The sequence below is a fragment of the Periophthalmus magnuspinnatus genome, chromosome 4 (genome assembly GCF_009829125.3).
Source record: "Periophthalmus magnuspinnatus isolate fPerMag1 chromosome 4, fPerMag1.2.pri, whole genome shotgun sequence".
In the NCBI taxonomy this organism is placed as follows: domain Eukaryota; kingdom Metazoa; phylum Chordata; class Actinopteri; order Gobiiformes; family Gobiidae; genus Periophthalmus; species Periophthalmus magnuspinnatus.
Window position 1 is genome coordinate 23,770,168 of NC_047129.1, and position 144,179 is coordinate 23,914,346.

A 144,179-nucleotide genomic window follows, 5' to 3' on the forward strand; every position below is an offset into this window, starting at 1 on the left:
AAAAAGTAACTGTTAAATTGAAAACTACTGCTTCATGGCATCACAGGGTGGAACAGAGCATTCTGAGGTTCGGAGATGTAAACAGACTATTTATATGGCCTAAAGCATATGTGTCAAACTGAAGGCCCGGGGGCCAAATGCGGCCCGCTACGTCATTTTATGTGGCCCGTGACAAGGTAAATTCAAATGTATGACTGTTTTAAAATGTCAGTTTATCAGGAGATACGTAATTACACAGTCATATTTTTTACATCTATGCAAATTTCAGTGCAACCATTTACTGATGTGGCCCTTGGTGAAATTGAGTTTGACACCCCTGACCTAAAGGATCACTCAGATATGTGTGAATGAAACAAAACACAACTTCAGTTATATTTTTTTTGATGCGGTAATAACATCCTAACATGGATAAAAGCTCACAAGAGTCAAGTTTGTATAATATAGAAAAAAGAAAAACACAAAGCTAGTTTTGGGCTGGGCTGTGAGAGAGCTAATTTAGCATTAGTATCATCTCATTGACTATACTAGGAAAATGGAGTCCTTGGATTTTTACTATAATAGATTTTTTTAATATTAAATCATGTCATTTGATTTCTGTTTTGTTCAAAAGTACATTATCTTTTTAAAGCTTTTTAGAACAAATAAGAACGTACATTTCTAACTGCAGGGCTGAGTTCTTCTCTCAACATGAAAAGACCCCAGTTCCACCTCGTGATGTCATGTGGTAATATAGGAAGTGCTCCACTATGTTTTTAAATTACATACACCTTCTCTACAATCATGTGGATAATTGCAGCCCAGCCAGTGTTTTTTTTAAGAAAAGAACTCAGTCTAAATGTACATGATTGGTATGTTAAACACCCTCAAATTAAACAAAACACACAACTCCAGATATGTTTTTGATGGGGAAACAACATTATAATGAAATATTGGTCCTTTAACATTGAAAAATCCATAACAGTAAAATTCCAAGGTGAACTTCACTTTTGTATTGTAGCTGGCAAGAAGACGCAAGCTACACTGCATAACAATGAGATTATGCTAATGCTAAATACATTTATAATACATTATACTACATTTTGAGCATTTCCAGCGTAGCATTAATACGATAAGGTACTTGACAAAACTATAGTATATTCCCTGATAGGTGAGTGGTTCAGTCTCTGCTTTTATCTTTGCAAGGTGACATTGTGCTTTTGGGCAAGGCACTTCAACCGCCTCATCCCTTTTGTAACTTTAGTGTGCTTGGTGCTGGATAGAGTGGCAGTTGGCAGAAAAAAAGATTGAAAAATGTGAGACAACAACATAACAAGACTTCCCTCTCCCCAGACTCCTCATGCTGAAACCTCTTTCATTTGAGATTCTTTGTCTGTCTGTTTGTCTCACTCTCTCTCTCCCTCTCTTTCGCTCTCTATCGCTCTCATTCTCTCTCTCTTTCTCTCGTTTCTTGTCTCTCACGGTGTCTCTCTCTGACCCCTCTGAATATTGGTATCTCCCCCCTCTGCCTCTCTACCTGTAACTCTCTCTTGGTGTCTCTCTTTTACTCTCTCTCTCTCTCTGTTTTTCTCTCTTTCTCTCTGTTTCCGTCTCTCACCTCTCTATGCCTCTTCATCTCCGTGTCTCTCTTTTGCTCTCTCTCTGTCTCCCTCTCTCTGCCTCGCTATTTGTGACTCTCTCTGCTTTTCTCTCTCTTTCTCTCTCTCTTTGTCTCTCACCTCTCTATGCCTCTTTCTCTCTGTGTCTCTCTTTTACTCTGTCTCCCTCTCTGGCACTCTATATCTGCCTCTCTATTTGTGACACTCTCTGCTTTTCTCTCGCTCTTCCTCTCAGTCTCTGTCTCTCATATCTCTATGCCTCTTTTTCTCTCTGTATCTCTCTTGTTTTTCTCTTTCTCTCTGTTTCTCTCTGTCTCTCACATTGTCTCTCTCTGACCCCTCTGAATATTGGTATCTCCCCCCTCTGCCGCTCTACCTGTAACTCTCTCTTGGTGTCTCTCTTTTACTCTCTCTCTCTCTCTGTTTTTCTCTCTTTCCCTCTGTTTCCGTCTCTCACCTCTCTATGCCTCTTCATCTCCGTGTCTCTCTTTTGCTCTCTCTCTGTCTCCCTCTCTCTGCCTCGCTATTTGTGACTCTCTCTGCTTTTCTCTCTCTTTCTCTCTCTCTTTGTCTCTCACCTCTCTATGCCTCTTTCTCTCTGTGTCTCTCTTTTACTCTGTCTCCCTCTCTGGCACTCTAAATCTGCCTCTCTATTTGTGACACTCTCTGCTTTTCTCTCGCTCTTCCTCTCAGTATCTGTCTCTCATATCTCTATGCCTCTTTTTCTCTCTGTATCTCTCTTGTTTTTCTCTTTCTCTCTGTTTCTCTCTGTCTCTCACATTGTCTCTCTCTGACCCCTCTGAATATTGGTATCTCCCCCCTCTGCCTCTCTACCTGTAACTCTCTCTTGGTGTCTCTCTTTTACTCTCTCTCTCTCTCTGTTTTTCTCTCTTTCCCTCTGTTTCCGTCTCTCACCTCTCTATGCCTCTTTCTCTCTGTGTCTCTCTTTTACTCTGTCTCCCTCTCTGTCACTCTATATCTGCCTCTCTATTTGTGACACTCTGCTTTTCTGTCGCTCTTCCTCTCACTCTCTGTCTCTCATATCTCTATGCTTCTTTCTCTCTCTGTATCTCTCTTGTTTTTCTCTTTCTCTCTGTTTCTCTCTGTCTCTCACATTGTCTCTCTCTGACCCCTCTGAATATTGGTCTCTCTCCCCTCATGTTACTCTGCCTCTCTATCTGTAACTCTCTCTTGGTGTCTCTCTTTTACTCTGTCTCTGTCTCCCTCTGTCTCTCTGTTTGTGAATCTCTCTCTGTTTTCCTCTCTGTCTGTCTGTCTGTCTCTCTCTCTCTCCACCTATTTATCCATGACCCTAGCTCTGACTTTCTTTCTTATTTCTCGTTGTCTCTCTGCTTCTCTTTGTCTCTCACTGTGTCTCTCTCTCTGACCCCTTTGAATCTTTCTCTGTTTCCCTCTCTGTACATATATAATATTCCATTTTGCTCTGCATGCCTGTCACTTGGCCCCGCGTTGAAATGAAGTGATTAAAATTTCAAAGTGCTGGTGAATAGAAAGCTCATTTCGTTTGATTCAGTGATAAAGGTCATACATTCTCTAAACCACTGAAAATGCTACATATGTATCTCTGTGCATGGATTTCAACTCTTCAGTGTCCATTAGAAAAATACATATCGTAGTAGTTTGAGTTGGATGTAGACGCATTGGCGGTGACACGTGTGACCAGTTAAATTTCAACCTGCAATGGCGGTGATGCTTTGGAATGTTCCACAGTACAGCATTAAACTAAGTACGGAGACAATCACGCCGAGTTATGTCTCACATATCGATACCCGCACGTCTGCTGTAATAATTCGGCTTTTTTAGTTGTATTCTTATAACATAAATGAGCATGTTTACTCCACTGCCTCATGTCTCTGATTCATCTGTGGCAAAAATACGCAAGGATTTTATTTTTGATGGATACCACAGCTGTATGATTGAAGTTCTGTTAGCTGTTTGTAGCCTCACAGAAGAAAACACAGGATAACAGTTTCCTTGTTTCTGCAACAAATAAAATCTTAAATCAGAGAAGTTAATATGTGCTTGAATCAAGTTGTATTTGTCTTTAGTACATCTTGACTGTCTTAAAATAAGATTTGTCAAGAGAAAAGCACAAAAGGTCTTTTACTTCAAATTAAAAGACAAGAATTTTCTTTTGGTCACATTTTGATACAGCGCTTTTCCACCTTCAAGACACTCAAAACGTTTTACATCAAGAACATCAAGGAAGGTCACCCATTCATACAAACATTCATAGACAAGTGTACGCAGACACTGAGGGCAAGGTGGATTAAGCGTCTCGCCCAGGGACACAACAACAGCATTCATCTTTGGGAGACGGAATGGCACCTCCAACCTGTGGGTCAGTGGATCTGACCGCTCAACCAATGATGTTTATGTCAAGAGCAGGATTCACTTTACCAACTGTCGCCCCTGAGGAGAAAGGAGGAGACAAATGCTACTGCACTTGAAATAAGAAATAAAAATAATTGTTCTATTGACAAATCGTATTTCGACACAGGCAAAATATTCCCACACCCAGATAGATACTATTTGATTCAAGCACTTATTACTGCACATCTCACATGGCATTTGTTATGGTGTAGTGTATTGTTTTGTGTCATGCTTTTGAATATTTATTGGAAAATGGCTGTGCTGGAGCATGGATGATGTCGGCTTAGGAGCTAAGTATTGGACCTAAGGATGGTTCGAACAGTCCCAGAGATACATTGCAGGATTATTCAAATATGCATGGCATCTAAAACCTCTTCAGGTGTATTTTCGATGAGGAAATATTATAACATGGTAGAAAGCCCTAAAAAGCCAATTTTGCATAATACCCCCTCCTTAAGATTATAATATTTTGCAGTGAGCCAAAACTGAGACAGACACAAATTACTGACCAAAACTTTATTTGTAAGTGGATTCCAGTTTTGCTCACATCACACATCCATATCAGTAAAATGGCTGCTCTCAAAGGGCCAGATGTAAAATAAATGTAAATACTTTTTTTTTTTTTTACTTGTTCATTAACTGTTTCTGTATTTATTACATATGCAACTTACAAATATTGCATATGTATTTGCCTAGATGTAAAAAAATATGGCTGTAACTCCGTATCTCCTGATAAAACGACATATTAAGACCATCATACCTGTTAATTTACCCTGTCAAGAGCCACATAGCCACATTTGGCTCGCGGGCCTTGAGTTTGACACATGTGGTATATATAGTGTCCACCACAGCAGCAGAACCATCAGCCTCCTTAGCCCCTCCTTTTCCTCCTATTCACCTCCATCACTGTCTAAGCTCTTTTCACAGGAGAAGAAAGCAAGATTTTGAATAATGAGGTTGACTTTTAAAACACCCTGTTAAGTCCTCCGCAGAGGTGTTGACGAGACGGCATATCCAAGTGCAAAATGTACTATGAAAAGATCAGATCTGCTCATTATGTTATTTTAATTCATACAGTCCTTATTATATTTCAGTCTTCGTTCTGATCTGCAAAGGTGCAATTCGCAATCATAATTAGATTCTATTAAAAGTCTTTTGACAGCTCTCATTTCTAGTGTTCTATTATAGCTGGTCTTAATTATGTTGCTGATGGAAAAAAAAAAAAAGACATATATTTATCATTGAGGAGGAGGTTTTCTGCAAAGTCGATGTTTAGCTTTCTACCACGATTTTCCTTCATCAAAAATATGCGTGAAGAAGTTTTAGATGTCATCCATGCATGTTTCAGTAATTTAGCAATCTCCCAGACCCTATTGAAACACTCCCACATGACAATTTTCCATAAATATACAAAAGCTTGGTACAAAACTCTACACAGCAACTTGACAAACCTGATGCGATGTGCAGTAGTTTCATTAGCAGATGCACCTGTTTGTGTTGTGTTTGCGCTGTGTAGGGGGAGTGACTTTACGTTGGGAGATTCAGAGTGCCAAAAACAAACTTATAAAACATGTTAATATGTTGTTTTTTGGTGAATATGGCTTTTTTTTAAACAAAGGTAACATGTGTGGTAAGATGACATGTGTTAGCAGTTAATACCCCATACAAGTAAATTACCCTCTCTTTAATCTTGAAATAACTCATTCCTCTATAGACCAATAAGAGTACTGTTTCTTGAGAACAATATTGGTCAAGTAGAAGTACAAAGTAGCAGTACAAAAAAGCAAGTAACAAAAAAAACAAACAAACAAAAAAAAAAAAAAGGTACTACTCAAGTAAGAGTGACTGCCTGGACATAACATTTGATTTGTAATTTGATGTGAATGTAATTGGCAGGAGAAAATATTAGATAATGCACAAAATATGGTATTTTCAAAGGAATATATAATTAGAAAGAGCTGTGCAAGAAACACAAATGGTGACAGTGGCTCGCTGGTTTGAGCAGTGGCCCCCCAACCTGAAGTTCTGCCCTTGTGTCCTTAGGCAAGACGCTTCACCCACATTTGCTAGTATGTGTGTGAATGATTGATAGTGGGAGGGGCTGATGGCGCAGATTGGCAGCCTCACTTCTGTCAGTCTGCCTCAGGTCAGCTGTGGTACTTAGTATGGAGTGGATTAATAATAATCGTCTTTTAATGCTTTAAGTGGTTTAGGCAAGTCTGTAAAGCACAATAGATGTTCAAGGCATTATTACTATTATGTTCAAATCATTTAATATTGTCAACATACAGCTTTTGTCACTTTGTCATAGTGGGAAGAGTAACCAAAATTTGACTCAAGTAAGAGTTACACTGTTGAATATATTGGTGAAGTTGGATTGTGTGGAAGTATGTAATCTTGAAATCTACTTGATATTACTAAGGACTACCCACTTCTGCTAATGAACACGCAACTCTACTGTCTGAGCTTCAGGCAGAGCAGTGCCCCTAGTTAGTCCCACCCACACCCCAGGGAATGTTGATGACATCCACAATTATGGACAACAGATGATGCAGCATTTTAAAAACAGTGGCATACTAGTTAACACTCACAGCAACAAGTTCATGATTACAATTCCCAAACCAGTTGCTTTTTTTTTTTTATATATATTATTAGATTCTTCCATTTTATATCCGTGTTATTTCATTGTGCATTGGTGGCATTTAAGATTGGGTGAACTTTCCTTATGGAGACAATAGATTGAACCAATCTTTTAATATATCTTGCCATTTGAAAATATGTTCACATTTGTCCTGACATATATTGTACAAGTAGATTTCCATTTATAAATCAAAACTGTGTTTAAACTACATCACGTTTTTCTTTTTTCTTTTTCCTTTTTTTCATGTCAAATAAATTTTAATTACAAAATATTTTTTAGAGGTATAAATTACAGAGTTGTTATACCAGATTGGTGTTCAGATTCTAGATTAGTTGATTTCATACTCCCAGATTAGGGTAAAAGCCAGTACTTTACAACTGATGTCATCACTATTCCCTGAGGGTGTGAAGCTAACTAGAGGCACTTCTCTGTCTAGCTCAGTTACTCAAGTTATACTTTAATCTGAGCAGTGTGGCCAGAAAGAAGTGATTGAGTTGGAACTAAACAACAGGTGAGCTCATTTGACAAGCTAGCTAACATTAGCCTACAGTTTTTTCAGTTAGTTAATCTCATAGAAAAATCAAAAACCTAAACAGAGCCAACTCTTGGACTTATCACAGGCTCCTGAAAATGTGTTGTTTAAAACCATTTTGTACTTTATAGTACTGCCTAAAATAATTTAACTCTTTGATTTTTAAATTAAATTAGATTCAATTGTATTAATCATCAGGCTCTATCTCGCAATCCACCAATTGTCCCAAACCCATTGTTATTAATTAGCCCTTATCTTCCTTTGTTGAAATTCCCTTTGCAGATGATTTCCGAGTCTCGTCCAGCTGCTGCTCAGAGCGGACTGACTCGAGTGCTGTTATTGTCTCCTCTTCCGCTCTCCGATGGTCCACGACTGAGCGGAGCTGACAGTCTGTCTGAGAACCAAGTAATAAGGACGCACATGAAAAGGAGAGGGATGGAGGGAAGGACTAGGAGAGAGGGGAGCAAACTAGGAGCAGGACACAAGCATCCTACTCCCTTTGTCTAGGATTCAGAACACACGCTTCTTCAATACTTTATGAAGATGTGAGTTCGGTCACCAGTAAATCTCCCTGAATTCAGATGGATGTGTTTGACAGGTGAATTAGCCGGAGCAAGAGCATGTAATTCGGGCTGCATTCAGATGCAGTATGGCACCACAGATATACTACTCCTCAGATAAATATTGATATGGTGCTGATGATTATGATATTTATCTATCTGGAAATTTGATTAGACGGCTGTAATATAGAGAGCCTAAGCTTTCAAACAAGGTATAACATGTCCATGTGGAATATTGGCCAAATATAGGGTAAATTCTGATAATATCGCCCCTGGTTTGTAGTTTTATCTGTGACACAACAATTCAGGCAAAATGCAAACAGAGCATTTTTGAGTGCTCTGAGAAGACTAGAGTGGATTAATGAAACAAACATGAATGAAGCAAAATCCTGATATGTTTTTTTGTTGAGAGGACAACAATATAACATGGTTAAAAAGTCAAAAAAGTCAATATTGCATAAAATGTGTTCTTTAAAGTAAAGTAGCTAAACGCCTTGTAAACAGACTGATCAGAAGTAAGTGTTTCTAATCACTGCTGCGACTGCGACTTAATTGCACTGTGATTGTAATGAATGTACTGTCTGATGGATGTGGCCAGACTTTAATAATTTACCACACAAATGTAAAGACAGATTAGTCTCATTTAAAGAGACGGTAAACAGCAGTGTACACAGCGGTGGGCGACTCTGATGCTAAACAACAAAACTCTTCATCTTTACTCTTGAGACAGTTCATCGACATTGCTTTAAATTGACATTGCATGTTGTCTGATACTCAAAAGATAAAAATAAGGGTTTCAGATATGTTTTATCCCATACCGTGGAACATTTCAAGCATCAAGGAAGCCTGTCACGACATTTTAAAGTGTGATATATGCCCGAAGTAAAGACAGAAGCTAAACGATAATATTGAAATAAATCACAAATATTTAATCACAAAAAAATATTCTAAATGTACAGCATTGTTGAAAAATCACGAGCTGCAATAAATACATAGCAGAATGAAACACTTTAATTCATAGTTTGCATCTGTAATGAGTCCTAGAAGTTATTAATTCAACATTTAATGGCTTAAATCTTATTGTATAGCCAAAAAATAACCAAAAATGTTTCAGTAGTGCAAAGAAAAAGTATACACTATAAATATTGACCCAAAAAATATATTGTTCCAGCTTTCATATATTGAATTATATGTAGATATAGTAATTATTTTGACAGGCCTAACATCAAGCATTTTAAAGCCTGGTACTGTTCCATGAGTTTTAATGCGTTTTCAATGGGATAGTTCACGCTACCTGGCTCACTGAAATCAACATAATAGCCAGCGACCAAGTAATTAATCTTTCTTAAATAACATAACATTATTCCGGGACTAATAGCACCAAAAACATGGCGGTCCTCAAAGGTTTGACATTTAAATGTTTGTTTTAGTTCATCAATCACCACAAATCCTGGATGTTAGTTAGAGACTGTTATTACTCATCAAATATGACAAACAAAAACAACTCTTTATCTGCGCTGTCCATAAGCAACAAAATGAATGTTTTTATTGTGCTGTCTCATTACAATGAAAGAGACAGATCACCGTCATTTTATATGAGTACCAGGCTGTGTGCGCAGCTATTCTAAACACATAGGCCTCTCGTGATAATTATTACATCTACTTATTTTTCAATATATGAATGCTGGAAGAATATATTACATACATCTGGGAGCATTACAGCTTATTATTATTTTTTTTTTTTTTATTGTGTCAGTGGCAGAAAGTAGTTTCAGTATTATCATGATATTCCTCTGTTCACTATATAAAAATACACATATGCTTTTATTTCTCACAGTCTGACATGAAATCAAACTAAACTTTTCCTGTTTTAGATCAATTAAGATTACCAGAATTATTTGTATTTGCTAAATGCCAGAATAATGAGAGATTAATGAGAGTTTTAGGCAATTTTTAATTAGTTTACCTGCTGTAAAATCACTATGCCTTTAAACAAGTCAAAAAAAAAAAAAAAAAAATTATGTCATGTATTTGGAAGCTTCTAATTTGGTTTATTGCCAACATTAATTAGTTCCTGAGCTAATTAGAGACACACCTGTGGATGTATTTGAAGAGACACCTGAAACACACTGCTTCTTTGTGTAACATCATGGGAAAGTCAAAAGAAATTAGCCAAGATATCAGGAAGAGAATTGGCTCTGATTTCTTGTCAGACAGTGAGGAAAAAGGTGTATGTGCCTTTTTATATATTGTATGTAAACTTCTGGTTTCAACTGTAGATTGTGCTTCAAAATTCGTTATCATGACTGAAAAGGTCCATAACATCTCCTGTAACAAGCACGCAGTGGACCCACCAGCAGAGAAGTTAAAAAGAACACTGTTAAAATGCATGTGACAGGATAGACTACTGAAAGTGTCATAGCTAGTTTTTACCATTTATCATTTTACTCCCTGGTTGGACTTAATTCCATAACTGTTACCAAGCAACCATAATGTTTGTACTTTTCTCTGCAACTTTTTCCCGCAATGGACTGATGTAAAACTATGACAAATATTCCAACCATCCATCCATCCATTTTCTTCCGCTTATCCGCTTATCTTTTTATTGGTAAAATCCCTGAAAAAACCAGCCATCCGTCCCTCTTGATTGTCCTACACAGCTATTTATACATTCTGACTATGAGCAAGTTCTTCTCTTCACAAATCTGACCCGTAACTTGGCGTTATCTGCTTGTCTCTGATATCTTAGAGAGGCAAACAGGTGACGGTCACCAAAAATTCCAGGCGAAGCAATAACATCTCCATGGACCTACTCACCACAAGAAAAGAAAGAAAAATTACACAGTGCATCTTTAATCTGAAGTGAAAGAAATGGTATTTTGTTTCACATGTGTCACTCATATAAACAGATCTAACCTACTCAATCAAAAACACTTTATTTGTCCCTGAGGGGCAATTTAAGCACAGTGAGCAGTAAAATACAATAATAGAAATCTCAAAAGTTTCAGCAGGTAGAGTCATCAGATCCAGTGTCAGGATAGTTTGAGGAGAGTAATAGCCCTTAGAACAAAAGTGCCTTCTCTGTGTCCTGCACCACCACAGTCAGCCTCCAGGGGGAGCTAGTAAACACTGGAGACACAACAGGAAAGCTTGTAAACCCTCACTTTTACTCCGCTCTGTTGTTTCAGTCAGTGATGAGACAGTTCATTCCATCTAGAATACCATATTTGGTGTAGAAAGTCTGTTGTATTGTTGTAAAAAGTCTGTAGCATTTCAGATCTTTCAGATTTCAGTTAAGCACTATTGGCAATAGTGCTTAACTTCTGTCCTTTGAACTGCACTCTCTAGTTGGTCAAAATACCAAAATATTAAGTTAAAAATGCAAGAAGAAAATATTAAAAGTTTAATTAGACAGTCGTGTTTAGTTCTGGCTTGAGACACGACGTGGGGACCAGACTGATATCCCTCTGTATAAAAAAAATGTAGAGATATTCTGGACTTGCCAGGCAACTTGTTTTCAGATTTTACATTTCCTCTCATGTCATGGGACACATATTACCTTTTCCTCTGCATGTTTGTCCTGATGGAACAGTACTACAGTAGTCTGTTGGTGAGGGAAGAGGAGCCCCGGGGCATATGGTGTATTCTGAAAACATTTTCTTTGATGGAGAGCTCAGTTTCATGTGGGCGTCTACAGGCCGTGTCCAGATCCTCTCCATGTGAACTATTTTGGATTCCAAAATCACAGGAAGTCTTAAGTGTACAGTAAGTTTAACTGTCAGGGGGGCACTGGGGCATGTATTCCACTTCCACATTGATATTTGGGAAGGATAAGCACATTTTGGTTCTTCACAAAAAAATATAAGAGACTTTTACCAAGGATTTTTTTTTTCCCTTAAGGCTGGGTGTGCAGTATGAGATCTGTTGAATTATCTCTGTCTGACAAGCATAGAAGGTCATATTGTTATCCTTGGTGCAAATAAAGACAAAAATACCCTTAAAAACAACTTAAATTTTTTATCTTTGTTTTTTTCAACCAAACTGTAACATTACATCACTACAGGGACCATCCTTGTCTTATAACCTTAAATAAACACATTTTGATGGTTGCACATATTGGTATCTGCTTTCAGTTTGAATGCAGGAGGGTCTGGGACATACTTGTAGAATTTTGGACAGTTCAAGCTCAGCTGTTTATTTGTACCACATGCCTTCTCTCCAAAATGTTCGCAACATTCATTGAAATACAGATCTTATTTTGCCTTCCATCTAAAGCTCATTAACTTGTCAAACACATATTCTGTCGTCTATGTTGATATAAAAGTAGATGAATGAGATGAAGAAAGAGGAGGGAGGGATGCTGCCAATCAGTTTCTCATCAAAAAAATATTAGGTCCAATCAGCTCCCAGTCTGCTGTCCCATCACATTACTTACTGTTGTTAATACGAGAAGGCTTGCTTTTGCCGGGTGCGTGAATGACTCAGATGCGCCCCTGTTTTGTGTATAATTGATGAGTTTTGCGCTAAAGTTGGCTATGTGTAAATTTCCGTGCATGAAGTTTTCATCCATAAAAGTTATCAAACTTCAACCAACTGGAATACATTAGAAAGCACTAGAAAACAGGCCCCCATGTCAGATTTGATGATGCTTAGGGTACCCTGAAGGCCATTAGTGGTATGCATGCTGATTGTGTTGTGATGGCAGTCTGAAGGGGGAGGGACTTAGCGCCGACAGCAGGGACAGGGTACTCGTCAAAAAGGAAAAAAAAACCTTACCATATTAATACATTGGGTTTTTTTTGTGGAGAATTTAGCATTTTCAAAACAATGGTGATCTAAATCTGTTATGTGTTACCAGTTACTATACCACATAAGTAAAATAACCTTCTCGTTTAAACGCATTTCTTGCCCGACAGTAGTCTGTACACTTTTGTGGCTTCATCAAGCAGGTGCAACAGTAGCTCAGAAGGGTTTGTCCACTGATCCAAAGTTTGAATCACAGTCCCACGTTAGCTCAGGTCAGATCCACTGGTTCGTGGTTGGATCCATGCTTCCAGATGTGTATACTGTTGTTGTGTGCTTGCATAGGTTTACACAAACTCCAGACACATCAGCTGCTTTACACATGGCTCTGAACTGGAGCATTTACACCATGTTCCTTCTCTCCTCAGGTGTTCCAGGGACATAGGTGAGGCTGTGACCATGCAAGTCCACTGGTCGTCCAAGCGGAGGATGCAGTCTACATCCTGTACTGTCTGCTACTGAACTGCCCCTCCTCCCTCCTCCTCCTCCTCCTCCTCCTCCTCCTCTCTCTCTCCTCCTCCTTTTTCTCTCTCTCCTCTTTCCTCCCTCCTCTCCCCCCTCTCTGATGGCTCTATGGGGGGTACTCAGCCTCAGCCTCCATTGCTGGGTCTGCATTGGCTCTGTGGACGCTCTCAGCACCAGCAGCAGTACCAGCACCAGTAGTAGTAGTAGTAGTAGTATTACTGGAAGTAGCAGCAGTAGTGATGGACCACCTCTTGACCAACCCGGGGGCCCTTTGGATTGGCTCCTGTCAGATAAAGGCCCCTTCCATCACTCACCCGAGTACATCGACTTTGTGGATAAAAACCGGCAAGGATTCTCCACGAGATACAAGATTTACAGGTGAGTTGAATAATTATTGTTTCATGTTCATGTTTGACCAGTTATTCCAACTTCACCCACATATATACGTATAGCTGCCAGTGTTAGTTGTTTTGAAGAAGTTTTAATTCCATTTAAATCCATCTGTCCATCTTCTTCCACTTATCCCGGGCTGGGTCTCGAGGGGAGCAGTCTAAGCATGAACTCCCAGATTTCTCTCACCCCAGACACTTCCTCCTCCAGGGGGACCCCAAGAAGTTCCCAGGCCAGTTGAGAGATATAGTCTCTCCAGCATGTACTGGGTTTTCCCTGGGGTCTCCTTCGGTGGGACATGCCCGAAACACCGCCCTACAGAGGCGTCCAAGAGGCATCTAGAACAGATGACCAAGCCACCTCAGCTGGCTCCTCTCGACGTGAAAGAGCAGCAGCTCTACTCTGAGCTCCTCCTGTGTGACTGAACTCCTCATCCTATCTCTAAGGGAGTTCCGAGTCACCCTGCGGAGGAAACTCATTTCGACGGCTTGTATCCGCAATCTTGTTCTTGTTCTAGTCTAAGTCTTTTGAATCAATAGTGTTAGATCTGGTTTGGGGCTCTGGGATTGAAAAGAGGAACTTGAATCTAGTCTCCACACTTTCTTTTATACGGAGCTCCTAAAGTCCCCTAAAAAATCTAAAAAAATTTGTTCGCAGAAGGTAGTATGCTGTGGTATCTGTGAACATCTTGTTTATCTTGTGCACATAAGATACTACCATGTGCACACAACATACTATCTTGTCCAATACATTGTCTTGTGTGAACAAGATCATACAAATAATAATAATAATAATAATAATAATAATAATAATAAATAAATAAATAAATTAAATAAAAAAAAATAGGGGACTTTAGACTTCACTACATTTGAGAGAAGGTATATGTACCTTCTGATCCACTACATTTTTGAGCAGGACTGAAAAGTTTTTTTTAGTTTTTTTTTTTTTATTATTGCATGAGACCCGCTGAAAAGCCCTAGGGGTGTGTGTGTGCGTGTGTGTGCATGTGTGTGTGTCAGATTGTTTCTGTTGAACAAAATTCAGCACAAATCTTTATCAAAAACAATAAATCTGAAGCTTTATTAGAATTGTTGGAAATAACTGGATGTCATATTGGTTTGCCAGGGCTTGGTCTTTAGCTGAGGCTAGTCCTGATTGCTAGTATTGTTTACTTTTTCTGACAAGTGATTGGAAATGTACACACTTTTTTTTTTAACAGAGTAATCTAATGATCTTTCCTGGGCCCTAATCAAACCCTCCTTATGGTTAGTTGTAAGATTCTGTATGCTCAGGCCACAAGCTTATGTCATTCATGCTCCCACACAACAATTCTCCATAAATATACAAAAGCAGGATACAAAACAATACACTACAACCTGACAAACCTGATGTGATTTGCAGTAGTTTAATTAGCAGGATGCAGACTGATTGTGTGAGGGAGAAGTGATGTAACATGGAGAAAATCAGAGTCGAAAATTAAAGTGAAGCTTATAAAACATGCTAATACGTTGTTTTCAGTTAATATAGCATTTTAATAACAATAAAAGGTAACATGGTGATCTGAATATGTTATGTGTTAGCAGTTAATACACCCTCTTTAAACGTGGCATGTGTTAAGTTTTTAGTTGTCAGAAAACAATACGGGGCTGTAGCACCAAATTCAGGGCCCTGGGTACACATCATCTTGGTGGGCCCGCACTATTGTTTGTCTAATAAAAAATGCTCATTACAGACTTTGTGAGAGGACCCCTCTTTGCACTGGGCTGTGGGTAAACAGTACTCTTTTCCTCCCCAGTCTGACACCCCTGTGTTTGTACTATATTTAAAAGATGTTTTGCATAGATAAAACCCTAGAACACTATTGACATATTCTCATTAGCTTGTATCCTTCAAACTCCTGTTTACGGCGACATTTCTGCCTCATAGTGAATGAATGGTGCAGTGAATAGTCCGTCCTTGTCTGTGAGAGCTGGCCCTCTGAGTGGACATTTAATCATTCAAAGTCTATATGAGAGCGTCTCTATGGCAATAGCTTTAAAGTCAACAACATTTTATATAGGGACCCTTCAAATAAAACGGTGCCTTCTTTCTCCAAATGATTGACATTGACATACCGTTTTAATTAATCTATTATGTATTAGGTAGAAGTTCAAAGAGGTTGTGAGTCATTATGGAGGTAGCAGTAGTATTTGAAGTAATAATAGTAGTAGTATTAGTAATAGCAGTGGTGGTTGAAGTAGGACTAGTAGTAGTGGTTGAAGAAACAGTAGTAGTAATGGCTGTAAGTAGTAGCAATTTATTATTTTTTTTAAACAGGAAGGAAGCAGAGCCTAACATTGTGTCAATCACAGTCTGCCGCTCCTCCTCATTTGCATTTAAGTGACAATGTAAAGTGGAAAGGGATAAATGTAGCATATATATATATATATATATATATATATATATATATATATATATATATATATATATATATATATATATATATATATATATATATATAATGAAAGAAGAATAACGATATAAATAAACGCCTGAATATACAATACAAAATGTATGCACATAATGTATGCATTAATGTGTAAATGCATTTATTTATTTATTTACACATTTATATTTGTATCCACTATTTATTTTATACTTAACATTTATTTTATTTATTTATTTCCAATTATGCAATTTTTGATCCTCCATAGGTTAGAATCTCTGCAACAGTAACACAGAGAGGACATGCACACGCCACTCAGAGTTTTATCCTGTCTCCTCCCAATAAGAAGGTTGTGGGTTAGACGGCTGATCTCTCTGAGTGGAGTGTGCATATCCTCCCTGTGGTACTGTGACAGAGTGATTATCCCGTCTTTTCCTCTCAGTAAGGAGCTTGTAGGTTAGTCTCCCGATCTCTCCCGATGGAGAATGCATGTCCTGCTTGTAATACAAGATTAATTCCTTTAAAATAACTTATATAGTGCCTATTTATTGCTATTTTATGAATATTAAAATGCATAATTTTGATTGGTCTAGCCTATGCCTCAGCTGACCCATTTCAAGTCTCTCTATTAAATTCTATGGTAGATCATGAAAAGCCTGTGAAATCGCTGAGGCAGGTAGAACGGCCGCTCCGAGTCCACTTTTATTTGGCTCATCAGCAAAAGATCAGGGAAGTGAGATTAGAGGACACTTCAAGGACCTCGGGAAATTAGTTGGAGAGTTATTTTAAAGGGGCACTCTATAACTTTTATAGTGGAGAGTCTGTCACACGCTTGTGTCTGTGGAGATAATGTTGCTTTTTTCTAGAATGTTGCAAAGTATGGCATTAAACATATCCAACTCCATGACGACAAGCAGGTGACACCACCGGGTTAAAGGTCATATCTGCGGAGAGGTGAGCCAGGTCAGCATTTTGCTTAAAAAAATTCTTGTAACTGACTAAATGCAAGATTGATACATTTAATGTCCTACTTTGGAACCTTCCATGGAGACAAAGAGGGGACATATTCCCCACAGTAAAGTTACATAGTGCACACTACACATATGCAGTATTTGTAAAACACTGACAGTATAAAGAACCTGACATAATTTTTCAGGTTGGGCGCTCCCCATACTAGAATCTGGTGTAGGGCTCCATCCACTGGCAGAAGAGGGAATGACCATGGGGGAAAACTAATGTTAACTAATTGAGGACAAATACCCCAGCTTGTTAATATAAGCATGCAGTGTAATTATAGCAGAAATGGTGATTCAAGGACTTAAAAACTGAACAGGGTTTCTAGCTGTGACGCAACAATCCTGGGAAAATTCAAACTACTTTTTTTTTTTTTCATTATATGAAGCTGACGAGTTTACTTTGTACACAGGATTACTGATACTAGCTTGCCAGAATGCACATATCTTCAATACTTTACAAAGATGTGAGTCTGGTCATCGGTGAATTTCCCTATTTTCAGATGGGCATTATTGACAGGTGGATAAGCCAATCAGGGACATGCATGGTCTATATTGCAAAAAAATAAAAATAAAATAAAATACAAGTGGCTGAAAAACATCACAAACTCAGGCCTGGGGTCTACAGGGCAAAATTATTTAAAAATGCTTCCACCCTCAATTTAGATTTTGGTTAATAATGGTGCTTAATGGTGCTCTGTTTTTCTATTATTACTGGGATTCATATCCTATCTATCTATCTATCTATCTATCTATCTATCTATCTATCTATCTATCTATCTATCTATCTATCTATCTATCTATCTATCTATCTATCTATCTATCTATCTATCTATCTATCTATCTATCTATCTATCTATCTATCTATCTATCTATCTATCTATCTATCTATCTATCTATCTATCTATCTATCTATCTATCTATCTATCTATCTATCTATCTATCTATCTATATCTATATATATCTATATATATATATATCTATATATCTATTACAGTCACATTCCAAGTGTTACCTTCCATACTGAAGTATAGCATTAGCATTTCTTCCACAGTTGTAGAATGCTGAGCAGTCTGTGTGAGTTATTATAAGAGTTTTATATGGGACAAATATAAAAATGTGGCTTGTGACTTCAGCCCTAATTGAATGTAAATGCTTGGATCTGCATGGTCAGCGAATGCTCTTAGCTCATAGAGTCATCATAACAGCAACTAATGGAGGAAGACTGGGCCCCTGTACACAGCAATGGAGAATTAAGGTGTCATTAAAGCGGTATTATGTAACATTTCTGGTCAAAGGTGCATGCGCGTCTTCATGTGGTATTGTCACAATACCTCACCTTCTCGATACTAAGGAATATAATTGTTACTCAATAAAAATTCTGACACCACGATATATGTATATTTTGTATGATCATTCAAAAAAAGTCTTTCTTTAGACCATAGAATGACATTTTCAAGATCAAGTTGTAGTACTTCCTTTTATATTACCATGTGGCCTAATATCTGTGCAATCCCTTAGTTGTCCACATAGGTTCCATAGTGACCCATGGTCATATACTAGTCAGTGTGTCTTATACCTGTTCTGATACATCTCATGATCATTCTAAAGCTATTCAGGAAAGGTTCATTTCTGTTTTTTTGTGACTTTTTTAGTATTGATACTTGATCAAATGCGCATCTAGTTTTGATAGTTTTAATACTATTTAATACTACTGACAACCCTACTCCAGATTAGCACAGCACACTTTTGAATCGAATTGAAATTTGTCTGACAAGTCTGGGGCTATATTTGTGATTTATGTTTAAAAACTGAGATTTTGTTTTGTGTGCTAAACAACTCCAGGAGTGTAGACTTTGAACTAATGAACTAATACAAGAATCCCATGTATTTCAGAACATTTTTGTAGAGGTCTAAACTACAGAATTATTAATTACACAATTATTTTATTTATTTTTTAATAAAGACTAAATATTTCAGTATTTAATTAATTACAACCTTTGCAACTTGACATTTGCACAACTCAAATTGTGATTTCAACAAAACATAGACAGCACAGTGCAATGGCGAGTGACTGTGCATGGTGACTATTTTTTAAATGCCAGTGTTAGAATTTGAACCAGCAACTCTAGTTTCCAAGGTTTGAGGTGTATGTAGTACTACAGATGGAGCTGTTGGTTTGAAAGGAGTTAAAATGTTAGAGAAGTGAACTGATAGCACTGTTAAATATGGCAACATTTAAAGAGTAATGAGAGAGAGTTATGAAATTATAGCCTTGACTAACTATCAACAGTCCCTATAGACCCCTTTGGTGTTTGTAAACATTTATATTCTTAAAACAGACCTGTTATGCAAAATTTACTTTTCAGAGCTTTTAACCATGGTACAGTCGTTTCTCCTTCATCCTCGTGAAGTTGTTTTTGCAATGATTCAAATATGGTTGAGCAATCGTTAATCGCTTATTTTCAAGAGGCCATATTGTCACCGGTACATGGCCACTGCTCTGTACTTACTTCATTCTTCAGTTTTATTTTCTGAATCAATGATACATGTAAGATTTGGCAGCATCACCTAGTCATTTTGGTACAAATGAAAAAAACATCCGCTACTCACTAGTGTTAGCTGCAGTTATCCATAAGAGCGGCCAACAGCTGCACAGCTCTTTATTGTGATGACATTTACTGCAACATCAACTCTGATTGGGCAGCACAGTTTTCTAATGTGGAAGTCAGTGCACTTGTTTCTTTCATAGATGAATATTGTAAAATGCGTAAATTGTAACATAATGATTCACATGTGTCATAGATTAAAACAGTATAGCAGATACAAGCGCAATAGCCTGGTACCATTCAGTACATTAGCTCTGATCTATTTTCAATACAAGAGTTAGCATTAGCCTCTAAACATCACAATCTATGAAAAACCAGGCTGTTTTGGCCATTGACAACCACTCGACCATATCTGAGTTACACCAGAACCTCGTTCGAAAGCATTACCACCTATAGTAGGATTAGTGAACATTAGAAAATGGAGCTGAATGTCAGATATTGACTCTGATTACTCATTAGCAAATATAATGAGTAACTATTTGTTGCCACGGTCTAAAAAAAAACAATCATAACTCATGTTGTGAGCTCCTTTCATTGAAAAGGTTGTTTGAGTGAATGCGGAACTGCACAGTCCCTGTGTGGTGGCCCTGGTGGAACAGTCTATTCACAAACAGCCTGCATCATGGCTCAGGTGCAAGTCTATTCAAACATTTTAAAAGTGCAGTTACAAAAAATCACATAGTTTGGAACAGTCACTGTGGTATTAATCTTTCCCTTATTCCGTATATTTCATTACAGGTGTTTTACTGCTCAAAAAAAATGTGGAAAAACAGCTTGTCTGAAAAACCACAGTTAGATATTTTCCTTAATCGTTGTGTCCTACTGCGGAACATTACGGGCAAAGCACCTAACATCTCCATGGAGACAAGTAGGTTGGCGGACCCTTCAACAGAAAAATTACTAAATGCACCTTTAACTTTTACTCTGCCATATGCCACTTCTACGCCCAAACCATAGACTGTATAATCGACGTGGACAAAGGAAGTGTGACGTCACCCATAGCGTGTGGTTGCAACCAAATGAAGTTCATCAAAGCTAGCAGTTATGTCGGGTAATCTGAAACCAGAGACCATGTTTGGAAATCCATCCGCGAAAACCAAAGAGTCAGGTACATGCACCAGCTCGCACCACTGTTTTAGTGAGGGGCAGTAGCAATGAGGTCAATCACCTGGTTGCTAATGCTATCAGGCGCTGGATTGGTCTGTTAGTAATGTTCATATCTTAATTTAGGGACAAAATAGATAAATGAAAAGATCAGGATCATGTACAGTGGGTTAATACAAACATTTTAATACCAAAATGACAAGTCTGACAGCAGCAGAAAGTTTTTTGATAGAAAGTGAACTCCAACCAGAGCTCGGAGGAACCACTTCACACCCATGCTCACTTCCTATTTGGAATGCGGCAGCGAGCACATTAGCTATGCCCATTTATATATACAGGCAGAATTGTGTGGCTAGCACTCATGCTTCACAGCAAGAGGGTTCTGAATTCGATCCCCATGACGTCCAGTCCTTTCTCTGTGAACTTTGCCTGTTCTCCTTGTGTCAACCCAAAACATGCACCACAAGTACAATCCTCCAGTTAGGGTAGTCCTGACCATGACTAGTAACAAGATCATGGAAGTGGGTCACTGGGTGTAGGACTGTGTGCCCACAGCTCCAGAGGAGATGCCCCAGAGGCATTGAAGGATGGGTCAAATGCAGAGGACAAATTTCCCTACAGGTACAACAGAGCATATCTTAACCCAACCTTATCCTTAACCTTAATGCAGTCTATGGCCCAGACCTACTACTGCTCCATTCACCTGTCTGTTGTCATGATGATTTGGCTGGACCTATAGCCTCGCACATGTATTATTCATGTTGTGCATGTCTCCTGCAGTCTCAGAGTAGACAGTAGCGGACAGAGCTGACAGTCCTGGGCTGTACATGAGCTGCACATGGATCATATGTGTCCTGAGTCATATCCATCGTAGTTTATGCTGAAGCTGCCTCTACATGGGGCTGAGGAGAGGAGACGACACAGCTGGAGAGGGTGCTGTAGAAGAGAGATTACAGCTATCTATTAGGGCACTGAATGTGACTTTTTTTTCGGATGAAGAACTTTTGGAGACACAGTCTTTAAATAATAAATGTAAATGCAAAAATACACATTTTACCTTTTGACCTTTGGACATTTTGGAACAGACTTTATTTTATTGGTCCAGACTGGGTTTGGACTGGTCATCACCAGTTCCAAACAAGTCTAGACTGTGCCTAGATGGATTCAGACCACTTCAGACTGCTTTGGACTGGGTTCAGACTGGTCAGGACAAGACATGGACTGGTACTCTGTGGTTTTGGGCTGGTGCAGATTGGGCTGAGACAACTAACTTTGGACTAGTTTTGACAGGTTTAGACTGATTTTGGAGTGGTTGAGAACGGGCTTAGAATGAACAGGCTTTTGTCTGCTCCAGACTGTGTTTGGACTAGTTCAGACTGGGTTTGGACCGGTCTAGTTAGGATTTGGACTGGTTCAGATTAGGGCTGAACTGGTGTAAACTGGGTAGGCACAGTTCCGAGTGGGTCTACACAGGTTCTGACTGGGTTTGGACTGGTTCTGACTGGGTTTAGATTGGCCCAAACAGTGTCGGGCTGGTCTAGACTAGCTTTGGACTGGTTTGGACTGACTTTTTAAACACAAAAAAAACCAAAAACAAAACATGAACATAATGTAATAAATGTTAGATAGACGTTTATATCCATACTCTGGTACAGATTCCAGACAAAGTGAAAACATTTCTACACTAGCAACCTTAGAGAAGTTACGCAGTGCGCCTTTAAAATATATATAGCTTCCCCTTAGTTTATAACCTCCACCGCCTGGTAATAGTGTTTGGCTCAGTGAAGCGAGGTTGAAAAACATCCTCACAGTACTGAGATTTCCCATGCGCAGCGAAGGCAGCGTTGAGTCTGCAGTCAGATGAATAGTCTTATCATGCGGCCCTTGCAGTGATTAGTGAGTGCTTAGTCCCTATTACTTTACATTACCGGGCTCTCCGTTTAGGGTCTCTTGTCTGCTCCTGCGCATTACCACAGCAGTGTTGATGAAAATGGATGGATATTAAGAGGAAACACTAACAGCAGAGTAAATAGGTTTGAATCTGTCCAAATGAAAGGCACTTGGATGTTGTCCCGTTTGATTTGAGGTGGAGGGCGGACAGGAGAGAGGGAGACGGAAGGGGAGATGTAGGAGCCAGGCGTAGGAGCAAAAGAAATGCTGAAAAATAATTAGGAGGTATTAACAAGTTGAGAACATAAACTGTAATGGGAAGTAATGGCTTGAGGAAAGATGTCAAAAACATTTTGTATGATTTACAAGTATAAGTTCACATTTTTTGTTGTTAAAGAGGCAGTGTTTTCACAATACAAAACTTTCAAACACAATTTCAATATTCTAAAGCATAGTCACAACCCTCCATACTGATTTTGATGCCGAAATGATAATTTCAAAAGCTCTTTTTTAGACAATTTCAACACAAAATAGTATTATTTGTTTATTATACCATGTGGTCTTACACTAGTTAAAACTCAAAATTTTCAATCACCTGCTTAAATGAGCATGTAGCTTCAGTACTTGTTTTAGTATCGATTATTATCTTACTTATGATACTTTTGACAACACTAGAAAGCATTTGCTTTGTTCCCTGATATTTAATAATACTTTTCATCAGATTGCAAAGTGAACCTGAGGTGGACCGCACAAGCACAGCCAATGCTGCTGAGTATTGCTTTCAGTGTTTACTTTCAGGTTGATGAGAAATAAAAATTACTTCAGTATTAGCTGGAGACAGCACGCTGTGGTCAAATTTTGTCTCAAAGTGCAGCTTTTATAAACACACAATTTAATTTAAATTTTAACAATGCTTATCCCCAATGAATTACATAATGTTAATGTCTTACATTAACCTTAGCCATACAGAACACCATCTCCATGACATGTCCACTGAGAGACTCTCCACCAGAAACAAAAGTTACAAAGTGCACTTTAAAAGCCAGGTCTTTATTGCAGTAATAAGATTTGTGTTAGAGATTCTAGAGATACTACAATTTCAAACTCGATTTTGTTACTAAGGACTAGACACAAAACTCAATGATTCCAATACCTCAATAATAATAAAAAAAAACAAAAACTCTTTATGTAGATAGAATATGATTTTCAACATTAAAGCATAGTATTTTCTTATATCTGTGTAATCCCTCAGTCGTCCAGGTAGGTTCCATAGTGGTCTCCTGTGGTCTATACTATGTGTCTTATACTTGTTCTGATACAGCTCAAGATCATTCTAAAGCTATTGAGGAAAGGCTCATTTCTGTCATGTGAATGTGACATTTCAATCTTGATATCTGTTCAAATGAGTATCTGTTTTTTGATAGTTTAGGATCTATTAGTATTTGATTTTCAATACTTTTGACAACCATACTTGGGGGGGTGGAGCAGCAGCTGGCGAGGGCTGATTAAAATGCAGAGGAAATGCGAAAGAGGCTGAACTGAGCAGTGCCCCCGATGGTTTGGAGGACACCTTCAATTTTCACTCAGGGCACGAGTCTTTTGTGCAGAGCGGAGAAAAACCGGTCGGCTTGTGGAGAGAGGGACGGTGGCTCTTTTGAAGGGAAATTGCACACACTTTGACTTTGGGGGAGTGCAGATTGGATTGAGAGAAAAGAAGAGAAGTCATTCAGAAAAAACGGTGAGGATTGTTTCAAACACTGTTGGGGAAAAACAAAGGACAAATGTGTAACAATGAAATAGTCCAAACACTGCTGTTATTACGGACTATTGGTATTTGTGTATTTGCAGAGTTTCTGCATTTCGGGATCTAGTTGGATAATGGGCAAACTTCAGCTGGCAAGACGACAAGGAACTGTTTGTAGCCTGCAGTCTTAGGGGCAGGGGCGATGCCAGATATTTTTGGTTGGAGGAGCTATGTGGGTGCTAAATTCGTCAGTGGGGGTGCACAGTTAACATGTTAATTTAGAGCCTTTTATGGATGCAAGCACACACCCCACCCTCTACCATGTGTGAGTTGCAGTTTTAAACAAGTTTAAATGTACATAGTTAGCTCCTGAAGTGATTTATAAAGCCTAATGTGGAAACATTTTCAATTGGAGTTTCATTTTGAACACTGTGTTTGCCATTTGCAAATTTGTAGTAGAGACTGAATGCACTATGCAAATGGTGCAAAAATCTTCGGCCATTCTAAGGGAGGCTAGTGCCTTCAAGTCCCCCCTGACACCAGCCCTGCTAAGTGGTATATTATAAGCCAGGTGCTAAATTACGAATGCAAACAGGAATAACTGCATGTGCTATTTGTGGGCGTGTTGCACATGATTTACTACTAGGAACTGCGCCTCTTATCCCTTCCGTAAAAGTGATATGTAAATGAGACTTTTGAGACTGAGTGAACAGACTGCACTGATTCTACTGCACAGACCACCCTTAAAACAAATAAATAAATGAAGCCCATGGGCCTAATCCAGAGCCGAAATTCAAAGATAAACAGGAGTGGCAGGTGATGTGCACACAAAAGACATGTGTTTGGAAACCTAGACTAAACTTTTACCATAACCTACTTGTACTGCTGACACTGCAGAGTCCAGGATATCCAGAGTGTAATCCCTCAGTCGTTCAGTTGTTTTGTTGTTTGAATTTGAAGGGGGGCCAATTCAACAGAGGTATTATAGCTGTGTGGATGTAATCTGACGTGGGAGGACACAAGCGAAGACAGGCCGCACTCAAGCTTGACCATTTGGAACCGTTGTGGTGCGGGAAGAGAAGGTTATCGGCAAGTCTGTGACCCAAAACAAGCGCACGTCCTCCTGTGTTGGACTGGACAGCTGCCGGGATGCTCGCCTCTTTTCCTGTATTACAAGGGAAAGGGCCAAGGTGTCACGGATAAAGTGTGTCTTTTTATTTTGCAAGGCTGTCTTTAAAACAAAAAAGTTATCAGGTTATTTTACCTTTATAGATATGCAAGAGTAGACTTTTGCACTTTGTATTATTTTTTTGCTCTGGTTGTCTTAATAAATCAAGAAGTACCTGCTAAACAACTTCATCTATATTCCCCCTCCTTTTTTTGTGCATTTTGGCCAAAAAGCCACATTTTTCACATTTCACTTGGTCCCAAGAGTAAAAACCGCATTTCACCCATAAAGCTTCTACTATAAGAGACGCTACCAGGCTAATTCCACATCATGCATCTCCACTGCGTAGTAGTAATTGCGCATGTGTTGTGGTGAATGAGAGCTGTTCAACGTTGGCTCATCTTTAAAATCTTACATATGGTCAGTGTGGAACCTTCCTCCAGAAAATGTACACAGTGCAACTTTAAATCTATAAAAAGGCAATATAAAAAGTGAATAGATATTTATTTTATATATTTGACAGATTGTAGCATAGAAACACCTCAAATAAATTGCTGTAAATAGGATTGCACAAAAATGAAAAGTTGATAGCAGAAACATGTTCCTGTCTGGCTCAAAAATAACTGAACAATTCCACGACCTGACACGTTACATTCTGTCAAAGTGATTAACCAGCCAAAGATTCTCCACATGAGCACCATTACATGTCGTTAGGGACAATGGATTTTCATGAACCTTTTTCCATTCAACTCTAAGACCAGCCAGTGCAGCTCTGATAAGTGAGTTCTGATTGGCATACACTAATTATAACAAGTTAGAAAATTACCTTCAATTACTTCAACAACTAACAAAACCATTTAGCTTTTAAATATTTGAATAATACTTGCAAAACAGAAAATATGGGTTTTTACAGCGTGCAATCTGACCTGTAACTTGACCTGTCAGTATCACCTGCTTGTTTCCATGGAGATATATATTTTTAATGCTGTACTGCTGAACATACTAAGCATAACTATAGTATCTCTGTGTAGCCAAGGAGCTGGGGGGACCCTCTACTATACAGCTTTTGACAGAAAAATACTCATTGTAAACGGATGTCGTAACCAGCAAGACGGAGGGACCAAAAGTGCACGACTCTCGAAGGGTTAAACAATGTCTTTATTCACAAAAACGTGGGTACACAATTAATCACAGTTCTATAATCCATAAGACCGGGAACGAGGGTGTTTCACAGCACAGTTCATGGACAGGTTCAGTTCTTATGTGCAGAGAAGCTGGGGAGCGTGGGTGCAGACCCGTGAGCAGGAGAAGACATACGTGCAAGGCGTGGGTTATGTGAGGCCGTACCGAGGTAGAAGTGCAGGTGCAGGGAGGTCCGGAGCTGGGTCTCGGGCGGATGTCTGTAGGAAAGCCAAAAATCCAATCAGACATGGGTTCACAAAAAGGCACTAAGGTACAGAGTCGAGCAGAAATATTCAAGTGTGACACGCAGACGTTCCGGCACCGAGTGTCTGGTCCTCGCTCCTCTAATCCACAGCAGGTGGTGTTGATTGCATAGATGGGCTGCAGGTGCACGCAGGAGGAGCAGGACTCCGCCCAGCTCCGGAAACAGGCAGGTGAGGGAGGGGGAAACACAGCACAGGAGGACAGGAAAACAGGCATCATGACAATGGATGATGTAATTATCTCCCCAAATAATTGTGAATATATTGTTTGTTTGTTTTTTTGCTTTTTCCAATAATCAAGCAGGCTTATCTTTTATGAGATTATATGCCACAGATCCAGCAGGATGGTAAAATCAGATTTTTAATGAAGAGGCCCCCTATCCATTAGATCAGACCTGGGCTAGTTATGGCCTGTGTTATTATGGCATAATAGAGGCACAGTAAGCAATGGGGAGCAATAGAGAGAGAAAAAAGAACTAGAAGGATAGAGGGAAAGAGAAACAGAGAAAGATAGAGAGGGGAGAAGGTGAGAAAGGAATTGAGGTAGACAGAGTTGAATGGGAGGAAAGGAGAGAGATAAGGAGACACAGAAAAAGAGAAGGTGAGAGACAATAAAGACGAGAGGACTGTTAAATGAAAAGCGTCCCTATCCATTAGATCAGTGGTCCATGGGCTCCGTCGGGCTATAATTTGGCCTTTCACAAGTTTTTGGTAAGTTCTTATAGTGTGGTAATAGATTACAGTCGCCTATATTTTACGGAAATTAGTTTATGAGCATTTGCTGGATTAGTGTCTATATTTGAAAGATGACAGTGCAGAATCATTAAAGTTGAAAAAAAAAAAAAAGTCAGAATTAGCAAAGAGGCTATTTTTCATCTGCAGTCCTCCGTAATAAAGCAGGGCCCTTTTTTAGCTTATATATTTATTCCATTAGCTGTTTTGCACTTACTCGTGAGAAACAACTTTTCGTTTCAGCCTATGTAAGTGATCCTGTCTTCATTTAATCATAAAAAGTAAAAGGTTATTGGAAAATGCAAATGCAACAAATATAAGATTGCAAAAATATAGTTTACTTCTGGTTTTCAAATGACATTTTCTCCTATTTTAAACATCTAAAGCTTGCATGACAGAACAATATACATAAATAATTTGACAGTTAAAGAAGGGATATTTTACTTCTATGAGGTATTAACTGCTAACACAAAATATATTTAAATCACCATGTTACCTTTTATTGTTTTGTCTGTGTAATCCCTCAGTCCTCTAGGTCTGCTCCATAGTAACAGTGCAGTGTGTGTTATATTGGAGAAACTAAACAGCCACTCCATAAGAGAATGCACCAACACTGTCGCAAGAGCTCCTCTGGACTCCAATCCGCCGTAAATCTCCATCTCAAAGCCACTAAACACTCCTTTGAAGGTAGTGAAGTTCAAATCTTAGCCAAAGAAACAATTTGAAAGGGGAGTTAAAGAAGCATTTTTTTATAGGAGAGACAATCCTTCCTTGAACAGTAATGAGGGCCTTAGACGTCACATTTCAACCATATATAATTTCATCCTCAGACCCAAGCAAACCAGAGAAACAAAGAGAACAATAGAGCTAGCCAGGATGATAGTTCAGGGGTGTATGAATATGTTAAGAATGACTCAGGCACATTGCACACTTCAATAGACATAGCTTAAATACAATAACTGTAAACAAAAGCTGTTTCCAGTTTCAGTGTAGTTAACTTCTCCCTTCATGTAGATATAAGACAGTGTCCACCAGAAATCTGACCAGAACTGGAGAAGTGGCTTAGATGAACAGTGAAATGTCTTCACTCCTACAACTTTTTGTCCAGTTGACAGATTTTACTTTTGGCTTTTACTGTTTTGAAAATGTTGTATTTTCCAAAAAAACAACCCATTAACAAGTTTCAAACTTTTGTTTTTGATGCTCTGAGTCCTCCCCTCCTTTTGCTCACAGCGATTGTGTTGTGATAACACAATCGGTGTGATTAGCATCCCGCTAATGAAATGACTGCACATCACATCAGGTTTGTCAAGTTGCTGTATACAGTTTTGTAACATGTTTTTTGTATATTGCAGTATTGTCGCCAGGGAGCATGGATGACGTAAGGGCTGTGGGATCATTATTGCACAGAATCTTACTGCTAACTGTGAGGAGGGTTTGAATAGGGCCTGAAACATGCATGGATGACATCTAAAACCTCTTCAGGCATGTTTATGATGAAGGAATGTTAGAAAGCTCCAAAAATTGATTTTGAATAATACCCCCCTTTTTAAGCAATATTTTCAAACAGATCAAAGATATATAAACCTTTTTTTTTTTTTTTTCATTGGTCCATGGTAACTTCCATGGAATTTTTATGGAATCTCAAAAAAGTCGGCAACCACAGTTCACAGTCTTTACTTACTTAACACGTTTTCTTACTTGTTAATATTTAAATGTTTTTGCTGCTTTCTTGTCAACATTCCCACTTGGACTCCGAGTGGGATCCGTCGGCGGTCCTTAAAAGTAACTGAAATTTCAGGAAATCTCAGCGTGGAAAACAAAGTGGTAATTATCCCAAAGTTTAGTCAAAGTTGTGAGAGAGCGCCCCCCGCTGAGCGTTTTAATCTGATGCAAGAGAATGTGTTTGAACGTTTCGCAGGTCGGAGGTAAAGACGGCAGGGGTCCAGAACTGTGGGAGGCACTGTTTGTGTGTGGAGAGGGAGAGCGAGAGAGGAAAGGAGAGACAGAGAGAGAGAAAGAGAGGGGGAGAAAGGGGGCCAGAGGAAGAGAGCAAGAGGGAGAGAGATGGAGGGAGGGATTGGAGAGACAGGGAGGGAAAGAAAGAGAGGTAACTTAGTGAGTTTTCTCCTAACACTCTGACCAACTGCCGTTTTTACCAGCTTCATTTAAAGCCTCTTCATGTAACTTTATAGCCAAACAACAGACTAAAATAAAAGCATGTTTTTGTTCATTTTGGAGGTGTTTATTGCACTGAAAAATGTATGTCCTTACTGAGAGTGGACTTGCATTGCCACGTGCATTTCTGTTTATTTTAAGGTGGAAAATTAAACAGAGAAAGTATTTTCCTCAAAACTCAAACACGAAATGAAGTGTCAGATAAATCCTACAAGGAGAGATACTCCTCCTGGTCACAGCAGACAGCTCTAGTCCAGACACTGAAAACAGGACAACTGAAATCCAGTGGGTTTAAACCCAAAAATACTCGGTGAACTGAATAGTCACTACCTAAACCACAGCACCTGCAGCCAATCATTAATCAGTGCTAGTGCAGCCTCTGCAGCTCAGTGAGTGAACTCTAGAGGTTCTGAGCTTTCACATGAGGCATGACCTGTTCATATAACCTGTCTGTCAACACATCAAGCTGGGATGGCTCTCACTAAAAGCAATCAGAACCAATGACTGGAGCATTCAAACAAATACTTCTTGTCAAAACAGTGGAACCAGCTGAAAAATCAAACTTATTACATCCAGGTGAGAAAAAAAGCACAGACATCGTTCCTGTCCACAAATGCACAAAGGGCTTACACATTCTCACAAACACAGTAGTCTGCTACAACTCTTGTTAAATAGGCTGAAGTAAGGCAAAGCTAATGTCCATATACTGAGAATGAGAAAAAGGTGTATGTATCCTCTGTAGGTTAAGGCACTGGGAACCCAGGTTCAGTTGTGATTGTAGTACGTTTTTTTTAAAAGAGTGTAACAGTGCAGGCTACATACACTTTCTGTAACCAAGACTATGTCGAAGCAAAATCAATTACAATGTTTGCATAATAGTTTCATTTAAGAAACTTGTACATTTGGCATAATTTGATCTTATTTTATCAACTCGTCGCATATGAATTTTCTAATGTCATTTTCAGAGCTCAAATATAACTGAACTACATGCACTGACTGGGGCTGTCGAAATGGTGATAAAAATGGAAGTGTGATCTCATCCCTGTGACCATGTTGCCATTTTAGAGAAATCACTTTATGTGATTCAGAGCTTCTATGTTTAATTCAACTCAACATGTGTCCCATTGTTCTTTTCCATTCTCATACTTTGATTCTCTCTCTCTCACCCCCTCTCTGTAACTCTCTCTTCCCTCTCCGAGTATTCTTTTTGCATCCCTCTGTCTTTTCTCTCTACCATTCTTTATTTCTCACTCCCTCTCTCTGTAACTCCTCCCTTTCCCCCTTTCTTCTCTTTCTCTCTCTCACACACTCTCTTTGTAACTCTCTTTTGCCTCTCTTCTTTTTCTGTCCCTCTCTCTCATCTTCTCTATCTCTCTCCCTCTCTACTTTTTCTTCCCATCCGTTCTTTCTGTCTCTCCCTTTTTCTGTAACATTCTCTCTGGAACTTTCTCCTCCTCTCTGTCTGTCTCTTTTCAGTCCCTCTCTCGTTTCTCTCTCCCATTCTTTCTTTTTTCTCACCCTCTCTCCTGTTATTCCCTTTCAGTCCCTCTTGCTTTCTCTCTTCTATCTTCTCTTCCTGACTCTCTCTCCCTTCCTGCCTAACTCTCTCCTCCTCTCTCCCCTCTTCTCCTTCTCTCTCATTCTCTACTTTTTTCCTCTCCTTTCTTTCTCTCTGTCTTTCCCACTCTTTGTAACACCCTCTCTGTAACTCTCCTCATTCTCATTCTCTCTCTCTCTTTTCTGTCCCTCTCTGCTCTGTCTCTCCTATCCTTTCTTTTTCACTCACTCTCTCTCACTATTCTCTTTCTGTCCCTCTCGCCTTTCTCTCTTCCATCTTCTCTTTCTCTCTCTTTCTCACCTGGACAGCATAATCTCACCCACACAAACACACTGCATCCCTGGACGGACTATTATAAACAATATTCTTCTCATCCGCGACGCCACAGACATTTCAAAAACAAAGGACTTGGACGTTGGTCTCCTGTCACATGACCAGGAGAAGGCATTTGATTGGGTAGATCATAAGTACCTATTCAAGTCTATGGCCGTGTTTGGTTTTCCCAGAAAGTTCTTCAGCTGATGGAGACTCTATATGAAGGAGTCACAGTGGTGTTAAGGGTGGGAGGAGGACACAGTCGGCCGGTGGAGGTGAGGAGGTGCAGGGCTGTTCTCTGTCTGGGATGCTCTGTGTGTCAGCCATAGAGCCACTCCTCCAAAGGTTCAGGAGGAGTGTGAGGGGCCTCAGACTGGAGCAGGCCTCACAGCCCCTCTGCCTGTCAGCCTATGCACACACATCACTGTGGTCATCTCAGGGCAGGAGGACGTGGGGACAGTGTAGCCTCCCTGTCCCTTTATAAGTGTGCCTCACCCCCCACAGGTGAACTGGCTTGAGGGTTAACTGAACTCTGGTGGCTATTACTCTGGCTGTGGCACTGCTTCATCGCCTCCAGACTCTGTGGTGGTGGATATTCAGAAGAAGTTGGTGGACTTCTTCTAGGGCGGCTATCACTGGCTGAGAGTGATGAACCTGCCTGTGGAGGAGGGAGGACAGGGGCTGGTGGACATTTCCAGTAGACTGAGCACTGACAGACCAGCGTTTCCTCTATGGCCTCCAATGTCCTCTTGCAACAAGTGGGAGGACAGTGGACTTATCGGGGACTTCAGGGTTTTACCACTCTGTGCTGAAAGTGAACCCTGGCTCCCCTTTTCAGTTTGCTGGCTGCGGACTCTGGGACAAACATTAACCCGGGAGCTCTTTGTGTTTGGACCCAGGTTTTCTGTGGCCAAACACAGAACTGCTGTTTTAATAAACTTTGTCCTTTGTCAGGCTAAGATGAGATTGTAGCTCACCGGGAGGAACCACATGGCCAGCTCGGACTGCACAGACCCAATGCTCCTATTAAAGACACTGGTGGGGCACGGCTCAAAGTGGAGTTCATGTACAGAACACTGGTGGGGCAGGTGGAGGAGTTTGAGGCAGTGTGGACAGTGAGGAGGGCTCTGTGTTGAGTGAGGGAGGGGCATTTAGAGGTACACCTGTAGGGAGGGGCTGGAACATGTGATGGATGAGTGATTTCTTTTAACTCACAAGTGACAGATAATAAATGTATTGTTAAAAGTTCAAATCTCTCTTTGACCGTCTCTCTGAAAGTCTCTCCTCCCTCTCTCCCATTTTCTCTTTCTCATTCTCTCATTCTCACCAAGTAACTCTCTCCTCCCTCCCTCTCTCTGTTTTCTCTCTCCCATCCTCTCTCTCTCTCCCTGTCACTGTCTCACTCCCATCTTTTCTCTCTTACCCTCTCTCGGTAAGTCTCTCCTCCCTCTCCCCCTCTCTTCTTTTTCTCCTTTCTCTCCCATCCTTTCTTTCTCTCTCTGTAACTCTCTTCTCTCTCTCTCACTCCTAGTATTCCTCTTCAGTTCCTCTCTCCTTTCTCTCTCCCATCCTCTCTTTCTCTCTCTCTTTCATATAAATTTGACATTTTAGCCATTTCATACAAGATAATGTTTTGTTTCCATAGTTTCCCTGGATGAACTATAAAAGTCTATTGAGTGCGTTTTTCATGCAATTACGCCTCTCATTAAAACCAATAAGAGTCGCGGAGTTTGTGGAGTTGTTTAGTGTTTAGACGATTAGCTTCAGATTAGCTCGAGACGCTAATGTTTTCTATTGAACCGCAGTGCCAGTGCCTGCAGCGCTCGCTAATGGAGAAGAAGTGAGAGCAGCGCTAAATGCTAAACGCTAAACGCAAAACACACGATAATTAGACATAGTACTGCACTGTTAGCAAGTTGTTCCGCAGATCCTGTTTGGAGCTGTGGTGCGGTGGTTAGCGATGTGACCTCATAGCGAGAAGGTCCCCAGTTGGATTTGCAGAACAGGTGGAGCTTTGCAAAAACAACAGTTTTACTGTCTGTACCTGAGTTCTGAAAGCAAAACTAGTTAATTTGAAATTGTTTACAGTGGTCCAAAGTTATTCCTCACCTTATGCATTTAGAGCATCCTAATTATTCACCACAAAAAGTTTAGAACCACAACTCGCAGAGACCAGTGGTGGAGTGACGATAAGGCTAACAACAGCTAGCATGCTATATACTATAATACTGTGGAAGATTTCATTCATAGCAATAGTACGTCAGTGGAGAGAAGCAGTTCGCTAACATTTTGCCACTCAGTTTGAACATTAGGGGGCGTTATGTGAATGAATACATTCCCTCTAATTTGTTAAATATAATCTGCTCATAGGCTAGAACCACCTGCCCACCACAAACTCTGCCAAACTCCTCTGCCATCTTCACCAAACCTGAACATCCACACACCCCTGGCCTCCCTCATCACCGTCATCATCACCACGGTATAAGCTCATTCTAAGGACACCTTTGCCGTTTCACCGTGCCAAAAATTAGTAAATTTTGGCAACATTTCAGCAGAGCTTGGGAGAGATTAACTCAGAATCAGAATCTCCTCCGTTTTGCTGACATTTGAGGAAAGAATTTGATGTAAAATAGTTTGAAAAAGATTTTAAAAAGACAAGTTTTCTTTTTGAGTTTGCCACAACTTTTAATAGTGTTTTTGAGCGTTAAACCATGATAGAAGATGAAAATTATGTCCTGTGTTATTGTGGGAGAGTGGTTATCCTGTTTCCTTCTCTCAGTGAGGAAGTTGTGGGTTAGACTCCTGAACGTAACGTAAAATTGACCGCATTTCGGAATCCTGAACATATAGTCAAGTAGCTGATCACCAAGGTCCACTAATATCACTTTAAGTCACAACCAAAAAGTTAACACCCCTAAACTGATGTAACCTGCGTGAACACTGCATGCAGACGATAGTAGAAATGACTGGGGGCTTGTACAGAAGAACGCGAGCCTCCATCTGCTCCGTGCCCAAATCCAATTCACTTCAACGCCTCCGGGACTACGTGCCCGGTCGTCCCGTCTCTCAGATAAGACCCACTGTGGCTTATCGACGCACAGATAAGTGGGGAAAAAAACCCAGAACGCTCTCCAAAGCCAGTCCTTTGCTCTGTTCTGCCCATTTCAGAGTACTGCTATAGTGGAAGAGTTGTGTAGTGCTGGGAATACGGGAGTGGAAGTCTGCAAAATGAGAGTATTGTGCCGGAAAATGCATTGCACTTAGAGAGGATATATGTTTTGATTTTGTATGTGGGTCTTTAGTTTTAAAATATAACGTACTGTAGATTATTACATTTTGTCCATTGTAAACTGCAACATAAAACAGTTTAATTATAGAAGCAAGTCCATTGACTGGTTCAAAATGACAGAACTGTTAGTCCCCGTCTCCTCATAGCGGCATTTCATCGTATCAAGAAACGGCATTGGCCCCTCCAACCACGAATCACTCATGCCACTTTCATACTTGGCGATGTGGGTTAAGTCTCTTGCCTAAGGACACAACAACACTTTGTAGTAAGTCACTGCTGCCCCGCTACAGATCCTATTATTTCCAGAAGGCTCCCAACTCTTGCTTAGCTTTCAAGATCTGGTTTTCACAAGGACGTTTGGTCGCACAACAGCAACAACCAAGGTTCAACAACAAAATAGGGCCTCACACCAAATATGATCACGCACTTAGACTTTTAAACACATTTCGTTGCGTAATCGTTGGGTTTTGGGTTTTGTTTGAGTCAGACTTAGGTCATTTTCCTCTTCACGTTTTGACATAATGTGGCGCTAATCAAAAAGTACAAAAGTGACAGGGTTAGAGAGAGGCGGAGAAAGAGAGGATGGGAGGGAAGGGAAAGCAGGTCAAAAAAGAAGAAGAGAGGGAGGGAGAGAAAGGAGAGAGGGACAGAAAAAGAAGGGGTTAGAGGGAGGAAAGACTTACAGAGAGAGAGTAAGAGAGAGACTTCGCAGATCGTAAATAGGGAGGAGAGAGTTACAGAGAGGGATGGAGAGATGATGGTAAAGGTGAAACACAAAGAACAGAGGGAAGAGAGAGTTATAGATGGAGGGTGAGAGAGAGAAATATATGATCGGTGAGAGAAGAGAGGGAGAGAGAGAAATAAACAAAAGGAGAGAGAATGGAGACTGGGACAGAACAAGGGGGGAGGGAGGAGGGAGAGAAAGAAAGGATGGGAAAGACAAAGGAAAGAGGGACAGAAAAAATGAGGAGAGGGCGGAGAGACACACATATATAGAGAGAAAGACAGAGAGAAGATGGGAGAGATGGAAGAGCAAGTTACAATGAGAGAGTTACAGCGAGAGAGAGGAAGAGAAATAATGAGCGAGATGGACAGAAAAAGAATAAAGGGAAGGGGGAGTTAGAGAGAGAGAGGGTGAGCGAGAGAAAGACACAAAGGGATAGAGACATATAAAGGATGGGAGAGAGAAAGGAAACAGGGACAGAAAATGAAGAGGGGGAGAGAGGAGAGACTAACAGAGAGGCTGAGAGAGAAAGAGAAGATGGGAGAGAGGGAGGAAAGTGTTACAGAGGGAACAGAAACAGAGAGCGGGAGGATGGGAGAGAGAAACGTGATCATTTTAGCCCTCAGATTGTCCGCACTTTGCAGTAAAAGGCCATACTAATGGGTTTGGTGTTGTGAAAGTGAAATCTGTAGTCGGAGCTGTCCATGGTGCTGAACTGTCCACTACACGGCCATTTAAGGTAGTGGAGATTTGCTGTTGGGGGGAATACACAGTTTTATGAGACGATCTGGTCAAAATTCACCCACTAAAGCTGCTGTATCTGACTTTCACTGTCAGATATCTGTACTGGGGTAAGATTTCTTTATTTTATTTTATTTTTTAAATGTTCAAATACATAGAAAATACTGGGTACAGTCACTTCTCTTTATTCTCTTTATTACTTTTGCAATTGTAATATACTGTGCAGAGGTAGATGGTACTCAGCTACATCTACAGCTACATTTACTTAAGTAACTTTTTAAAGAAACCATACTTTTCATAGTACTTTTCTAGGAGCATACTTTGCCCCTACTTACTTTGACATGACTCTTACTTGAGTAAAAGTTTTGGTTACTCTTCCTACTGTGAGTCAATCTGTAAGTGACAAGAGTTTTGTGTTGACAATATGAAATGATCTGAACATTTGTGTTTCCTGCTCTGCTTCTTCAGATGTGATTTACTTTATCTCCCATCTGCATTTTCTCAGTTTTGCCTTACTTACCGTTTTGTCTTTCCAATTACATTCACTTCAAAACATAAATCAGATGTTAAATCCCAGCAGGTACTCTTTAAGCTACTCTCACTTGAGTTGTAGTTTTCCCAAATACTTACTACTCTACCTGCCTCTTGTACTGGTACATATTCTAAAATATGTCTGTAAATGTCTTGGTTGAGATTGAAGTATCATCAAAAATAGACAAAAAAAAAAAAAGAAAGAAAGAAATTGGAAGATTACATTGCAAGTTTATGTTTTAATTGGATCATTTTTCAGCCTTTTTAATAGATTTCAAAGTGGGACTTAACACATCCACTCCCCACAGAACCATATTTCAAATAAAGCTGCAATACTGGGTAGTACTTGGAGAACTAAAGGAGAGAGTGAGGGGGAAGGAGGGGCGGGGTCTGGAGGTATAAGGAACAGTGTGATTCGTCTAACAGGTATCTACACTTCAAACTCCGCCCCAATGCAGCCAGTTGTCTGTAATCAGAAACAAATGAATACAGACATTTAAGTGATGTGCATGCTACAAATCTTTATACACTAAATGGTACATTGATTGAAAGAGTCACCGTCTATGAATATCTTGGGTTTTGGCTTGACAAACACATAGGCCAAAAAAAAAGGATTTAATCGAATTTGAAGCTCAAATCTATTTATCTGAAAAAAAAAGAAAAAAACAACAACTTGTATTTATTTATTTATTTTATTTTATTTTCCACATCGATTTTTATTTAGCACAGGGCCATGTATCACTGTCTGCTTTGAAATTAAATCTTAGGGACGCATGTTTAATGCAACAGTTTATCTCATAAGAGTAAGATTTCCCACAATGACCAATGGATTAAATATGATCACTGAATACAATAATTTAGTTCTGACAATTTTCTGTGTCTCTCGTTTCTCTCTACCTTGCAAAACATTTTTAGTGAAGACAAAAAAAAAAAAGTCTAATCTAAAATATTTTTGGGAGAAAATTATGTAACTAAAAATCTAAATTATCATTTTATTATAGAAAAAAAAAAAAAAAAAAAAGCAAATATTGTATCCCACTGAACTACGGAAAAACCTCTACTTTGAAATCTTTAGATACACTCTTTTATTCAGCCCTTTGTACACTCTACAATCACTGTACACTGTATGAAAAAGTAGGCTGGCCATCGCTATCTGTCAGAAGAAAACAACACTATACAATTTATGTATAAGGGACTAGGGCGATAGACTGCCTGAATATCTCACTTGCTTGTTGCACTTTGATGCGGAAACTTTTAATACAAGATCGCATGATTGTCTAGGTCTCAAAACAAGCCACAACACACCTGAAATGAGAGGGGGAAAAAAAGCTTTTGGTTATTTTGCTTTCCAAAAATGGGATACATTTTGGGATACCTTTCTGGGCCTCTCACCGTTGAGTCGTTTTCAGTGATGGTTGTGGTAGTTATGGCTCTCAATGCTGCATTCACATCTTCTAGGAGACTTTCAGATGGTACTTCACGTAATCTCTGTAACTGGCGTTGGGGTTGCTCTCATTCGGGCCATGATCTTATCTTTCAGGTCAGCCGCTGCCTTGTTCATTGTGATATTTCTTGGGGCTTTGGTTGGGGAGTTGATGTTAACTCCCCTCTGACCTGGCACCCTGGCTCCCCCTTGCCGTAGCATTTGCGTCGTGCCTCATCAATCTCAAGTTGTGATAGCAGTTGCCGTTTGTGGATGTTGGAACACTGAGCTACTAGTTGCTTAGCTGTAAGCTCTCAACCGCATCCTGACTCGGCTCACTGGAGTAGCATTCCAGCAGAGCCTTGTTTCCATCTTGTTCCAGTAGCCCATTTCTCATCAAAGTGCTCTGGCTCCCCAGCACCTGACGCAGATCTTGTTTAGCCAGGCAATGTCTGAGCTGGCATCTCGTTGATTTGAAGAAAAAATAAATAAATAAAAAAAAATAAACAGCGATATAAATTTTCAATGCCAAACTGGGACTACAAAGCAATAACATCTCCTTGGAGACGAGCAGGTAGCGTATAATCTCTTATCCAGTGCACATTAAAGGTGAAAAGAACTGGTGAGGACAAAAATCTAATCATGTAATATTTGATTTATTTGTACATTAATTATGCACTTTAATTAAAAAGATAAAAGCTGAGAGTAAAATTAAAAAGCCATTAAATTTACCAGGCAAATAAATGAGTTTGGAATAACCATGCACTGATCATATAAGGACTTATACAATATTACTTATCTCACTGTTGTTATTTTTTTATACAGGGGTACATTTTTGCAGATTTCTGACAACTTTTGTATCATTGAGACATGTTTTGACCTCAAGAGCTGCTTATACAATATATCTGGTCCGGCAACTTTAAGTATAAATATGGCAGCAGGTATTTAGTGATGTTGTCATAGTCCTACTCTATACTCTGCATACTTCCAAAACAAGTTCCATATGAGCCTGTGGACAGAATATATTTCTCCTCTATATCTATGCTGTATGCTGTTTTTAGTACATAAATATTCCCTGTGGAGGAGGTATGAGCTGATTTCTAATTATGGAGGAGTAGACAGGAGCGGACAAGAGCAGACAGGAACAGTGAGCCACAGCCCTGTAAATTAAACAAAACTAACATCCTGCTTTGTCCTCTCATGTGTATATAGGAACATGGAGGATTTAGAGGTTGTTGTGATACTACTACTACTACTACGACTACTACGATTGCTGCTATTACTACTATTCCTACTACTACTACTACTACTAAGAGGTAAAGTAAGGTATACTTTATTGTCCCCATAAGGAAATTTGTCTTCTGCATTTGACTCATCTGAAATCCAAAAACAGTTTATGCACAACTGTTTAAACATTTGCTTAATATAAATAAGTTGTCAAATTATTTGTATTTCTCAAATCAAACATGAGAAAATTAAATGAGCTTTGACCCTTGTTTGCAGTTGGTTGCTAGGTAACAGACATTGAATGCATAAAGTAAGTGAGGAATAGCTATGGACCACTGCAAATTGTAGGTCAAATTCAGTTCTAATCTTCAAATGTTTTTTTTATTTGCTTGTTTTATTATTATTATTATTATTATTATTATTATTATTATTATTATTATTATTATTATTATTATTATTATTATTATTATTATTATTATTTATTAATTTTATTTTTTTATTTTTTTTTTATTTTTTATTTTTTTTTGGTCATATACACTAGTGTGTATATGACCAAGTTAAGTTAAAGGTTATGGCTTCATAGGTGTTTTTTGTTTAGATTTTTTCCTCACTGCAAACATCTCCTCCAAAAGACTGTGGTCAAATTCTTTTTATTTGTCAAATCTAACATGTGAAATCTAGATGACATTTGACCCTTGTGATGTCATCCATCGAGGCTAGCAGTTATAGGGGCTAGTTTGTAGCCAAGTTCCATGTTTTCTAATTTTGACCGCAAGTATCATAGCAACCAAAGAGCAAATCCAGAGCGAGGCTGATGAAGGTAACGCCCCTTTCTGCCCGCACTGCTGGTTTAGCATGGAGCGGGCGCTTAGCAACACTGTCAATCAAGAGTGGGTTGATATGAGCATTTTAAGACCAAAATTATGAGCCTGACAGCAGCAGTTACAAAGAAGAAGGGTCACAATTTTTCAGTGTGAAGTAAATTGGAGTCAGAGTCGATTGAGCCAGAAGAGCGCCCATGATCGCTTCCTATTTGGAAAGCGGCAGCTAGCGGGTTAGCTACAATCATTTATATATATATATATATATACACATGTACAGTCTGGTTACAGCTGCTGCCCGTTTCCAACCAGGAAGTAAAATTATAAACAAAACTGTAAACTAGGTGCACTTTTAAGCAACTACATTTTTGGTGAAATGAGAAGTCTAACCTCATATGCACTTCACTTGCATCATTTTGCTGTGTAATTCCTTTCTCTCACTGATCAGGTTCCTGTTATTTCTGTTCAAATCACACTACATTTGCAAAGTAAATTGGGGCCATTGTTGCCCTAACCCTATTTCAAATTACCACTTTCTTTTGTGGATGTTTCTAAGTAATCCCAACTCATCTCTTGCAGTAATTACAACCGTTAAAGTGTCTATACCGTTTTAGTTTCTATGCATTTGAGCAAACTGTCTTGCTCCAGTGCAGTTTAGTCTTGTCACAATACTAAAATTTCAAACTTGATTTGCGATACTAAGGAATAGACTCAATACTCAATACAGATTTTGATACCTCTATAATAAAACACTCTTTCTTTATTTAGACAACAGAATGTGATTTTCAACATTAAATAACAGTACTTTCTTTTATATTACCATGTGGCCTTATATCAGTGTGATCCCTCAGTTATCTAGTAAGGTTCCATAGCAGTCCACGTGCATATACAATTTTTTGTTCTGTTTTTGTGACTTTTTTAGAATTGATATTTGCTCAAAAAAGTATCTAGTTTTGATAGAAGTTAGTTAACATGGATTGGTATCTGTCAATACTTTATACAATCTACTGAAATGAAAATAAGTCCACTGCATTTTGATCTGTATCTGATTAAAAAATGTCTTTGTCGTTGGAGAATCAGGAAGTGCACTGCTAGCATTACCGTGACAGCAAAACTCTGGTCTCTGAGAGTTGTGAAAAGTGCTTATAAACTCATCACAGTAAATAATTGAGATGTTCAGAATGCATAAGGTAAGTGACGAATAACTTTGGACCACTGCAATTTTTTATATTAATACAAATCAGGCACAGTTGTTTAATTTCTTTATGTAAGTTTGCAATTTTTGACACTGTTCAAACCACATTGCTCCACAATAGTTCACTTCCGATCTTCAAATGTTATCTTTTATTTCCTCTAGTGTGTATATAATTTGACCTTCATAGGTGTTTTTTTTTTTTTTTTTTTTTTTATCACTGCAAACGTGCCCTCTAAAAGACTTAAGTCGCCCACACTCCAGTCACAAGAATTACACTGATCTTGTTTAATTTTGGAGACGTACTGGAGATGTGGTGTATTGCTAGAATTATGTGTTAGGTTCAAACGTATAGGGACTGAAAAATTGTTTGTTAGTTGATTGGTTGGTTAGTTGGTTGCGTGCTTGGCTGGTTGGTAAGTATATTGTCTGGTTGATTGTCTGGTTTTATATATATATATATAAATTGAAAAATAAATGGAAAAAGTCTAGATTTAGTGTGAAAGTGCTTCATTTGCCCGGAGCAGGTGAGACTGTGCACTGTACTGACCCGCTGTCAAAACAAACTGAGGAAAAAATAAAAAAATAAACTATAAAAAAAATAAAAACGGCAATCCAGAAGCCAGACTCGGGGTTTAGAACAGCACGTCTCTCTCCATCCAAGGTCGCACTGGCAAACAGGAAATAAACAAAATGTGTGAGGAGGTCTGAAAGGGCTATCCCAAGCGAACAAAACACTAAATCCAGTTTTTTTTTTGCTACTCAGCTGTGTATATGGTGTATGAATACCATTATCTACTGTTGCTAGTCATTTTTTTGTCAACTTTAGCGCAAACTTGGTCAATTTGCAAACTGCTAAATCTAAGTGCTGCTTTCTATGGTTCCTGTAATCTCAAGTAGTTGGTGACATCATGGAAAACTGCCCTGACTACAGCCAGGTGTTTCTGATTACAAACACCTGGCTGCAGAGGTGAAGTTTGAAATGTTAGACGAATCACAGTGTTCTAATACCTCGAGATGCCGCCCCTCCTCCTCTTTCACTTTCTTTTTTTAATGCACAGGTTTAGCAGCTCAGTTTAGCAGCTGTATTTCAAATGTGGTTGTGGGTGGAGTTTTGTTGTTTAGTCCCGTTTTAAGCCTTGTTTCCTTGGTTCACTTTGGAGTGGATCGATACACTGCATCTACCAGATCAGTTTAGCATCGGCATGGCTGCACAACAAAGCAAGAGAGCAGGAGAGAATGCAGACTCAGGTGAAAACACGGTGGCAAAAAACAAATATAAACATATATATAATACAATAATAATTTCTCACCAAACACTGACTTGACCTCATCATAAACTTATATGTTGATCAGAGATGTTAGGAAAAACAAAGTTAGTGCACGTTCGCAACAGCTGTTTCCTGTTTATCGATGCACGCCAGTACCATCAAGATCTAAAATATATTTCTGGTGTTTAATGCATTTAACATGAGCCGAACCTCACACTCTGCGATGTGAAATAAATACAGAAAAAGCTGATGATAAACCAGAAGTAGTTTAGTATTTACGTTAGCTTAGCCATGTCTCACAGCGCGACAAACTTGAAACTTGAAAGCGTTTTTTGTGAATGTCCCTGGACCCAGAGCCAGGATCATGGAAACACAACTCGGCTGGAGGTTGTAAAAGTTCTTTAATAACTTTCAGTACTTTAATAACTATTAGAATTGCTCTTCTCAAGGTGGTTTTCAGACACTGGGACTGGGTCAGCAGCTATGCGTTGTCAGTTAGTGAGTTCCTTCTAACCATCAACTGTGAAAAGAATGAAAAATGTGCTATACAAATCCAAGGCAAGAGAAGTACAATTTAAAGTTATTTAAATATAACTTTTACTCTTATATTTGACAGTGTAGCAGTACTCAAAAGACAAATGTTTTCTGTTGGCAATATGAAATGATTTGAACATTTTGTTTCTTGACTTTCTTGGTCTACTTTGGCTTTGTACATAGTTTCCTTTTAAAAAGTCGATTACAGATTTGTACATGTGATCCATGAGCTGCGGTGCTTTGAAAAATGGACTGTTTGAACTGTGTGAATAAAAACACGTTTGATATGAAGCTCTGGCCTCAGACACAAAACAACTGTGTTCAATATTTAATGCTTTTCTCTCATCACCATGATCCCAGCCAAACAGTACAAAAGCATATCAATGACAGGACATGTTCTGTGGGAAATTTAGATCAAAGATACAAAGTAGATCTCATAGAGCATGTGTTACATTGATGGAAACCTGCTGCGGTGTCAACATCTATTCAGATCTGTGTTTAAATGCACATTTTGAAATATAAAGTTAATATAAGAGAAAATATGTTGTTTTGGTTTTTTTGGGGGTTTTTTTTCAGTAAATTTCTCCTTAAACATATTGAAAGTGCTTAAATTTACTTTATGTAACCTGTGCTCTTACATTTATTTTTATTTTTTTTAATGTACTACAGTCGCCACTGGACCTGGGTTGCCATTGCCTTAACAGATAAACGACGCATACATGTTTTTCTCATTCTTTGTATATGGGCAGAACATGCCTCATGTGAAAGCTCAAAACCTCCAGAATCCACTCACTGAGCTGCAGAGGCTGCACTAGCACTGATTAATGGTTGGCTGCAGGTGCTGGGGTTTAGGTAGTGACAATTCAGATCAGTGAGTGGCATTTTAGGTTTAAACTAACTGGATTTCATCATTGAAACTGGCAATCCAAATGAGAGACTTATTCTGTTTTCTGATTGGATGATTGTCAAGAAAACCAAAACACCAAATTATGACATAAATAAATGAGACTTCATATCCAATATTTTTATAACTAAGAATAAACCAGCATTAGAACTGTCTTATCAGTAAAAGCTATATTTGAAAGCCTTTTCCTGTACATTTATCATACAAAAAAAAAAATTCTGTGTTTAACCTTTTGATGTTTTCATTGTGCCATATTTGAAATGAGGTGTTAAAATGCCCCAAACTGGATGTATTGTAACTTCATGTACATAAACAAATGAGTTACCGACAGAGTAGCAGCCATGGAGGGCAGTACCTGGTTCCTCTGAGTCAGATCAGCAGTGCAGCTTCTGTCTGGAAGCCTTGGACAGTTACTCTACCACTCCTGACTGTTCAGTGTGAAACTGGAGTAGACAGGACCACACACTGGGGAGTAGATCCACCATGTCATGCCAAGACCCAGAGAGACGTGCACAGATAGAGCCCAGGTGGTACTCACCTGGTTTAATACTTGCTCCATGAAGACAGCAGATGTGTAAAAGTTGTTTGTCACTCAGCAATATAAAATGTTCCCTGCTGGCCGCTACACTCTCTCGCTGTCTCTCTTCCTCTTGCTCGCTCATGTGCATCTGTCTGTCGCAGCTTTAGAGTCCACCTGTGTGTCTTAACCTTAACAGCTCACCGCGCCAAATTAATTATTGTAGGAACAGTTCATAGATGATGTTCTACACCACCTAAGCTTTTAGTTTTTGACAATCTGACTCTTATCCCTGATGTTATAAGCAAAAGAGCTGATATTGTATGTATTTATTTATTTATTTGATAAGGACACTGTACATTAATCAACATTACTGTAAATGTGCCAGTATTAACCAAAATGCATTTTTATTTTATTTTTATTTTTAATCTATTCATTAAGCTACTTTGTTCCTGGAAAGATTGTCTATCTAAAAACAATGCGTTTAGACAATAATAATAATACAGTAAGACCAGGACGATGCATTAAAGCCTATAGTTAAATAACAGTGTACAGTAAAAGTACCACACAATTACACAACAGTTATGTAACTATTAAAAGAACAATAATTCATCCATAGATTCAATAGTACATGTACATCGTGATGAAACATGGCACATGGCAAGTTCAGTTGAATTCACATAAAAGCACATATGTCGAGCAGTCTGGATAAGTTTTGTCTAAGTGGTCAGTCCCGTGTGAGGCTACATCTCTCTCCCTCTCTCTCTTGCATGGAAAAGTACCCTTTTTTCTTGGTAGATCCCCTGCCCTTCAAAAAGTCTGTGTCCCTGCTTAGACCTCTTCACCTGTCGTCGTTTTTGGCTCTGTGCTGCACCTGCTGATCTGCCTGTGAGCCTGATCTTCACTGGGCACACTTCCCACAGTTTTCTGGGTCACTTCACAATAAAAGCATGCAGCAATTAGCAAAAAGATATGCATTTCATACATTTTTGATTTACTAACTGAAATATAACGCTCTCTTTTCAATTTTGTCTTTAAACACCATAACATTTGTTTTCCCCTAACTTGAGTAACAGAGCTTCAGACAGAGCAGTGCCTCCAGTTTGTTTGATGGCATTCGATGTGAAGTAGCAATAGTATCTCTCTATTCTTCTCCGTTCTTTTTCATCATCTTACAAACGTCGCATCCTTCTTGACAGTACAAACCACCCAGATTAGTACCTTTCATGTATCTGATTCACAACTTTTCCAACATAAAAAGGTTACTAAGGTTATTCCTTTCCTGTCCTCTTTCTCTCCATCCTCCTGTCCTCTTTCTCTCCACCCTCCCGTCTTCCTCATTACCGCGAGCACCTGAAAAATAAGGGCGTTTGTGCTTGTAGGTTTGGATGTATAGCGCTGTCATGATGAGGCTATTAGAGAAAACATCTGTCGGCTCTGCACACGCTCAAAACCCCGCGGGACAAGCACACAGGGAGCCAAGCTGTCCCATACTGCGCCTTATCTAATGTTTCACCTTTTAAAGACGTGATGGATGCAGACAGCAAAATGTGCAATAGCGCTGCAAGACTCATCACAGTTAGCAGTTAGCGAGTAGATTTGTATAATACGATTCCACTTTATAATAACTACACTGTAATTAGCTCTATTGAAAAGCTAATCACATGCATGGTTGTGGTTTTAATTATCTTTTAAACATGTTTTTCAACACCTTGGGATTGATATTTCACATTTTAAAGACAACTTAAAGAGAAGGTATGCAAAATTGACTTTTTTTGGAGCTTTCTACCAAGTTATAACGTTGTTACTTCATCAAAACACGCCTGAAGTGGTTTTATATGTCATTTATGCATGTTTGAGTAATCTAGTGATCTCTCCAGGGCCCTGTACAAAGCCTTCATATGGTTAGCAGTACGAGCCTGTACAAGACAAATGCAACAGGGCTACATCCCCCGTGCTCCCCTATAGCTAATGTTCATAAATATGCAAAAGCAGGATATAAAACAATACACTGCAATAATACTGTGCAGTAGTTTAATTAGCCGGGTGCATGTTTGTGGCTCTGTTTTACTGAAGGGGGAGTGAATATGTTATGTGTTAACAATTAATACAGAAAAGTGTTATATGTGCTCTTTAAAGTAAAATATTTTGTCATCCAGTGGAAACAGAGGGATGGCCACTGCCTAAACCCCCAGCAACTGCAGCTTTTACATGAGGTATGGCCTGTCCATACTGAGAATGAGAAAAAATAAAAAAATAAAAAAATAAATAATAAATAAATAAATAAATAAAATAAAATTAAATAAAAATAAATAAATACAATAAAATAAAAAATAAATAAAATAAATAAATACATAAATACATACATAAATAAATAAAAATGTATGTGTCTCTATCTGTAGGTTAAGGTACTAACTAGCAACAGTGCAGGCAACATGAAGTTCCTAGAAATAATCAAAAGACAATCTTACCCAATATGTCCCCTTTAAACTCACACTCTGTTGCATCTTTCCATGTGTTTTCAGGGAGTTCGGTCGATGGAAGGTGAATAACTTGGCAGTGGAGCGTAGAGACTTTCTGTCCTCTCCTCTGCCCCTCACTCCAGAGTTCATCAGGAACATCCGCATGTTAGGAAGAAGACCCACCATACAGAGCATCACCGACAATCTCATCAGGAAGTACGGGACGCACTTCCTCCTGTCTGCCACGCTCGGAGGTAAGAGACGGCACTGGGGTTACACAAGGGGACAAGGGTAGGGGGCTAGGTCAGGAGACGACTGTATGAGGCTAAGGGACAAATGTAGGAAGTTAGAAGACTGTAAAAATATAATCTATTCATTTTGATAGAATTTTCTCAGGTAATAACTAGCACAGAAGGTACCGACAGGGTCACCTTTTTTCATCCCATCAGGCAAATTGTGAATCACGGGGAAACCAGCTGCCTGACACACTCCAAGACACCTGATTCTCTGTCATGGTGCATTTATAGAAGAGCGAAGTGTAACAAGCTAGGAGTCTAGTCAAGGAGGCTAGGAAACAAGTGTATGAGGTAGGGAACAAGCATAAGAGGCTAGGAGACAAGTGTAAGAGGAAAATGTAGGGGGTATGGAGACTAGTGAAAGATGCTAAGAGAGTAGAGTAGGGGACAGTGAGATTTGAAAGTACGGGACCACTTCCTGTCCGCCGTGCTAGGAGGTAAGAGACGAGATGTGTGAGTGAGTGTGAACAAGGGACTAGAAGACGAGTGATGGAAGCTAGGAGACAAGTATGGGATTAGAAAACAAGACTAGGGGTTTGTAGTCAAGTTAGGAGACAAGCGCAGAAAGCTAGGAGACAAGAGTATGCAGTGGGGTACTAATGTAGGAGATGAGGAGACAAGTATGATCTAAAAGTAAACAAAGGGGTAAGAGGCTAGGAGACAAGTGTAAGAGGCTAGGAGACAAGTGTAAGAGGATAGGAGACAAGTGTAAGAGGATAGGAGACAAGTGTAAGAGGAAAATGTAGGGGGTATGGAGACTAGTGAAAGACACTAAGAGAGTAGTGTAGGGGACAGTGAGACAAGTATGATTTGAAAGTGTTGCACCACTTCCTGTCCGCCATGCTAGGAGGCAAGAGACGAGGTATGTGAGTGGGTGTAAACAAGGGACTAGGAGGCGAGTGATGGAGGCTTGGAGACAAGAATTGGAGGTTAGGAGACAAGTATGTGGTTAGAAAACAAAACTAGGAGTTGGGAGACAAGTTAGGAGACAAGCACAGAAAGCTAGGAGACGAGAATATGAGGTTAGAAGAGAAGCACAGAAAGTTAGGAGACAAGAGCAGGCAGTGGGGTACTAGTGTAGGAGGCGAGGAGACGATCATGATCTAAAAGTAAACAAAGGGGTAGGAGGCTAGGAGACAAGTGCAGGAGGCAAGGAGGCAAGTGTAATAGGTATGGGACAATTGTATGATGGTAGAATACAAATGTAAGAGGGTCAGGAGCAAATGTAGGAACTTAGAAGACAAGTGTAGGGATCTATGGTTAGAAGACAGGTGAAGCGGGGTAGTAGAAAAAGTGTGGAATAAGGGACTGGTGAAGGAAGCTAGGAAACAAGTAGGATCTGAAAGGCGATACTTGTCCTGTTATTTGCTACGGGATGTATATGGACGTAAAAATGATGAGAGCTGATTATTTGACTGTAGGACGCTAGGAGAGAAGTGAAGGGACAAGTGTAGGAAGCTAGGAGACAAGTTTAGAGGTTAGTGGACAAGGGGAAACAAGTGAAATATATGATTCATACTACCAACCTTAAATTTCAGGGCAAATCCAATTTTTTTTTTTTTCTTTTGTTGACACATTTGGTGAAGGTTATTTAGGACTGAATAGAGCCAAATTTAATCAGACACAAATCCAACAGAACAGTAGCGATTTGGTGAAGACAAGACCTTACCTCAAAAAAGGAAATTAGTCCAGTTTGCTGAATGTACCAGATTTTCCCCCATGTATTTGGGAAAATCTGCCTTTATAAGCAGCCCTTGAGATCAAAATAAGTCCACTGTGTATTGTCTGCGTCAAATTACACAGCGTTTTATTGTTAGATGTGAAAAGCACTTACAAACTCATTGCTGTGAACAATTAGGACGCTCAGAATGTATAAGTTAAGTGTGGAATAACTTTGGACCACTGCAAACCATTTCAAATTAACTAGTTCTGACCGTAAAACGCACGTACATGGCCTTTAGATTCACATTATCTGAGTCAATGCAGCTTTCTATAATGGGACCATGCCATGCTCTTAGATGGGGAACACAGCAACCACATGACCCTTGAACTCAATATTTCAGCACTAAAATAATTGTGAACATTAATGGACAATAAAGCAATGTTCCTGTCCTCCATCTCTATTCAATATTGAGGCCTAAATGATGCTGCGATGTATTTGATGAAAAGGCAACACGTCATAGTGGTGGACGTGGTCTGGCATAGGAGAAAATACTGTTAAAATGAATGGGTAAAAATCACTTTTTTGTCCTCTTTTAAAGGACAAAATATTATGCAAAATTGACTTTGTTACTGCTCCTGATGAGGTCTCACAGTGGCATGGAAAGGTGAGTCAAATGCAGAAGTTTTCCTATGGGGATAATAATAGCGTGCCTTAAGTTGTTCCATCATAAAACACACCTGGAAGTTTAGCTTAGTTTGTTAAGTCAATTTTCCAAATGCAAACATTATTTAAAGGTCCTATATTATGCAAAATTGATTTTTAAGCCATGTTAGAACGTTGTTACGTCATCAAAAGCATGTCCGGAGTTGTGTTTTGTTTCATTCACACATCTATGACATATCCAAACCTCAAAATGCTCTGTTCCTCCTTGTGATGTCATGTAGTGGTAGTTTTCAAGTTAACAGCTGCCTTTTACCTTTAATTCAGTAGAGATTTGCAATTCCAGGGCTGAAATTATCCAAATGATTCTAGTGAAGGTGTGTGGAGTTTAAAAACACAGTGGAGCACTTCCTGTATTACCACATGACATCACAAGGTGGAAGAGAGGAAGTATTCAGCCTAAATATGGAGGGTTTCACTTTTTAAACATGTGTGAATGAAAAAAAAAAACATTGTAACATAGAAAAAGAGAAAATAATGCCATATGGGCCCTTTATAGTTAGAAAATGTGAAACTTTAATCTCAACGGAATTAAAGCGACACACATGCATCATACGTGTTATCTGTAGACTGACCTGTCCTCCAGCTCGATGTTGAACTGTAGGAGTGTGATAATGTTATGATCTTACGTGAATCCATCCCATTCTTCTGCCTTTTCACTCTGGCCTACATGCTACGTTCTGCTAGCTAGCCTGTACAAAACCGCGCATTCGATTTCACCACTCTGCTGCTAAAGTGCACTTCTTATGTTGATGAAAGCTTTTAGCATCTGCCCTTATGGAAAACAGATGGACGGCGCACAATAACTCAACTCTGGGCCGCGGAATAATAACCGTTTGAGAACACGGAATTGCGCTTTAAAGACTCGGGAATTAATGGAGAAAGCATTGCTCTTAGCGCTGGGGCCTTTCTTTATCGTAATGACTGGATGAGCTAAGCACTTAAGGAAATGGGAGAGAGGAGATAGGAAAGGGGACATGTGTAGGAGGTTTAGGTTTAAGCCGGTTTTTACTGGTTTAAAAATGCAATCACGACTGAATCTGGGATGCCTTTATCTGTCACATCACATCACATCATAGAGAGCTCTTCTGGGTTTATTAAAAAACCTGGTTTAGTCATAGGATCTGGCAACCCAAATTGACGTGCTGATTCTGTTTTCTGATTGGAGAAATGGCACCATTAGAACCAAAAGACAAAATGTAAACATATGCAACAGTTACTGCATTTAGATGAACAGGCGTAGACCAATTTAAGCATGTAAACCCGGGAACTACTACTGAGGTGTGTTGAAATGAATCACACAAATCCCAATAATACATCTGCACTATGATACGTTGGGCGCAGAATAGCTGAAGCGTTCAACTGCCTGAGGTAAGAAGCAGCCAGAAAAATATTAGACATGTGTTTGGACGTGTACTCACTTGTTTTGGATCAGCAGCGATGACAAAGTAGAGCCTTTCCACCGAGCACCCACTGAGAACATTCCCTTTGTTTTGGTCCGCTACATTAAAGCGAAAATGAAACTTTCTTGCTTCATATCACAGCGCACAGATACACCGTGTTTACAAAATAATTCATAAAGGTGCACTATGTGAGGTTTCGGGTGCAGGGGTTTCCATGGAGATGCTATTGTTTCCAGAAAGCACCTGTCAATTGCCTCGTGGCTTTGAAAAGGTCAACGATGTGAATGGATCTTCAAACGTGTGTCCGACATCTGTCTGGGATTACAACTGTGCGCACGCTGGCGAACATCCAGAGGTACTGCACTGAGAGGAGGAGAGGGAAAAGGGGGAGGAGAGGAGAGAGGAGGAGAGAAGAGAAGAGAGAGACGGAGAAAGGAGAAGAGGGGGAGTGAGGTAGAGGAGAAGAGAGGAGGAGGGGAGGAGAGAGGTGAGAAGGGGAGACGCTGGCTACCATTAAGTGATACGGCACTGTGGAGAGAGGAAAAACAAAGAGGGAGGAGAGAAGAGAAGAGAGAGGGAGAAAGGAGAAGAGGGGGAGTGAGGTAGAGGAGAAGAGAGGAGGAGGAGAGAGGCGAGAAGGGGAGATGCTGGCTACCATTAAGCGATACAGCACTGTGGAGAGAGGAAAAACAAAGAGGGAGGAGAGAAGAGAAGAGAGAGGGAGAAAGGAGAAGAGGGGGAGTGAGGTAGAGGAGAAGAGAGGAGGAGGGGAGGAGAGAGGTGAGAAGGGGAGACGCTGGCTACCATTAAGTGATACGGCACTGTGGAGAGAGGAAAAACAAAGAGGGAGGAGAGAAGAGAAGAGAGAGGGAGAAAGGAGAAGAGGGGGAGTGAGGTAGAGGAGAAGAGAGGAGGAGGGGAGGAGAGAGGTGAGAAGGGAAGACGCTGGCTACCATTAAGTGATACGGCACTGTGGAGAGAGGAAAAACAAAGAGGGAGGAGAGAAGAGAAGAGAGAGGGAGAAAGGAGAAGAGGGGAAGAGAGGAGGAGGAGAGGAGAGAGGTGAGAAGGGGAGACGCTGGCTACTATCAAGAGATACTGCACTGAGAGGGAGAACAATGAGGGAGGAGAAGAGAGAGAAGAGGAAAGGAAAGGAGGAGAGAGGGGACGGGAGAGAAGACAGAAGGAGAGGAGGAGAGGGGAAGAGAGATAGAGGAGGAGAGATGAGGAGAGGTGAGAAGGAGAGAGAGACAACTACATCTGTGCACACGCTGGCTACCACTTAAGGATACTGCACTGAGGAGAGAGGGAGAGAAGAGGGGAGGAGAGGAGAGAGAAGAGGTTTTGAGGGGAGAGCAGGAGAAAGAGGGGTAGAGGAGAAGAGTGGAGCAGAGAGAGGGACAGAGAGAAGGAGAGACGACTTATAACTGCGCACATGCTGGCTACTATCCAGAGATTGCGGTATCTCTGGAGAGGAGAGAGTGGGAGAGACGAGAAAAGGAGGGGAAGAGAGGGGAAGAGAGGGGAGGTAAAGAGGAAAGGAGAGGAAATAGGAGGGGAGGAAGAGAAGAAAAAAGAGGTGGTGAAGGGAGACAGATGGGTGCAGAGGAGAGAGTAGGTAAGAGGAGGCAGGGTAGGTAGGAGGAGAAGATTAAAATAGAAGAGGATCTGAGGAGTGGAGGGAAGGAAAACAAAGAGTGATGAGGAGAGGAGAAGAGTATGAGAAGGTGAGCAGAGAGATAATATGAGGGAAGGAGAAGAGGATCAGAGGTGAGAAGAGAGAGGAGAGGAAAGAAGAGAAAGCAAGAGAGGAGGAGAGATGAAGAAGATGAGAGGTGAAGAGAGAAGAAAAGGAGGAGGATGAAAGGTGAAGAGGAGGGAAGGAGAGAACCAAAGTGGTGGGAAAAAAGAGGGTTAGAGGTGAGGAGAGAGAGGAGGATGAAAGGTGAGTTGAGGTAAGAGAGGAGGGAAGGATATAGAGAGGAGAGGATGAGGAGGATAGAAGGTGGAGGAGATGAAGAAAGGATATGAGGAGCAAATGTGAAGAGAGAGTGAAGAGGAAAGAAGAGAGGGGATGAGAGGAGAAAATGAAGAGGAAAGGAGGAGAGAAGAGAAGGAGAAAAAGAGAAGAGGATCGGGGGAATGGAGAGGAAAATCAAAGGTGAGGAGTAGAGGGGAGAAAGAAAGAGGAGGAAAGGAGAAGAGGATCAGAGGGAGGACAGGAGGATGAGAGGAGGATGAGGACACATGAGGAGAGCTGTACTTTGGCGTGGCTCCAGCAATGTGCCTGCGCCGGTGTAAATGGATTACCCGTGCGCTCGGAAACATATGGTCCTAATGAAAAGAATAAATACAGGCGTTATCAGCCCGCTGCCCTTCATCCCTGTGTGAGGAAGAGGAGGAGGAGGCGAGAATCAATAGTCCACACACATTAACATGGCATTATGATCAGGGTTATCGACATAGAGGAATGAAGGGAGAAGAGAGAAGAAGGGAGAGACAGTAGAGAGGTAGGAGAAGGAGAGAATCTCGACAGGAAATGAAATAAAGCGCACGTTTGAAAAATTGATGAGTGAAAAATTACAGGTAGGATCCAAATGGTTATATCTTACCACCATCAAGTCTGTGGAGAGAATAAATTATACGCTTTAAAGAGGAGGTATTACGCAAAATCAACTTTTTAAGAGCTTTCTACCATGTTAGAATGTTCACTCATCAAAACCATAAAGAGGTTTTAGATGTTTGAGTAATTTAGTGATCTTTCCTGAGCACTATCGGAACCTTCTGTACAATTAGCTGTACAGTTGCTACAAATAGATCGTGACATCCCATTGCAAAGGATTATGGGAGCCAGTAACATGTTTAGATCACCATGTTACCATGTATTCTTTTGAAAATGTTAAAATGTATAATTGCGAGGGCAAATATCGACTTAGCGTTCAATATATGGTAGGAGGAACAGTAGTTTTGGGGCTTATCGTGTCCATATGTTTCTTGCAATAGCGGGGAGGTTTGTGCTATTTTTATGTAATACGGTAACATTTGAGCTGTAAAGAGATGAGAACGTCACTTCGAGGACTAAATATTGGTTATTTCTGCTATTTATTTGTTGTAGCTCATGGTTTTTAATGACACTGTACTTTTTAAATTGGTTTACAGCTTTATTTTTGTATTGTGTCAGTGGCATAAACTAGTTTCAATATTATCGTTAATCATGATATTCATGCTTCAAAATGTTTTACCGTGACAGGCCTATACGTAGGACAATTTCCCAATCATCTCCATCAGAGCGTCACCTGACAGTTTTCTTCTTTCCACACTCCAACTTGCGCTGTATTCATTAGAGTCTCGTACGCTCCTTCTTCCCTCACCTCGTCTGATAATATAAAAGGCTAACAGGTCCCGCAACTACCGCCTACGTGACGCGAATGGATTTGCCCATTTTTGATGGCGTGTGATTGGCTGAAGCTACCCACGTGTCATGACAGCGGAGTGTTAACATGGGTCATCAAGCAAATCGACAGGTCGTCTAATGAGTTTTGATGAAAGATTAATTCATTACAAGTTTTTGAGTGTGTAGTGTTTGGTTTGTATATAAATGTAGTGTGTAATGAGACAAACATGGCAGTATTTTAAACGAATGTTCTTATTTACTAGGCAATGAAAGTCATAGCCGCTCAGCTTGATTCAGATGATGACGAGGCAGGTTCATTGCATGTAACCATCTGTTAGAGGACATGATATGGTGATTCAACTACTGAAGTTTAAAGCTAGGGGTGATACTTGTTGTTCTTGCTGGCTTTTGCAATGTCAGGACTACACCTCTCCTCAGGCTCAAATTGAAACCTTGAAGTTGTTGGGTAACTATTGTACGGAATATTACTCTTTGCCAGTTTTGCAATATTCCGTATTGACGAAACGGAATGCATTTTAAGCTTAAAACAGGAATCAGTCTGTCTTCAGTTTGTAAACCATGACTTGGAACCTAAGGAGGGTTTTGTAGGTTTAGTATCAGGTTCCTGAGACCACAGGTGCTGGAATCGCAAAAGCAACCATTGATGCATGCAATGGTTCAATATTCCTCTATCATCTGTATGAGGTCAGACTTGCAATGGTACTGAAAATGTCTGGGAGATATGCAGGAGTTTAAACAGGTATGAAAAAATGCAGTTTTTAGGGATGTTGGTGCATTGTGGGATTCACGGCCTCAACTTGATCACAGAATCTGCCTCCCAAGCCAGTCCATTAATACGCGATGCTCTGCAATGGGTCCATGAATTCGATACTCTAAGCAAGCAGTCAGGGAAATTTTAATCATTATTTTCGACTACGCCTGCAAGTGCACAAGGGTCAGGTGTTTCTGTCAGAGCGCTAGGTTCAACCCAAGTGGACAGTCTGAGAGAAAGCCTATACTGCAGTTTTTACCCAGTATGAATCTGTTCTTGCAAGTATAAGGGAGATGCCATCAAATAATCTGAAGGTAAATGGTCCTTTAGTGCGATTCCACAAAGGGAAAACTCTCCTGGGGCTTGGGTTGGCACTAGATGTAGTTGATGACTTGGAATGTCTCAACAAGTCTCTTGAAACAGACAATTGCAGGGATGAGTGCAGCCTGCAAAGAAAAAAAAAAATGCAGAAAGTTTCAAGAAATATTTGACAAGGCTACCAAAGATGTAAACGTTCTTGGCTTAGATTTTTTTATCAAAGAAAGGCTCCAATGAGTTAGAGCGGTGAAGCAAGCCAACACACTCCTGAGACAACTGAAGAGTACTACAGTGCTCAATATTGTTACCTGGATAGCTCTGATGTTCAGTTTCAGGAGAGGTTTGCACAAGCTGATCTAGATGTCTTAGGGAGACTGGGGCAAATTTTGCTGACTGGAGTTGTGGATGAAACTGTGGGTCAGTATCCGGAGTTAGACAAACACAGTATAAAGGTCCAATTAGGTATATTTCATTCCATGTTCACCTTTTAAGTTCAGTGAGGAAGTGGTTCAACGAATCACTACTGAAACTAGATGGCTTTTTGATCAAGTAGAAACACTGGTTAGACTACTCATGGCCAACCCTGTATCATCTGCAGAAGCAAAATGGAGTTTTAATGCTCTCAGAAGGTCAACAATGACACAAGTGAGGCTGAACAATGCAGCTGTTTACCATGTCTACTAAGGGAGACTAGACACTGCTGATATTAAAGAAATATGTTTTTTTTTGTTTTTTCATTTCAATTAATATATATATATATATATATATATATATATATATATATATATATATATATATATATATATATATATATATATATATATATATATATATAAATAAAATCAACTTCAGTAGTTCATAAAAAGTCAACAAAAAACAAATATACAGATAATACGATACCTAGGCAAAAAATAATAAAACACCAATAAAACACACACAAAAAAATATCCTGTCTAGCTAGTATTAAATGCCAGGGAGGAGAGGTGGGTTTTCAGCCTAGTCTTAAACTTAAAGTTCTGTCACCTCCGTTCTTGAGCCTGGCTTTGGGCACAGCTGACAAGAAACTGGGTGAAGTATAGGGCTGCAGTAACTCCCTCAAATAAATAGGACCGATAGAGTGCAGACATTTAAAGACAATTAGTAACATTTTGAATTACACCCAGTATGAAACAGGGAGAAAGCACAGGTTACACAGCAAGCGTGATGTGCTCTTGTCTCTTAGTTTTTGTAAGCGCTGCAGGGAGCCCTGCAAGCAGTTTGTCAGCATGAGTGACAGACATCAGGTTTTTGGCACCTTTAATTTTTTTTTTTTTTTCCTGTTATTTTTTCAATGTCTCAATAAGGAGCATTGACGTACAATTTAGAATCAAACATTTTTTCGGGATTGAATTTCTTAATTTGAAGGTTTTTATTGTTTATTTTTAGATGAGATGAGACATATTGCACAATAAAAAATAAAGTATGTATTTTTAAGGATGCATGTTGTTGTAAATGAAATTAGTAACTCTGAAAAGAGGCAAATGAATTGTGTGTGCAGCTCATGGTCTTAACATTTCATCAGCAGTAATTCTACTTTCTTCCTTGCAATGCACATAAATTTGACCACCAACAACAAGAGCCTAGATTGATAATGTGTAGAACTCAGTTCAGAGTGACACACATATCAATCTGGCATGAGCCAAGTTATTCTTTGAGCCCCATTTAACAAAACGGACACCTTGAGATACTGGTATTATTTTAGGTCAATGAGGGAAACTAGGTCAAGTCAGGAGTATTTAGCTGCAAAATTAGCCTATTGTAAATGTTTTTGGCTAACAGGTGGCTAACCAGAGCACCCAAATGAAACCTCCCCAGACACAGGGAGAAGACAGCTCACCATTTTGCCACTACAAGACTTAAAATGTGACCTTGGTAAGGCACATATGTGCATGTTAGAATGTGTGTTAGTCTAACCCAAAGCCCTCTAGCTCTTAGCAGCACTAGTACAACCACTTCTATGCACTGCACCAGACTGCAGAGCTCTGAAGTGGAAGGATGGTCTCTAATGGCACTTACGGACAAGTATACACAGTACAGTAAATATCCATAGGTGGACTCGTGTTCTGAAAAAAAAAAACAAAAAAAAAAACAAGCCACTATACCAGAGTTTTACTGTCTTAAACGTTTGAAAAACAGAATTAGTTCATTTCAAATGGTCTGCAGTGTTTTCACAATATTAAAATTTCAAACTTGATTTTGATACCAAGGAAAACACTTCAACTTTAAATCATAGTATTTCCTTTTATATTACCACACCACCTTAAATCTATGTAAGCCCTCAGTTGTAGGTATATTCCATATTGTACATGGGCGTAGACTAGTCTGTGTGGTCCTATACTTGTTCTTACCGCTCAGGTCATTCTAAAGCCATTCAGGAAAGGATTCTGTCTATTAAATGTGACTTTTTTAGTATCTATATCTGATCAAAGAAGTATCTATCTTATCTATCTTATCTTATGCATTCCAAGCATCCTGACTATTCACCACGATGAATCCATAAGTGCTTTTCACAACTTTCAGAGACCAGTGCAGAGTTTTGCCATGACGGTAAAGCTAACACCAAGTAGCATGCTAGCATGCACTTCGTGATTATTGGAAAATAAAACACTTTGTAATTAGATACAGACAGATCAAATCAAATCAAATCAAATCAAACTTTATTTATATAGCACTTTTCATACAAAAAAAAGTAACACAAAGTGCTTTACAAACCATTAAAATCAGTCCCACCCACCAAACCCACCCAGCCACCCGACAGCATGGAACAGACATATTTTGACCTCAATATCTGTCCATACAATATATATGTACTTGAGAAAGACACATTTTCCTCAAGTCCATAGGAAAAAAATCAGGTACCGGGCCTTTAAGGTGTGTATAGGATCATGAGCATGTGGCGAAAACATTGTGTAGATTGTGTGTGCAAAGAACTTCTGCAAAATACAGAAGTACTACAAACTGTATTGGCATGTACTGCACAGCCAGGGACAGCACCCAGAGATCACCCGGGTGCACTGTTTGTAAAGGGCTGTACTGTTGTCTGTGAGGAAGCATGGTAAAGCCTAAAGTTTGTATTGAACTTTACAGACTTAACAAGCCCCTCAAAGCACTTTTTTAACTAACCTAACACATTCTGCACATCTGTTGAGTTATATGTGCCTTTCACAACAACAACTAGTATGCTAACAGTGCAGCAGCGTTACTTTCTGGTTTGCAAATTATATAAATGCCTGATGCTTAGAGTTATTTATGTTTTAAAAAGAATGCTGGTATTGCAACATATTCAAACAATGAAGTTAGTAAAGGGATATTTAAGAATGAGGTGACACAGGTGATGCCACAAGACTGAGTTAAAGGTAAGGTCTGTGGAGAGGAAAGGCTGCTCAGTGTATGAATGCATGTTTTTCAATGTGATTTTGAGCAGTAAAAACACCCATAGTTCAAATGCAAGATAGACCATTTGAATGCCATGGTGGAACATTCCAGGCAAAGTAATCTCCATAGAGACAAGCAGAACATCCATTAGAATTGTTGCACCTTTGTCTTTACTTGATCATTCAGTCAGTTTACTTACTTAAAATAAGTTTAAATATTTTACTTTCTACTACTCAGTATACTTTCTACTTTTCAGTTTAAAGAACACATATGATGCCTTTTTGTGGCTTTAATACCACTTTAAACATGCTTTTGGTCACCTTTAAATAAGAATTTTACATTTTCTAACTTAAAATAATGCCTACATTTGGAAAACACATGCTATAAACACCACGTCCATTTCCACTGAGGTGTTTAGGCATTTGATCTCCCTCTACTGTCAACAACGGGAATGCACATTTAGAAGGTAAACAAATTAAGTCCCTATCCCAGTGAATGTCATACTAATAGAGCCATGATTATGGTTTATGGGCTTAAAAACTAAACAGAAATCCAAGCAGCCTGACAAAAAAGCATTTCTATACACAAAAGAATGGTTGCATCAAAGGCTAAAAATTGGCATGAAGCAATACCATGGGCAAGCCCATAACGTGGGGTTATAATCTTCTACCATACATTTGGACTTTTTAATTTATGATGACACCCTCTCTGAGCAGCAGTAATGGTATTAGAGATGCTTGGCTATAAGAGCAACCATGGGAAACAACCCATCAGTCTACTCTGTGGACTGCCTGGATTGATTACAAGAAAACCTGTGATTCAATGCCACCTGGATCACTGAATTTCTGGACTCTTAAGAGCTTTCATTGCAAACTTGATGAGGTTGTGGAAAACCACCCTTGAGGTCTATTGCAAGCCCAAGTGACCATCAAATGTGGCATATACCAAGGAGACACACTGTCTCCACTGCTGTTCTGCATAGGTCTGAACCCCCTCAGCTAAATAATCAACAACACTGGCTATGGATACTGACTGAGGAATGGGGCCACTATCAATCACCTCCTCTACATGGATGACATCAAGCTGTACGCTAACTCACTGATCCACACCACCAGCATCTACAGCACAGACATTGGAATGTCATTCGGGCTTGAGAAGTGTAGCCAGATGGGGACAGGGACAGAGGGGGAAGGTAGTCCACACAGAAGAGTTCCCAGAAGGAACAATAACAGGCATTGAGGCGGTGGATAAACAACAGAGGAAAGCCGTTGTGGTTCCAGTACCAAGTGATGGGAACATGAGAAACTAGAGAAATACCAGGGACTCAAAGAAGAGCTGGAGAAGGCCTGGAAGGTGAAGGTATCAGTGGTGCCCATGGTCACTGGAGCACTCGGGGCAGTGACCCCCAAACTGACGGATCCTAGGAAGAACATCAGACATCTCAGTCCTGAGAAGTGCAGTACTAGGAACAGCAAAGATACTGCGCAGAACCCTCAAGCTCCCAGGCCTTTGGTAGAAGACCTGAGCATGAAAAAAAAGGATGAAAGCAGAGAGGAGGATGAGATTCTTATATATGTATCAGTTTCAATTTCTCATACAGAGTATGATTTATTTATACAATTTCACAACCTCAGCAATCTCTTATATGGCAGCTTGTTTGGCCATGTAGACCATGTAGTTGCAGTTAAAACCTTAAAATATCATAGATGGGTCATTATTAGAACTAGGCGCTAAAAAGGTTAAGGATTTCACTGTTTACACACATAACAATTTCTTCTCAAAATATTCACAGCATTAAGATCTGGTATTGTGGCATTCCTATCCCCCTGCAGTACCAGTGGAAAAACACTATTCGTATGAGTGCACTTTGTCTACCCCATACACTTCTACTATCAACACTTCACATGATATCAGAAAGAAAGAGACTTCTTCTCTGTCCTCTCTGTGTGTCTGTGGCCTGGGCTGCTCTGGTCCTTTGTTATGCAGAGTGCGATGCCCGCGATGGCCCTTACATTAAATTATTATTACACTGCTCCAGTTGGCTTAGTGCTTCACAGCTCTCATCTCCTCCACACACCTGACACCAGCGCTTCACCTGCTCTGTCTGAACAAGTGGCACCTCTCAAAATCAAGGCGAAAAGAAAGGATTTTTATGTTTTATGGAGGAGAGATATGTCAGTTTAAAGGTGTATGTAACATGTTGAAATCAAACAACCAAACAGAAATTATTCAAATACTGATTTATTCTTACCTCATCAGCCATAATTGTGCCATATCGTGTCTCCAATTTCATGATTGACAGGTAGAATAACCAATCAGAGAGATGTGTGGTCCATTCTTGTCAAAACAAACATGGCAGCTTATATGTAAAAATAAATAAATAGATAAGAAATGGCAATTTTTGCAGAATCAACAAGTGAACCACTTTTATTCTCAGGTATTTTATGTAAAATAACTTACATATTGACATGTGATACAAATTAGCGGCTGTGGTTGGACCATCTCACGTTAGGAAGGAGTTTTGAATTCGGACAGAAAGTAGAAAGGACTTGCTGGTTAGACAAGATTTATTCTTAATTACAAAACATTGGACATGATGCCTCATTTATGTGTGATTATAATTTGGTGGGTTTATTTATTTATTTTTTATTTTTTGGTTCTCAAGACAATTATCCAATCAGAAACCAATCAGCATTATGAGCTTTACAATTTCAACGCCGAAATCTTTTCAATTGAGTCATGAGGCAACCATCAAACAGTAAGAACACAGCCTACGCACAGTTTATTTGAAGAGCATATGAAAGATTAGACTACTTATTTTACTCACACAGAATTAACATACCTGATTATATTTGAGATTTCACTAAAATGTCGCTTAGTTTATTCCATTGAAGTTGAAGCTCATAATGTTTTATAATGCTTTGAACAAGTCTGGTGATGATTTATGGACTTAAAAACTGCACAGGGTTACTACATGTGAAGTAACAATAGAAACTGGATGGTAACTGAGACTAAGAGAATGCTTTGTTTGAATTTTTCCAAAGACAAAGAACTTTTTTTTTTCCAGAGTATTACTGAAACCAACGTGAATGACACTATACTACTGCAGGTATCCTTTTCATGAGTGGATGTTATAACAAGGTGATTTTTGCCTAATATGTTTCCCTTGAGCAGTTTTAAATCAATATAGTAGCTTCAATGCACAAAATATAAAATAATCAAACTTGAAAGTCAATTACTAAATACAAGAAAAAAGGGCAAGTTATTGTATTATTTAGGTTCTGAGATGCAAACAACATAGTTATATCTTAGCTATAGCTGCAGCTTTTAATTGTCCAGGGAACTGTACGATCCTTTTAAATGCAGTCATTATAACAAATAAAGAACGTTTTCATTATGCTGAAATGCCTGGGGCTGCTTATAGAAATCCTCATCTTGCAGATTAATTGAGGGCAAAAAAGCAACCAACAGATAGCATGCAAATTCAACAGCAAACAGCATAATGGATGTACAGGGCTTTTAGGATACATTCAAAGAGTTAGTGCAATTTGAAGTATGATTACATAGACTCAAAACAAACAGCATTACAAATTATTGTTTGAAAGCTAATTTAAATGCAGTCATGGTGTCCTCTTTGGGAGACTAACTTCATCGTCTAGACAGGCCAAAGTAAAGCTTACAATGACATTTGGGGTATGACTTTGCAAATCTGCTTCATATGGAGTAAAGTTAGTAGTGACCACATTAAAAAGTTATGCAAAATGTATCTTTTTTTAGCTTTCTACCATGTTATAACTGTGTTCCCTCATCAAAAACACACCAGAAGAGGTTTCAGATGTCATCCGTGCATGTTTCAGTGAATTAGGGACGATTAGCTGTATGATTCTGTTCAAAGCTCAAGCCACAAACCTGTGTCACCCACGCTCCTACGCGACAATTCACCATAAATATAAAAATTTGATTGTACAAGAACTTCATAAACCTGATGGGATGTGCAGTAGTTTCATTAGCGGAATGCACTCTGAAGGGGAGGAGGAGGGAACAGCGTCAAAGATGAGTGTTAATTGATAATACATTGTTTTCAGTGAATGTCATTTTCAAAACAATAAAAGGTAACACAGCTATACAATTCAATTAAATTCAATTTCTCTTTATTGTCACATGTGCATATGCATACACGATATATAGCACAGATGAAATTGCTGTCCTCTCCCACCTCAGTGCAATCATATTAAAAGTGCCAAACCAAAAAAAAAAGAAGAAGAAGAAATGTGCAAACCAAGTAATCAAATAACATTCAAATATAAACAGAACATAAACATTCAAGCATAGACAGAGATCACAGATAAAAAGGGTAGGGTGAGGGGAAAAGTGAGGGTAGGGCAGGGAGAGAGTTGAGTCTCCTGACAGCCTGGCTATCTAAATATGTTATGTGTTAGCAGTTAGCACCCCATGGAAGTAAAATACCTCCTTTTAAGTAAAAGTATTGTACTAGTTGGAAAAAAGTACTTTTAATTGTCCTGAATTGTACTGTCTTTTTTTGGTAAACATTAGCTAACAAACAAAATCTAGTGTGTGACTCAAAACCTTTAGCCATGATGTCACTGTGAACTAAAAAAAAACATACTATCTCTGATTTCTCTGATCCTGCCGCCAATTATTAATCAGTGCTAGTGCATCCTCTGCACTAGCACTGATTAATGAGGGAATGCTGAGGGATCTGATATATCGAGAAAGAGAAAAACTTGTATGTTAAGGAATTGTACACAGTTGTTTTCCCATATATTTGAGCAAAGTTTATCTTACCACAGTACAGATATGTTGTATAAGTGGCTCTGGAGATTACAATAAGTCCGGCTGCATTTTATTAGAAAGTGTTTTATAGTCCAATAATCAGGAAGTGTACGTTAGCATGCAAAGTGGTGTTAGCCTTACCATGCTGGCAAAACTCTGCACTGGTCTCCAAAAGTTGTGAAAAGTGCTTATAAACTCATAACAGTGAATAATAATGATGCTCAGAATGCATAAGGCATAACCACTGCAAGCCATTTAAACTTAACTTTTCTCTTAGCTTTTTCATGTTTCAAGACAGTAAAAAAAAAAAAAAAAAACTTTCTTACAGATCTCTATTTACTATATTTCAGGGCATTTTAATTATCTACAGATGTGCCTCTTGTAAGAGTGTTACCTGAACTGAATGAGCCATCCCTGATCTGCCGCTTCTCACCTTCTACACAGCTTTGTTTTCTCTTGTGATCAACTATTCCTTTCAACCTCACCCAGGTATCCCTTCTGGCTACATCGTGAGCTTCTGCAGCACTCATGTAACAATGGAGTAAACACTGATATATTGAATCAAGAAATTGCGTTTTGGTGGAGACTACTACTATATAGATACTTTGCCACTGATGCCATCAACATTTCTTGGGGGTGTGATTCTAACTGAAGGCACAGCTTTGTCTGAAGCTTTGTTACTGAAGTTAGACTTTAATTTGAGCTTTATTTTAACACAATCTGACCATAAAGAACAGAGTTAGTTGGAGCTACGGGTGAGCTGATTTGTGTAAGTCCTTCTCAAATAACATTCCAGTCACAACCTGGCCTTAGCAACAATTTTTCAGTTAGTCACTCTCACCTTTTTTGTTGGCCATGAACGTTTGTGTCCTTAATATGTGCAGTTTAAATCAATTTTGTGTTTTTTTCTTAGATTTTCAGACTCAAAACCTTTTTTGATGGTGTTTGCTAACGTGTGCATTGTGGTACCTTGGTAACTGCTGAACATTCCACCATAGTCGTACATATAGAACACCCCCTGTGAGATGCTTCTATAAAGTATCAACAGTCATAACTCCTCTGGCATAGACTCACAAAAACAAGGTTGCCAATCTCTGCCATTGGACTCACCTATCACCATCAACTCATATAAGACATTCAAAAACAGTATTGGTCAACAGGGATTGGAACTGTTGACCTTCAGGTTAATGGACCAGTGCTCTACCCCTAAACCACTGCTGCCCCAAACCTAAAAATAATTACAATCTTACAACCAAGGATAAATTCAGAGTATGCTAATTGCAAGCATTTTTAAGAACAGCCAAAAGATGAAACTGGAGAAAGAGCCAAAACAAAGGTAGCAAAATATTTTAATTTAATTTTAATAATTAGCTTCCTACAAATCATTTGCTCATGACCCTCTTCCTTTTGCTTTTTGAAACCATACCAAAAATCTATTTTCAATCCCTCTGGAGAAATGAACCTTTCCTGAATATCTTTAGAATGATCTTGAGCTGTATCAGAGTAAGTATAGGACACAGGACATAGGCGACTAGTATACACCCATGGACCATTATGGAACCTACCTACGACTGAGGGATTACACAGATATAAGGCCACATGATAATATAAAAAACTACTATGATTTAATGTTGAAAATCACATTCTGTTGTCTAAAGAAAGTGTTTTTATGATCATTATGGCATTGGAATATGTACTGAGTATTAAGTCTGTTCCTTAGTATCAAACTCAAGTTTTTGTATCGTGAAAACACTGGATTAACTGGATTAGACTAATAAAAACAATAATACACACTTTTATTCTGTCAAATAAAGGTCAAAAGGTCACAAAAATGCTTTCATTTTCCATAAATTGTCTCTTTGGAGGGAATATTCTGTGTTAATGACATAAATAAAGATATTCTGTTTTTGATCTCACTTTCTTTTTTTTCTTTTTTTTCCCCACAAACCACCACTTCACTGATGTAAAACTTTGATAAATATTGGCCAGAGGCACTAACCCTCCAAACCAAGTCATAATTAGAAAAACACAAAAACCCAGCATATGCGCTACACTACCTCCTGGTCTCCTTGAATGTTACACAGCATGACATTAAACTTATCAATCTCCGTGGAGCAAATTTAGTGACGCCTCCAGACCAAGTTTGTCAGATCTGTGGAGAGGCAAATGCATTTTTTCAAGAATCTTCCACAGTATGGCATTAAAAAGTTTATCTTGCATGTATCCAATTACAGATATTTCATTGTTTAAAAATACATATGAAAAAACGTAAATTATACCTCTGAATATGGTCGCCTTTTCATAGATCTGACCAGTTCAATGCCATATTTTTGAACATTTCTGGCAAAGTAATAGCATTTCCTTTGAGACAAGCAGGTGACAGGTCCTCCACCTAAAAAGTTACATAGTACAGCTTTAAACTTATTTTCATAGTTTTCAGGTTGGCCAATAGAGTCCTACACTTTTACTCCCCAACCAACCCTCCACTTGTCACTTGTCTTATATTAATAATTGAAATAGCTGCAGACAGTCGTAACCATCTCCGTAGAGCACCCATGGGGGCTGAGGAGATGACACCTCTAAATGAATGTCCAGTGGAAAGAGTGTGAGAAATTGCATGTGGCACCCATAACCAGTGTGCTGGCGTGTTACAGCTGTACATGGAAAAGGCGTGCACTAAATCATGGAGGGAATCATGATGCTGTCGACAGTCATTACCATCAGCAGCTCGTATTGAGGATTGAGAGTGTACTGCATGTGCTTATTAACATTGATGTCATATGCTCTTTCAGATATGTTTATATAATACTAAATAATGTGGTATTTTCAACATATTTAGACATGAAAGCTTATGGCAATATATGAAAATATAGGTATGGCAATAGAGGTAAAGATAGGTGGTATATGTGTCAATCTTATATTCTTTTTGGAGACGCAAAGCCACTTGAGCCCATTGAATCACCCTAAGACGCTTATGTGTTCTACCTACCCTAAGTGTCACCTAAGTCATATTTTGCATAATCATTCATGGCCCAAATGAGTCATCTGGCTCTTATTCACATTTGCAATATTGTTTTACCTGTTTTGGTGTTGGAGCTCTATGTGAAGTGGCCCTGGTGGCACTAGACATAGGTTTTTTACTTCACTTTTGGTCAATCTTGTTCACATACATCACTTTCCAATTACCCTAAAAAAAAAAAGTGCAAGGCATCAGCTGATCATATGACTTATTTTCATGAAAAACAAGCTTCAAGCAAACTGGGCCTTGTGACTATGCATGCTGACTATTATACTACCGCTGTGCTGTACGCAGTGGTCTTTTCTTTCACCTGTGGCTAAATACACCGTGAGGACGATACCCCTGGTGGTGAAGAGAAAAGACTTGCACAGACACAGCCAAGTTTAGCTGCTCAAACAGAGGCAGAAGGAGACGTGTCGCTGATATTAAGCTGATCCAATTTTCCTCATTTGACGAAGGTTGCAAACCACTCTGCAGCGCCCATTCAAACACATATACGTGATCCAAGCACCTTTTTGATCAATTTCTAGCACTTTGATTTCACTGCAGACTATGCGGCCCTCGGCACAGTTTTTATTGGCCTCTGGCTTCCTAGTGAATTGGCCCACATTGCAATAATTACGTCTATAAGGAATTTATGGCCTTCCACTTCAATTTTTGGCCTTTGATGAAAAAAAAGTTTTGACACCCCTCTATTAGACTCTGTAACTACAAAGTGAATTATGGATTTCAACATCTAAAGATTGTGATTTTCAGTACTGTCATCTCATACTGCCATATATGACCCTGTTTGTTGGGATTTCTGGTGTCAATGGCAGTGAGCGCTGGATCCCATTCTTAGCAGGGATTTTGTTTGACTGGTGGAAGGTCGTTGTAAAGCACTGTGTTCGTAAAGTGATCCAGCATTTGTGTGTAGATACCATACACTAATGTCTCTGTGTGCTTTGTTGACATCCCACTCTCAGATCCATATAACCAGATTTTATTTCCATAGTGAGACATTTCAGTTAGAGTTTTCAATCAAGTAATCAATCAATCGATATCACTTACAGGGGCAATTTAAACATATTGAGCCGTAAAATGCAATACTAATAGAAAAGCTCAGAAAAGTGTGGTTTGAGGGTTCCCATATATGACCCCTTTTGTTGGGATTTCTGTTGCCTAGTGCAGCTCAAAAGGAGGGCCATCAGATCTAGTGTCAGGGCAGTTTGGGAGTGTAATAGCCCTCAGGACAAAAGTGTCCATCATCCGTGTCCTGCAGCATCACAGCAGCATCCAAGGGGAGACAGGTGAACACTAGAGACACAAACGGAAAGCCCTTTCTCGGTCTGAGGTGCCTGGATATTAAGACGAAGAGCTACTTTCAAGTGTTCGCTTTCCACATTTAAAAAAGATCCTGCTCATGTAGAACGTAATCTGCAAAGTCCAGATTGGTTAATGCAACAGTTGGATGTCTAGATGGTATGTCGGTGAATCCTAGTTCAGCTTCACAACAATCGTGAGACCACTGAAATTACTAACAGCTAAAATCAGATATTGCTAACTGATATTTTATGTTTTTTTTGTTTGTTTGTTTGTTTTTTTTAGGAGAGGAGGCCTTGACCATCTTCGTAGACAAGAGGAAGCTGAGTAAAAAGTCAGAAGTGTCGGATTCATCGGGAAACTCGTCGGCCGTTACTTTGGAGACACTGCACCAGCTGGCCGCATCCTATTTCATCGACCGAGAGAGCACACTGCGCAAACTGCACCACATCCAGATCGCATCCACTGCCATCAAGGTAAGAAATATACCAATGACATATGGAGACCAATCAGGACTAGCCTCAACACCACAATAACAGATACCATTGGCAATGATTCCTGTATTAAAACTGCTGTACCTATTTTTTTGTATTATTATAAGTAAAATCTAGTTTGCTCCAGTAAAGATATATTGTCTAAGAGTAAAATGAGATCACTGTGTACTCTCTGCATCTACAACAGACTTCACTCTGGCCTCTGAAAGTTGTGAAAAGCTTATAAACTTATCACAGTGGATAATTAGGATGCTAGAAATGCATTAGGAAAGTACAAAGTAAGTTTGGACCTCAACAAACCATTTAAATGGTCTACTTTCATATTTTTAAGACAATAAAAATCCGGTATATAGCCTTCAAGTTTTATGAAGAACCGCAAAACAGCATATTAAAGTTTGTAAATATTATTCTTTGAGGAAAACATGTACTCATTTGTTGTGATCGGGAGTGAAATTGTTGGAGGTACTCATCCCTTCTTGCCCACAACTCTGGTTTGGCAGAAGGTGGGTGCTTAGCGAACCTTTTGCTAATGCTTGCCGGAGCTACCTCTAGGAAAAAAGGCACCTGATCGGTCTGTTATGAATGTTTATATCTTGATTTATTGGCCAAAAAGGTGAAATAAAAACAGCAGGGTTAGAACACTTTTAGGTCAGACAGAGAAGCCAGACACCTGCAGCTACAGAGAGATGATTTTTAATAGAAAGTGAATTGGAGCCAGAGTCCATGGAGCTGAATCGCACCCATGCTCACATATTAATTAAAATGTGGCAGCTAGCAGGTTATTTATGTACACTTATATATGCAGACTATGATTTGTCCCCGTGAAGATAAGTTTCATACTCTGGAACATTCCAAACTAAGTCGTAACCTCCCCGTGAAGTCAAGCAAGTGACATATCCCGTGCCAGAAAAGTTACACAGTGCATCTTCAAGTAAGTTTGGTGGACAGGAATGTTACATAATGTTAGTATGTAAATGTAAATAATAAACCTTACCAGCTGTGAACATTAACAGATGGATCTAGTACTTTTAATGAGAGACGTCTGCACCATAGTGCTGTATTTCGTGCTTTGTAGTTAAAAATCCCATTTAGTCTGAGTCCCTTTGCTACAGTGCCATTTAACAAGCTTCATTTGATTTTCGACAACGTTTGAATTTGGGCAGGATAATCTTACAAGACAAAATGGGAGAGAAATCAAAGAGGCTCTTCTACTTTATCCTTTTCATTCCCGCTTCAAAATGTCTCAAATGTTCATCAAAAACAACATTTGCTTTTTTACTCGGAGATGGCGGTTACCTCTCTGAGCCATCTGGACGGAGTTTATTTTACAGGGAGTCTGTCCAAGATTGGTGAAATGACACTTGCAAAATCGCTCACTTTAAGCACAATTACTGACAGGCGACAGTGGAGGGAGCTTATTTTTTTGTTTTTTGGAGGACACATTTTCACTGATCAATTTTGTATTAAACAGGGGGTATTATGCAAAATCCACTTTTTGGAGCTTTCTACCATATTTTAACGTTCCCTCATGCCTGAAGAGGTTTTATATGCCATTCATGCATTTTTGAGTAATCTAGCAATCTCTCCTCGAACCCTTCTTACAGTTAGCCGTAAGATACTGTGCAATGCTCAGCCTACAAGACTACGCCACCCATGCTCCTGCACGGCCATTTTTTTTATAAATATACAAAAGAATGATGCAAAACAATACATTGCAGCTTCACAAACCTGATGTGAAATGCAGTAGTTTCATTAGCAGGATGCACGTTGATTGTGTTGTGATAACGCTCTGAAGGGGAAGTGAGCAAAGGGGGAACTCGTGTCAAAAACTAAACAGATTTTTTGTTTGTTTGTTTGTTTGTTTTTGGCACGTTATTACTTTGTTTTTTTTTGCTAATATAGAATTTTCAAAACAATGAAAGGTAACGTGGTGATCTAAATATCTTTTGTATTATCAATGAATACCACATAGAAGTGTCATACCCCGTCTTTAATCTACTGTTGTGGAATTTCTATAGTAACAACTAAAATATAAAATCAACAGAGAAGTTGTCTTGAATCAAAAGTCTGGTTTATTGAATCAATTTTGCACACAATCATCCCTAATCCCTAATAGTGTCGTCTCGCCCTTTTATACCATCAAAACATTTTAGTTACTACTTTCTTCTAGTCCAAGTGACTGGAGGCCACTGGATGCACAAACAAGAGGCACATTCATCCGTAACAACAGATAGTATTGTGAAGGTTAAGTCAAACAAATCCATAACAACACAAATAAAGATTGAGGGAAAAGAAAGCCCTAACACTGCATATTTTCACTGATCAGTCTTCAATAACCTTTAATCAGAAGCATTCGGAATACAGAGACAGATGTTCCCTGTACATGGTTAATAATTACTGTGTCTGTCTACATGAAAGAAAAATTGGCACAGAGTTCAAAGTCTTCTCTGCCAACATAAATAAACAAAAGTGTTTCAGTGTCAGAAAGTCGTGCCATTATTCAACTCTAAAGATATTATTGTTGTCAGTTGAAAAGGACTTTATGTCATGAGATTAATATTACAAGTTTGTGGAGCCAATGCCAAACAAATCTTGTTCAACATTTGTGGATTTTTATTTTGGATATTTCTTTTCAAAAACAGTACATCTCCCATAGAGTTATACAGGCACCTGCCCTCCATCCAACATGAACACAACCTATATAAATAATGTAACAGACTACCACAGGAAAAAGTGTTAAAGCAACTACACCTATGAAGCACATGAACTATAGTCCATAATAACCATCAGAATTCATTATGTTTTTAAACTTGATTTCTCTGATGTAGGGGATCTGTATACACTTACGGCTGATTCATTATCTTAGAAAGAACTTTATGCATATTTATTTGGTATTGACTCTACAAATTTACCGTACTAATCAGAATCTTAAATTTTGAAGTCCTTTCAACTGAAAACAATCACACCTCTGGGTTGAATAATGGCACCACTTTCTGAAGCTTTTGTGAGAAAAGTATTTCTCTTTTGTTTACTTATGCTCACAGAGAAGACGTTGAACTTTGTGCCAGTTTTTGTTTCATGTGGATAGGCCCAGTATTTACAGAGATATTAACCATAAACCAAGTCAACAAATCTGCAATCTGACAGTAAAACAGCAAATTCTACTATAAAGATATGACCCACTAAAACTTTTCAGGAAAGGTTCATTTCTGTCCTGTGAATGTGACCTTTTTAGTATTGATACTAGTTTCAGTATCAACTAATATCTGATTTTCAATACTTTTGAAGACCTTATTGAACGCAAACCTCCTCCTCTTTCTTCTTCTTTTCTTTATTTGAACACAACAGTGCTGCTGATATCCCTCACTCCTCACACTTGTACAGTGAATACAGTAGTTCTCTCCGTTCTGTGACAAACCGAGGCCATTCTGAATTATGTGGTGAGAGACGAGAGCTACTGCAGAGACAGAGAAAACAGAGACAAATGAGATAAACCACCTTTTAAAGCAGTGTTCCTCAAACTGTGGTATGTGTACCTCTGGTGGCACAAGAGGCACTTTTCGTTATCTTTTGAATTCAGATCAATAGATAAAAAGATAACAAATATTTTATGAGGAAATTCAAAGTTACTGTGTGTTTTAGTTACTTTGTTTGCCTGGGTCCAGAGTACACACTTCTTCAATATTTATCAAACATATGAGTCTGGTCATTAGTGAATTTGCTCATTTTCAGATGGGCATGATTGACAGGTGGATTAGCCAAACAGGAATATGCATGGTCTGTCCATATTTAAACAAGTAAATGGAAATATATACATCTGAAAATCATCACAGATTTCTGCAGAATCGCTAAATCGCTCTGCTAAAGGACTCCGTTAATCTGAGGTGAGAGAAATGTCATTTTATTGAAAGTAATAGAGCTCCTTTGTTTCATATACGTCACTGAATTAAACAAATCTGATTGCACACACATGTTTAGTTCTGGCTTTAGACACAACAGAGGGAGTGGGGACCAAACTGATATCCATCTGTATACAAAAAAAATAGAGCGACATGAATGAATCAATTCAAATACAACTTTCAGCAAGCTAACCAGCACCTTCCCTTTTTTTCATCACTTGCTCCCCCATACCCCACATGGACATCTGTACACCTACACTGGGTCCAAATTTTGAGATCTCTCTGTCAGATAAAGTGCTGGTTCTTTTATTGTGAATTGTTGGAGTTATTATTTTTCTCTCTGCTGCAGGTTTGATAAGAGGAGACAGACAAGCTTTCATGTACTCTGTGACATGAGCTGGATCAAAGCAGTGACTACAATAAAGCAAGTTGTATTCTTTTACATTGAGCCCAGAGACAAGAAGATTCATATAGGAGAATGTACTGGTTTCACATCTTTATTTGACAGGGACAGGACAAAGCAATAATGTGACAGTATCAGATGCTAAGGAAGTATTATTGTTTGAATTGTACTATATTAAATAAGACTTGAGTCTTGCTGGAAAATAATAAGATAATTTTGTCGTAGTCTGTACATACTGCAGTGTTTTTCAGCCATTTTGATTCGCAACACGTTAATTATTGAATCATAACTAAATTGCACCAATTAGAAAAAAGTAGGTGCTCCAAAACTGTAAACTATCCAATTAAATCCATGTGAGAATGAACTTAAATGTGTGCGTTAGTGTTTCCCAGCACATTGGTTGAAAATCAATGGCACAGTGGTTCAAAACTTATGTCATGGCGTGTGAAACGAAGGAGCTCATTGGTCATCTATAATTTTGAACAAAATCAAAGACACCTCAGATTAAAAGAGTTTAATGCTTTGCTAATTAATTCTGCAGATATGTTTCCTCATAAACTGCCATATTTGATTTGATATGGCTGTACCATGTGTGTCCCTGATTGGGTAATCCACCCGTCAATCACGCCCATTTCAACTTGGAGAGATTCACCAGAGACCAGACTCACATGTTTTGTAAAGAGTATTGGAGAAGTGTGTATTTTGAATACCAGGGGGAAAAAATGGGAGTTCCTAGATAAATCTTCCTCATTATTGGGATCCATTCTAAGGAGAAATGGCATCACATTGCAGTCTCACTTTATTGGCTACATTTAAAGATGATTTTATTTACTGTTAAATGTTTGAATAGTGCTGCCCCCTTGTACCTTCCCAATCTGATTAAGCCGCCTCTCGTGCCCTCAGGTCAGCTGATCTTGTCCTAAAAACCATACACAAGCTTTGCAGGGACCGTGCCTTTTCTGTTGCTGCCCCACGGCTATGGAACCAGTTGCCTTTAGAGATTAGACAGGCTGAGCTGCTTTTAAATCACTTCTAAAATCATACATTCTGTCATTGTTTTTAGCTTTAATGTGAGATTCAGTGAACTTTAGTGTGTTGTTGTACCTTGCCGACTTTTTTGTAGGTTTACCCTTGTTTTCTTTATGATGCTGGATACGCCACTTTGGACAGCTGTTATCATTTCATATTTATCTATTTTAAAACAATGTAGCTATCACAGAGTTCAAAAAAGAAAACAAATCTATATACTACAGTAATAAAGTGTATCCGAATCCACATCACGGGCAAAGAGGCGTTTTGGTGGCAGTGGAAATGGGAAGTCTCATGGAGTAAATATCCTGCAGGCAAACCCGACCTGGTCTGCTCTGAAAAGAAGGTCACGCTCAGCTTTCACTGGTTTTCTCTGATGAAAATTGGACAAAAATGTTAGAGGTCAGTTCTGTGGAGAGGCAAGCCCGCTCACAGTCAGAATGCATGCTTTTATAATATATGTTTAATGCCATATCATGGGACAAACATCAGCATCTCCATTATTGTGCACATCTAATGTACATTAAATAGAAAATATTACCTTTATATGTTTAAACAGAGAGTGTTGTGCAAAATTGGAGCTTTTTGGAGCTTTCTACTGTGTTATAACATTGTTCCCTCATCAAAAACATAGCTGAATAGATCTGATTAAGAGGAGAGGTAAAGTGCTTCACGGGTCATAAAACTGTCTTTAAAATCACAATATAGGTGCTTTTCGAGGGTTAAGTTAAAACCTAAGCAGAATGTGGCCCTTAGTTAATAAGGTAAGAATGGGCAAGGAATAAACTCGACGAAAACCGATATTATTAAGAGTCCTTCATTTCATAAGGCGGACCAATGCTTGAAGAAGTTTTATATGTTATCTATGGATGTTTGAGTAAGCTAGTGACCTCTCCCTGGCTCTATTCGAACCTGCATTATGGTTAGTAGCATGAGCATGTCCAATGCTCCTGTGCAGCTTTCTTTTTTTTTTTACTTAGAAACTTATAAAACATGTTAATATAGCAGTTTCAAAACAATAAAAGGTAACACGGTGATCTAAATATGTTATGTGTTAGCAATAACTTATAACATTTTGGACCACTATCCAAAAGATCGATGGATAGTGGTCCAATTGTGAGGCCTACAGTCTGTTTATGCCTCCTTAGGTGTCCTCAGGTTTCCCAAATTTTACTAAAAGCTGCACAATTTGACTAAAAGTTCAATCTCTTCCTCTACTGCTGTGTGGTGCTGTCATCCCGCGCTTCCCCTCCCTCTGTCTGATCCATCCACAGCTCATCATATTTTCTCCTCTGTTTCTCTTCTTATCATTTTAAAGTTATAATGTAAACAACTATTTTCTCACCATTTATGAGTGAAACTTAAGATCTGACTTACCGCACGGACATCAGATGTTTTTGTGCCAATAGCGGTAGCCCACTCATGTTTTTAGGCTTAATATATTGTACAAACTCATTCCAAACTTTAAATGCGGAGTTCTCTAGAATTATTGGTCCAATCAATACAAAAAAAACACAAAAAAAAACAACAAAAAAACAAAATGGTTGTGATTCTGACATGATGTTCTTTGTTTTCAATACGATCGAAGAAGATTGTTGGAAATTGAGGTCAGTCATATGAGGGCAACAATCTTGATTCTTTTCTATATCGCCCAACCCTACTATATCCCATACCACCCAGTCTGTAAAAATAGTATTGAATCAAACTATTTGAGTCTTGTTCTATTTTAAATCCATTCCTCCTCCTTTTGTATATTCTCGTATGCACATTGCAGTTTGTGGGTGTAGCTTCTCTCTCCAAATGCACCATCATTTGTTTTGCAGCTCCAATGTTGACTTTTCCCGAGTCTATAATTACACAAGAGAAAGCAGTCCGCGATGGTAGCTAGCGTCACTCGTAACTTTCTCTGCCTGCTCCTGAAATATATTGTTTTCTGTTGGGTCATGGTGAAAAGCAATCCAGAAGACCAGGCCTCAAATCCAATGTTATTTCCTCGTCCACTTCAGTCTTCTGCAAATCGATTTTCTCACAGCAAATTTCTAAATTGTTGCCAAAATCATCCTGCTGTTCTGAAGGAACCTGGGTCATTTATTCAACCAAACAAGATGGCCGCTGAGAAATGCTCCACTCAGCTTTCCTAAAATGTTTATATAACTGACGTTTTCTGTACTATAATCACACACAAAAAAAAAAAAGAAATCACAACTGAGCCTCTATCTGCCTGTCCTAACCTGCAGATAGAGGTGATTCTCAGTATATGGACTGGCCATGCCTCAAAAATCTCCAGAAATCACTCACTGAGCTGCAGAGGCTGCACTGGCACTGATTGGCTGCAGGGGAGAGTCCTTTTAGGTTTAAACCAATGTGAACTTCATTCTGATTGGATAGTTAACTTGAGAACCAAAAAAAAAACCCTTAAAATATGCATTATTTCTGCGAGTGGGCTTGCTTTTCCACACATCTGACCTGTAACTTGCCCTGGTGGCTTGCTTAACCTCTTTGGATGTGAATTTAATGAATTAATTACATGATGAAATAAGTATGAATGTGGTGTGTGTGCGTGAGTGTTGGTGGTGGTTGGAGGGGCTGGTGGTGCAGTCTCACGTCTGTTCCAGGACAGGAGTAAGTTACTACCCAGTGTGGAGCGAATGACTAATGCACAAAAAACAACTAATGCATTATTATTATTTATGAAGGGGTTGCACTATTTCCTGATCTATGTTATAATGTTGTTTCCTCAAAAAAAATAAAAAATAAAAAATAAAAAAATGTCTGGAAGTTTGTTTCATTCACACATTTTAACACACAAACCCTGCATATTTAGGCTTACCAATTGCCAATTACCACTAAACAAAAAATAAATGCCCACTGTTAACTTGAAAACTATTGCTTCATGACATCAAGATGGAAAAGAGCTTTGGGGATGTAGAGTGTAATAATAAAGGGCTACTCAAACATGTGTGAATGAATCAAAACACTACCCCGAGTATGTTTTTGAAGAGGTAACAACATTCCAAAATGACTAAAAGCTTACGAGTCATTCTGCATAATGTAGGACCTTTAAGTGTGGAGTGAATTGTGTGTTATTATTGTATAATTGTAGGATGAAAATGTGTGACTTGGACTTCAATAAAAATATCATTGTTGTTTCCCATTTGCCATGTCACAATTTTCCAAAAAATATAAATCACTAGAAAATAAAATATTTTACCAGCAGCACCCACATATTTTGACCGATTTGCCCTCTTAAAATGAGCTTGAATTTGCCCTTGGCTCGGGCAGTGGGGGGCCTCTTTACTGACACCAGATTGTTCATTTGGAGCACAGTGTGGTTTTGATTTGAAATGGGGGCTGAGTTTAGTCGTGTGTATTCCAGCTGTGAGCCCGTGCTCTGTGGCAATGACTGGGAGTAGAGCGGAAAGCCAGGGATTACACTGAGGCAGGGAGCGAGGGAATGCCATCCATTTATCTTCTTCCACTTATCCTGGGCCGGGTCACAGGCATAGTGCATGTTGCAGGTCTTGGCTTGATGAAACCATCAAGCAACAACATCTGCAAACAGCACTGATGACATCCTGTGGTAACCAAACCGGACCCCCCTCAGCTCCTGACTGTGCCTAGAAATTCTGTCCATAAATACAATGAATAGAGCTGGAGACAAAGGGCAGCTTTCATAGAGTTTAACATGCACTGGAAACAGGCCTGACTTACTGCCAGCAATGCAAACACAGCTCCTGCTCCAGTCATACAGGGACCTGACAGCATTTAGCAAAGGACCTCGGAACTCATACTCCTGGAGCACCCTCCAAAGGTCACCAGGAGGGACATGGTCAAATACCTTTTCTGATCTACAAAGGGTATGTGGACTAGTTGTGCAAACTCCCATAAACTTTCGAACACCCGATGGAGGGTGTAGAGCTCGTCATGTGTTTCATGTCCAGGACAAAAACCACACTGCTCCTCCTGGAATCAAGGTTCGACTAAGGGTCAGATTCTTCTCTTGAGTACCCTGAAATAGTCCTTACCAAGTAGTGTGAGGGCCAAGACAGCTCCACAACATCCAGGAGACTTAAGATTCTCATGATGGATCTAATACACCCCTGCTGCCTTGCCACTAAGGAACTTGCCAATCACCTCAGTGACTTCAGCCCGGGTGATGGACGAGTCCGCCCCTGAGTCCCCAGCCTCTGCTTTTTCCATGGAAGACATGACGGTGAGATTGAGTTCCTCAATGTATGCCTTCCATCGTCCGACAACGTTCCCAGTCGAGGTTAGCAGCTTTCCATCCACACTATAAACAGTGTTGGTGAAGCATTGCTCAATTTCTTTTGAGGCCAATTTCTTGATAGTCCTTATCCATGGCCTTCCCGAACTCCTCCCGACTCTGAGTTTTTGCCGTCAGCTGTCTCAGGAGTCCCACAAGCCAACAAGGCTTGATAGGACTCCATTTTTGGCTTGACGCCATCCCTTATTGCTCTGGGATTGCTGCAACAGACACTACAGATCATACAACCACAGCTACAGAAATAGCAATGGAAACAAAGAACATGATCCACTCAGAATCCATGTCCCCAGTAGGGGTGAGAAAAATACTTGTTTTTTTTTTTTTTAGCTGCATTGTTGATTCTAATAAAAGGACTCTGAATCAATGTAGACATACCAATAATCACAGTTTTTAATTTTAACTGAAGCCGCCACTCTGCTTGTTTATTTTCCCCGTGTCTCACTCTCTGTCCTGCCTCCTCCCTCCACTCACTCAGAGCAGCACTGTAGCAGACTGCTGCTGCTGCTGTCCTGTCATCAGACGGTGATCTCTCCATTGTCAAACAGTGACCTGTATCTCTCTGTTCAGAATTTGTCTGAGGCTTTACTTCATTGGCGTGTGAGTTTTCAGGAAACGACGCTCACATGTGACACCGTGAGCTGCAGCAGATTTTTTTTTCCGTGTCTGAGACTGAGCAGGCTTCATGTTATGCACTTGAAAGGCAGCTTTAGTGCAAAACGTGCAGATGACCAGTTCTAAATTCCAGACTGTCCCTCCAGAAGCACAAAGGCATGTGGGCTGTAGTTTCTCTTATAAAAGTCTGCAGAGAAGCTAGCAAATAGCATGAAGCACTGCTAACAACTACAACTAGATGTGCTGTTATTATTTTCCACCTCTGGCCAAACTAATCTCTGTCACAAAAAAAGAAAAAAAGACATTGCCGTTAGCCATGAACCCTGATACGTGCACTGACCGTTGTTGTACACCGAGTGTCTCCTCCCAGGGACTCCAAGAAGGCCAGGTACTCTGCACTGCTGTTTGGCCCGTAGGCCGACACAACAGTGAGAGACCTGTCCCTGAATCAAAGGTGCAGCTGAGCTGTGAGGCAATAAGCAAGCCCACACCAGCTCGCCTCCTCTCCAACAACCACAGAAGTGGAGAGTCCAACACTTCTCAAGGACTTCGACGTAATGCTCAACCTATGGAACCTACTGGATGACTGAGGGATTGCACAAATATAAGACTGCATTGTAATTAAAAAGAAAGTACTATTACTATGACCCAGCTCTGCCAGGGATAGGGAAGTAACAAAAAACAAGATATTAAAATGGTATAAACAAAGTTGCAATTTAATTAACAGGATTGTAAAAGTTAATGTAACAAAATTATTTGAAAATATTTATGTAAATGTTTGGGTTCAAAGAACCTAAACTGAGAAACCATGTTGTTGAAAATCATATTGTCTAAAAAACAAAAACAAAATGCAGTTTTGCTTATCATTGTGGTATCAGGATCAGTGTTGAGTATTGAGTCTATTCTTTAGTATCAAAATAAAGTTTTAAATTTTAGTTTCAATGGAATATATATCGTTTTCTCAATCCAAATTGTCTGGCTGTTCTTAGCTCTCACAACAGAGCAGAATGAGCCTCACATCAGTCCTCCCTTGGGTTTTCATTTTCAATGCAATCCAGTTGGTCTGAACTGTAAATTAGAGGAATTGAACCTGGGTTGCCAGTGCCTTAACCTGCAGATAGAGAACACAAACATGTTTTTCTCATTCTCAGTATAAGGACAGGCCATGCCTCACGTGAAAGCTCAGAACCTTCCAAATTCACTCACTGAGCTGCAGAGGCTGCACTAGCACTGATCAATGATTGGCTGCAGCTGCTGGAGTTTATGTAATGATGATTCAGATCAGAGAGAGTCATTTTAGGTTTAAACCAGCTGGTTTCCGCATTGAAACTGGCAACTCAAATGAGAAACTCATGTGAGGCTCATTCTGCTTTCTGATTTGATAATCATCTTGAGAACCAAAACACTAAATTATAACAGAAACGACTTGGCGATCATGATCAATGTTTTTGTAATCAAGAATAAATCAGCGGTACAATTGGTATCAGTAAAATCTATATTTGAATTGAACATCTCACGTCATATTTGGGGACACACATTTATGGAATTAAAAATCTAAATCTTACATACGGTTTCTTTAAAGTAATAACATCTAGTTACAAGTGGCCAATAAAGTACTGTTAATTCAGCAGATTGTATCTATAGTGTAAATGGTGTGCTTTGCCAACCTCCTCATCAGTCACTGCCCTGCCACCTGCTTTATCATCTGCACTACATATTCCCTTATATGGCTCTAATACGGAGACACCGCTCATTTTACACATCCAAATCTGTCATTAGACCCACCAGAGAATTATGATTTGATTTAAATATTATTGTTCGCAAATCATTTTCATTTTAACTTTTCACACCGGGCTATTATTCATCATTTTTATAACACATTTCCTGGAGCGATTTTGAATGAAGTTATTGGATGAGTCAAAATACAACTTCAAATAAGCGAATGATAAGAGAACAACATTATAACACGACCAAAAGCTCCTAAATATGTTTCAGCATATATCTCCTTAAAGGTTGAGGTTTAAGGGCCTGTAGTTTTTATTATTTGAGCAAAATTTGTCTTGCTCCAGGAGAGATTTATTCTATAAGCAGTTCTTGATGTCAAAATATGTCTGCTACGTGCAGTCTGTATCTTAATTATTAATCGCTTTTTTGTCCGATAATCAGGAAGTGCACGTTAGCTTTACCACCTTTGACCTCTGAAACAGAAGGTGGAATGCATGGAATAAGTGAGGAATAACTTTGGACCACTGCAAAACATTTAAAATTAACTAGTTATGTTTTTCATGTTTCTTTAAGGTACAATTTTCTGTCCCCATCAGGAAACTTGTCCTCTGCATTTGACCCATCCGTCAGTAGTGTAGCCCCCACAGAACCCATCTCCAAACACTGAGTTGTAGATACCTTTATTTCTTCGTGGAAATCTGCTAGTTTTTCCTTGTCTGTTTATGCACTTGTGTTCAAATGTTTCTCAGTGACCCTCATTTTCTCGTTTCCTCCATCTGTCTCTTTCCAACCGGCTGACAAAAACTCGCTCGGGACAAATCTCTCCAAACAATATGGTGCCTCTCCCTCCGTCGCTCCCTTGCTCTCCGTCTCGCTAGCTAGCCCACGTACATGGAGAAAAATGAGACACAGTTAGCTAGTCGTCAGCGTGTCACAACAAAGAAAGGGAAATGTTTTGTTGCAAATGAGCAGTGAGTGGTTATCTCTTGCTGTCTCTGAGGACAAAAGGTCAGTCAAACAGTCTTCTATCAATGACGGGACTAAGGCTAAGTGAGGACATTCAGAATGCCGTAGGTTTTAATTTTGAATTATCTTGATGAAAATATTTTGGCAATCCATACAAAAATGTGCCTTTAAAGGCCCCAGTATCAGGTTTTTACTGTGCTGAAAATGTAAAAAAAAAAAAAAAAAAAAAGGTATTCCTCCCTTAGCTTACGCATTCTGGGCACCCTAATTATTTTCCACAATGAGTTTATAAGCGTTTTTCACAACTCTGCAGTGTGGAATGCCATCATGACATATTTACCATAATCATTCAGGCCCCTAATGGATGCTCTCACACCTATAAGCTCAATAGCTAGCACTATTATTTTCCTCGGTTAGTTTGAGAGATGGAGGTATAAATGGGAGATAAATGATGTCTAAGATTGTCCAGTTGACGGAATTTTAATTTTTACTATGGATCATACCTGGATGACTGAGGGATTACACAGACTGACAATAAAACATTTTCTAATTAGATGCAGACATAACACAAGAGCTATTTTGACCTCAAGAGCTGTATTTGGGCAAGACAATACATGGGAAGAAAGTAACTTTTTAGTCAATCTATAGATCCTTTTTTTCATTTTGAATTTTTCTTACACTGAAAAAAATTGAAAAACATGCATCCGTAATGTGAGCAGGCTTGTATCTCCACAAACCTGACTCTTATTTGTCCTGGAGGAGGGCCTCCTCCTGCTTGTTCATGTTCATGGGAATGTTGCTCCTCTGGCTACATTATTTCATACTATTGCAGAAAACATACCTATCTTCAAGGAGAATGTTATGAAGTATTGTTTTAACTTTCTATTTCTATAGAATAATGCAGGTGACGTGCCACCTCCAGAATAATCTTGGATGATATTTTTTGCCATCCAACAGAAATGTATTTATTAGTCAAGGTTTGAGAATCAGATAAATGTGAAAGGACTATAATACCATTCACCAACAGGCAGAAAAATTGGATATGTATTGCCCATCTATATAGGCGATCACCGTTGAAAAAAAAAGATAATCAGACTCACATCTTCATAAAGTATTGAAAAAGTGTGTATTCTGGAGTGTGTATCCCAGGCAAACAGAGCTGCTGGTCAACATTTGGGTAAACATCTCTGCCACTTCTATTGTGTTATTAAGCAATACACAACATGCCTTGAGCAGCTCAGTTTGAAACTATGGTCCTGTTAGAATGTCCGGAAGTCACATAGACCCAATGTCCCACAGTGTGGCATCGCCATGATGACAAGTAGTACTTGTATAGCAGATGAATAAAAAAATGTCTAATTGAATAAATGCAAATTAGAAACATTTAATGCCCTATGGTGTAACATTCCAGGCAATGCATCTCCGTGGACAAGCTCGTGACAGATCCCATCAGGAAAGTTACATACTGCATCTCTGAGTGGCCTTTGACCTCCATGTGTTGCCATGGAAATTTGCCCACCAAAACAATGTCATCATGGAGACACCACATGCATATCCATCTGGTTTGTGTCACATTGTAATGACGCTGTTGTTGCCTAGGTGACAGAAACCCGGACCGGTCCCCTTGGCTGCAGTAACTATGACAACCTGGACTCGGTCAGCTCTGTCCTGGTCCAGAGTCCCGAGAACAAGGTCCAGCTGCAAGGTACGAGCATAAATTATTCACCACTGCATTGCATTACTCAAGAAAGGCTATCTATATGGGAGGGAATGACAGGAATGCATAATATTGTAGTAGTTTGGTATTGTTATTTCAAGGCATATTGATCTGACAGAGGATGAATATTTTAAGTCACAATAGAAGGGTCCATGAAATATTGGGAAGAGAGAATCAAAATAAGGGGACAATGTTATAACATGGATACAAGCTCAAGAAGTGTCTTTTGCATAATATGCCCCTTAATAAATCCTTTTTACATGCAGATGAGGCAATATTGTTATTTCCATGCGAAAATTTGGGGAAAAAACACACATAGTTTTTCATAATTATCTTGTATGTTTTCCTGTTCAGGTCTGCAGATGATCCTACCAGACTACCTGCAGGAGAGCTTCGTCCACGCAGCACTCAGCTACATCGCGTGTAATGGAGAGGGGGACTTTATGTGCAAAGACAATGACTGCTGGTGCCACTGTGAACCACAGTTCCCAGAATGTAACTGTCCCTACATGGACATCCAGGCCATGGAGGAGAGCCTGCAGAGGATCACCCAGACCTGGGGGCTCATCTACAAGGAGTTTGAGGAGTCAGGTACTGCTTGATTTGTTTTAGTGCGAGGAGTAAGATCATTAAACCTCATTCATCAACAAGAAGACCTATTGTCCTTGCATCTGCTAAATAGTTATAATCTGTAACACCCGTGTATCATAATGTTATAACTGGGACATTTTAAATCCCAATATTTATTTGTCTAAAACAACGAATTAAGAGAAACAAGTCCACTGACTTCTGTCTTAGAAAACTGTAGTGCCCAATGAGAGTCATAGCCACGTTGCCATAAACATGATCACAACAGAGTGATGCAGCTGTCAGCACCTCCGATAGTTAGCTGCAGATCATGCCACTGAGATGGAGGTTTTTGTTTTATTTGTACCAAAATGACTACCCAACGCTGCTGAATCTTACAGGTATCACCAATTAAGAAAATGTATTTGATGAATGAAGTAAGTGCAGAGCAGTGGTAGTAAATTTGTACTTGCCTTCTCACAAACAAAATGTATTCCTGACTTAAAATTTTTCTATGGAAGAACAAATACAGTCACAAGCACTCGTAAGCACAAAAATTCTACAGTTTTAGAATATTGTTATTCTGATAATTCACATTCTTGCATGCCTGTAAGTTATACATTTGTATAAATAATTGTTTAATAAATAAATGATACACAATTGATCAGGTGTGATATAGAGCATGTACAGGCAAAGTCTAATACACTGCTCAGATGTCACGGCCTGTCTGTCCCAGCCCCAGTGCCCTCTGCATGGGCCACTATAGCCCTACATAGGTTGTAACACACCCCTCTCAACCCCCCATGACCACAGCACACGTGTTAAAGTATGGGTCAAACAGGCTAGGATTGATTCCCACTCAGACCTAGTTCTGTCATTGTGTTCTTATTCAAGACACTTCATCCACCTTTTCTGGTATGGATGTGGTAACAGGGAGTGTCGGTGGTGGCTGCAGAGATTGATGGTGCAGATTGGTATCCTCACTTATTTTGGTAATTTACCACCACAAAGCTTGAGTAAGTGAATGGATATTGACTGCAGTATAGTGCTTTGAGAGGCTTTAACAAGTCTGTAACACACACTATAAATTGCATTATTATTACTAATCCACTAATTAGCTGACAAGTCCTCAGAGGTATTTCATTATCAGATTTTTTCCACATGTAAAGACATTACAGACATTATTACATGATTTGACTGATCTTTCTGGTTATGTAAATGCACTGTTTGGCTATGAGATTCACAGTGCATTAGGTTGAATGACAGTATCATTGTATCCACCTCCACAGAGTCATCTCGCATCATACTGTGATAATCCCAGTTTCTATCTGCAATGTTTAACCTGGAAATAGATAATATGCCGGCGGTCTCTCTCTCTAACCGTTACACAGGCGAGTAATAGATCCAACATTATGACACGCGGTCTATCTCATCTCAACTAAATTAACCAAATGGCTGAGCAGATTAAAACCAAACCAACAGCTTTAGCGCAGGTAGTTTACAAAATGTCCGCTGTGGATTATGGACCCTGATTTGCATAATGTTGTGATATCAGTGCATCTGCGCTCAGTCTTTGCCAAGGTGATTATAACTGGTTTGAAGTCCAAATAATTTCATTTCAAATTTAGTTGGAGATATGACAAGTGCGATTACTTGTGTGTATTTTAATTTTATTTGACAGATTATGCAAGAGCTGCAATGATGCGCAGGTTAAAGGTACATTATGTAATTTTCTGGAGGTGACACGTGATTCCATGGAAATACAAATTTAAAACTATACCATGGAGATAGATACATTTTTTTGTCATACAGTGGAGTATATTTTTATGTTATATCCTGTGGCTTTAAAGCTGCCATGTGTAAGTATATTAGATTTTGTGACCAGTAGATGATATCCGTTTTCCCTCCCCTCACCTGACCCCTCCCCCCTACCCTCGCCTGACCTTTGTCAGTGTGAGGGGTATACTATGAAATGAGATAGGTCAGTGGTCTTCTCTGATGTAACTTTCGCTCGTCCCTCATGACGCGCTAATAAGCTTGTCCGTAGATATATAATGAAAATCCTGACAGGAAATCGCCACAGAAATCTATCTGATGTAGTGGCAAGTATATTATCTGCTCTTGTCTCCGCAATGACGTATCACGTATAACACATGAGACACGTCGCCCAAAAGTAGAGTCACAAGCGAGTGAAAATGAGCCAAAACAAAAGTCTTTGGAGAGGTATTTAACAAAGGGGAAAAGGCCAGCTGAGGAGCCAGAAGAGGAGACTACGACCTCCAAGAAAAAGAAAGATCAGACAATACCAGGAGTTCTACTTAAATGCGCAATATGTGGAAAAAGCAAATGAGGCAATGAAACCTTCAAAACTGCTTTGGCACAAAGAGACAAAGCACCTGGGATTAAAAGATAAGATTTAGAGTTTTTTGAAAGAAACAAACGTGAGCAAGAAGGAAAGAAGAAACAAGTATTTTTTATGCACTTAACTTATTTTTGCCATATTTATCTGCCACGTGTAGAAGGCCGGTCCGTGAAAATAAAACCTACATTATTCCGCTCCATGGTGCAAAAAAGGTTGGGGACCCCTGAGATAGGTGACTACACTGGGTTAGTCCAGCTCAAACCCATTATTTGCTGTATCATGACGGGTGTTCACTGTTCAGCATAGTTAGATTACTATAGTAACAGAGCGGCAGAGCTAACCTGATTCAGAACAGGTTAAGAGCCCAAGTTAAGACTTAGATCAGATCTGTCTTTATTTGAACAAGTCTTTCTGCAGAGATTATTGATCAGTCTTATAGTTTGAGTGTGTGGGTAGTGGGTATACACTGTGATAAACTCTCTTCATAATCACTTAGAAAAACAAGCATGCATATGGAGGTTTGACTCACCGAGGCTCAAAAGCGCTCTTACACACAGCTCTTCGGTCCTTTACAAGGCTGCTTTCTTTGGTCCTCAGAGAATAAGTCCATCTCCAGATTTGTAAGTTTTATATTCCATCGCATGTACAGTGCGGATCACACCACTCATCCCCCCATAGCCTCGGGAAAACCCTACTTTTCTCCTGGTTCGTTTGTGCACTGGCAGCAATGTGTAGAATATTATACACGCTGCACATTTATGCTCACAATCTAGATCTACTACAAACTATTGGATGAAGCAGTGAGTATAAAGTGTGCTCTTTTTCCCAATGTATCTTAGGCTACAATTTATGACACTAAACCTGTTAAAATGTGCAGAAGAAGTAAGTAGAAGTAAGTAAGTAGTAAGAGCAATGATCTGCTAGATATTGGTCAGTAAAAAAAAAAAAAAAAAATTATATATATATATATATATATATATATATATATATATATATATATATATATATATATAATGTTTCTTATTAGTAGTTTTTGTACTTTAATATTGTATAATCAGCTGTTAAGCAGATGGCTCACTCTGTGCGTGAAATGGGTCAAATGACACGGCACAGGCCTCCTTCACCTGATAACACTCATTATCTCTGAGCTGAGGTTCAGGCTTTGAGAAGCCAGCTCAGTGAAATAAAACCTGGCTATGTCCAACTTGCTTCATAATACACCCCTCTGTGCTCTCTGGTCTTCTGTCAGGCCTGTTTGAATATAAATTGGAACTTTAATACTGTTTTGGGAATGAAGCTCCTACAACTACATTACTGCAACTGCTATTGCTACTACTACTTGTACTTAGTTCTTCAGAAAGTATTGATGGTACAAGAAATAATAATTATTATGTCTATACTATAAATAGTAATACTTTCTCTTATGTTACACATATCTGTGTAATCCTTCCCTAGTCGACCAGGTAGGTTCCATAGTGGTACATGGGCATATACTAGTCTATGTGTCTTATACTGGTTCTGATACAGCTCAAGATCATTCAGGAAAGGTTCATTTCTGTCCTATGAATGTGACTTTTTTAGTATCAGTGCCTCCTCGAATGAGTAACTAGTTTCGATACAAGTTTTAGTATTGATTAGTATCTGCTTTTCGACACTTTTGACTCCTTTTGGAGACTTTTGACTACTACTGCTACTACTCCTACTACAAGTAGTACTTTTATTATACCTAGATTGATAGATTGCAATCTAAAGTTTAGTTGATCTTGATGATAAGATTGGCCATTGTTTAGACTAAAAGTCCAGTGTCTCCTTCTCTCTGCCTCTGTGAGCACAGTGCCGTTTGCCCCCACTTCCTCTCTCTGACTTCCCTAACTTGTTGCTCTCCAAACCCAAAGTCCTCCTGTTTTCATTGAAATGGAAGATCAAATCGGAAAAAAAAACAAGATCAATCAAAACGGGGAAAAAATGTGTGATGTTTTGTTTGTTTTTTTTTCTTCCCATATCGCTGAGCCTTAACCTACCTGTGCAACTACTGTTACTTTTACTACAAATACAATTCCTCCTATTATTTTTACTACTCCTGCTGCTACAACTATTACTACTACAACCAACTACTGCTATTACGACTTCTACTTTCTAAAAATCTAATACTATTCCTGTAATTACTACTAATCAAACATGAAACCATTTTAGTGGCAGTCTGCCCGCTATTTGCATAATGTTATGATATCATTGCAGGCTATTCGGTCATCTGTTGCCAAGGTGATTATAAGTCATCTGACATCCAAAATACATTTTTATATTTAGTCGGAATTACCACGAGCGCAATTACTTCCACAGTGTATGTTTTAATAGTGCGGTGCGAATCCAGGCCAAGCACGTGCCCAGAATATATCTCTCTATTTAGCGTTGTAAAAATGTCCTTCGTAGAATAATATCTCCCAGAACAAGATGGTGGATGGCTTCTACTTTATTAGTGACCTTGAAAAATAACTGTAAATGTGCTCATTTCACATTGGATTATAGCTGTAACTATAGACAAAGGAGCAATAGTGATTTAATACAAGATGAGAAACTTTTATTTGTCCTACTTTGGGGAAATTGCAGTGTTGTAACAGCAAAGAGCAGCATTTGGTTAAAGGAGCAGTACCTGATTTTAAAAAAGGTGAAAAACAGAACTAATTAATTTTAAATGGTTTGCAGTGGTCCAAGTTGTTCTTCACTTACCTTATGTATTCTGAGCACCCTAATTATTCACAGTGATGAGTTTATAAGTGCTTTTCACAACTTTCAGAGGCAAGAGTGAAGTCACTGTAAAGCTATAGACTAGCATGCTAACATGCATATACTAATTATTGGACAATACGTGGGGAAAAATCGGGTACAGAGCCTCAAAGCAAGCATGAAAGTCACTAAAATACAGAGTAAAAAAAAAAAATGTGTGAGAGTAAAAAAGCTCCCTTGTCCCTGCTTATAGTCCTGTGGGCACTAAATAATTATGTTACAATTATATTCAACCTGATAATGTAACTTTTTAGGATAAAATATACTAAATTAAATTATCATTTATTGCAATGAAAAACCTGCATCCTAACTGTGAGCAGACGTTCACAAACCTGACTCTTATTTGGCATTGGCATGTTTTATTTATTTATTTATATATATTTTACATACATACAGATTTTTATTTTAGTGAATAATTGGACCAGTTACCTCTCTGAACTTGATGTTCCCTTTTCAATATTTGCCTCGTGATTTGCAGAGCCTGCTAAAACATTTTATCATGAATTGTGATTAAAATAGAGATTTACAAAATTGAGGCCAAGCATCCTTCATTGTGCTTTTACAGGCACTGCCTTAACTATAAATAAATAGCAATAAAAACATGTATATTCTTACAACACTGAGTAAGACTTCCATAAAAGTCCTACACTTCACTCAAATAAATAAGGTAATCTGTACATTTGCGTGCAATAGAATAGGCCTGTCAAAATGGAGGTCTATCAAATTTAGTATTTTAGTTTTAAGTTCAGACATATGAAGCAATCATATAGAATAATGTTCAGCCAAATAATCTGCTAAATGTATAAAGGCCTACAGCCCAACTACTAACTAATAAAATTGACTTTTATTGTTAGAAAAGTATCAGTACAGATTTACTGTGTTTTTCTGGTTTACCTTTCTGCACACTGTGCTTTATTTTGCACACTTAAGTCAATGCACTAATGTGCTACATATTGTCCCTTGTTTCTCCTGTTCAGATGATGGTTGTCATCAACAGTCAGACAGTAAGAGATACTAAAAGTAATATCGAAACTAGTTACTCCTTTAAGCAAGTATCAATACTAAGAGTCACAGTACAGACATGAACCTGTCCTGAATAGCTTTGGAAAAATCTTGACATATATCAGAACAAGTATAAGATCAAATTGATTAATATACACCCATGGACCACTATGGAACCTACCTGGACGACTGAGGGATTATGCAGATATAAGACAACATGGTAATATAAAAGAAATTACTATGGTTTAATGATAAATCACATTATAATGTCTAAAGAAAGAGTGTTTTTTTCCATTTTTTCTTATCTCTGTAGTATCAGAACTGGTATCAAGTATCAAGTCTATTACATTCGAAATTCAGTATGAAATTTTTAGATCATGACAACACTAGCTGATACCAATACTGGAACAGATATATCATCTCTAAGATTTACACTATCTTTCTTGTGTTCCTTTCTGTACACTGCTTTATTTGGACTTTTCAGATAATACACTAATGTACTGCATATTGTCCCTTGTTTCTCCTCCTCAGATGAGTTCAAGTCCTTTTTCCAGCGCCTGCCTCAGACCCACTTCCTGAACATGTCGTCGCTGCAGCAGCTGTGGTCGTCAGACGCTCAGTTCCAGGGCCGATACGAGCAGCTCCAGAGCTCCATGAGGCAGCTGTCCAGACGAGCCCACCGGGTCATCTACAAACTGTTCAGCCTGAGCAAAAGGTGCCACCGGCAGCCCAAAGTGCACCTGCCCCAGCAACGGTGAGAAGCACTGCACATGGAAAATCCAAATACCTAAACACATGCTCAAATGTGTTCACTTCAAGCTAGCTGTTAATACAACTTTTCACTGTCTAAAGACAGGACTGGTTCATTGGTCCATTGGTTCATGTTCAGGGCTAAAAAATAAAATAAACAAAAAAAATGTTTGCCCTGGGATCTACTGTAGCCACTCCTCCAGTTTGGGGTCACTGCCCGAGTCCTCCAATGACCACGGACACCACTGATGCCTTCACATTCCAGATCTTCTCCTGCCCCTGGTATTTCTCCAGTTTCTCCGCCATGCATGGTCAGGAGTTTTCAGGTCTTAATGTCTGTGGTCTGTATCTCCTCCTCAGGCCAGCTTATGATTCCTGCTGGGTATCTGATTACTGGCAGGGTGTAGTTGTTTATTGTCTGGGTCTTGTTATTGCCATTGAGCTGACTCCTTAGGACTTGCCTTACTCGTCTGAGATATTTCGGCCTTGTTTCCTCTTTAAGGTTGCATTTGCTTGTGGGATACCAAGGTACTTGTAACTGTCCTCAATGTCTGCTATTGTTCCTTCTGGGAGTGAGTCACCTACTCTACATGGATGAGGTCTGATGGTGGCCCCTGAGTCGGTATCCATAGCCAGTGTTGTTGATGATTTTGCTGCAGGGGTTCAGACCTATGGAGAACAACATTGAGGACAGTGCATCTCCTTGGTATATGCCACATTTGATGGCCACTTGAGCAAGTGGCTTGCCATTGGTTTTCCATAACTGCATCAAGTTTGCAATGAAGGCTCTTGGAGTCTGGTTAATGTTGTAAAGCTCCAGACATTCAGTGATCCATGGGTGTGGCATTGAGTCGTAGGCTTACTTGTAGTCAATTCAGGCAGTGGACAGGTTGGTCTTACGGGTTCTGTAGTCTCCGGCGACTGTTCGGTCTACTGGGAGCTGGTATTTTGCCGATGCTCTTCTGCGCTGTGCTTATTTATCCATGTGCCCACTTGTCCGTCAGTCTGCCCCAGGGCAGCTGTGGCTGCAGTAGTAGCTTACCATCACCAAGTGTGGAAATGAATGAATAATGACTATAGTGTAGCGCTTTGAGAGGCTTTGAAAAAGCGCATTACAAGTGTAAGCCATTATTATTATTATTGTCTTAGCCACAATGACGCCTGACATGAGCTTCCATGTTGTGGAGAGACAGGTTATTGGCCGATAGTTGGATGGACTGTACCCTTTGAGGGATCCTTCTGGATCAGGATCATACAGTACGCCCTTCGTTTAGCCATTCAGGTTGAATCCCATCCATTAACAGCTGGTTCTTTTGAGCTACCAGGTGCTCATGGAGAGCAGTGAGCTTCTTTAGCCAGTAGGCGTGGATCATATCAGGGTCTGGTGCGGCCTAGTTTTTCATACCTGAAACTCTTTCCTGGACGTCTGCCACTGTCACGGTGACAGGATTCTGTTCAGGGAGGTTGCTGTGATCTTCTTTCAGAGCCACCAGCCACTGTGCATCATTGTTATGTGATGCCTCCTTCCCTCATATACCTTTTCAGTACAGTTTGGTTTCCAGCCTTGGTGGGTCTGCTCTGGTGTTATTACCCTGCTATTGAGCATACAGTTTTGCTGATATAGATAGATAGATATAAAGGCAATTGCTAAGATTGTTCTATCTATTGTACTCAGTGGGTTCCAAAGTTTTTAATCTCATTTAATACACCTTCATATGGGCACCGTTATTTGCATTGCATGAAGCACATCAAGCATCAAGACAGTACTCAATTTCTTGCCATGGTCACTGTAGGATAGCCTCATCAATGGTTGCAATTGCATCTTCTCGTTATCTTTTGCTTTAGTTCAGTATTGTCTTTGTTCCATACATGATATCTTTAACATAGCCCCATAGAAAGAAATTCCAATCCAACGGTCTGGAAATTTTGATTGAGGAACTCATGCACATGCAGACCCCAATGTGATCACAATCTTTTAGAACCTGAGTACAATAGAATGAATCTAATTAATATATCTTATCAGTTGACTTTGTAATTAAATTATTAAATTGTAAAGAGACTTTATGGACACCCTGTATAATAAGATATGTAAAATTGATCAACAATGGCTTCTTGTTAGTTTCCATGACCTGTGCTCATTGGCGCATGATGCCAAATATTCTTCTGCATGACTTCCACGATAGGAGTTAGCTCTGCACAACACGTGACGACAGAAATGTGCACCATGTGATAGGTTCTGATAATCTAGACTGCAGCTAGCAGAGGCTCAGAGAAGGCTAACAACAAAGCTAACATTTAGTTCCATGGAGGATTTCAGAATTTAATGAAAGTTCATGTTGTGAAAATAGTGAAGTATTCCTTCATTGTCCAACTTTTGGAAACACTTTTGTTCTGGAATTTAAAATCAATGTAAGATTGTTGTTTGTGTCTCAGCTATGTCGATCAATAGAGTTTGGGTCACACCAGTCCTGGTTTGGTCCTGTTTTAATGCCAGTTTAGTAATGATGTAGACCTCTATCTTGTTTTCATTCAATAGCAGGGTTTACTACTGTGGGTGTGGTTGTTTCGCCATAGGTCTGACCTGTTCTTGACCTGGTGGCATCACTTGCTTGTCTTCATAGAGATAGAGAAGTTAGATATGGGTATCTATAGGGTATTAATTGCTATCACATTACATATTTATATCATGCCGATTACCTTTTATTGTTTTGAAAATGCTATATTTACTGAAAAACACATATTAACATGCTTTATACATGCTTTATAAATAAATAAATAAAAAAGTTTGTCAGCATGCATCCTCCTTTTGTGAAGTTGTAGTGTTATGTTTTATATCCTGTTATATTTATGAATTGTTGTGAGAGCATGGGTGATGTAGACAGAATCATACTGCTAACCATAAGGAGGATTTGAATAGGGCCGGGGACAGATCGCAAGGTTATGCAAACATGCATGGATGACATCTAAAACCTCTTCAGCCATGTTTTTGATGAGGGAACAATGTTATAACATGGTAGAAAGTTCCAAAAATGTGGATAATACTCCCTCTTTAATACAGCCACACTACAACATTCCATGCAAAGCCATATTTTTATTGAAAATTCAGAACATTTGGTTTGTATATTTTTATTTCTTGCATTGTTATGTCTTGCTTGTTCCAATCGAGTGTTCCTCTCAATGTGTGTGAGGGGAGGGCTGTGAAGAGTTGGACAGGAGGCACAGCAGATGCTTATGATTAATACGCCATATTTTTGTTTATCTATGCTAATTCGACGTATCCCTCCGCCGTGCGCTGTGGACAGAATACATCTCACCAGGGATTGCACTGTGAACAGTCTGCCTCAGTCCCAAAGGAAAACAAAAGACGATAAACCAGACGGAATAGACATAACAGGATTTTACACCAAACAACATTTGTAACAGTGAATTTAACATGCAACATAGATACAATTTTATTTTGTCGTATTGGATTTCAGAGAGTAAAATGTATTAATGTTCCTTTCTAATATGGGGAAGGTTATATTAAAGGCCTGTACCTGATCTTTACTGTCTTAACAACATGAAAAACAACTGGTTCATTTCTTACTTGTATTAACATGCTGGGGCATGTTCCTTAATTAGCTAACATTACTGTTTCCCCCATGGTTGCCTAATTTCCCCTACTGCCAGGAGCCAGGGTTCTACTGGCAGTAGAGGAAATGTCACCAGATTTCAGTATTGGGAGTGCCAACACTAGAATATAATGTATAGTTCTATACATGGTCATTATTTTAAGTTCTACAACATGAGACACTAAAGAGCATGCTCAAAGACCAATTACAATAAAAATAATCCCCAACTATAAATTCATGCATGCTGCTGAACTGCATTGGATGCACAGACGCGAGGATCTGATGAGTTATTGTAAGTTCCATTGTAAGTCTATTAGACTTACAATGGAACTGATGGGTTGTTTTCAGGTTGCTCTAAGCAGTACTGTAGGACACTGTTAGGAACTAACTGATATTGGCTATACTTTCTTGTGATTTATGTTATTTATAGTCAGCATTTATGCATTATGTAAACACTAATATTCCCGAACTATCTCCATCTTTACCAATTTGCTCCTTATCGACCAGCTGCCATTACCATAATTTCCACCACAAATAACAAAAAAATGTATTTTATTCTGCATAAAGTAGTTTAGATCTGTACGAACACGTTCTAAAATGTGATTCTTGTATTTTATTTTTTTTTCCAGACTTCCAGACTATAACAGAATAAGACACTTTATACAATAGAACTTGAAAGATGGTTACCAAAACCCTCAGAGGGTTTAAAATGTGGAAACCTACATATAATTTTGTCAATTTTTCTGGATGCATATAAAAAAGAACTTTGAACAGAATTCTATTAAAACTTAAATCACAAATCTATTACTTATTTTAATAAAATAGCAACAGTGAAACCAAGAATGGTATTCTAAAACCTAGCTAGCCTTGTAGCTAGCTGTACTCTTGTCCATTTTCAACTCCTCATTATGACTCAGATGCTTTTGTTTTGGGCTAATTTAAATTCCATCCCCGCTCCAACAGCATTCTCTCGTCTTTTTTATTCCTTGCTGCATTCCAAATTCTGAATACCAATTTTTGAAAACAATGGCCGCTCTCTCCCGGCCTTGTTCATCCTGCTGACACGGACATCTCTCAAACAAATGGGACCAGACTGTCACTGCCAAAGTGAATCCGGATCTCCATGGTCGCCACGGTAACGCCCCAGCCAAAAACACATAAATCACATGGAAGGGGAAAGCAGGCCATGTGTCCAGGACGTGTCTAAAGCTGCCAGAGCCTGGCTATCTCCACGGGAACGCTAGATAAACATGCAGTCATCCATGCGAGCGGTGGGTACTATTCACATGGTGGCACAGCACTGTGCATGGCCTGTAGTTTAATACCGAGGGAGATGTAATGTATGCTGTTATGCTAAGAACTATCGTGACCGCTTATACATCATTTGGTTGTCATGTAAAGCCACAACCACTTTTTCACTTAAGACACAGGAATTAATCTATTTGTCTGGATTGCAATCATAAACTATGTAAAGAAGTAGACTAAGGGAGTGTGACATTACCCATGGCGTTTGGCTCCAGCCAAATTAAGCTCATCGAGGCTTGCAGTTATAGGGCCAAATTTGTAGCCAAGTTCTGTATTTGTTATTCTGACTGTGCGGATCATAGCAACCAAAGACCCAATCTGGACCAAGCCTGTTGAAGGTGATGCCCCTTATTGGCTGCACCTTAGCAACCTTGGCTTAGCAACATTGTCAATCAAACCTGTTGCTAACTCTAGCGGGAACAACCTCACATAAAGAAGGTGCCTCATTGGTCTGTTATTAATGTCATCTCTTGATTTGACAAAATAATCAAATAAAAACCCCAGGATCATGTAGTGTAGATTATTACTAACATTTTAAGAGCAAACAGGTTTGCAGTGGAAAGTGAATTGGAGCCAGATTCGATGGAACCAGAAGTGCGCCCATTCTCACTTCCTATTTGGAATGTAGCGGCTAGCAGGTTAGCTATGACACGGTGGTTGAGTGACAAGCACAATCACCTCACGGCGAGAAGGTTCCTGGTTCTGTGTGAAGTTTATATGTTTCTCTACATTTCTGGGTACTCTGGTCCATCAACCATCAACCCAAAACATGCACTATAGATAAAATCCTCCAGCTAAGGTTGACTAGCTCAAGATCTGGAGATGGGTCCAACACTATATAGATTCTCAAATACCCGTAGTTTAAAATTGAGTTGCTGGAAGACAGGTTAAAATTCTATGGTGGCTGCTGGCTATCTGTCATATTGCATATACTTTTACGTGGTTTATGAGTTATATATCTGTAATTACTGGGCCTATCCATGTGAAACAAAAACTGGCACAAAGTTCAACATTTCTGTCAGAATAAATCCTAAACAAATAATGACAAGATTCAACAACAACATTCGTGAATTAGAATATTTTATCCAAAAATAGTGAATCTCCCATAGAGTTCTTAAAGTCTTTGCCCTTGATCTGCAATTATGACATTATCAAACTCGAGAGAGTGATTGTTAGAACAACATTGGGGAAAATTGCTGTAAAACTGTAGATTAAATATGTGCATGATAAGCTTATACAAACTGTAGACACGCATTCAGGTCTATATAAAAAAGCAATTAGCAAGAGATACATTCATAGAGTTATTCAGCTAATAATGCTATTCTGTACAGTAGTAGCAAAACAAGAAGAAAAATTTCAACCTTCGGAGATTAAATCATTGCACAGAAAAAAGTTAAAGTGGTCTTTATTGATGGGAATAAGTGCTTTTGTATTTAAAGAAACAATAACATTATCTGTAAGTACATACCGCTGCAATCTTTCTGAGTGGAGTGTGAGTCCAAGAATTCTTAGAAAAAGAAGGAAATAATGAATTATGAATATTAAATGCAAGACAACCGGACCACTCAATGTTATTTGGTGGTTTTCTATAGATAAACGTGCTCGATAAACAGAACTAGTTCATTTTAAATGGGTTTCAGTGGTAGAAAGTTACTCTTCACGTACCTTGTGCATTTTGAGCATTTTAATTATTCACCAAAATGAGTTTATAAGCACTTTTCACAATTTTCAATGGCCAGCTATTTTGTCACAGTAATGCAAACAATAACTAGCATGCTAACAGTTTGCAAATCCTGGTTTGCAGACTATAAAATGGTTAATAATTTGATGCAGACAGCACTTTTAACCCAAAGAGTTTTGATCCTCAATGCAGATTCTGATAACACGATGAAAAAAAAAAAAACTTATTTAGACAATAGGATGTGATTTTCCTGTGGTGTTATATCGTGTAATCCCTCAGTCGTTCAGACAGGTCTCATAGTGGTCCATGGTATACTAGTCTACGTGGTCTTATACTTGTTCTGATACAGCTCAAAATCATTGGTGATACGATATTCATGAAAGGTTCATGTCTCTACTGCAAATGTGTTTTTTTTTAGTATTGATATCTGCCCAAATGAGTATTTAGTTTTAATACTGGTTTCAGTATTGACTAGTATCTGATTTTTGATATTTTTGACAACCCTAGGCAAAACAGATTTCAGAATTTTACATACTAATAACTATTAAGTAAATAAGAATAAGAAAAAAAAAAAAATGGAAAAAAATAGAAAAAAAATAAAAATAATAGAAAAAGCAAAGACATTATTTGAATTGACTTGAATAACAACTTGTTTCTTGTTTTCCAATTTTGGTTTTCAAAACCAAAACCAAATTTAGTATTTTCCATTTCAAAACTAAAATCAAATGGCCAGCAGGCACATGGCGCAGCCGTAGTATGATGTTTCCTCATAGGCATAGTTAGTCTCCCTCTCCAGAGATCAAAACACTCTGCCTACTCCAAACTTTGAAACTATCTTATTGTTTTGCCAGCAGCGTGTAGAGCTCCTGCATAACTGATTGCTTAGGAATGTTGATTGCAAAAAATTCAAATCACAAACTAAAGTTAAATCAATGTTTCTCAAGTGTTTATTACACAAGTGAATTAGCCTGTTGCATATGTACAACAGTAGTTAGAGTACATTATGTTTTCACTATTTTATTAAGATCTCATCATTTAAATCTATAACATTATAGGTACAGGGCTTTAAAATTGTTTCAGAAATTCCATTTCTGTGCTAAGATTCAGCTCAGTTCTTGTTATCTTGGTTTCCATCATCAGATGTATAATACTCCCTACAACGAAAGCAGTGGACAACACCATCACAATGTCTTGAGGGTTCATGTCCCCGGGTGCTGGGTCCCATGATGGTTAATAAACTTCTCCTGCATTAGAACTCCAGTGTCATGTCTCTTCTCTTCAACTCTCGGTTTATATCAATTTATTTTACAACAATAATAATGTGTGTATATATATATATATATATATATATATATATATATATATATATATATATATATATATATATATATTTATTTATTTATTTTTTTATTTTTTTTCACAAATCTATCCAGGGATGCTTTTTTGATGGATGGATAAGAGGGTGAAACCAGCAGATTTAGGGTGCAGTCTAGGCAATCAATCTCTTTAAAATGACACCTGTACCAGTCAAAGGTTGTAATGTTTCTTTGTATATGATAACATTGAAATATATTACACTATTTTCTGATCTGTTATAATGTTGTTTCCTCATCAAAAACATACCTGGCATTGTTTGTGCTTTGTTTCATTCACACCTGTTTAACACACAAACCCTGGGTATTTATGCAGAGTTCTTTTCTCAAACTGAAAGCACTCTGTTCCACCTTGTGATGTCATGTGGTAATACAGGGAGTGCTTCACTGCGTTTTTAAACTTCACGCACCTTTGCTAGAATCATTCGAATAATTTCAGCTCTGGAATTGCCCATCTCTCTTGATCTAAAAAATAAAAAGGTAGCTGTTATCGCATCATGACATCACAAGGAGGAACAGAGCATTTGGCGTTTTGGAGCTGAAGACAGACTAATAATACTGAAACATGAAACAAAACACAACTCTGGTACAAACACAGGTATGTTTATGATGAGGTAACAATGGTCTAACATGGCTTAAAGCTCACAAGAGTCAATTTTGTGTAATATAGCAAAGAAACTCCAAACGTGGACTCGGTGCCAGTCATTACGACTAATTCCCCCCTGCCATTATGGTGTCTTTAGGAAATTTAGTCATGGGTGAAGGACCTCTATACTGGCTAACTCTAACCCAAGCAAAAGCAATAGTGAAATGCATTATATTAAAGTTGGTCTGTCTTCACAATAACTCTCCCCCATGTCTTTGTTCGGTGTTTATCTGCATTATTAGCACATTTCATTCGCCGCAAAGCCTTTTGTTCCTATTGAAATCTCCATTGACTGCCGCTGTCTGCTCTGCCTTTGAGAGCAGACATGAAATATCCCCGCGCCCGGCTCTCCATCTGTCTGTGGCACCCCAATCGAACCGATATGTGATTGAATTTAACTTCCTGCAGGCTACTCTCTTTTTCTCTCGGCGCTGAAAATTACCAATGCAAGTGAAGCAGCCGTAGCAGCAGTCAGCTTGGCTTTTATGGAAGAGATAATGATGAGAGTAGGGTTCAAACTTGAGACATTTTAACAAGGAGTTGGTCAGTGAAGTTTTGGAGCTTTAATCAACGACCAAACGGAAGATTGTTCAACCAGAGGTGTATCAAAGCTAGAACTGACTTCAAACGAATTACAATTACAGGTAGTTTTAATGAGGTTTTTGATTATTTTAACCAGGAGAGAGTGTGTGGTTGCAGCTTTTTCCCACCAAAGCACAATACAAAAACATTATTTTATCATGAAATGCCATTTAGATAAAATATTTTTTGCAAGAAAGCCCTGATACAAGTGAGACTGGGCATCATAAACCTTATTATTACAATTATTTGGTTTAACTATTTTTCGGTCGAGTGCATGATCTTTGGACCAATATTTGTCCATTCAATGAACTCTAAAGCCTCTTTCATACCAAGGTGGTAATCTTCAATCTGAACTGGTCAGGCAACTCAACTTTAAATCAAATAACTCTGAGCATATATCTTTTATTATGCACTACAGTAAGATTACCTTCATTTTAGCCGTGTGTAAATCCAAACATAAGCGCCTCCTTTGGCCAAAAGCTGCAAGAATCCAGTCCAATCTGTCCTTTTAGGTGATACCATGTGCTTATGCCATGTTCAGGATTATGGTTTATGGATAATTAATTTGGTCAAACACATGCTTTTTATAGTTTGTTTACAAAAGTTCTCTCTGTGCAGCTTCGTGCAGCCTGCTGTTGTTGAGAGGTAGTGTGTCGTTGGAACGTTTTTATGGTTGCAATGAGAATGAGGTGGGTAGAGTAAAGCAGAGGTATAAAGTAGTGGTCCAACAAATAAGTAAAAGTAAAAAAGTACTAGGGAAAACTACTACCGAAGTAAAAGTTATTGAGAGTAACTGGACGTAACATCTGGTTTCTAATTTGAAGTTAATGTAATAAGAAAAACAAAATATTAAAATTAAAATCATAGAGAAAGTATAGTAGTTTCGAAAGGGTAGACACAGAAATGAGAAAAAATAAAACCATTTCTTGAAGGAGCGGTGCAAGAAACTCATTTAATATTGTCAACATAAAGCTTTTGTCACTTGCAGACTTACTCAGAGTCAAAAGCTTTACTTAAATAAGAGTACTGTTACTTCAAAATAAATATTACTCAAGTAGGAATGTTAGAAAACTACTACAAATGCTTTAAAAAGTTACTCAAATGTGAGTAATACCTGTCTCTGTGAGAATGGAGATTTTACACAAGGAAAGCACAAGGATTACAAAAGTAAGAAAATATCAAAAATCCAAAAAAGAGAGTAAATATTTAATGATCATTTGGCATCTTGTATCGTAGGGCATTTCTTTATTTTCCTCAGAATATTATCACTAAACTAATCCGTGTAAATCCTTTGTTTGCACGGTCCCTGGTTGTGTTCATTAAGCCTAATATGACAGTGCGTTTGATGGGAGCATATCCAAAGCTACTTTTAACAGGTTTATTGCGAGGCTTATGGCACCCTCTTTTCTTAATTAGAACACTCTGCCGCAGGTTCAGTCTGAAGAGAAATCAAAAGTTCACTTTCAGCAGTTTTTTCATACATTTAAGTCTTTAATCTCTCAAAGTCTGAGTGAAGAGAGTTAATAAAACTAGACACGGTTGCTTAACACTGACGTTTTTTTACGGTGGTATAGGAACTGTTACGTTGTTCTTTTTGGCCATCATATCCAAATTTTCTTAAGTTTTGTTATTGGGAAAAATAAATAAATATTACAATTGTTTTCAGTGAAAGCTATATTTGATTTGAACATGTTTGCTGATATCTGAGTTTATGTAGCTTATGTAATTTAAACTCAAAATCTTACATACATACAGTACAACTTTACTTACATAGGTTGTGTGCACATTCTAGTTTGATGTTATATTTTCAGATGGTGGGCAGGAGCCTATTGATATTTTGCAGTAACATCCCACTGCAGGTACTACATGTGTCTCTATGTTGGAAAGTTCAGCAGTTACCATGGTGACACAATGCACATATTGGCAGTATAAGGAAAAATACAAAGCAGAATTTTCATTTTCAGCCTGTGATTAATATGAGCGTTCATGGTCTCATTGAGGGGTTTGGATTTGAACAAAAAAAGGTGAAAGTGACTAACTGAAAAACTGTTGGCTAATGCTAGCTGGCTTGTGATTGTAATTTGATGTGTTAGAGACTCGCTTAACAGTTCAAATCAACTCACCTGTTGCAGTTCCAACTAAACCAGCTCTTTCTAGTCAGATTGCGATTTAAAAAAAAAAGAAAAAAAAAGTTCATATTAAAGTCTAACCAGCCTCAGATAGAGAAGTGCTTCCAGTTAGTATCACACCCCTGGGGAAAATTGATGACATCGGTTGTAAAAAAAAAAAAAAAAAAGCAATAATATTTAATACAGATGGGGGGACCTAAAATTCATATTGTTATAATGCAGATTTCTGTGGTGGGGGTCTAGGGTATATATAGTGGGGTCTAGGGTCCTGTCACTGATAGAAACGACCACGTAGAACATTTGTGAATTCACCTTTTGGATATTTCTTATGAAAATACACTGTAGTCAAAAGGAAATAGTGTCTCTTGCTGCCCCATCTGGGATCACGACGTCATCACATTTGAGAATATGGACACACCAATATATCTCTATGGGAGATTCACTGTTTTTGACATGCAAAATACAGAAAACCACAAACATTGAACCTTATGATTATTTGTTCAGCCAGTCCACAAACCTGCAATGTTAATCTGAGGGTTTAAAGTCCTTTCAACTGACAACAAAAAAGTAATAGGTGTAAGAGCACCCATTAGGGGCCTAAATGATTATGACTCAAGCACAGTGCACACTTAGTGTAGCTCAAACAGAAACGGTAAACAATAGGTGTTTTTTAGTGTCAGTGTAGTTCACTCCCCCCTTCATATATATATATATATATATATATATATATATATATATATATATATATATATATATATATATATATATATATATATATATATATATATATATATATATCTCAAAGTGACATTCACAATATTGATAATGCACCCATTCCTGTAGTTAAATATAATATGCTTAACAACATACCCCAGAGAGGGTTGGTATCTCTATTCAAAACCTATTTATATTCATTACAGATCCTATATTTTTTTTTTTTTAATGTTTTATTTTATTTGTTATTATTTGTTTATTTATTTATGGTTTGTGTTTGTGTTGTTGTTTTTTTTTCCTATCAAACCGCTACACACACATTCACACTTCAATCCGGCAGCCATTTTGAGATTAGCATAACGTTTATGAGTCATCAAAGAAAGAGGAGATTTTTTATTTATTTTTTTCTTCTAAGAACCGCAGCCAGTGAATCCCTCTCTGAGATAGAACTCCTTGTTAGATAAAAGGTAAAAAACATCATAGCTGGGATGGCAAGAATCAAACCCGCAACCTACATAGCAATATTAGCATCCCTCTGTCTCTGACTCTGTGCCCCACGGCTAAAGCTTGTGCCTAATGTTTGTGTCATGAGCTGATCAAAGAACCGCTCCTCTCTCGGTTGTAGGGGAAACTATTTTATTTATTCCTGTTTTTTCTTTTTTTTTTTTTGTTCTTTCATATCGCCCAGTCGTAACACCAGACTAGCTCCACAAGGTACAGAACAAAACATTATTAAAAAAGTAATGGATTTGACAGAAAGTTCCACTGGCTGTTATTGTTGTCCATAGGATTTATGTGGCTTGTCTTTGATTCTGATACCTGCGATTGTCATGGTTGACCCCATGTAAGGTGAGGAAGGTACAAATATATCAAAAGAGAAAAGAATGGATATGGATTTTTGATTTTTTTTTTTTGCTTTTGTTTTTTTTTTTTTTGCCATGTATTTGAGCAAAATTTGCTTGAGGTCTATATAATTCTATAGGTCTATATAAGTCTGCTGTGTACTCTGTGTATTTAATTACAGTGTTTTACAAAGTGCTTTTAAACTCATCACAGAGAATAATTAGGATGCTCTGAATGCATCATGTAAGTGAGGCATAACTTTGGACCACTGTAAACCACTGCCATTTAAAATAAACAACTTCCATATTTCACATTTTGAAGGCAATGAACATAAGGCACCTTAAATGAAAGATTTCAATCATAAAGAACAAATAGTTTGTTATTAAGAACAAATCTCCATAGAGAGGAGCAGGTGACACCACCAGGTCATATAGCAGGTCAGATCTGTGGAGAGGCAACCCTGTTAACGTTAATCGTCCCGTGAGCCAAATTTCTATTAATAGTGGCTCGCTGATAAAATGCATAAGACAATTTGAGCTACAGTTATGCATTGCTGTGTATAGCACTGACTCAACCCCTCCCCTGCTGCAGCAGCAGGAAACAGACAGTGAGACGGAGTAAGAGGAGCAGTGTTTCTACAGAGAAACACTGTCAACTTACTTCAAACAAGAAACAGACAGAAGACACGTGTGAGAACTGAAGCTTTAGAAACAGGTGGAGGAGCATCATGACCTGAATGAGTGGCTACAATGGCTGCACAAAAAGAACATTGCATTGTACATCACAGGTACTTAATATCTACTCAAACACTCAAAGTGTTTTTGCAGTGGGAAAGATTTACCCTGGTGCTCTGGTTGAAAAAAAATAATAATAATGGCAAATTGAAAACAAGACAGAGACACTAGCATTTATAAATATTGCTTAAACACCTGGAATAAATCATGAATATTAGTTTTATTAAAGGGCCTTTTGTTTTCTTAACCCCATGAGGGCCTCTGTCTTGCTTTATTAGTACTATATAATGGTAAAGTAATATACAATGGTAAAGTGTAGCCTATAAAATAACACAATATTATTATATAATATGAATAATAGATCCGGCCCCTGACAAACACTAATTTTGTCATTTCGGTTTCTGGTCCAATAGAGTTTGAGACCCCTGCTTTAAAACAAAATCACCATTCAAATTACTTTCACTTGCCTTATTAGACTAAAGCATGTCCCTGCAGGGCTTCCGTACATATCCACTCCACAGAGGGGGTGTGTGGAATTGCTTCAAACTGGTGCTGTTGAGATAATTGTCAGTCGGACTTGGTAAAGATAATCCTGAAAATGTGAAAAGCCCGGAAGCCTTTCTGTAACGCTGTTTTCTCATTAACACTTGTACTCTTCATTTTCTTATTCCTCGGGGCCCGGCTGCAGCCATCACTGGAATTATGAAGACTATTAGAGTGTGCTTTTAACTCCCCATCGCCTTGCAAAGGGCATTACTCTCTGGGCTAATTAAGTTTCAAATGCACTGTTGTTTGCAGACATTGCTTTCCGGTGAATTCATTTTCTCTGACGTAGGTAATGTGGCTAAAATAAGTTATATAATAAACGCGGCTAACTATACTGCTAATGCCAAACAAGCAAAAACTTAAGCTCAGGCTGTTTTTTGAGTACTTAAAAAAATGTTGATACCTTCTTAGTGTGAAGCGAGAGTGTTTGTCCTCAGCCACTGTGGTGGTGGTCGGAATGGCACTGAATTGAAATGTTAAGGAAGTAGCTTACCACCGAGTGTGGACTGTGTGAATAATGACTACAGTCTAGTGCTTTGAGAGGCTTGTCAAGTCTATAAAGCAAACTTTAGGCTTTACCATGCTTCCTCACAGACAACAGTATAGCCCTTTACAAACAGTGCACCTGGGTGATCTTTGGTATCCGTTGCTCTTCTTCTGCTCTGTGCTGTATATACATGCCATAAGGTCTGCAGTACTTGTATATTTTGTTGTCGATATTCACACATACAGCAATCTATACAATGGTGTTTTCACTGTGTCCATGATTCTATGTGCACCTTAAATGAGCTGTAAGATTTTGAGTTTAAACTTAAAAGTGGTCTATCTGTGTCCCCAGTAAACATGTTTAAATCAAGTATAGCATGATGGTCAAGTTGTTTGGGTTTTGTTTTTTTGTATAAATTTTATTTTTTTCTCAGGCATTATCTCATCAGAAAGCAGAATGATCCTCACATGAGTCTCTCATTTGGGTTGAGTCAAATAAGACATGCCCTGTCCATATACTGAGAAAGAGAAAAAACTTGTATCCTCTATCTGCAGGTTAAGGCACTGGCAACCCAGGTTCAACGTAGTACTTTTTAAAACTAAGAGTCAGGCTACATACAGTTCCTTTAAATGAACAAGGAAAAGCATGTAGTGGAGTGCACAGAGCACACCGCGTGCTCCATTGGCACCAGTGGTGGCTGCACATGGCGCCACTCCTCCTCACTCAGCACTAGGGCCCTGGAACTATCATTTCTCGGTGGGAAAAGTGGGCACAACTGTGTGCAAAAAGTGGGCTAAAATCCTGGACATCATGTTTCTAAAAGGTTTATGTTTTCCTCTGTGTACACTTGCTATAACAGCATTTTTTTTTGTTTCTTGTATCTGAACTTGTTAAAGAGGGGTATTATGCAAAATACATTTTTGGAGTCTTCTACCATGTTATGTCATCAAAAACATGCCTCAAGAGATTTGTAATAATTATTAAAAAAAAATATTTTATGTCATCCATGCATGTTTGAGTAATCTTGCAATCTTTCCTGGGCATTACCACTACTGTACTCTGTAATATGTTATGTGTTATGTGTTAGTAGTTAATATCCCATAGTAGTAAAATACACCCTCTTTAAGAACCCAGCTCACCTGTTACCTTCTCTCCTGTCACGCATCCCCAGGCCTCAGTCGTACTGGTTGAGCCACCTGCAGTCGCTGCTTTACTGCTCAGAAAACAACCAGCTGGGCACCTTCTCTGAGGAGCTCCGGACCTGCACGTGTAAGGCAGAGCACCTGCCCTGTCAGCTGCCCGCCCCCTGCACCATCGGAGAGGGCTCGGCCTGTGCCTCGTGTGCCCCGGATAACCACACCCGCTGTGGGACATGTAACCCGGGCTTCGTCCTCACGCCTGGAGGCTGCAGGCCCATGGTGGTGGACTCCACGGAGAACTACCTCGGCTTCGAGACCGACCTGCAAGACCTGGAGCTGGGATACCTGCTGCAAAGGGCCGACCGTAGACTGGAGGTAATTTTGAACACCTTCACCACACATGTTTCAATTATTTCAAAAGCTCAGTGTAAGGCAAGACACTGCAGGTGAATAGGAAAGAGAAAAAAAAGCTTTAGATTAAATTTAGAAATATCAATTTGAAAGTCTACTTACATGTAAAAAAAAAAAAAAAAAGTATAACAAGTTTTTCATCATGTAATGTTTTTATATGAAAACTGTAATAATAATAATATTAATGTAACTGACTAACAAAAAATAGATGGAGCCAGGTATACATTTCATTTTGTTATCATATTAGATACTAAAAAAAATATACAAAGGGGTTTTTGTATATCTTATTTAGTATTTGAGTAAACTAAATCTCAATTCTGTCCAATTTTTTGGAGATTAAACTTAAATAAACCAGACTTTGAATTAGATATCAAAAAATCCCTCTGTACATTTCTTCAAACTCTTGTTAAGCAGAAGAGTGTAAACTTTGGTGTATGCAGGCACTACTTTAAGGGTTGAGCCTTATGTCACTATGGGATAAAAATCTATTTTGAGGCCTTTGAAGTTATAATATCCCATATAACTCAATGGAAACAAGATGATTGAATTAAATAATAAAACATCTTTCAGTGCAGATTGGATAATAATGTTGTTTCCACACGAACAATTATATGCCATGAAACCAAACTGCATTGGTTTTTGTTTTTTTTTAGCAAAGCAGTCACAGTGACCACATTCTGTCAACACAAATTTCACAATAGACAATGCTCAATACACAAAATGCATCTTTCTCTGTGTCTCTTAATCCTTAAATATAAACTTCACTTGTGCAATGAAATGTGCAAAACTGACATAACGCATAATACTGTGTTTATTATAATTTATATGGAGCAGAATGTGAATTTGTCGCTTTGGTTAGATGCTTTGTGTACATTATTATGCCGTCAGCTCCAATTGATACTTTGCAGTGACATCATACTAGGGGGTTCCATATGTATGTATCGTGGCAGAATGTTCAGCGGTTACCATGGTAACACAAGGCGCACATTAGAAAACTATGTCAAGAAAAGTTTTGAAATCATCTGAAAGTCAAGAAAAAACAAAATGCACTGAAAGAAGACATTTTCAGGAGGCTGTGATCAATATGAGTATTTATGGTCCAGTGTAGGAGTTTGATTTTCAACAAAAAAGGTGAGAGTGACAAACTAAAAAACTGTTGGCTAATGCTTGCTAGCTTGTGACTGTAAAGATATTTGAGAGGGACTTGTTTAACAGTACAAAATCATCTCACCTGTTGTAGATCCAGCTAAGTAGTTCTTTATGGTCAGATTATGTTAAAACAAAGTTCAGATTAAGTTCTAATTTAAGTAAGTGAGTTTTAGACAGACCAGTGCCTACATTAGCATCACAACCCCAGAGAATGCTGATGACATCAGCTTCAAAGTATCAATAGACCATAGCAAAACAATTACTTTAGACAGTTTCCTTTTCCATTGGGGATTACAACAGTAGACTCATCTCATCACGATTTGGCAGCAAGCACAGTACATAGAACTACTACAGCTTTAACTAGCAACTCTTTGGTCTCTTGACACATGGCCAAACCCCAACACAACTGCAATTTATATTACCGTATATGTATATTTTGAATCACAGATGTTCTCATGCATGAATCGGGCTGCATAAATCATGCTGCATGGTCACAGTGTGGCTAACTATCATGCAGGTGAACTGGACTCAAATGCAACACAAACAGCGCAGTCAAATGTCTTAGTAAATACAACAGAAAGTGTCCTATAAACAGGTAACTCAAACAGATACAAATGCAAGTTCAGAATTACAGAAAAAGAGCTTGAGTGTTGCTCTTGGTCAGTCAACAATTTAGCAAGGACTGACTGAACAGAAGCAGTATTTATAGACTACCCTGGGCTGATTAACAAAATGAGAGGCAGCTGCAGGGAAAACAAGGAGGTAAGAAAAGAAGGGCTGGGACAGGCTGGAAAACGGAGCTGGATTGGGGATAAACATGTAAACAGGCAGAACTGTGACACCAACACTCTGACATCAACTGTGCAAAGTTTATATGTGTTATTTTTTCTCAGGGTGGGTTTTCTCTGGGCAACCCAAAACATGCACCATAGGTAAAATTCCCAAATTGCGCCACTCCTGACCAAACAGCTCAAGATCTGGAGATGGGTCGCACACCGGTTGCCATCGTAGCATTGAAGGATGGGTCAAATTGATTAATGACTAATCCTGTAGTGTACTGTATTACATTCAAGGCTGGAGTCCTCTGAAAATTTCTGTTTTCATCGCCCCCCTATCTCCACCCACTTTAATTTACTTGGGATTATTTATTATATTCCAGGTCACACATGTAGGCTTAAAAAATCTCATGAATAAAAATATGTAAATGAAAATCTACAACTCGCTACAGTGAAATACCACTATGAAGACTGGCTGGCAAATAAAAATAAAAAAAATTTATACAGAGGGATATCAGTCTGGTCACAATGCCCCCCATCGCGTCTCGAGCAAGAATCAAACATGAACAAGCAATCAGCACTGTTGTTCAGCCCCTTGTACTATTTTCTCTTTGAAAGCATGCATGTCCCTGATCCACCTGTCAATCCCACCCGAAAACAGGAAGATTCACCGGTGAGCAGACTCACATCTTCGTAAAGTATTGAAGAAGTGTGGATTTTGGACCCCAGGCAACTATGAAGAGGCAGGGCTTATCAGTTCTGCAGTTTTGAACAGCAAGTCAATGCACGCTTTTCTGTTATTAACCTGCTTTAGATCAGTGTTACTGTTTACAATTTTTTTTAAAGTATATATTTTGTAACCTTATACCGAATGAAAGCATTATATCGTTGCAGTCATCTATAAGAATGCAACTGATCCGATTTGAATGAATACCACTGCACGCCAGAAGGCTCAGTGCACTTTCACTTTTATGGCTCGGAGGCAAGCGGCTTTTTCAGAGCTGCCAAGGGTGAAAAATATTGTCCGTGGGTTTGGCCAGAGCGATTTTCTATGTAAAATGTACTGAGAATAATTGTAATGATAGCCCTGAATTTTGGTAACAAATCTTCATATCCAAAGCCATCAGCCCTCCGTGGAACTTCTATTTGTGTGAAAAAGAGAGGAGGGGGCGTGTCTGTGTCACAAGAGGAGCGGTACTTTCATAAATAAAGTGGAAAATAGAGCCGCACATAGTTTCCGTGAGTTATGGGCGTTTTTTTCATATGCTCGCGTGCGTGTTGGGCCGCTGAATGAGTGAGAAACAGTGAAGCGGATGCCGTGTTTCTAGGTAGAGTCCGGGAGGATGCGATGAGGTCAGGGGAGGATGCTAGCTGTCTACGTCTGATGGATACAAACAGTTCCTCTGCTCAGAACCAGCGCGTTGGGGTGAGATGGCAAGATATATTGTGAAAGCAGCTCTTAGGGCCAAAATGAGACCGCTTTGTGCTGTCTGCAACTAATTATAAAGCATTTTATCATCTGCCAGGAAGTAAGGCAGGTACTCTGATAGCATGCTAAGTGACGGCAAAACTCCGCTCTGGCTTCTGAAAGTTGTAAAAAGTGTCTATAAACTCAACACAATGAATAATGCAGGTGTTCGGGTGGAATGTGGTAGGAAAGTGAGGAATAACTTTGGACCACTGCAAACTACTTAAAATGAACTAGTTAAGTTTTTCACTTTAAGACGGTAAAACACAGCAATAAAAGAAGAAAGTGTGCAATAAAAGAATATATAATTTCAGACTAGTTTTTGGCTGAAATGTTACACAGTGGGGCTTTAATTAGTAAAACATATATAGTACTAAAGCAAACCTATTCTGCAAAATTGTCTTTTCAGAGCTTCTAACCATGTTATTGTTATCTCCCCTTCTCACTTACCCTGTTAAAGTTGTTTTTTGGAGTTAACCATGTATGTTTGAGTGTTTTTTATCCTCTTTTTTTTTTTTAAGACGCCATTTTGCTGATCAATCCCTGTTTTCACTGCCAACCGCACACACCCGCTGCTCTGTACTTACTTTGTTCGTCAATTTTATTTTCTTAAATGGTGGTACACATAGGATTTGACAGCATCGTGTGTAGCCATTTTGGTACAAATGGTACAAAACTCAACTACCCACTCGTGTGATCTGCAGCTATCTATAGGAGAGGTCGTTAGAATGTGGTGCTTTGTTGTGCTGAGGTTTATGGTGACGTCAGCTTCCATTGGGCACCACTGTTGTCTAATGCAGATGCTAGCAGAGTTGTTTCTTTTATTAAGTCGTTTTAAATGAATATTGTGGATTAAAATCTCTAAAATATAACATAATCATCCATGTGTGTCAGATTATAACTATACAGCAGATACAAGCACAATAGATTTGCTTTGGCAACATTGCAACATCTGTTCTCTGGGTTCAGCCTATACAAAGTGATCATTACTCATTGCATCTTTGAAGTCATCCGTAAGAGTGCAACTGATCCGATCTGAATGAAAACCACCGCATGCTAGGAGGCAGACTTCAGGCTTAGTGCACTCTCACTTTTAAGTCTTGGAGGTGAGAAACAGTGAAGCCGGAGCCGTGTTTCCAGGCAGGGTCTTGGAGGAGGCGATGAGGTCCGGGGAGGATACCAGCTGTCTGCATCTGACGGCTACAAACAGCTCCTCCGCTCAGAACCAACGCATCAGGGTGAGATGGAGGTACTGGGTAGTGTTCTGGCCTCGGGCAGATCAGAACGCTTTGACAAGTCTGACGGATGAACAAGCAAAGAGTGTCAAAGCTGATCACAGAAGACAGATACAAAAGGAATGCTTAAGTAACACTGGATTGTTTTATAAAAAGAGAAGTTCTGTATAGTAATGTGATAGAAATTATAAAGTGGACTGGATGTTTGGAATTGGTAGTGGTAATATTGACTTGTTTTCATTTTTTCCATAACGATCATATCACATATTTGCACGTGTGACTGTAAATAAATTAACGCGAGGAACTCTATGTAATATTTGGATTTTACACAAACATGATCTATGTATCTGTGCCCCTAGATACAAGCTAGACATGGTCAAATCAAATATAGCTTTGACTGATAACAATTGTGATGCCGTCAATCATTAATCAGTGCTAGTGCAGCCTCTGTAGCTCAGTGAGTGAATTCAGGAGTTCTTGAGCTTCCAAATGAGGCATGACCATCACAAATGTTCTAAAATATAACTGTAAATAGCTTGTTTTTTTCTATTTTTTTCACCAATTTTCTTTCGTTTTTATCAAATCTGTTTGCATTTATGATATACGATAAACTCCATGCTCTAATTGTGCTTCAAAATCACTATCTAGACATTATTTGCTATTGCCCTGGTTGGAACATAGGTTTAAGCAGAAGCGTGTTTTAGTTTGAACTTTTACCCCACCCACTTACTCATTTCCGCTGCTGTGATATTGCAGCAGAAACCATTTAAATTTAACCTGTTTTGTTTTTCATGTACTAAAAACAGTAGAAATCGGCTTTAAACAAGGATTCAGTAATGTTTAGGTCAAGGTGCACTTAAATTTGTCTTCTACATCTGTCCCATCCTTCAGTGCCACTGGGGTCAACCTACCAGGAGCAATGCACAACCACAGTGCCCTGCCAGTAGACCCATTTCCAGATCTTGAGCTAGATTTTGTAACAAGCATCCATAGCCGCTAGCCTGGCCAGTCAAGACTACAATCTTTTCCTATCCTATACATACTCCTACATGTACTTTGAGAAATTACTGGAAAGTGTAATTACATCATTACGTAGGTTGAGCAGATTTGTCTCAGCTCTCCTGAGATGGTGGGCACAGCGCTCCAGGTGGCCACAGATGACGCCGATTACACAGGTCCCCAGTGGAGTGTTGAAGATGCTGCAGAGCAAGCCTCCTTAAATGTTACACGCACACTCCGCACTCTATTTGCGCTATTGGGTTTTCACTGTAATAAGTGAATGTACTGTAGGTTTACAAGACAAAAAGTTACAGAATATCAGGTGTAGGGTTGTTAAAAGTATGAAAAATCACATAGTAATCGATATTAAAACTAGATACTAATTTGAGCAAGTATCAATACTAAAAAAAGGACAGAAATGAACTTTTCCTGAATAGCTTTAGGATCTTGAGCTGTATAAAACAAATAGATTAGTATACACCCATGGACCGCTATGAAACCTACCTATTGAGTTTGGAACTTTAGCACCATGACAGCGCTATTTACAAGATAAAAAGTTATTAAATTTAGGGTGACCTTGCTCTGAGCAGCTCTTGGGGTCAAAATGAGAGCGCTGTCTGCATCTAATTATAAAGTGCATGCTAGTTGTTGTTAGCATTACTGGGACGGCAAACTTCGCTCTGGTCTCTGAAAGTTTTAAAAGGCATTCATGAACTTTCAGTGAATAATAAGGATAAGCTAGGGATGCTTTAGGAAAGTTATGAATAACTTTGGACCACTGCAAATAATTAAAAATGTGGAGTAGTTCTGTTTTTTTCACACTTTTAAGGCAGCCCTTTTTGTGTGTGCAATAAAAGCACATATAATAAAGTGAATGCCTTAATTTCAGTGTCAGGATTTTTTAAATTGTATTATTATTATTATTATTATTATTATTATCATTATTATTATCATTATTATTATCATCATTATTATTATTATTTTATTTATTTATTTGGCTAAAATGTTAAATGGTGGTTCTTCTTACCTTACTAGTTTATTAATCCTAAGCCTCCTAAAATAAAGAAAGAAAGAAAGCAATGAATTATAAAAAAAATACAATCCCTTAGTATGATTGTAGATTGTTGTGAGATAAAAACTGAATCATATTTTGGTAGTAATAAAGTACCTGTATTAAATCAACAAAAGAGGCAAGGTTTCTTTTCCGTTGTTTGGGTTCAGTCTGTCTGTCTGCTTACAAAGGCACTGTCAAGCATTCAAAAATCACTGTGGAATGTTGCAATTTCCTTGAAACAACTTTGAACAACAAAGTATTGTACTTTTATCATGTGTATAGTCAATAGAACAGAACTGAGTTTTTTGTTTTTTTTTATTTCCCTGTAGACTGACATGGGTGTGAATTATGGAACTGAACAGGTGACTTGCCATCTCTAGAGAGTTACATACTGTCCTAGGGCTGCAACTGGATCAAAATTGTAATTTAAATGGATGCAATTAGCAAATCAAAAAGGCTGCAGTTACTATATTTTCCTCCACAAACAAAATAATAACCTGTCTTATTCTTATAGCCTGAAATATGATTCTTGTATTAGTTTTTCAGACCATATTTCAGTCTTTTTTTTTTTGTAAATACACCTGGAGTCCTATTTTTTAAAAACACAAATTGCAAATCTAATCGCAGTTAGCTGTTTTTCCCAAATTGTGCAGTCTCATACTGTACCTTTTAACATTATTTCTATGTCTTTCTTGTAGGTTCACGCCATCTTCATCAGCAACGACATGCGCCTCAACAGCTGGTTCGACCCTTCGTGGAGGAAAAGGATGCTACTCACTTTAAAGAGCAACAAGTACAAGTCCAACATGGTGCACATGCTTCTGGGTATCTCTCTGCAGATCTGCCTGACCAAAAACAGCACTCTGGAACCTGCGCTCACCCTCTACATCAACCCCTTTGGAGGCAGCCACTCGGAAAGCTGGTACATTCCCGTCAACGAGAATGGATTTCCCGACTGGCAAGCTACGAAACTAGACCTGCCTTTCGAGTGCTACAACTGGACTTTGACGCTCGGAAATAAGTGGAAGACGTTTTTCGAGACCATTCATATTTATCTGCGTAGCCGGATTAAAACGCAAGACGCGCAAGGGAACGATACGTACTACGAGCCAATGGAGGTTACGGAGCCCACGCGGAATTTGGGTTACATGAAAATCAACAGCATACAGGTGTTTGGCTACAGCATGAACTTTGACCCGGAAGCGATACGAGATTTGATCTTACAGCTCGACTACCCGTACACGCAAGGATCGCAAGACACGGCCATGCTTCAGCTTTTGGAGTTACGAGATCGGATAAACCGCTTGTCGCCACCCGGGCAGCAACGGTTGGACCTATTTGCGTGTCTTTTGCGGCACAGACTTAAGCTAACTCCTAGCGAGGTGGTGCGCATCGAGACATCCTTGCAGGCGTTCGGCTCGCGTTTACCGAATTCGATGGATTACGAAACTACGAAATTGTGTAGTTAACAGTCGCTTGGAAAGTTTTTAACAATGCAAAACACTTGGATGTATGAAGCGTGCCTCGAAAAGTGTACATTTTCAAGCAATTGTACAATGCAGACTGTGGCTAAGCTAACCCGGCTAACGAATGTACCCAACTGTTTTGTTTATTTTTTTGCAATCTATGTTTTGTGGCTACACTTTTCACTGATATATCCTGAATGAACTCTTGGATTACTGCACAGTGCAATATTTGACAAGAACAGATACAGGACAGTAGTAGAAATATGACATCAAGTTGAACCATCTTGTTTTTTGACTGCTAATTTCTACAGTAAAAGTACCGTTGGCGAATGATTGGACATTTTATGATCGCCGATGGTATGGTCTTATTTGTTTGTAATTTTTATATGTTCCTTTGCTTCGGTGACAGTGCACTTTCCATGATGAACTGCATACAGTGGTGTCAGTACAGATTTTGTAGATAAATTGATATTAAAAGATTATGTTATAACATTTACTGAGTTCTCTGAGGATATTTTCGCAACAAGTTCAGGGCAGACTGGAAACGTTTCAATTGTTCCCAGTAATTGTGTTAAACACAGTGGTTCTAATGTATTTTCAATAATTGGTTCTTATTTCTATTCTTTTTGTAGCTTTCTTATTGTACCTCAAAAAAAAAAAAAAAAATTCCTTAAGATGTTTTACATGTCATCCATGCATGTTTGAGTAAATTTGCAATCTCTCCTGGGCACTATTCGAACCTTTCTAACGGTTAGCAGTGCAATTCTGTACAAAGCTTAGCACTAAAGCATGATACAAAACAGTTCACCACAACTTCATAAACCTGATGCAATGTTCAGTAGTTTCATTAGTGGATTGCACACTGATTGTGTTGTGATAGAGCTCTGAAGGGGGAGCAAGGGGACTGTGGAAGATAATTTGTTTCATAAAATTTTAATTAAATGGCATTGAATTTTTCACACAAAAAAACAAAAAAAAACAAGTGTTTTTATTTTAAATATCAGTTGATTAACTTAATTGATAAACTATAAGCACCACTCACAGGAAACAGCCTGCCTCTGTCCTTGAGTCACACACAGTTGGGCGCTTGTATCTGTCTTTCACATGTAAACTGCTCTTTGAGTTTTTGCTGTTAAATTCGGGGTCTTTAAAATATGTTTTCAAAAGTTGATTTTGAGTTTTTAAATATATACATATGTGTGCGTATATATATATATATATATATATATATATATATATATATATATATATATATGCACACACAACACATAAACACATTGAAAAATTGAAAATCAATACTTAAACATTAGCTACTGTAATTTCGAAAAAACTAAAAAAACAATCAAAGTGAGAAATTCAGCAGCATTTAAAATTCAAAGTCTGAGAAAGCAAATTTGTACTCATTGCATCAAAAACAATACTGGAACTTATTCAACTTTTGAATATGTTGCTTTCACAAATATAACATTTTCAAAACAATAAAGGGAACATGGAGATCTAAATATGTAATGTGTTGCAAAGAATACCCCATTGAAGTGTAATACCCCCTCTTTATGCCTTAAAGGTGCACTATGTAACTTTATTGGAGAATGGTTGGCTGCTCTTCATGGAGATGTTATTAGTTTGTCTGGAATGCTCCATGGTATGGCATTAAACCTATCTAGCAAGCGACACTAACAGGCAAAGTTACTGGTCAGCAGAGGTGACCCTGCTTGCAGTAATAATGCATGTGTATCACACTCAAATATTTGTAACTGTAGCTTACTGGTTGTATTGTGTTAAATATTGTGTGGTAAGTGTAGTCAAAGGCATTCCAACAGTAAGATGATTCACGGGCTGAGTGCAGACTGCTGGCTCCACTCTCAGACCGCAGCATATGTTACTACTCATTCTCCTCCACAATTACACAAAGGTGAGTACAAGACATTGATCTACTACCTATGCTAGCAATGTGTGAAGAATGGTTTACACTGACACTTTTATCTGACTGTGAGATGGTTTCAGGCTCAATTCCCTGGATCTGTGGAGGACATGAGTTCAATAGAGTTGTTAAATAATGATGTCACTTCCGGGTCCAACTTGAAACTTCACGGCTAATTTCTAGATTTGTTTTTGTTCTTATTTCTCAAACAATCTCTGTCAGCTTTGTCAAAGAGATAATTACCTTTCAAAATTGCATGTTTAACCACAAATTGCATTAAAATATAAATAATGTAGTAATAACCTATCATAACATACGATTACCATTGTGTATATCAGACTTTTACAGGTAAGCAAGCAGACTTGGGGTGGATATCAATGTTTAATCAATAACACCACAGTGCAAATTAGCATATTTATTTTTACTGACATTAAATGGATAAATGCTGAACCATGAAGCCTAGAGCTAAATAGTTTATTAATACGTGTCTATGTTGGTACAATAACCCTGGTTTGTACAAACAGGGCTTATCTATAAACCATATGAGTGACATGACAGCTCTACACATATGGACCCTAATACACTACACAAAATGTACATTCATGAAGAGATACTAACAACAACAACAACTGACAGGTGCATGTAGGCTATAATAAGTCCACGCAGCCCTCCATTCCACGCAGTGAATGGAGTTCGGTTTTGTCCTTTGGGTGAACGGGACAAAACCAGAAGGACAAAACCCTGAGTCATAAACAAAGCAAAGAGGTCCACTTCATTCAGTGTAGTGAAGAGTGCAGTGAGCATTACATTGGAGAAACTAAACAGCCACTCTGGACCCCAGTCCGCCGTACATCTCCATCTCAAAGTCACTAACCACTCCTTTCAAGAGGAGTAAGGTACAGGTCTTAGAAAAAGAAAAAATGTATGGTTTGAAAGGGGAGTTAAAGAGGAATTTTTGTTACGAAAGACCATCCTTTATTGAACAGGAATGGGGACCTTAGATATCATCAACAATAGAGCTAGCCAGGATGCTAATGGACGTGTTAAGCACCCACTGAGAGTTGTATATATGCTAATCAGGCACAGTGTACACTTAGTGTGGCTCAATAGACATAGCCTACATACAGAAACTGTAAACAACACCTGTTTCCAGTTTCAGTGTAGTTAGCTCCTCCCTTCAGATAGGTACAGAACTGAAGAAGCAGCTTGAATTAGCAGCGAAACGTATTCACTCCAGTTGACAGATTTTACTTTTGGCTTTTACTATGGATCAGACCTGGACGACAGAGGGACACAATCTCATTAATTCTATCTTTTTTTTTTCTTTTTTTTTTTTTATAACCAAGAATATACAGTAATTATATGGTTCATTAATGCACATTTCTATATACAACGATGTTATGCAGTGGGTTGTAAAGCTGAGAATAAAAATGAACTTTACGTGCACCGCTAGGACTAGACCAGACTAAACCATGTCTAAACCTGGTCTAAAACTGGATGATGTGACCCATAGCTAGCAGTTATAGTGGCTAATCTGCAGCCAAGTTCCATATTTAGAATTCTGAGTGCACACATCATAGCCACCAAAAAGACTAACAGGAGTGAGGTACTGGGCCCTTCCCGCTGGTTTGTAAGGGGATGAACACAATGAGGCATGGTAGCTATTAATCAAACCTGTTGCTAATGCTAGTGGGAGCTGACCTCAGGGAAAGAAGGCACCTGATTAGTCTGCTATTATTGATCATATTTTCATTCATGGACCAAATAGCAAAAGAATATATAAAAACATCAGGATCACGCTGAGTGGGTTAACATTGTAAGACCAGAATGAGAAGCCTCACAGCAGCAGTCACAGAGCAAGGGGCAAACATTTTTCAGTAGAAGTCAATGGAAGCAGTTCTTGCCCATGCTTACTTTCTAGTTGGAAAGCAGCGCGTTAGCTATGTCCATCTATATGTACACTTTGTGAGTGTGTGGCCATAGAATATTTAGTACTCTTGCCTCACAGCCAAATGTTTTTTTTTGTTCTATTCCCGGACTGGGCAGGGTACTGTGTAGAGTTGCCACGTTCTTCCTGCATCTGGGTGGGTCTCCTCTAGGCACTTCGGTATTCACCATAAACCTACAGCATGTATAGTAGGTTAATCCTCCAGATAGGTACTCTTGACCACTGGTCCTATTCAAGACGTCATTGCCCTGATCCACCCCCATTTTCGCCATCACCAGCACACGCCCACTGCTCTGTCTTACTTCGCTTTTCAATTTTATTTTCTTATCTCTTATCTTCTCATCTTCTTTCTCGGTGATACACTTAGGAATCGGCAGCATCACATAGCTATTTGTGGGGCTGATGTTTAAGCCGAAGCCTAATGGGAGCAGGTGGGATTCGGCTCCCATTGGGCTTTGGCTTAAACAAAGGCCAAGGGAAACCGAACACTGGGCTCCACAATGTTCCAACAGAAAAACAGAGGACTTGTCATTTTCTGATGTGACGCTTTTGTGGTTTCGAACAATGTGCTACTCGACTGCCACAAAGGATGGTGGAAAGTCCTGTTGTTGTCTTTGTCTATTTTACCAAGATTAACCATTTCAAATATCTAACTTATAATTAAAAAGGGGGTTGCAAGCAAACAGACCATTATTCAAACATGCCAAAAAAAATGTAACCAATTTTGATTCTAATTTTCCTCTGCTTTTAATACTGTGCTAATTGACACACTGGTGGACTACTTCCCCTGTCTCCAGATACACTCCACACTTTTATAGATTAAACTGATTGTTTTGTTTTTTTGGACAGGCCACAACATGTGCTTTTAAATGGTTTTAAACACTGGATTCCACAGGGCTGTGTTCTGTCTCCCATCCTTTTTTTCTATTTAAATCAATAACAGCCTGATTCAGGGAAGACACTGCTGAAATATGCAGACGGCATGGCCCTGGAAGGTCACGTGGTGGACGCTGAAGCTCTCTCTCAGTACCAGCAGAAGGTGAGAACTCTGCTGCAAGTGCTCGCTGATCTCCGTGACCAACGAAAAATGTGCTGTGGGCCCAGAGGACAGTTCCCACCTGCTTTAAACCAACCTCTCATCATACAGGGTCAGCAGGTGGAGCAGGCACTGTCTTTTAAATATCTTGGGACTGAAATTGACACTGCCCTGTCCTTTAAACAGCATGCTGATCGAGTGTACAAAAAAGCAGTGCCTCCACCTACTGACGAAGGACATTTTGGCTTACACAGTGGTTTACAAATCACTGAAGTCCATAACGAATTTCACCCTCACATCCTGGTTCCAGCCCTTGACAGTAAAACACAAATCAAAACTCTCCCGTGCCATAAATCAAGCAAGCAAAATCACTGGTACAGCCCAAACCCTTCTGTCTGAACTCTACATTCGCTCAGTGCTGAGAAAGGCCCCTCGCATCATAAAGGACCCGCTCCGTAACGCCTTCACACTGTTACCATCATGCAAGCGCTACAAAGTTCCTTCGGGCTGTAAAAATATGTACAACAAAGCCTTTATTCCTAATGCCACTGGCTCTGAATTCCACCATACGAGTTTAAGCCACACAGCTGTTGTATTTTATATGTGATGAATGTTGTGCCTTGTCAAAGAAAAAAAATCTTTCACCTGCTGGGACAACACGATAATGCTAACAAAATCTACCCTGCTAACAGAGCACTTCCTGATTATAATTATATACCGACAGTACACATCAGACATACTTTGACCTGAGAGCTGCTTAACAATACATATGTACGGGAGCAAGACACATTTTGCTCAAATACATACAAAAACAGCATTTAAGTCAAATTATTTATTTTTTTACAGTGGCAGTGAACTAAGCAACTATCATAAAAACTCATGTTCTTTGACCTTGAGCAGCAGATCCGGATCTAGTTTTGTCATGAAATTTCAGACTCATTTTTGATACTCATCTATGGGCGTATATTAATTCATTTGGTCTTATACTTGTCCTCATACAGCTCAAGATCATTCTAAAGCAATTCAGGAAAGGTTAATTTCTATCTTGTGAATGCAACTTTTTTTGTAACGATACCTGTTCAAATAAACATCTAGTTTTGTTACTAGCTTTAGTATAAGTTAGTATCTATTTTTGATACTTTTGACAACCTTACCCAGATCTACCACACCAGACAAGACCCAAGGTGTAGGTTGTGCAAAGAGGCCTCTGACACAGTCCAGCAGAGATTCTGGTACAGTTATTCTTTCAAATTCATACATTGTGTTTTTAATCACATAATTTGGGCCTCAAACTGCATATTAGTGAGAATAAAAGAAAACACAGCTCTTGTCGTGCATGGGTGTGGCATTTTACCTTCTCAAATCAGTGATAAGTAAATGCAGAACAAACAAAATAGTTTTTAATCCTGTTTCTTGCAGTCTTTAAACTAATAATTCAATGTAACATGACCATGTAAAGAGAGGAAAAAGGAAAAAGAAAATCCCAGAGGCAGGGGCTTCTGTGTGTTCTGCTCAGGTTTCTGCTCGATGTTATGAATTATGAGTACAGATCTTAAACACAATACAATAGTGTAGTTTGTTACGCTGTGTTCAGACTGCTGCATCCAAAATCACACCACACACCTCTAGGTCGACGGCTTTGCATTTGTGGCATCGCTGCTCGTGCCTAGGTGAGCGCCCTGCATATACTTTCTATGTAAACGTGACAGTTTGATCAACAGTATCTTTTCGTAATGCTTGGTTCACGTTTGTTTGTTTATGTTACGGACCTTTTCTCCTTGTCACCCCTCATTGTTGCCCCTCTCTCAGTGTTTCCCATTTACCCCCAGGTTAAGAATCACTGCCCCTGGAAACCATTACGGTCCCTTTTTGGGTGCATGCTTTGGATTGATGGTGAAAACCAGAGTGCTCAGAGGAAACCCAAACAGACACTGAGAGAAACATACAAACTCAACACAGAAAGGCCCCGGGACTTGAACCCAGGACTTTGTTGCTGTTAGGTGAGTGTTCTAGTCACTCAACCACCGTGCTGACGTGCTCGTAACATTGACAGGGAACATGAGTTCTTCATTCTCCCAAGAACAAATTAGCCAGCAGCCAGACTCCTGCACAGTTTATCTGAGGTAAAGTGACTACTTACCCTGCTTTAATATCTCTAATCCAGGGAGCGTATTAAGGATCTGCTGACATTAGGCAGACGCACAGGTGGTCATGTAGGTCAGGCGCATACACAGCCACACAGCACTCTTTAAATGCTCCTGTGCATGTGAGTGTGCATGTGTATGTATGTGTGTGTAAGTGTGTCTGTGTGCGCATGTGTGAGTATGTGTATGTGTGTGTATGGAGTTTAAGCACTGCTCCGGCCATAATGAAGTCTAGTCTCCGATTCACCTCCAAGTGCCCCAGTGTCCGGACAGGAAGCAGTCTCCCACAAGGTCAACACCCCAATTTGAGCAACAAGAAATGAGACAAGTGACAGGTCAAGTTTGCTGCTAAATGTGCCGCCAAACTGTGGAATATATTTTAAACGTCCTATTAAAGTCCACATATGCATTATTCATTTTACACCTTGGCATTTCAAATTTGACAGCTTAATTTTTCTCACGGAGGGTTCGCCACCTTCTGGTCTCCATAGAATATTTATTGCTTTTTGTGAAATGTTCCTCAGTACAGCATTAACTTGCTTTAATTAACCTAATTGTACTGTGGAACATTCATGCAATGCAATAACCAGCAGCAGATAGACAGGCGGTGGGAACTTCATTGCACCTTTAAAACCATTTGTAAATACAGAAAACAAGTTAGATAAATTCAACCCCTGTATCTGGATAATACAAAATGCCACAGTTTGCCAGCAGAAGGTGCAAGGAGTGGCACACTGAGAAGGAAGTAGTCTAAATGGGGGAAAAAATAGCATTGGCTCAAACACATTGGATTAAAAACCTCTAGATAAGTTTTCGACGAGAGAACAACATAAGGATTAAAACCGCAAGCAGTGATAAAGGGCCCTCATAAAACCTTGCAACCTCAGAAGGGGACGCTTAATTTGGAGGGCTGCATATCAACCCTAGCTGTTTATTCAAAACTGCCACTTTCACATTGGAAATAAATGTTTCTGTCCCATTATACCTTTGTATGGAGCACTGGAGAGTCATTTTTTAAACATAGAATAATTCAACTGGGTCCATCTATATCTAACAATGCACCTGCCAATCATTAATCAGTGCTAGTGCAGCCTCTGCAGCTCAGTGGGTGAATTCTGGAGGTTCTGAGCTTTCACATGAGGCCTGGCCTGTCCACATACTGAGAATGAGTAAAACATGTACTATGTGTTCTCTAACTACAGGTAAAGGAACTGGCATCCCAGGTTCAGTTATTATTGTAATACTTTTAAACCAGTAACAGCGTGGGCAACATATAATTCCTTTAAAAATCATACTTGCTTAAAACATGTATTGCTTCATTCTTTGCTGAAATCTCTTTTACAATAAATTATAAATACCGTACAACATAATGTGTATTTATTTAGAACTGAAGGCTAGGTACTGTTAAAACATTTTTTCATTTCACAGATGATACCAATTTGTAGAGCGACTTTGTTCCACTGCAGAACTTTTTCGATTACCTTCTCATTACCGGTGTGCACTGCAGATTGAATTAGACTCTTTCTGCTGATTGTTAGTCAAACTCCTCCAGTGGTTGTTTAGGTTTTTGTTTTTTTTTGTTTTTTATCTAATTTTGCAAGTTTTTTTAACAAAGGATCAGATAGAGGGCTAGCCCACTAAGTGAAGAACTTGCCAGGTCTTTCACACATAAAATGTATGTTTAGTAAATTTATTTGTATTTGTTTATTTATTTATTTATTTATTTTAGTAAAACACAGACCATGATAAGACCATGGTGCTGCCAAGTTCAAATCTGATTTTGAACTGTCTCTTAGCTCCACCCACTTAGGGCTAAGCCCAATTCTCTTTTGTACCTCTTCGTCTTAGCCATACCTCTTCCCCTTCAAAATGAGGGCTAAGGGAAAGCGTTGAAAGCACAGCACTTAGAAATGAAACAACCCTCAGTTGGCCATGGGTCATAGGGGCAGAAATGAACAAGTTCAAACATTGGATCAAGGAGGCCATTAAAATCAGGAAGTAGGGCGCCGACACCATCAACCTTGTTGATGGAGCATTCCTCCTTTCACACTCCTGGACCATCCTCCTCCACTGAGTGCAGCCAGTCTGACAGATTTGGCAGCTCAGACTGACCACGCCTACAGTAAGTGACAGCAGCTGATATATGACACGTCACCATCAAGACCAGAGACAATTCTATGGATGGCTCGCAGCTAGCAGCCAAAACATGCCAAGGTAAATACATTTCAAAGGTGGGGCATTCTTCATTTTGTCTTTGCTCATTTTTCATATACAATAAGAGCTGTGTGGTGTTATTTAAGAATATATAGGTCTGATTTTAATTTTCGTGCAGCTGTTTTCTTGCACCAGGGCTCAGTCCACTCACTGCAGCCCCACAGCACGGGGAGAGAGAGGCTGTCTCCCCATTCTGTCTTCTTCCTTGCATCAGGACCCTCCCAGGCAGCTCATTCAGAGAATATGTGATATACCATAAAAGAAAATTTCAATTCTATAAACTGAACAATGTTTTAGAGTGAAGACGTTTCACCATTCATCCAAGTGAATTCTTCAGTTTTGGTCAGACTACTGATAAACACTGCCTTATATCTATCTGAAGGATAGATATACACTGCACTGAAACTAACACAACTGTGTGTTTACATCCATACCTCACTATACTCACTAACAGCCAATCTTAACCAAAGGAAATAAATGGTTTAAGACGGGAGTTAAAGAGGCACTTTTGGTGAGGAAAGACACTTCATCTCAACAGGAATGGCATGCTTAGACACCATTTATCTCCTATTATATTAATCATCAGAACAAGGAAATCAAAACTAAATCAAAACAACGGAAACAATAGTCATAGCCAACATGCTAATATGTGTGAAGAGGCACCTGAACATTTATACAAAATATAAATGCCATTAAAGTGCTTATTGATGGCATTTGTGAGTTTATTTTGCCCACACATTTCCTTGTTTCTTTAAACTCATCCTATCCCTTAACTTGAAATGTGGATTTTCTAAGCTAAGGAGCAGTCATTTATTAAAGAAGGGGTAATACATTGTCACCTTGTTACCTTTTATTGGTTTGAAAATTAAATATTTGCCAAACACAACATATTAAATATGCAATTAGCATTTTTGATGTTCTGAGTCCCATCTACATTGCACCTCCATGCTAACGCCTCAATCAGACTGCACCCAGACCATCTGTGATTCCTGTGTAGGTCCAGTTTAGTTGCACTGTGACACTCACACGAGAAGCGGAGGCTCTGCTGTGCTCTTGTGGTTATCACCTTTGAAGCTGCATGTGCGAGACCACGTGCTCACCTTGTGGCAAAAAAGCATTTAGTCAGCCACCAATTGTGCAAGTTCTTCCACTTAAAAAGATTTTTTTTTTTCATAAAATCATATCACACAATCACATTGTCAGATTTTTAAAACATTTATTTGCAAATCATGGTGGAAAATAAGTATAAGTACCCAGCCATGTTTCATCTTCAATGCCCTTGCTGATGGAAGGAGGTTTTCGTCCTCGTCCCTTTACAGAAAAACAGCCTCAAAGCATGATGTTTCCACCCCCGTGCCTCATGCTAGGTATTATGTTCTTTGGATACAACTCAGCAACCTCTTTCTCCTCCAAAGACAAGTTGAGTTTTTACCAAAAAGTTCTATTTTAGTTTCATCTGATCATATGACTTTCTCCCAGTCCTCTTCTTGATCATCCAAATGCTCTCTAGCAAACTTCAGACGGGCCAGGACATGTACTGGCTTCAGCAGGGGGCATGTCTGGAACTGCAGGATTTGAGTCTCTGGCGGCGTAGTGTCACTGATGGTAGCCTTTGAAACTTTGGTCCCAGCTCTCTGCAGGTCATTCACGAGGTCCCCCCATGTGGTTCTGGGATTTTTGCTCACTGTTCTTGCGATCATTTTGATTCCATTTTCTAATAATTACTGCCACAGTTGTTTCTTTACATCAAGCTGCTTACCTAGTGCAGTTTCAGTCTTCCCAGCCTGGTGCAGGTCTACAATTCTGTTTCCAGTGTCCTTTGACAGCTCTTGACTATAGTGGAGTTTGGAGTCTGGCTGTTTCATGTTGTGGACTGGTGTATTTTATACTGATAAGATAAGATAAGATATGCCTTTATTAGTCCCACAGTGGGGAAATTCCAGTATTGCACCACACAGTTAAAGAACAGAAGGAAAATGGTACATGCAATAAAACAAGATAATAGATAAATAGTTTAAAATAATTTTAAAAATATACTTAAAAATAGACTCTAATATAACATCTTCATAAAGTGACTTGAGTATTGCACATAGGTATGGATGAATGACACATGTTCAGTGTTAACAGTGTTCATTGTACAGTCTGACAGCAGCAGGAAGGAGAGACTTGCGAAACCTCTCCTTCACACAGTGAGGGTGAATCAGTCTGTCACTGAAGCTGCTCTCCAGGGCAGACAGAGCGTCCTGCAGGGGGTGAGACTCATGGCCCAGCATAGAAATGACCTTAGCCAGGACCCTCCTGTCCCCCACCTCCTGCACTGAGTCCAGAGGACAGCCCAGGGCGGAGCTGGACTTCGTGATGACATTGTCCAGCTTCTTCCTCTCCCTCTCTGTGATGCTCCTGTTCCAGCAGACCACACCGTACCGGATGGCTGATGCCACAACAGAGTCATAGAAGGTCTTCAGGAGTGGCCCTCTCACTCCAAAAGACCTGAGTCTCCTCAGGAGATAGAGCCTGCTCTGGCCCTTCCGGTACAGTGCATCTGTGTTGTGAGTCCAGTCCAGTTTGTTGTTCAGATGAACACCCAGGTACTTGTATGAGTCCACTCTCTCAATGTCCCTTCCCTGAATGTTCACTGAGGGGTAGTAGAGTGGCGTCTGCGGAAGTCCGCCACCATCTCCTTGGTCTTCTCTGCATTGATGATGAGGTGGTTCTGCTGACACCAGTCCACAAAGTCCTGTGTTAGTCCTCTGTACTCCACATCGTCATCATCCTTGATGAGGCCAATGATGGCAGAGTCATCAGAGAACTTCTGCAGGATGCAGCTGTCCGTGTTGTGTCTGAAGTCTGCAGTGTAAAGGGTGAAAAGAAAGGGCGCGAGGACAATGCCCTGGGGCGCCCCCACACTACAGGTCATGAGATCAGACACGCAGTTCTTGGCTCTCACAAACTGGGGCCGGTTTGTGAGATAGTTCAGGATCCAGTCTGCCAGGTCACAGTCCACCCCGGCAGTCTCCAGCTTGTCCCTCAGGAGCAGATAACGAGTTCAAACTGGTGCCATTAATACAGGTAATGGGTGGAGGACAGAGGAGCCACTTAAAGAAGAAGTTACAGGTCTGTAAGAGCCAGAAATCTTGCTTGTTTGTAGGTGACCAAATACTACACACAATACTTGCGGCCACTGGACAGGAGCTGCACCACGTGTAGTCTGAGCCCGGGGTAAGTCACTTGGAGTTGTCTGCGAAGTCACAGCAGGTAACCAGGGGATACGGGGCCATGTGGAGTACATCCCCTGCATGAGTATCACTGTGTGCTATGAAACAACACACTGGTAGAGAGGAAGGCTCTCCACAGACTCAGAAAGACTGCAGAGAGGATTATAGGGACAAGACACACCCACTGTCTGACTTAGTACTACCTTATAATCAAGTAAAATGTTTTATATTTAGTATAAGTGGGAAGGGAAGTACACTTTGTTGTTCCTCTAGGGAATTTTGTCCTCTGCATTTGACCCATCTTTCACCCCCACTGGGGCATCTTGTCAGGAGCAGTAGGCACCATAGCTAGAGGATTTGACCTGTTGTGCATGTTTTGGGTTGATAGGTGAAACACACTCACAAACAGGAAGATAAGCCCATGCAGCCTGGGAGTCGAACTCTACTTGAATGAGTAGGCCCATTATGAGTTGAGCCCTGCACACTATTTCCAATATGTATAACCTATTGTATGTAAAATATTGTTCCCATATGGTTCTGTTCCAACAATATGTCTACTTGCATGACAACAGCTTTAGAAAAAAATAAAAAAATCCCAGCGGGTGGTCTCACTCGGGTCTCCTACCAGAGGTCTGGTAGCTTGTGGGATCTTCACTGTATCTTTGCTGTTCCTTGTACTGTGTTTTTCTGGACTGAAATGTCTAATCATTTTCCTGTAATCTGCTGTAGCCACTCCTCTAGTTTAGTGGTCACTGCCCCGAGTGCCCCGATGACCATGGTGCCCATGTTATATGTTATATGCTGGATTGTCTCAGGGGCCTTTTTGCACAGCCTATACAGCCTTTTGCATAGCCTTGTCTGGTGGTAGATCTGGGCCTCTATTGCTCTAGTGCTCAAGGCCTGCTCCTGTGCAGCCAGGATGAGTGCCTCTGTGCTGTCCTTCAGACCAGCTCTCCCAAGCCATTGGTAGGATTTCTTGATATCAGGCACTTCATGGTACATCCCATGCAGGGGCTTGTCCTCCCATGATGGTTCCTCTAGCACCTCTTCTTCTGCACTCCACTGTCTGAGAAATTTGCTGAGCACATTATCTGTTGGGGCCTTGTCCTTGGTGTATTTGGATGTTTCATCCTGGACAGTGGCTCTCACACTCACTAGTTCTCGTCCTCCTTCCTTATGGCTCACGTATAGCTCACATATAGTCAGGGTGCTGGATTTGGAATGGAACCTGCCATGCATGGTCAGGAGCTTTTGGGTCTTAATGTCTGTGGTCTGTATCTTCTCCTTTGGCCAGATTATGATTCCTGCTGGGTATCTGAGTACTAGCAGGGCGTAGCTGTTTATTGCCCTGTTCTTGCCATTGAGCTGAGATCTTAGGATTTGCTTCTAATGAGGTATTCAAGTTGCTAGGTAATAGAGACTGTTACTGCCAGTACAGTTAAAAAAAAAAAAAAAAAAGGTTGAAACTTTGAAAACTCTTCTAAAACCCACTAAAATGTAACAAATCTGACCTCTTGAAAAATGTGTAATCAACACGACTATGTGTGTATGTATATATATATATATATATATATATATATATATATATATATATATATATATATCAGTATGTTTGGGTTCAAAACAAATATATATTTGAAAATAGAGCATGTTTATCTTGGAGTGTAATTAATCTGTAATCATTGTGGAGGGTATAGTTTGACTACATTTTTTGTAGAAAAAGGGAGTCATTTGTAGATGCCGTGATTACATAATTAAGTGTGAGAACTCTGAGTAGGCTTGTCCTTACTGTATTTGTATGCTTACATTAGGTCCCTAATAATGAAACCTATCATGTTCTGTTTTTGAAAATCCAGCTCCACCTTTCTCAAATTAACTTAAGCCACCGTACCTGTAATTATGATTTCCACTGCCCTCCTCTGAGTGCAATTACCTTTGTTGTTCCCTAAACCCCCCCTGCACTGCTATTTATTACAGCGGGCTTGTAAATAGCTCAATATTTCAACCTGCATGTGTGCGTGAAGTCCCCGTGGTGAGGCGAGTGGGCGGTCCAGGCTTGTTTTTCATTAGACTAGCGTTAACCCCTGATGCCCCACCAGTCAAAGAGCTCTCGGGCTTGTGTAGGCCGGGCCAATGCTACCGGCATCCCACTGATTAAAACGTTGTGACTCATTCAAGATGATGGCTCCTATTTGGATCTCTATACACGGATATGATTGGACATGAAGTGGGGGGGAGGGTGTAAATGGGTTGGACAGTGCATGCTGTTAGTGAGACCATATGGAGAGGGGGAAAAAAAGGAACAACAACTTGATATATTGTAGATGTACCATTGACTTGTTATAAGTCTGCCACCTGCTTGTTTCTCTTGGAGATGTTATTGCTTATCCATCTTCTATTCACTCAATTACAGATGGTTTATTGCTAAAAGAATGCACAGAAAAGTGCATGTTTAAAGTGAACTGTTTGTGCTTTCATGGAGATAAGTCAGTGTCAAGGAGATCTATATGGGGTAAGGTACCTGTCAGTTAAGATGTGCATGCTAAATTAGAAATGTGTACATGAATTGGACTGGCTCTGGCTGAAGAAAAACAGTCACTTTGCACACTTTTGCCATATATTGATGTATTCATGATGGATTCTTTCTCCAATATTGGAGTTTAATTCTTCAATTAAACAGACTTTAACAGACTTTAGCTTTTGTATTTTCATTAACTCTTTTAACTACTCTGAAGATTATCACTGCAATGCTGCATTGCATATCATATGTCTGCTGTTAAATACATGGTATGCCATGTTAAACTCATTTGGGAAGGTTTTGGACTTTGGTCCTTACTATGGACCTAGGCTCAAACCCAGGCAAGTGGTCCTTGAGTATACCGGGTACACAGCATGTGCTGTGGCATATCAGTGTGTAGCCAGAAACAACTCTATAATGGAGCTTATGACTATCCCGAGATGGAATCGTCTCTAAACCAGCACTAAACCCAGACTGAACAAAATTTAATCCAGACTGAACCAGGAGGAGGTCAGGAGAGCCACATGTGCCATAATTCACAACTGCAAAGCTCAATTTGTGCATGAACCCATGAATGTTGTAGTAAAATAAATATCCACACAAATCCCACTGTACCGCTGTTTGTAATGAGGCAGCAGCGTAGTAGCAGCAGCCGCTGAATGAACCACCATAGCCCGCTCTCCGGAGCAAGTCAGCCGCACAGAGTAGCAGGCTTATCTGGTAAGAGTCCTCCCTAGTCCTGCTGAGGCAGTGAGCTAGTATGGCTTTCTGTCAACAGCCTTGGACAATGATTTTTGCTCTGCCTCTCTTCAAAAAGGGGAACGCAGACAGAGACAGATCCATGAACTCACAGTGTCCAGACCTTCTCACCTGCCCACAGCTTTGCCTCTGTGCAACAACTGGTTCCTGAGCTATACTCAGCACTTGAAGGCCACTCCACAAAGAAAAAGAAAATTATTTTGGCTTACTAAATGAAAAACAAAAGACCATGACATGCGCAAACCTATAATAATGTATTTATGCATATTTTGGAGAAAAAAAAAGAAAAGAAAGTATCCGGGTCCACAGTACCAAAAACCTTAGTGAGCTAAACATAGCAACATGCATTTAATTTTTAAACTTCAATGTGGTAGAAAGCATCCACAATAAATACATCAATATATGGCAAAAATGTGTCAAGTGACAAGTGTTTTTTCAATTACCAGAGCCAGCTTAATCCTTGAGTCACTGCTCTACTCTTAATGTCTGTGAGCGGTGACATCATACTGATTTGATCAGAACTGTGATTTGTATTTTCAAGAGAGAAACTTCAAGCACAAAAAATGCATTTCTATTCAGATTTTATTTACAAATACAGATAAATATACACACATTTTAATTTAGCATGCATATGTTATTGACTGCTTCCCTACCCCATCATAGATAGCGTTAAGAGGTTTGTTTTGTTTGTTTGTTTTTTTTGGGGGGGGGTTGCTTGTATCAATGGACCCTTTTCATGCTGCTGCCTGGCTAGTTCCGGTTCTAGCAAAAATCTGAAGATTTAACCAAGTTGTGCTAAAATAAATCGATATTTAAACATCTGGCAGCGGACAGGAAATTGCAGATGGTAAATGTGCAGCTTTCTGGTCAAAAACGGCTAAATCAAAGTTTGTGCTGCCATTAATGGCCATTGCAATTTCCAGTAGTTCATGACATCATATTGATTACAGCCTGGTGTTTCTGATTACAAACACCTGACTTGCAGGGGTGGAGTTTGGAGTGTGGATACCTGTCAGACCAATCACACTCTTCCTTATACCCTCAGAGCAACCTCTCCTCCCCCTCATTGTCTTCTCAAGTCCTCCCATTTTAGCAGCTCGATTTGAAATGTGGTTGTAGGTGGACTTTAGGTGTTAAATTTCAACTTTAAATCTGGGATACTCACCTTTTTTCTGTAAATGTGTCAATTTTGTCTTTTTACCCCTAGAGTATATTGTAAAAGCTGCACTTTGTAACAAAATGAAACAGCTGTGCAGAGCTCATGATAAAGTTGTTTTTTTTTTTTTTTTTCATCAACCCAGAAGTAATGAAAAGAAAGCTGGCGATAGAGGGATGTAATGAGATAAACGAAAGTCACCTCGAAGCTAAGACGTGGAAGTATGATGAAGTGTATGGAGCACTTGGCTTCACCGTGACTACGGTAGGAGATGAGGAAAGGCCGGTGTGTCTACTGTGTTTAAAAATGTTGACAGTGAACAGCATGAAGCCAGACAAATTAAGGTGTCACTTATAGATGTTACACCCCAATCATGCTGATAAGCCGCTTGAGGTTTTTTTTTTTTTTTTGCGAAAACATGCCGAATATTGCCAGAGATCAAATTGTTTTATTCATTTTTGTCTTGTTAATGTTGCTGATCAATGAATTTATTATTATTTATTGATTGTATTTAATTTTAATGTTTTAATTTGATATGTATTTAATTTTAATGTATTATTTTAATATTTATTTAATTTGAATTTATTGATTTGATATTTATTTAGTATTTAGTAGTCATGGTGGAGGGCTTTCTTCATAGGATGGGCATAATAGAAAATAATTGAGAAGCACTGATTTATGGAGAGTTGTCATGTGGGAGTATGGCTGGCATAGGTTTGTGGGCTGAGCTTTGCACAGAATCTTACAGCTAACCGTGAGGAGGGTTTGAGGGAGAGATTGCTCAAATACTTGTGCATGAATGACATCTAAAATTTCATCAGGCATGTTTTGATGAGGGACATGAGAAAAAGTAAGTTAGGAAAAAACTTTGGATTATTTTTAAGAGGTGGTCAGAAGCTGACCCTTAGTATATTTGAGATTTGCACATAATTTTCACAATTTACCAAGACGATGATGGTTAAAGTATGTGGGACAAAATTAACCATCTTATGAAACCATTGTGTTTAGCTCATGTTTATCCTTGTTATGCTTTGGCTCAGATTTCAGCCCCATTGGAGTGGACAGCAAAGAGGAGGAGGTGAAAGGCAGCGCGTCACTGTCGATAAATCCATACCTGCTTTATTACTGCTGTGAACAAAGAGCTGAGCACCGCATCAGTCACCCCACGGGCCCGGACGATACCCAAGTGAAAGAGATATATAAACACAACACTCCTACTGTCTAGATACTGTCTGTGTATTCCATATGTGCCAAACTCAAGGCCCGTGGGCCAAATCTCCACAGGCCTTGAGACATGTAACACCAACATACATACTTCAGCCATTTTTAGTGAAAATACAGACAATTTTGTTTGTGAAAAATGTGCAGAAGGTACATTTTCTCTTGAGTGGATGTAACAAAAGTTCGACTTTTGGGCTTCTTCTGCTGCTGTGATACTTCGAACAATCAGATGCAAGTATTCGTCATGACATTTCGCCTTTTTGCGATCACTTTCAGTGAGAATCGTTCCAGATTGATGGAAGTGTAGAACTCATTTCAGAGTTCTACACATTTCAATCTGCTTTGAGTCAGGTTAATATGTCCAGTTTCATAGCGAAAAAAGTGGATTTAGTGTTTAATTCCACTTTAAGCAATAACAGATACTCTCATTTGTCCAAGAGTGGTCCATGGTTTCAAAGGTCTATGCAGGCCTCAATTCTCAGTTGTGTCAGAACTGAAGAAGTTTCTTACATAACTTGAGAACATATTCACTTTGTCTATACTCCGCTTACTACAAAAAATATATAACCAAAAGTTACTTTTAATAAATGTCTAAAAATAATGCTAGGACAAAGCGGTTTGCTGTATGATGTTTTAGAGTGGCTATGTTTTAGAGGTTATCACAACATTCTATAGACCGGTGGTGTTTTTGCATCTTGTTACTAATAATAGAAATGGCCAGTTTTTCTTAGGGAGAAAAAGCAAGACGTACGTTTTTGATCAATTGCAGCGTTTTTCAATTTCATTCTCAGTACTAAGTGCAGAGCAGATTCAATTTGGCTGATTATACTTGTTGAATTGTTTGTTGTTAAAAAGTCAAGTGGACATGCAATTTCAGTTTTACAGAGTTTTTATTTATTTGTTTGATGATGGTAATGGAGTGTCATTTTAAAAGGGCCAGAGGCCAGGCCTCAGAATACCAATAATATCACATCGAAATACCGTGACAATTGATATATATTCAACATGCTATTTGGCAGTCTATTACTATTTTTAAACAAATATTCATCCATAAAGGTGCACTGTAGCTTGCTGTTGGAACGTACACCACCTGCTTGTCTTCAGGAGATGTTGTTGCTATCTCTGACATGTTCCACACAACAGCATTAAAAGTATTATTTCATTACATCTCCATGCCTGGAGATCCGGTCGCCGAAGACCCTGCCTTCAACTGCCACTCATGGATCCTCCTGCAGGTGGTGGGTCCATAGGAGGACAGCCCCACATCACTCCTTCAGGCTGTGTGGAGAAAGGTTCGGCCACCATGAGCTCGCTGTCAAGCACCCACACCAGGCCTAGCTCAAGGGTGGGGCCCCAGTAACGCTCGTCCAGGTGATGTAGCTGGCCTTGTTATTGCTGTAAATATCTTGATAAACATGCATTCATGAGTAGGTTTCCTCTTACCTGAAATCTGACCTTGTGCCACTACCTCCTTGTCTCCATAGAGATAGATAAATTCAGTGCCATTCTGTTGAACATTGTAAACAAAGCAGTATCATCACGTTGGCACGACACTAAAAAGTTATGCAAAATACCTAGTCCCATGTTGTTTCCACATGGTTTTCATTAGTCTCTGCCCACTTTGTGTTTTGTACTCACTCTTTATAATACACCAAATCAAATCAATAATACAGAAAATCAACTGTCTGGGCAGAAACATGCTGTTGCTATCCTATGATTCCTAGTGAACAATTTGCTTGATTGGAAGACAATTGGTGACTCTTGTTCAGAAATATGGTTGGCAAAATTAATAGGTTATGTTTTCTATGTCTTTTTTCTCATTTATCTGCAGTTACAATACACTGCAAATATAAAGTTTTTTTTTTATCTTGATCAAAATAAATACAAAACAGCTTCAGGCCCTTGAAATACTATGATGCAACGAATTAAGTACTGCAAAGAATACATTTTTACGGAACATGTAGCAATATAGCCTGTCGTTGGGCTCTGCCTCTTTGGGGATTGATTTCTATTGGCTGTTTGTTGTAAAAATGCATTGGTAACGTCTCTCACCCTCACCTCACTTCCTGTCTTTCCTGGGTCCAGGGTGAAGCCGCTGGTTTCTCTCTACTGTAAAGTGTTCACACATGCCTGAAGTGGTTTTGTATGTCATTCATGCACGTTTGCGTATTTTAGCTATTTCTAGCACTATTCAAACCTTTTTTTTTTTCATAAATATACATTAGCAGGATACAAAACAATACACAACAACTTCACAAATCTGTGCAATAGTTTCATTAGCAGGATGCATTGTTGTGTTGATTGTGTTCTGTTAGCACTCTGAGTGGGGACTGACTTAGCATGGAGAACAAAGGGAAGGGGGAGTCAAAGTGTCACCAACAAAACTGAAACTAATTAGACAAGGATAGTATTTTCAAAATAATAAAGGGTAACATGATGATCTAAATATGTTATGTGTTCACAATTAATACTCCATACCCCAAGTATAATACCCCCCTCAACAAATACGTTTCAAATACAATTTGGAACTTTGCCTCTGTTCACCAAGAAAAAACAACCTATCTCTGCCATACTATTTATGGTCCTGGGCCTATCCCAGGTGGCATTGTTGGTGTTTTCTTTCATTCTTGCTAGCTAATCTATACATTTAAACTCAGTATGCCACGCATATAAACCTCTCCTTTCCACCTGCAGAAATACAGCACTGTGACTGTGTTTTAGTGTAGGCATAGATCAATAGTGAGTGCACAGGATGTATGCTAAAGTGGCTTATCAACAGGTGCAAAACTACCAGATGAATCTTTCATGCAGGCAGCATTTTTTGGATAAAAAGGGAATTCTGTAAAGGTTTTGGACAACAACTTCAAAAACAGATTGCTTAATATATAAAGGAAAATTCATTATTGCACATTCTATCACAAATTTTTCTCACTCATTCAATGACAGTGCATTTATGCACAACACAGACATATGAGCAACCTTTACTGCAAAGTGTGACATTATTGTACATTTGAACACAGAGAAATGGTGAACAACCACCTGCTCATTAGTGGCTATATCAGAGTATCGCAGGAGATATCTCTTCAGGTCATGTCCACCATATTGCAAGACTGGTTTTCCGTACAAAGACTGCAGAGAGAGACAAAGGACATACCAAAACATACACATTTAAACAAGACATTGCATTTACATAAAATTCATACTTAGTTCTGCTTTAATGTAATGCAGTAATGAACACAGTTTCACTACAGAAATTCTTAGAGCAAGTCTTGCGGTAATTTATAGACTATATGAACAACCTGTGATGCAACAATCCTAGAAAAATTCAAAACAGCATTTTTTTCTGATGCCTGAAACACGCCACACGAGCATTTTGTAGTGAATCGGAACGGTAAGCACCCTGAGCAGAAAGTGGGCAAGCTAGTTAAGCAGATTGGTCTGTGCAGACAACAAGCACTGCACAGCGGCCTGAGTCTCAGCTGAGGCTGCTCCTCAACCGAGGTGTACTGTATTTTTCCCGCTAGAGGCTCACACAGTGAACCAGTTTTCAGTCACAATACATAAGAAATATGCTTTTACTGATGCTTTTTGAGGTCTAGGTCAACAGTACAAGCCCAGTCTTCCCTCTGATTAAACATCAGAGGGCTTAGATTGGCAGTGATTCTAAGCTTTCTGGTTTTCTTTCAAAAAGTATCACGTCTGACTAAACCAACTCATAAATACAGTGAAGACAAACATTCATCTAATTTTTGCTTATGTAGCCCTGTTCTCGTGGCTTTGCTCTAGACTTCACTATAGAGAAATACAGAGGCAGCAGCTCCAGCTGGTCGCAGTCTGTGTCATCACTCCGCGCTTCACGACACAGCTCAGCCACCAAAGACATGCACACATACTTGTGGGTGTGTTTCGGGCATGGGGGTCAGAAGCAACGGACTTTTACTGAAACGACTGAGAGTCTATTTTGCATAATGTGTTCTTTCATGCAAAATTTATTTTTTAGAGCTTTAACCATGCTATAGATGTTTCCCCTTTTCATTTTACCTCTCAAAGTTGTATGTAGTGATTCATGCATGTTTGAGTAATCTTTGTACTCCTATATTCAAGATGTCATTGCTCTGATCACCCTGGTTTTCACCGCCACTGGTATACGTCCACTGTCCTGTGCTTACTTTGTTAATTTTATTTTCTTTATTTTCTCTTCAGAGTTGTGTAATCGTTGTGTTAAAAGGATAAATCTTTTACGTGATCTGCAGCAACAACTGCGTGGCTCTTTATTGTGATGACGTTTATGGAGACGTCAGCTCCCACTGGGCACCAGTTTTCTAATGTTTTTTTTAAAAGTAATTTTAGATCAATATTGCTATTTAAAATGTCCAAATTAAAACTATAATCCAAGAGTGTCATAGATTATAATTAGCAGACAAAAGCACAATTCAGCTTCTCTAAAGGGCAACGGTACAATATAGAAATTAATACAAAATCGGTCACACACATTGTTCCGCTCTGCTGGTAGCCCCACCTCTCCTGTTTATTTGTGTGTGTTTCTGTGTGCGTTTGGCCTGTGTCTCTGTTTCTCCTCTGTCTCCTTTGGGCTGCTCCGGCTGCACACATCTGATTAGGTTTGATGAAGTCTGGATGAAGAGCGGGAAGTGGAGCACCAGGACATTTGCATCCAGTCCCCGGAGTTCCATAGCACAGCTCGGAATCCTAAATAAAAGACAGCATTCTCACATACACGAAACCTATTCCGAGAACTCCAACGCTGCTGTTTGTTCATCTCAATAATTACAGATGGAAAATAGATTGGATAGAACAACTGTGACAAGATTTGAATATGGAGTATTTTCAAGTCAGTGGGGCTCTTGATGTGATGTTGTAAATATTGTTGTTTTTGAGTTGGTTTAAAATTATGCAATGTTTTCTCATTCTTAAGGTTTGTTTGGGCGCATTGATTCAATTGCAAATTATGAAAACTCTACACTTGTACATGGAAAGTATGCAAAATCTACATGATTTCAATATGTGAACACATGGCCTGAAGTCTACTTTTGACTGGCCTATAACAGAAGTCATTGGCCTATGTATTATGCTTTTTGTCCATGTTGTCCCAAATAAGAATTGGTTCTCAACCTGCCAACTACATAGAAATTGACTGATATGGTTGTTGGTTTTTTTTGTTTTTTTATGGCTGATGCCGATACCGATTGTTGTCAAGAGCAACTGATGGCCAATAACACACATGCAATGGATGCATGTGTGTTATTAGTCAAAACTTTAGTACTCATGCAAGATAGAAAAGTTCAGTGCCATTCTAGTGGAACATTTCAGACAAAGCTTTAACATGTCCTTGAAGACATTAAAAGTGCACCTTTTTTTTCCCTTTTGAGCGAAATTATAAGATATATAACTGCCCAAAATAAGCTGTGTACTGTCTAAATGTAATTATGAAGCATTAAATGCCCGAGAACCAGTTTGCATTAGCATGCTTGTTGTTGTTGCTATTACCATGACAGCAAAACTTTGCTCTGGCCTCTAAAAGTTGCAAACACTGCATATAAACTCATCATGGTGAATAATTAGGATGCTCAGAATGCATACGGTAAGAGAGGAATAATGTTGCACTACTGCAAACAGTTTAAAATAAACTAGTTCTGTTTTTCAAATTTTTAAAACCATGAAAATCTGGTACAGTGCCTCTAGTAAAAAGCTAAATTTCCGATGACTATTGGTCAACACAAATGTCTGTGATCTGGCATAAATATCCCCTTCCTAGCATGCACTTAGCACACATGTGTGAACACATTAGCCAGGGCAACACAGTGTTCTAATGTACTAATTGGATGACTTTGTGATGCACCAGGAGAGTGTCATGTACGCTTCACTGAGGATGCCTCACGCTGCTCCATCACTCACAAACGCAGAGCAAGAGAATGCACAGACGCTCAACGATTACAGAGACCCCTGAGTACAACACAAGGCCATTCAGAGGGTCATGCAGTAAAACTATTTTCAGGTAGTGTCATAATTGTCATAATTATCGATAACAATGCGATGAAGTAAATTACAATGTGTAGTGCATGTCAATATTAGATCTACAGTTTACATGTTCTACCTGTTTGATATGATGCCACATCAAATTGTGTTATAATTTGATGTTTTAGTTCTCAAGACGATGATCCTATCAGAAATAAGAAAGAGCCTCACATGAGCCTCTCATTTGGGTTCCCAGTTTCAATGCTGAAATGTGGTTTAAACCTAAAAGGGGCAGAATAAACCACGCTTACCGATCAGGAACAGCATCCAGTCCATCAAAACATAAGGTCCCTCTACTCCTCAGTCCACCATGAGATCTTCACTCGGTTCCACGAACCGCTCCGGGTCCGAGATGCCTCTAGTTTAACTTGTACAAACATCCACAGTGTCCTCGGTCGCGTACTTCCTTTGTTTTGTCCGTTTCGTCATGTTTAAAACGCAAAACTGCTGCGTAAAATTACGCAATACAAGCGCATAATTTTACGCGCGGATCTTTATATCCAGTCTCGTGTTTTTACGCGGAGAAGTGACGGAACAGATTTCACTTTCCTGCAGCAGATTGGACATGGAGGCTCTAACTTCTTTTGTGGACATAATTTCTTGACTGGATTATATTCTCTGGACCTTTACGGAACGAATGAGACCAACTTTGTGTGAATATGTTGATGTTTGACAGAACCAGAGCGCTCAATGGTAAGTGAAGTCCAAATCCACATTTCTGACTTCTCTGTAAAAACGGCTTTCCTGTCAGCACTGTGGTGAGTCGAGGTGTAAATGGTTTACATATTCAGAAAGATGAATGCCGTAGCTTTCATTTGATGTGTAGATTGTTTGTGTGGGTGACGCAGAAATAAAATTGGTACCGCGGCCCGGTACCAATTGATCCACGGACAGGTACCGGTCCGCGGCCCGGTGGTTGGGGACCACTGGTATAGACTAAGCAATAACATCTTGAAGTGGAACTAAATACTACGTAAACTTGTTTTTTTTTTACTACTGTGTACTGTGTAGCATTATCTACTAAACCCAGTCATTCTTTTTGACAATTTTAGGTTTTAAAACATCTAAGTCTAAGTGTGTGCTGCCTCCAGTGGCCATTGCAATTTCAAGTAGTTGGTGACATCACAAAAAACTGCCGTTATTAAAGCCAGGTGTTTCAGATTACATCTGGCAGCAGGGGTGGAATGTGAAGTGTGGATACTTGTTAGACCAATCAAACTGTTCCTTTTATCTCCAGACCCCACCCCTCCTCCCCCTCACTCTTCTCTTTAGTCCTCCAGGTACTGCCCAGTTTAACAGCTCTATGTGAAAAGTGGTTGTGGGCGGAGTTTATATGTTTAGTCCCACTTTCAAACTGCTGAAGGCCCCATGTACCCCCAGTTTTACAGTTGTACCACTATTTGAGAAATACTACTCTAGATAAAGCAGTAACATCTCCATTGAGACAAGCAGGTGGCAGAGAAGTTACATAGTGCACATTTAATTATAAAGCAATCTTATGCAAATTTCTTGTGACCTTTGCTTCGTGTCGCTCTTTTTGTTTACACAGCACAGCAGATGATCAGGCTAATCATTGGTGTTTTACGAGTATTTACCGTTTCACAGTGGATTTTATGGATCACTGAGCTCAAGGTGCGCTTCTTTTACAGACCTGTATATCACCGAGAGCCTCCCCAGTCTGGTCCAGCCGTCGCCTCCTCCACATCTGAGTGCACTGTAAATAATGCGTCCTTATCTCTAGTACCACCGCGACCTTGTGCTCTGTGCGAGTAATTATACAGCATCAGAAGAGAGGCCGAACAGGTGAAAATCTGCAAGATGCACTAAGTCGAGAGACATCTACATGAGATAAATGGCTTAAAAGTGCATTATGAAACTTTTCTGGTGAGGGCTCTGCTACCCGCTGGTCGCCACGGAGATGATATTGTTCTGTCTGGTGTGTTTCGCTGCTCTCATTGGGTTCTTCTTGTATAAATAAAGATAAACAAAATGAATAAACGTAACAGATGAAGCTTAAATTAATGGTATACAGCCTGTACACTTGTGATGTTAATAGATCAGCATTAGAATGTATCAATGAGAAGTATATTCGATTTGAGCATGTTTACCTCATATCTGGGGGCACATTTAGGACATGAAATCTAAAATTAAAATCTTGCATACAGTTACTTAAAGGCTAATTAAGGAGTAGTTATAAAACGCGGTACCTTCCTTTAATTTGTTCTTGATAATTAAAATTTCAAACTCAAAGAGGAACACCCATCTTGGCGGGTTTGACCTCTGGCTAACATTGGATTAGCACAACCTCTAAATACTTTAGTTCATGCGAGTTCTTCCATAATTTCTTGTATTTACTTCCACATGCTTACCCTTCCTCCCTTCAGCCGGACAAAATGAAAACATCTTCAGATTGCGCAGTTGTTCGTTGATTATGTTTTCTGTTGGCGCCGTCTTAATTAGGGTGACACTGGGTCTACGTGGGGACCGCTTGATTAGCGCTGCTTTAGTGAAGGGTTAGCTAGCGCTGCCTTTTTTGCGTGTTCTACAGTGGGACTCGATAGGCCCTCACAGATCCTCACTCCTCGGGGGCTGATTTGGAGAGGGCCTAATCAACACAACATTTGGGTTTCCGAACTAGCTAATTCATAATTCAATATTTTAAACCAATGAAACACTAAAAATGGAGGCAAATGTTTACAAAGTTATGAAGATTTGTGATGTTTTGTAAAGTAGCTGTTGGTAATTTTGGGCCATGTAGTTGAGCAAATTTAATTTTGCCCTAGTACAGATAAAGTGTAAAAGCAACTAATTATGTTTTTGGTTTTTTTTGGTTTTTTTAAATCTGCTATGAAAAGTCGTTGTGAAAAGCCCTTAAAAACCTATCTCAGTGAATAATTAGGATGCTTGGAAGGCAATAAGACAGTCAGGAAGTTTGGACTGCTGCACACATCTAGTTCACTTTTTCACGATTTTAAGACAGTTACAGTTCGATACAGCACATTTAACAGTTGCTTATTCAAGCTCTTAAATAATAATATAATAATAATAATAACACATTTTTTGTTCAGTATGTGAGAATATATGTACCAAATTTCATTGATTTAAGACAAGCGATTTAATTTTCTTCCTAACCAAAATCCATGTATTCTATGACAAATAACATGAAGGGTGAGTGCATCAATGGGTCAGCTCAAATGTGAGGCAGGTGCTCTGTGAGGATCCAGGAGGTAACAAGACTAGAAAAAAACTAGGAGATCCAAGGTACTCTGATTCACAATAAGTATTTTATTTAGTCAAAGCAGACATCCTGATGTGTTTCAACCACACAAGAGGTCTTCTTCAGGGCAAATATAGATTAAAAAAGCCGTGGTGACCTTAAGTACAAGAAAGTGGTCACGTGAGGTCAAGAGACTATGTCATTACAAAAGACACATAAATAAAATATACTGCAATAAAATGATGACCATGGAGAGTCGAAATATAGGAGAGAGGACCTACATAGAAACAGCAAAATAAAAGATACTTGCTGGCTATGTGTAGTTGTATCTACTATATGACCATCAGTGTGCACATTAATAGAAGTGGGTACCCTCTGACACTAGTAGCTACAGTATATGTTTTAAATATCAGTGTGAAAACATTAATACAAAGCAGCTCATCAAATTCATACTGTTACAGACACAGTACAAGAGGACACCGTCAAAGGAGGTTTATTACTTGGAGGAAGACAGAAAAGTCAATGTCCTCATTTAGACCTAGGAAATTTGTGTCAAAGGAAAAGCTTTTGGATAGAAACCCTGCAAGCAATAGAGTATTTAGTCTGCTGCCACCCCTGATAGTTTTTGGGATGACCTCCAAGATCGTGGCATTAAGAAGGTTGATGCACCCAGAGGATTTGAAATGTTGTGCTATTGGGCAAGTGGGGTTTTGTGTCAGGATGGCATATTTGTGTTAAAAAAAAAAAAAAGTCTCTTGATCTTCTTTAGTTAATTCAACCTACTCTCACCTCACAGTAATACGGTTCGTTATTGTGTATACGTTGCATAGTCTTAGCATGGGTTTCTTGTGGTACTCTGTTTTCCATGATCTAAAACATGCACAATAAGCTAAACCCCCAGATAGGTACTCCTCATCAAGTCTAGATCAAGATCTCAAAATGAGTCCCCGGGCACTGCACTGCGGTCGCCAACTGCTCCTAACAAGCTGTGTTAATTTTGTCCACTAATATTTTTGTGGTTGTTTCCATAAATCTCATTCTGCTGAGTAAAACTAAATAAAATACAATATAAATGAGTGAAACTAAGAATAGAGAGACATACACTTTTAATTAAAATGTACTAAAAATAAATAATTTTGTCAATTAAATGTCATGATATTTTGGTCAGATAATAAAAACTAAACATAAATGCATGAAAGGAATGAGTGGAGGATTAATCCAAGTTCACTTTTCAAACCTAGAGCTCCAAATCAGACCATAAAAAAAATCTTGTTTACTACAACTACTATGGATTTACTCAAATAAATTAGCATGGCATTTCTGTCAACTAAAACTAAACTAAACCCAAAAAGAATTATAGCAAATCCTCAAATATCTTTCTGATCAAGGTCTCTTTGATTATTCACATCAGATTTTACTTACTTTTACTTGCTAACACATTACATATTTAGATCGCCATAAGCTATATTCACCAAAAACGATATATTGACCTGTTTTCTAAGTTTCACCCTGAATCCGCCCTTCCTTTGCTCCCCATACAAAGTCACTCCCGATTCAGAACA

The 144,179-nt window shown here is 39.2% G+C and overlaps 1 protein-coding gene across 1 annotated transcript; it reads left to right on the plus strand.

Moving 5' to 3' along the window:
* Positions 1-3,937: 3,937 nt before the first annotated feature.
* Positions 3,938-115,462, plus strand: brinp3a.2 (bone morphogenetic protein/retinoic acid inducible neural-specific 3a, tandem duplicate 2). The gene is made up of 10 exons (XM_033965661.2): positions 3,938-3,985; positions 7,445-7,567; positions 13,061-13,368; positions 47,261-47,451; positions 68,578-68,768; positions 83,305-83,410; positions 83,777-84,013; positions 90,669-90,891; positions 106,710-107,052; positions 114,468-115,462. Exons 1-10 carry the CDS (start codon positions 3,938-3,940, stop codon positions 115,236-115,238), a joined length of 2,541 nt encoding a protein of 846 aa, XP_033821552.2. The 3' UTR covers positions 115,239-115,462.
* The last annotated feature ends 28,717 nt before the right edge of the window (positions 115,463-144,179 follow it).

What these genes read in the sequence shown, in the direction of transcription:
- brinp3a.2 (XM_033965661.2), top strand. Translation starts at nt 3,938, where the DNA reads ATGGCACCTCCAACCTGTGGGTCAGTGGATCTGACCGCTCAACCAATG. An exon ending in ATCTGACCGCTCAACCAATG is followed by an intron (nt 3,986 to 7,444) that starts ATGTTTATGTCA and finishes TTCCCTTTGCAG; the next exon opens with ATGATTTCCGAGTCTCGTCC. An exon ending in CAAGGAGTTTGAGGAGTCAG is followed by an intron (nt 84,014 to 90,668) that starts GTACTGCTTGAT and finishes TCTCCTCCTCAG; the next exon opens with ATGAGTTCAAGTCCTTTTTC.